We start from the raw sequence: 128,268 nt of genomic DNA, 5'->3' as shown, positions 1-128,268 counted from the left end.
GTGTTTTGTCAAACTTAAAAAATTTTTTTTCCAAACAAATGCATGCAAATTATATGCCATAGTTTTTATAATTTTGTGACTGTTTTACAATTTCCTTTTAGATGTCTGAGGCTGAACATCTTTGCATTAGGTTATTTATAGATCTTGCCTAATTTGCTGCTGGACTATGGTCCTTTTATTTTATACATTGAACTCTTTGTATATGGTTGAGACAGTAAGCCTTTGACTATAATGTAAATTAGAAACTTGAGCCTGGCAGCATGGCCTAGCAGTTCAAGTCCTGGCCTTAAACGCACCAGTTCTAATCCCAATTACTCTACTTCTCATCCAGCTCCCCGCTTGTGGCCTGGGAAAGCAGTCAAGAACAGTCCAGAACCTTGGGACCCTGCGTGCGAATGGGAGACCTAGAGGAGGTCCCTGGCTCCTGGCTTCAGATCGGTCCAGCTCCGGCCGTTGCGGTTACTTGGGGAGTGAATCATCAGACAGATGAACTTCTTCTCTGTCTCTCCTCCTCTCTGTATATCTGCCTTTCCAATTAAAAAAAAAAATCTCCCTAACAAAAAAACAAACAAAACAACAACAAAAATCAAAACAAAAAAGCTCCCTGACTGGTTCTAAAGATCAGCAAAGGCTGAGATGATCAGTATCACACAATCTAAGCTCCCCAGCAATACCTTTACCTCAAGCTCTACTCTTTGTTTGAGTGCTTAAAGATTTATTTACTTATTTCATTGGAAAGTCAGATTCACAGAAAGAAGGAGATACAGAGAGAAAGATCTTACAACTGCTGATTACCCCCTATGTGGCTGCAACAGCTGGAGCTGAGTCAACCTGAAGCCAGGAGCTAGGATCTTCCTCTGGGTCTCCCATGCAGGTGCAGGGTCCCAAGGCTCTGGACTGTTCTTGACTGCTTTCCCAGGCCACGAGCAGGGAGCTGGAAGAGAAGTGGAGCAGCCAGGATATGAACCGGTGTCCCTATGGCATCCTGGTACTTGTAAGGTGAAGTCTTTAGCCACTAGGCTACACTGTGTCCTCAAGCTCTACTCTCTCTCTCTCTTTTTTAATTTTTGATGATTTTTACGTAGTTGATTAGGGTGCAAAGGATTGAGGGCTACAGGAAAATGGGTGAGACTATCATTTTCACATTCTCTTTTTTTTCCTCCCTGCATCTGGGGGGAAGGGAGATACAAGGGGAGAAGCCACACCCAGCCGCCCTACTGTTTCCATATCCTGGGATGGAGGACAGCCACTGACGCCATCCCAGGGTCTGATGTGGGACTCTTTATCCAGGTGCTTTAGCAGCCAAGGCAAAGGCTTCTTCAGAAACATTAGGTTGTTTTGTTTTGTTTTGTTTTGTTTTTGCCCCAGTCACCATTGATTTAGCAATCTGATTCTTCCCTCTTTAGCAGTTTTCTCTTTTCTGCGCACACCCCATGTTATTCTACTCCCATGGGCCCTGTTCCCAGAGCACTCTGTTAGGGAAGCCCCCTTTGAAGAGTCCTAACTTTCCCACCTCATCCCTACCTGTCAGCTGACACACACATAAGATTTTAATTAAAAAAATAAATACAGCTTTTAACTGAAATATACAGTAACAAGAAGAGTTCCTTTCATTCTTAAATGAACTTAGGATGCAAAGAATTCCTCTCTAGTGGTGGATTTCAAGCAGTAGACAAAGAAAGGGAAAAGTTCATTTCCCAATGGAGTAATCTCTCTCTGTTACTGTCTATGAATGAGGCATGGTCCCAGACACCAGTTAGTTACCTCATCTCTTTGAGCCTGTATTTTCCTGTGAAATGATGAAACTGATAACAAAAGGTTTCCTTTGAACAAGCTGCAGCCAAGGAAAGCAATTCTGGTTGAATATGTGCATTAAAAGGATGCTGGATAACTCACAGAATTACAAGAAAGGCTGGAAAATCAGGGGTTAAACATGAATGAGAACAATGCTCCAATGTAAGCAGCAGAACTTACAAAACTGCCCTACTGTCACCAAGTACCAGCTGCTGTAACTTGTCTTCCGGCACCACTGGTGCTGGCAGGAAGTGTCATGTTTATTTTGTCACCCCATAAACTGCAAAGTATGTTCCTGCCATTTTTTAAAAAAGATTTATTTATTTTTATTACAAAGTCAGATATACATAGAGGAAGAGAGACAGAGAGGAAAACTTCCGTCCAATGATTCACTCCCCAAGTGACCGCAACGGTTGGAGCTGGACTGATCCAAAGCCAGGAGCAAGGAACTTCCTCCAGATCTCCCACATGGGAGCAGGGTCCCAAGGCTTTGGGCCATCCTCAACTGCTTTCCCAGGCCACAAGCAGGGAGCTGGATGGGAAGTGGAGCTGCTGGGATTAGAACCGGCACCCATATGAGATCCCGGCACCTTCAAGGTAAGGACTTTAGCCACTAGGCCACTGCACTGGACCTGTTCTTGCCATTTTAAGCTGACCCAAGGCAGAAAGTATTATCTAGAATCTCTGCCTCTTTGTGTCACTGTGTCTGACACAGTTTCATCTGGCTGGGAAACCTGGCCAGGAATCAGCACCATTGCACAGTAAGGATTTGCATTTTCATCCTAGGCCGTGGAAGAAGGCTCTTGCCTTCATGAAGACCTCAAGAGGTATTTAGTATCCAAATGAAGACAAGAGTTCTCAGAGAATGAATAACCAAAAATAAGGACTAATGTTCCTTTTTGGACTGGGCATTGAGACAAACTATGGAAAGGATATTGTAAACATTGATGTGCCAGGCAGCTGTTGGTTATTAGCACTTTGTTAATACTATCGCTTAGTTCACTGCATTGCAACACTTCTTCTACATACTGCCTGTCTTTTCTCCTCTGTCTGTGCACAGTAATGTGTCCTTCAGTCCAAGACAGAGTACATTGGATTCCCACGTAGTGATCCACATTATTCATGGGTATCAGACTCCATCCCCGGCCCTAGCAAAGCAGTGCCTATCTAAACTAAGCTACTCAACATATTCCACTTTCCCAGTGATTGTGACTGGTTCTGAGACAGACACATGGCTGCTCCAATCTGAATGAAACCTGCACTCTTATTGGGACAAGAGCCTCTTCTGTTTTCTTGCTGTACTGATGAGGAAGCACGTGGCTTTGGGAGCTCCTGGCAACCTGCTTAGGATCACAAGGGGAGTCAGAATAAAGTGAACATTGTGGGAAGCAGGGCCAAGAACAGAAAGAAATCAGGTGCTTGGTAGCCAGCCGCAGGACAAAGCTATGCCTGGATCCAGATTTCTCTTTTGGACTTCTCGGTTATATGAGCCAATAAATTCCATTTATTATTTAAGCTAGAATGAGTCAGGCTTTCTGAAGTGTACAATTAAAAGTATCTGTTACCTGCTTCCCTCCCTCCTTGCCTCATGAGAATAGAACCACTGTCCATTTGGTGCTGGCTGATGGTCTTTGGAAATACAGAGCAACATCACTGTCGTGACCTCACGCTTGGTAAGCAGCACATCTCAGGCCCTAACTGAAGCAGGCCTAAATAAAATTTAAAATAAAATATATCTACCCAATCAAGTGCAAGTTTTAAAACAAATTTCAATGAACATTGTTCATTTCTGTTTGGCTTAGAAAAATTAAGATTCCAAGGCCTAAAAAGGAAATTCTGGTTTCTTTTTAATATAGAAAACAAAAACCCCTTCAGATCCAAATAACAGCCAAACATAGAGCCAAGAGAGCAAAGCGCAGTCCAGCTCACCCACAGAGAGCAACAGCGCAGAGCCACATCCCAGCTGATGTCTTAAGGCAGGTTCCTTAGAAGCAGAGCCTGAACTGAGTTGTTTTCCTGCCTGACTTACCAAAGGACAAGTGCCTTGAAGGAAAATTTGCCAAGGGTTAAGGGAATCAAGAGAGGGGGAATCAAAAAAAAAAGGAGATGGGGAATCAACAAGCAAAGATGGAAGATGTTTAGCTTAGCCTCATCTCATCGAAAGCTTTGGAAAACAAATTCCTCCCAAGTTCATTTAATCTAAAGGCAAAGGGGACCTATTACACTTGCAGGTACCAGTCAATAGGATGATCCTGGTCATGGGTGGGGTATAGGCAAAATGTATAGTTACTCATGGATTTCTGAGCACAGCCAACTGCTGTAAGTCAAAGATGACCCTCCCAAGAAGGGTGCATATGTAGGCAGCATCAAGGCGATGGGTACACTGACCTGGCAGAGAAGATCGGGTTGCAAAACTCATAACCCTATAAAATTTGTGAAGTCTTTCCCAAAAATGTCCTCCATCTGTCCATTTTGAAGCTTCATGCCACTAAAAAGATTCCTCTTCAAATTGAAAATCATTCTTGTGCTTTGTTGCTTACAACACACCAACAAATTTATGAAAATAAAATTCATTCCTGCTTCAGACTAAGTCCTTATCTTCTATGGACATCTTATTTTCAGTTCCTCTAAGCATTCTCTAAGGTAAGTATCATACCACCTTCAGTTAATTCTTCAATTTTGTCCTCCACAGGTATTAACCGTGTGCCTTGTCATCTGTCTATTACATGTCAAGTCTTTATGTTAAAGATCAGCTCATCATGGACCCGGTGCGGTGGCCTAGTGGCTAGAGTCCTTGCCTTAAACATGCCAGGATCCCCTATGGTCACCAGTTCTAATCCCAGCAGCTCCACTTCCCATCCAGCTCCTTTCTTGTGACCTGGGAAAGCAGTCCAGGACGGCCCAGAGCATTCGGACCATGCACCTGTGGGGGAGGACCTGGAAGAAGTTCCTGGCTCCTGGCTTCAGATTGGCGCAGCACCGGCTGTTGCAGTCACTTGGGGAGTGAATCATCGGACAGAAGATCTTCCTCTCTGTATATCTGACTTTGAGACAAAAATTTAAAAATAAATCTTTTTTTTAAAAAAATCAGTTTATCTTTAAAATGTCTCATGTGTTCTTTCTACTGTTATCATCCACATGAGCATCTGTTTTAGGACTGATTGGTAGTTATTTTCCCTTACACATTCAAATAAATGAGATGTGCCTACAACACACATATGCAGCAGGTACATATGTTACAGGTTGAGTTAAATGTGATGGGCTTCAGGATTTGAGGGCAGGAACTCTGGAGAGATTTTGCAAACATGAGAGTACTTCATGGACAATAAAATTAAAAAATAAATTTATTTCATTGCAGAAAAATGGAAATCTATAAAATCTCATGGTTAAATGTATTCTGAAAAAACTATGAGAATTAAACATTTTTTCATGAAAGTATACTTTTAATTCCACTTTTTCATAAACTTTTTGAAGTACCTGGGTAGGGCTGAAGTTCCCACTTGTACTGTATATCTCGTCATGTGACTTTTTGAGTTGGTTAGTGGCAGCTCAAAAATCATAATCTTTCAGACTACCAGGGAAGCTCTCAGAGCTGTGAGTGTTGAATAAAACAACACACTCAAAAGCACATGTAAAAAGAAGGTGGCGTTGTAGAGATGGTAGTTGATGCATATTTCTCTTTCAAATACCAAATTTGCTTTCAGGCAGTTGCCTTTCATGCCTGAGACAGCTTCATCTCTTACCTGTGTTTCTTGGCCTGCAGGTTGCCAGGATCTGACACCCTCCTGCAGAGGTAGTCCTGCGTGAGTGGGCACCCATCAACATGAGTTGACACTAGGAAGACTCAGGCCTGGAGGATATTGAAATGAAGAATTTTATTGTGATCTAGTCTTTCCTCTGCCTTCTCTCTGTTTACTTTCTCAAGGTCCTCCCGTCCTTTCAGTTAGCTGCTGGATTTTCAAAATTCGATTCTTGAACTATGACCACATTTTTCATGTCTAGAACTGTGAAACAAACTAAACCAAACCCCAAACTTTCTGTTCCACACTCCATTAGCTTTCAGTTCTAGGTGACATTTAGACAACCGTTGGGCTCAATGGCTAGTGGCTGAAAAGTATCATCGCTCACCACTTTTCTCTCCCACCCCATGAGATGATAATTCCACGTCTCTCTTCTTCCACAAACTTGCCACACCTGCTGCTACAGTCTTACTCTCAGCTGATGGCATAACCTCCCGTTTCATTGAGCAAATAAAAGCAATCAGCAGAGAACATGCACCAGGTCACAACACCTCACCTATCCATTAATATCTGTATATTCTGCCTTTTCATTTGTGACTATGAATGAAGTGTTTTCACTTGAACCTAAGACTAATCCCTTCATAGGTAAATTAAATCTCATCCATTTTCAGTTTTTCATAGTCAAGGACATGGCTCAAACAATTTTCCCTTTTCTCCAATGTGTGATGAAATGTTCTCTTTTTACTAAATCATCCTCAGTAGTACACAAAAAAACTATAATTTCTTCCATCTTAAAAAAAAAAAAGAAAAACCTCTCTTGGCCTTGCTTAATCTTTGTCCCATTTTATAAACTCTCTGTTGGCCCCCTATTACTCTCACAGTTTTTCCATCTTTCAATTCCTTTTAAATTTTTCTCCCCCAACGAATTATTCTACGTCATCACATTCTGTTCTTTCTTGGGCATACTCCATTTGGGATTTCCCTGCCCATTTCCACCAAAACTAGTTGTATAAAAGTCATCAATAACCTTTGTATTGTTAAATCAAATGATGGATTTGTTTGTGTTCCTACCATAGTTGTCTTCCCAGGAGTGCTAACATAACGAATCATTCCTTTTTCCTTGAAACATGGTCTTCACATGGCTTCCAAATGCTCATTCTCTTGATTTTCCCCTCCTTGTTCACTGACCACTCAATCTCAGTCACTTTCGTTCATTCTTCCTCCTACTCCCCACCTTTCCAAGTTGAAGTGCATCAAAAATTCAGGATTCCGTTCTACAGATCTTGGTCTCTGCCCTTTTACTTTCTTACTACTTTGGTGATCTAGGCTCATGGCTTAAAGATTATAATATCTTGTATAATTCAGCTGTTACCTTCAGACTACCACTCCTACATCTACATATCTACACAGTATTTCTGTCTGCTATTCTACTTGGATGTCATCCCTGAAACTAAGCTAACAGTATTTCCCCCAAAATAAACTCATACTAACTTGCTATAACATGTCTAACAGGATCTAGATTGAGGTACTGAGCAAGATAAGACATCGGTTTGAATGCAGCCCTTAACACAGAAACATGATTTTGCTAAAACCAAAGCAAGAACAAACACCCAACATAAGATGAAGGTTGGATGGTGGATGGTGAAATCACTGATGCTTTTATACAAAGCTGATGGGACCATGCCCAAAAAGACAACAGTTTAAAAATGGATAATTCATTTTAAGAGGGAATGAGATGATATTGGAGATGAGATCTGCAGTAGCACACCAACTTGTGAGAAAAAAAAATCAGTCTATTCATACCCTAATTGCAGGGAACTGATGATTAACAGCAGAAACAGCGGCCAACACTAAGACACTTCAATTGGCTTAGTTTATGCAATTCGGATTAAAATAATTAAAGTGGAGCAAATTTCATGCTCAATAGATGCCAAAACTGTTGCACCCACCTCCGCTGTAGCCAAGAGCAGATTTCACTGGAAATGTTGAAGGAATGGGATCAGGTTTTATAGAAGGATTGTAACTGGCTTCTCCAGTGAGATCCTGAAGACAGGGCAGAGTCAAGCAGTGATAGTCAAGCGATGCAAATGGTCCAGTCAAAGGAAAAGCACAGAGGTCACGGCAGGAGTTCTCTGGGATGTTCAGAGCCTGTCGCTTGTTGAGTTTGTGGAGATCCAAAGAATGACACCTTCTGCTTAACAAGAGAGTGTTTTGAGAAAGTTAGCCGGAGTCTTAGCAGAAAAACACCCAGCAAAGCTTCACCAGAGTCGTCCAACCACCACAGCAGTGCTTTGCTCATGCTTCTCATCAAAAAAGGGTAATTTTGCAAGGCTCAAAAGGAAATTCTTAGGTATGCACTTTTCAATACTGGTTTGGCTTCATTTCATTTAATAACTTTAAAATGTTTTATATATATATATATATCATATGTATGTTACATATATATATATCACATTGGCATTGCGAAATTTCCAGAACTCTCAGTTTTTTAAGAGTGAACTAATATCATTGCTTGAACCTGAATAGGTTATGTTGAGAAATAAAGGTTTGTGTGTGTGGTTTTTTTTTTTTACTTTCAATTCATTTTTCTAGTGACTTTTTTTTTTACAGATTTATTTTATTTTTATTGGAAAGGCGGATATACAGAGAGGAGAGACAGAGAGGAAGATCTTCCATCTGATGATTCACTCCCCAAGTGAGCGCAACGGTCGATGCTATGCTGATCTGAAGCCAGGAGCCCCTTCTAGGTCTCCCATGAGGGTGCAGGGTCCCAAAGCTTTGGGCCATCCTCGACTGGATGGGAAGTGGGGCCGCCGGGATTAGAACCGGCGCCCATATGGGATCCCGGGCGTGCAAGGTGAGTACCCTAACTACTGTGCCACTGCGCCACCGCGCCAGGCCCCATAATTTGCTTTTTTTAAAAAAGATTTATTTTTATTATTTTTTTATTGGAAAGGCAGATATACAGAGAGGAGAGACAGAGAGGAAGATCTTCTGTCTGATGATTCACTCCCCAAGTGAGCGCAACGGTCGATGCTATGCTGATCTGAAGCCAGGAGCCCCTTCTAGGTCTCCCACACAGGTGCAGGGTCCTAACATTTTAGGCTGTCCTCCACTGCCTTCTCAGGCCACAAGAAAGGAGCTGGATAGAAAGTGGGGTGTCAGGATTAGAATCGGCACTCATATGAGATCCTGGCACATGCAAGGCAAGAACTTTAGCCACCAGGTTACCGTACCAGGCCCTCAAGTTTATTTTCTCTATCTTCACTAAATTCCTAAGAGTCAGATCTTCTCTGATTGATAGCAATTGCTCTGTAGCCTGCTCCATAGCTTTGAAATTCTGTAAGGAGAATTCCAAAGCAGAGTGGAGCCATACGCTTGCTCCTCATAAATTGCTCTGTAAATTTCCCATCATAGTAAAAATCCCTGGATCCTCTTAGATCTTCATCACCTGGCATCCACCTTACCTTTGTGATTTTGGTTCCTGAAGCTCCTCCAAGTGCACCTTCATTCCATGCACCATGCACCTCTTTCCATGCGGGTCTTCCTGGCTGCAGCACTCTTTTCTCCACTTTTTCCTGTTTCAGAACTATTATTATTAATTTTAATGATTATGTATGAATGCTTTTTAAGTGCTAAGTATTCCACGAATAATTATGCACATATGATTAACTTTCCATCACCTTATGAAGGAAAAGGGTCATTTCGGCTCACAGCTTGGGAGATTTACAGTCCAAGTCCAGGTGGGTCCCATTGGTTTGATTATCCAACCCTTGAAGACTAGTGAAGGAGGGTGCGTGCAGGGTAAGGGTCTGAGGGTGGGCCAGGAAGTAGAGTGACTGGGCGCAACTCAGGCTTCAGAGTCAACTGCACTGCTAGAATGACCTTCTGAGGGGCCTGCTCCCAATGACCTCATCAGAATAAGTTTCAAGTTATACTGACAACTTACAACTTTGGGGTTTCAACATCTGCATTGACCAGGGAGCCATATCTTATGCAAACTATAGTAATTATCATTTTTAATCCTCAGATATAATTTGTCCAAATTATTTCATTTTTCTGAGAATTAAGTAAGCTCAGTCCGCTCATGACATGAGCGTATTGGTGAAGTTTCCACTGACTCCCCATCACTATTGCTTTTTCTTTGTGTTCCAAAAGCAGGTTGCTGATCCTGTTTTTAAATGTACTATGTAGAAGCAGTTTAATTTTAACAGGTTAAACACACAGACTACAAAGCCAAACTCTCAGTTGGAGCCCAGAATCAGTAGCTTGTCAGCCATGTGACCTTGTGCTTCAATTTCTTCACTTCTTAAACAAATGATTGATTGATTGATTTACTTTTATTGGAAAGGCAGATATACAGAGAGAAGAAGATACAGAGAGAAAGGTCTTCCATCTGCTGGCTTACTTCCCAAGTGGCTACAACAATTGGAGCTGTGCCAATCTGAAATTAGGAGCCAGGAGCCTCCTCCAGGTCTCCCACATAGGTGTAGAGTTCCAAGGCTTTAGACCACCCTCTACTGCTTTCCCAGGCCACAAGCAGGGAGCTGGAAGGGAAGCAGAGTAACTGGGACACAAACCACAACCCATAAGGGATCACAGAGGATACAAGGCAAGAATCCAGCCAGCACTGGGCCCATCCTCACTTCTTAAGTGGGAATGGTAATAACAATTGTCAGAGGTTTCTTGTGAGAACTAAATGAGGCCACCAATATGAAAGTGTTCAGGACAGTGCGTATTCCACAGCTCTGGCCTCACAGACCCATCCTGTCCTTTACTCTCTGTGTGTCATGGACCCTCAGCCTCTGGGAGGGGAACCCTGTGCCCTTTTCATCATTCAATCCTCCTGTACCCAACGCAGCAGAGCTCCCAAGACAATTTACAGATCTGTAGGTGCTTGTGCCAGACAATGAGACATTTACAAGTTCATTAACAAGCTGCGCTTTAATTACCTATACAGTTTTAATTTATTTTAAAAATATTTATTTATTTGAAAGGAAAAATAGCAGAAAGGGAGAGGTCATCCAGGTCATGCATTAACTGGTAAATTCTCCCAAATGCTTATAACAGCCAGCTTTGGACTAGGCTAGGACCAGGAGCTAGGAACTCCATCTAGGTGTCCCATCCAAGTGAAAGGAAACTAAGTATGCAAGCCATCATCTGCTACCTCCCAGGAACATGGGCAGGCATCCAAATTAAAAGTGGAGTAAGTACCAGTTACCACAAAGCACTCTGAAATAAGATGTGGACATGCCAAGGGTATGGAAGGAGCTTAACCTGCAGCCTCAACATTCCCTAACCCCACAAAGAAGTCTTGGAAAGAAAATAGAGGGCCCAGCACAGGAGCCTAGTGGTTAAAGTCATCGCCTTGCATGCGCCAGGATCCCATATGGGTGCCAGTTCGTATCCCAGCTGTTCCACTTCCCATCCAGTTCCTTGCTTGTGGCCTGGGAAAGCAGTCGAGGACGGTGCAAAGCCTTGGGACCCTGCACCTGCATGGGAGACCTGGAAGAAGCTCCTGGCTCCCAGTTTTGGATTGGCTCTGCTCTTGCCATTGCAGCCACTCAGGGAGTGAACCAGGGGATCTTTCTCCTTCTTTCTGTAAATCTGCCTTTCCAAATAGAATAAACAAGTTTTAAAAATAAAATTTATTTAAAAAAAAAAGACGATGAAGAAGAAAGAAAGTAGATACTGAATCAGATTGACTGACAAATTTCTTCCTGTTTGAAAAATTAGGTCATTGCCACTCTGCTTCTGTAAACAGGAAGCGTTCCTTTGCATTTAAGGCTTCTCCAAGTTCCCTCACCGGGTAAGAGGTGGGGAAGAGACACTTGTCTCAAGGTTCAAGCCTTCCCAGACACGGAAGGATGTATTCAGGTAAGCAAACATGAAACCCGGATCTCCACCTCCCCTTTTCCCCTCCAGCGCGCACGGACCTGAGTTCAGAGCTTTGGGTTTCCTTGTGAATCACCCAGGGAACAATGCACCTGCTAAGAAGCGTCCAAACCTGGGAGGGGACTCCAATAGGCTGCACTGTGGGAGGTCTGGGGATTCCTGGGAGGGCTGGGGCTCAAGTTACTTCACACTTTTCCACCGCCTTCAGGCTTTGTTTATTTACACATCAGCGCCTCCCCAGCACGAGGAAAGGGGCAGGAAGAGGCTTCGGAGGAGAGTGAAAATGGTAGAAAAGGAAATATTTGATTAGTAGTTAACATGTCCCCTGGGGCTTCTTCAATTCCTACAGTTGTAGAAGTGCCTGATGCCATGATTAAACACTCCCAGAGGAAGAGTGGGCTATGCGCAGATGTGGGGCTTTGTTTCTGATGAGCTGCAGCTGCTTGTACATCATGGCCAGACCAAATGTGGCATGTGAGAGAAGCCACTGCCTGACGTGCTGATAGGAACAGTCTGACTATAAGTACTTTACATTTACATTGCTCCAGCAAAACATGACCATAAATAAAAATGGAGCTTTGGGAAATATGGGTTGGAGTATTATTAATAATCTTAATTGTATCCTCAATATTGTTATAGTTTTATCAGAAATTGATGATCCAGAAATAGCTGCAATAATAGATCTCCTTTGTAAGTTATGCTGTGACTTAATAATGGATATAGTGTGTATGTTAGAGTCTTTTAACAAAGGTGACTCCATCCTCCTAAACTACTGGTGAAATGGGGCCTCCTCTCTTATCGCTCCTGTCAAGAGACTCCTAGGCGCACAAGCCCTCCCCTTATCACCTTTGTCAAGAAGCCACAATGTACGTAAGCATGTCATGGTAGGAATGATAAAAGAAGAAATAATTGTATATTAATGAATAAGTATGTTTTGAGAATGAATATGCATGTTTTTTAGAATTAAGAAAAAGCAAGTGTTATTGATAGGTAATATGTAATAACCAATCAAAATATTGTAAACAACTGCCTGTTTTGCCCCTGAATTTGTATATAAACCCATGCATTTGTCCCAGTTACTGAAGCCAGCAGGCTCCCACTAGACCGGAGCCAAAAGCCCCTGGGCTTCCACTGGAACTTGCAGGCTCCCACAAGGATGGAGCCAGAGAAGCCAGTAGGCTCCCACGAGACCGGAGCCAAGGTTTTGGGCTTCCACTCGAAGTTGCAGGCTCCCACGAGGCCGGAGCCAAAGGCCCAGCAGACTTCCATGAGACTGAAGTCAAGAGGCACTCTCGGTGGCTTCCCCCATCCTGTTTGGTGTGTGCTTGCCTGAATAAATGCTTGAATGCTTGATTGCAAAGCACCCACTCTCGACTCTTGGCATTTGTTCTGGTGACCGGGCTCGGTGTTCGCGACACGTGCTTGCTCCCAGGGTGTAGCACACAACTCAACAACTTCACCTAAGGCTGTGGGAGCATACTCTCATCCTGTACTTCAACGAACAAGCACCTGCCAATCTGCTTAGCCTGTCACCAGCTTTTGTCTGCTTTCCGTATCTGCAGGTCTTTTCAGTATATTTCCTTCCCTCACCCATTACCGGTCCAAGCCCTCATCATGTCTATTGGTGTTTCATCTCTGCCTCAAGCGTTGGGCCTCTCAAGCTAAGCTCCATATTATTGTCAGTGGGAGTTTTCTAAGTGAGTTTTTGATTCCCCCTGGGGTCTCTGGGGTCTCCTGGATGAATGGGGGTGTGCTTCCCGAGCCCTGGTTTGCAAGGCTTTGTTTCTCTAGCTTCACTTCAATAGCAGGTGAGTTCGATCACTCCAGCCATCCTGACCTTTTGGTGATTCCCAGAGTAAACTGTATGTCCTTTTCTGCTGATCACAATCCCTCCTTCCCCCGCTGGCTTCTTTCTTCTTCCTCTCCCTGCCTCAGATTTACCTCCCCTGTGCCCCCTCACACCTCTATCCTCAACACTTATCATAAACCCTAACTCTCCCCAGCCAAAATGAAATTGCTTCCTGACGTCTAACTGTGGCATACAGGAACTGCCCCATAAATACTTGATCCATGCATGAATAAATTCTCCTAGTCCTATCTGGGTTCAGAGTTCAAGAAAGGGGGAGCCTTGAAATATCTGATTCTGAAAAAAGTAAGTTTACAACAGTTATTGCGGTAAGGTGGTTAGATGGGTAGAATTTCAAACTGAATAAAGAGATTGTCCAATTGTGTTTCTTCAAGTCACTAAAGCCCACTCCTGCCTTCAAGGCTGGTTCAAAAGACCCCTTTCTCTGGGCTGAATTAAACACTGTGTGTGCCAGCTTCGGCTGGACGCTGAGCGATTCCAGAAGTGTCAACCCTGAAACATTCAAAATAATAATAACGATAATGCCATTCCGGGGCTGTGGGGATATTTATAACGCGCCCGGAAGAGGTGCCAAGAGGTGAGCAAGGGCAAGATGAAATCTGCTGACGGAGAGCTAGGCGGCCCACGCAGGGAAGTGGGGAGACCGGGGACCTGCACCCCCCAAAGGTAAGTTTAGCCCACAGGAGACCTGAGGGGGGGGCGGATTTCCGTTCCTCCCAAGGCTGACACTTTCCTTCCTCAAGGAACTCAGGCGGACCTGGCCCTCCCTCAGGACGCGACCCCTCAGGCCACCGCGGGGCGAACCCCAAGGGGAATGCGCCCGGGTCCAAGCGTCCGTCCTTGGACTTGCCCACCGCAGATTCCTTCGAACCTACTGATCTTTTCGAGTCCTTTGATTCTTTTGAACCTTTTGATTCTTTTCCATTCTAAAGCGTGAGAGGCTCATCGGAGAGACGCTGCCACAAAGATGGGAAGGAGCCAGAAAAAGGACTCGGACGAAAAAAAAAGAGGGGGCGGGAGAGTGGTCCTATCAGGGGAGAAAGCATACAGAAGAGACTGAAAGAGCAGAAGGCGAGAAGAGCAAACGCAGACAAGGACGCGGGGGTGGAAGGGAAGCGGACAGCAGCGGGAGAAGAACGTTAGCTCAAGGAGGAGAAGCACCAAACCCGCCGGCGACCTGAGGCGGGAAGACACGCCCAGAGGGGGAAAAAAAAAAATCGGCCCCTTTAAGATCAGCCCCGCCCCCCTGGCGTGACACGAGCAGCAGAGCCGGCTGCGATTGGCTGTGGGCAGGAGGGCGGGATGGGGTTGCTAGGCGCGGAGGGGATCCGGCCGGCCCCGGCTGCCCGGAGCGCCGAGCTGCGGGAGTGGAGCCGGGCTGAGCGGCGCTTCTGGAAGATGGCGAGCGGCGGGGACGCGCGGCCGCCCTGGCGGCCACCGGGGCGCCTCCCGCGGCCGCGAAGCCTTGCGCTGCTGCCGGTGCTGCTGCTGCTGCTGCTGCGGAGCCCGGCGCGGGCGGCGCACATCAAGAAGGCGGAGGCCACCACGACCACAACGAGCGCTGGCGCCCCGGCGGTCGAGGGCCAGTTCGACCGCTACTATCACGAAGAGGAGCTGGGCAAGGCGCTGAAGGAGGCGGCGGCCGCCGCGGGGACCCCCGGCCTGGCCCGCCTCTTCAGCATCGGCCGCTCGGTGGAGGGCCGACCGCTCTGGGTGCTGCGTCTCACGGCCGGCCTGCCCGAAGGCGACGCGGCACCGGACGCCGAGGGGCCGGACGCGGGGGGACCCCTGATCCCAGGCCGGCCGCAGGTGAAGCTGGTGGGCAACATGCACGGCGACGAGACCGTGTCGCGCCAGGTGCTGGTGTACCTGGCCCGCGAGCTGGCGGCCGGTTACCGCCGCGGCGACCCGCGCCTCGTCCGCCTGCTCAACACCACCGACGTCTACGTGCTGCCCAGCCTCAACCCCGACGGCTTCGAGCGGGCACGCGAGGGCGACTGCGGCCTCGGCGACGGCGGCCCTCCGGGGGCCAGCGGCCGGGACAACAGCCACGGCCGGGACCTCAACCGCAGCTTCCCGGACCAGTTCAGCACCGGAGAGCCCCCGGCCCTGGACGAGGTGCCCGAGGTGCGCGCCCTCATCGACTGGATCCGCAAAAACAAGTGAGTGGACGTCCACCCCGCCTTCCGCCATCCGTGCACGCGAGCCTCGGGGGGTCGGTGGGGGAGTACGGAAGCTGGCTCAGTAAATGCCCAGTAGATGTTTGCTGGCCCCAGGGGCGGGGTCGCGCGGGAGGCGGTAACCGGGCCAGGATCCAGGGCGCAGGCCTCCGGTCCTGCCGATTGTCCTAGAGCCTCCGTGTCGAATGCTCTCGCAGGACCATAGCTTACGCGTGATAGAGGAGAACTTGAAGGTGAGCTAGGCCAGCACCCCCGGGCCTAGCCGTTAGCTGCATTAGTACTGTGGGCACTGGGGCACTTGGCTCACTTGCTGTCGTCCACAGGCTGATGGCACGGTCATGTACCATGGTTTGCGTTGAGGGACAGTTTGGTTAGCTGACAAAGTGAGGAGAGTGTGGCTTAGGGATTTAGGCCATCTGATTGGTGGCCAGTGCTGAGACTGCAGCTCGGAAATGGTACAGGTCACTCCTTCCCTGGTCTTTCTCTTGGTTCGCTGGACAGAGACCCTGGCTCCTACAGGCTACCTCTGAGGGGCCTCATGGATTTGGCTGGAGATCTCGCACAGCCCAGGACTGTTTCATTTTGCACTCTCAGGGTTTTCTCTTGCCAACTGTGCCCACCCTCCTCTTATTGCTAGGCCCGGACGTAACAGTGGAGTTGTCACTCACCCTGAGTGTTATTATGTATTGTGTGGGTCTTGGGAATCCAGAGGGCATGAAGACCTTGAGAAATTAGCATGTCTCACAAGAGAATTTTATGTGTGTGAAGCAAACGAGCACGAGAATATGGTAATACATAGGAGCACCTGTGAGGTGCTGATGTGCCCAAGTAAACTTCACACGAGTTGTTCCCACTGTCAGGTGAGTGGGTACTGCAGGAAATGGAACCACCTTGGCCAGAGTCTTGAGAGATGGGTCGGATTTACAGCAAAAAGGAGATGAGGGAAGATGGACCTTGCTTTAGATAGAAAAGCGAAGTGAGAAGTGCCTCATCACCCTTTCCTGGTGTCAGTTCTGCCGCTCCATCCCCGGTTTTGTGTGTCGTCACAGGCTTTAAGGATAGTTGTTCTTTCTGTCTCGATTTGAAGGTGATTTCTGAGTGGTAAGTAAGATAAAGGTCATGAACAAAGAAGTTTTTCAGTGAATTCATTTCTTCACTAAGGTTTCAGTTCTAAGATTGTAGAGCAGATCTCAAAAATCCAGAGGTGTTTTCTTTGTGAAAAACATTAGTGTTTGAGTATTTACAGATTGTTTTAGGGATATTTGTATCTATTTACAATTTTCTCAATCTTTGAAATTTGAATTTTCAAGCATCCACTCCTCTTAGTGTTTGAAATTTACCTGGAGAGCATTGTGGAGTTGGTGACTTTTTAGTATTTATAGGATTTTTTTAAAAAAGATTTATTTATTTTTATTGGAAAGTCAGATATACAACGAGGAGGAGAGACAGAGAAGATCATCTTCTGTCCATTGATTGACTTCCCAAGTGGCCACAGTGGCTGGAGCTATACTGATCCAAAGCCAGGATTCCCGAGCCTCTTCCGAATCTCCCACACGGGTGCAGAGTCCTAAGACTTTGGGCTGTCCTCCACTGCTTTCCCAGGCCACAAGCAGGGAGCTGGATGGGAAATGGGGACACCAGGATTAGAACCGGTGCCCATATGGGATCCTGGCACATGCAAAGCGAGCATGTTTAGCCACTACGCTACTGTGCTTGGTCCTAGACTTTTTGATCATATGTTTAGCAGCTACTTTAAATTGTCAGTGATACACGGAGGGTCAAGTGTGGGAAACACTTGTGGGAATGGATTTGACATGAAACTATAAACTACCTTTCAGATAAGATTGGAAATGTGATACAAAGTTGATTTGACAGAGAATCAAAGAGTAGCCTTAAAACTTCTATGATAGGTGTCACTTGCTATTGAACTCTTCATTATTAGAGTGGCATTGGAATACTTTAAAAATAATGTAAAGAAAATCTGAATTTGTCACCCTAGTGGAGTGCAAATATTTCATTTTTCTCAAAGTATTTAATTAGGCAATTTTAACCACATATTTGAGAAATACTGTAAGAAATGGCAAACAAAAAGAGACAGCCTTTAGCAGAGACTCCAGGACTTAGAAGTTTTATTTAGAAATGTGTGATTGAATAAGTAGGTTTGCTTCACTTATTTAGAATGTTTAGCATAAGGTTGACGTTTAAACTGTTGCTGAATGAATAGCCCGAGCTGTTTATAACTCCCACAGTCAGTGGGGTGGGGTGGGAGAGGGAACACTTTAACTGCTTTATAAATACACATCAGAAAATAGATTATTAATACCTTAGCTGTGGGGGAAGAGATGGGTAGGAGGAGTTAAGAGTATGTCTTAAGCTCTCAGTACTTTACTGAGATGCTACCTGGTCAGTCAGCTGTACACTTTGTATTATTTCACTTCATTAAACTTTGCTACTATGGTATCCATTTAACAAAATATGTGTATGTCCTGGAAGTAGGGACTGGAGTTTTGAGTCTATAAGGCAATGATTCTCCAAAGAAATGAATGCTTGTTGCACAGAAGTTACAGAGTAGTTTTGTTCTAAGAGATGTTTAATTTTCATAAGGACTCTGAGAATGAGGTGGCATCAATCTCCAGTTTACAGATGAGATGGAAACCAAGGTTCAGTGATTTAACATGATCATATTACCGGGGAGCAACAGATCTGAGAAGCCGAATGTTCTTAGTTGGCTGTGCCTGGCTCCAAAGCCGTGTTGTTGCCGCTACACCAAATGGCATTCTCCTCTGCTGTCTGGAAGGATGCTAATTATAATTACATTAGTTTTAAATTGGTCTCTTGTCATAATCTAGTCCAGCATTTAATCACCATTATAAATTCTATCTTCTGATGAACAGATTCTGTGTTAAAAGTGATTTTCATTGTTTGATCTCCTCTGGGATGGTACAGATTGTGCTGAAAATAATGTTTCATATTTGGCATATGACACGGTTTAATTCTATTTTAAGACAGTAGAACGAGATTACTACTGATTTCCTATGTGTTAATTACAATTACAAGTGGGGATAAGCGAGAAAATTCACAGGAGACCATAAAAAAAAGTATCTCATCTTTACTTATAAGCAGTACTTTGAACTGTTACATAAGGAAAAGATGTGTAAGTAGGTCTTAATGTGGTTTTTTTGTTTTTAGTTTTCACCACAAAAGGATTCTGCAGTATTTCTGTGCTTACATTTTTGATTAAATAGAAACATTTTGAAAACTCTTCCTTTTCTTTTTTTAGAGGAGGATTTATTAAAAGACAGAATAGTTCACATTCAGATGTATCCACAACCTCAGAAAATTACCAAACAATGTTTCTTTCATGGCAACAGCCTGATTCGTGTCACTTCATTAATGACCCAATCAGAAAGCATAGTGCAGCGGAGACCTAGGCTTTGCTCTGCTGTGGTTTTCTTTCTGAAATCAGCTTACTGTTTTAGATTTTTTTTTATTTGTTTTGTTTTATTTTTATGATTTACCCCTGAATCTTCTCTATTGTGGTTTCTCTTTTGAAAATGTGAATTTAGTATAGGTATAATGTGTAACTAAAGTGAGATAAAATACATCCTGTTTTATGTTAGATTCTGTGTTTTAAAAATTCTCTCCAAATATATAAAGCATAGAGGTTATTAAGCTAACCCATGTATTACAACAAATTCATATGTATTTGTTCCAGCCACATTTTCTATGAAACTGACATATTGGGAGATGAAGTGTTAGCTTGAGTTATATGAAGTTTCCATTTTTGTAGGGCAAAAAAAGTTAAATATAGGCAAGTTCCCTGGTTCAACTCAGTGCATAGACTTCGGGCTGATTAGGACATTTCCTGAATTTATTCTGCATTCTTCAGTTACTTTTTCAGTGATGGAAAATTCTAAAGCTACTTGAGCTTAACTTTATTATAAAAACTGTTTGAGTAAGGTTTTTAATTAATCATACTTTGTTTCCATTTGCTTTTCTGTTTCTGTTAGTGGTGGTCTACTTATAGAGTTAGCTGTTTTCTACATCTCCAAGGAATATGGGAGTTCATTTTTTTATAAAGATGCTGTGGAATTTTAAAATATATGTGCCTTTCTAAAGATGGATGATTTGGTTGTGTTTTCAAAGGTTTGTGCTTTCTGGAAACCTTCATGGTGGCTCGGTGGTAGCAAGCTATCCTTTTGATGATTCTCCAGAACATAAGGCCACTGGTATCTATAGCAAAACCTCAGATGATGAAGTCTTCAAGTACTTGGCAAAAGCTTACGCATCCAACCACCCCATAATGAAAACTGGAGAACCTCATTGCCCAGGAGATGAAGAGGAGACTTTCAAAGATGGAATCACCAACGGTGCACACTGGTATGATGTGGAAGGTATGCAAAACACTGAATTGGCTGTATATACCCATTATCTACTTAGCTTTCTTAAGAGTATATTTTGAACAGGAAAGAGGAAATTGCAGAATTTTAATTTTGAAAAAAAAAATCTTAAAAATTTTAAGCCTATAATGGAATTGAAAAAAGAGCCTTTCATTTCATTTTTCTTCTCAAATTAACTTAATTCTTAATTAGTTTGAGGAATGATCAAGAAAGCTCCCTTTGTGGGCTAACTCCCTAGACACATGGAAGACCTGAGATTGGGTCAGACTCAAGTTGGGAGCTAAGAAATCAGTCCAGCCCTCTCATGTTGGTGGCAGGAATCTAGTCATGGAACGCTCATCTCTGCCTTCCAGGGTCTACATTAGGCAGGAAACTAGAATCCAGGACTGGATAATGAACCCAGGAGACTGATGGGGAATGCTGGTGCTCTAGCTGGCAGTTTAACTGCTCAGCCACATGTCTGCCCCTTCATTCATCATTTAAATTCACCTACTATTATCTTCAAATGCTTTTATTCTTCCTCACTTCTTTCCCAACAATCTTTTGCCAAACCATTGAAAAGTAGATTTTAGATTTCATAATAGTCCAGCTCTAATTTATTCAACATATATTTTTCAGATATAAGGAAATTCTCTTGAATAACCTTATATCATTTTCATGAAATATTCAATGTTCTAGATTTATCATTTTTTTAAATAAGGGTCAGGTAAAATTTCTCACGATTATCATTGTTTAAACCACATCATGTCATATCAGGAGGTAATCAGCATCTTGTTTTCAAGATATATTTAACAGTTTAATTGGGGATCCTTCTTTTATTCGGGAGTAGAGATGCCTACTGCAGTTCTTTGTTTCCTAGTACTATAGTAGTCTCCATTACACTGTTTATCAGACTATAACTGTGTGCTTGCTTACCTGTATATCTTTGTGTGTGTGTGTGTATTTTGCATGAAGGTTGCAAATGTATACCACTGCGTATATCTACAGTGTCATGGCACATGTAAATAACAGAATGTTAGAATCGTGACACAGCTGAAGAACTGTATTATTGTAAAATACAGGGGAAAAAGGAGAAGAGGAGAAGAGGAGGAAGGAAAAGGGGGAACCAGGGGAAACTAAATACCTAACAAAACTGTATAATGAAAACTAAAAACAAACGGAAAAGAACGTTGGTACGCTGATGGGAGACAAGGTTTTCACCACTGGATGAAATGCCTGTTCTGCCACTGGAGATGTGAGTTAGGAATCAACTTAGAAGGAACAGACATTTCAAATTTACATTACTGGTTTCTATGGTTCATAAACTAGCACTCTACCAAACTTTAGAAAATGTAAGACAGGGACTGACATTGTGGTATAGTAGGTGAAGCTTCTGCCTGTGACAGATACATGCTGGCTACTCCGTTTGCTATCCATATCTTTTGCTTATGGCTAGAGAGAAGCAGCCAAAGATGACCCAAGTGTTTGGGCCCCTGACACCCACAGGGGAGACCCAGATTCAGTTCTAGGCTCCTAGACTTGGCCCAGCCCCACAATGGCTATTGGGAAGTGATCTAGTGGATGAAAAATAGCCCTGTATTTTCCTATCTTACTGTAACTTTGCCTTTATAAACAAATAAATATTTTTTAAAATGATAAAAAAAATCAGGAGGTATATAATGTCGTGATGCAAGTGGCCAAGTTTAATAGCTTGATGAATATGCTCACTGCTAACTGGATCTTTCCACTTTTTATACAGCCACATTTTCCTGTTGTGTTTCAATCTGTGAAGTAATCACAGAATGCTATTTTTAAAATTAGGGATATATATATATATATGTATATTTTAGGGATATATATAAAGTTTCTTATTTTAACCATTCTTTTTTAAATTCACCACTGAAAAAAGATTTTACTTATTTGGAAGATAGAGCGAAAGAGTCAGAGGGAGACACATTATCTTGCATTCTCTGGGTCTCTCCCCAAATGGCCAAGGCAACTGAGTAGCCAGGTTGAAGCCAATAATCAGAAACTCCATCTGAGTTGGCCCCGTGGATGGCAGACTCATTAGCAGGGAGTTGGGTTGGAAGCCAAAAACACAGCAGCTGAGACTGGAAGGGTTGCTTCGATAAGCATGTGGGTGTCATAATTTGCTTCTTAACCCACTGAACCACAGTGCCTGCCTCCTCGTAACCACTCTGAAGTGTAGCATTCTGTGGTATTTATATTTCAGTGTTGTGCAGTCATCACCACCATCTGTTTCTAGAATTTTTTCATAACCCTAAACAGAAACTCCGTAACCCTTGAAAGTCATAGTTTTCACTTCATTTTCTCACTCTCCGCTCCCCCCTTCCCAAGCCACAGATAACTTCTACTTTCTATTTCTGTGAATTTACCTGTTACTATTTCTTATAAATAGAATCATACAATATTTGCCTATTTATGTCTAGTACATTTCACTTAGCCTATCGTGTTCTACAAGTTCATCATTATAATGGTTGAAAAATAGCCTTTGGGAAAAAACAACACTGAGAGGCAGGGTGGTAGAAAGGGAGAAACAGAGAACGGGAGATCTTTCATCTACTGGTTCAGTCCCCACATGCCATAATGGTTGGGGTTGGGCAGGCTCCCACGTGAGTAGCAGGCTCCCAAGCATTTGGGCTGCCTTCTGCTGCCTTCCCAGGTACATTAGCAGAGAGCTGGCAGGTTTCAAACCAGGTCCAAGATACGGGATACTAGCATTTCTGGCAGAAGCTTAACCCACTGCACACTAATACCAGCTCCTGAAACATATGCTCTGTATATGTAATATTTCCCATTTATATGTTAATGAGCACTAGATTATTTCCACTTTGATATTGTGAATAATGGTGTAAAGAATATTGGCACACACATATCTGAGTTCTTATTTGTACTTCTTCTGTATATATACCCAGAAATGGAAATGTTGGGTTGTATACTAATTCTCTATTTAGCTTTCAAACAGCTATCAAATTCTTTTCCTTAGTGACCATACCATTCACATTTCCCTCAGCAATATGCAAGAGTTTCAGCTTTTCATTGTATACTATTCTTTTTTTCTTAAAATATTAATTTTATTTGAAAGGTGTATTTACCCACAGAAGGAAAGTCAGAAAGAGAAGGTCTTCCATCTGTTGGTTTACTCCCCAAATGACTGCAATGGCCAGAACTGAGCCAATCTGAAGCCAGGAGCCAGGAACTTCTTCTGCCGCTCCCACATGGGTGCATGGTCCCAAGGCGTGGTGCCATTTTCTCTGGCCAAAAGCAGGGAGCACTACATGGAAAGTGGAGCGGCCAGGGCACAAGTCAGCATCCATATATGTTGCTGGCATCACAAGGCAGTGGATTAGCCTGTTGGACCATTGCACCAACCCCTGCATACCATTTTTAAGAGAACCGATAAAGTAAACTTGAATTGTTTACTTTTTATTTTTAAATGTTCTTATTAAACTTTTGATTTGATATATTCTTGTTTTTATGCTATGGCTTAAACATTTTCATAAAGTGTAAGCATGTGGAAATGTCATTATCAACATAAACTTTCTCTCTTATTGAATCTGCCCAAAGTGAAATACCATTGGCCTTCCTTAACTTTTTATAATAGACACATTATTAAAGTGTTTTATATCCCTTAATTTGCCTGTATTTAAATCTTTGAATTTTCATGACTTTCAAAAAAAGATATTAGAGGGAGCAACAGAGAGATTTTCCAGTTGCTGGTTTACTCTGCAGAGGCCACAATGGCCAGAGCTGGGCCAACTGTGCCACGCCATTGCCAGAAACTAGGAACTAGGAGCTTCTTCTAGGTTGCCTCCTTGGGTTACAGGGGCCAAACACTTGGCCCATCTTCTGCTGCTTTGCATGGGATGCTGTCAGGGAGCTGGATCAGAAGTGAAGCAGCCAGGACTTGAACTGGCACCATTGTGGTTGTGTTATAAGCAGTGGCTTTCACCTATTGTGCCATAGCACCTATCCCATGTTCCTTTTAAAGCCATGTATACCCAAATTAGATCCTAAGTTGGAGAATATAATGTTTCCTTGAGGTTTCCTACTTCCCTGTGGTATCTGCCATGGTTTTTGTATATGATAAGCATTCATAAGGAAATTTGAAATATATTGAAGCCAGAGTTTCCTCATAATAAGTGGGGATAATCTGAAAACCATTAAGATGTTTTTGTAGATAAGGAACATACTTTGAAATGCAAATCTTACATTTTAATCTTCAGTAAATATATTTAATAAAACCTAAATTTGTAAGGTAATAGTTTTATGATTTAGTTGTTGCTTTGTTGAAATGGTATTACTTAAAGCTTTAAAAAATAATGTGTTTTCATTTTTCAGTAAAAATTATGAAAGATTAGAAAGTGATTTCTAATTAACAATTGAGGAATGTAACTGTGATATATACTTCCTGAAAAAATAAATATCCTATCTTAAGTAAGTGCACCTTCAACCAATTAAGATTTTTTTTTGACTCTTCAAGCATTTGAAGAAGCTAAAATTTGAAGCTGCCTTTGAAGCTGTTGTTATGACCATCAACTTTTCTGTTTTAGCTCAATGGTCAGACATACTTTAAGCTACTCTTACAATAGCTACTTTGATTTCTCTTCCTGCCTTAACATATGATTGAGAAGGAGGCTGTGATAGTGCCAACAGTTTTGACAGGGTAAATTCATTTTGTTTAACTTAGGCAGGACTGCAGTGAGTAAGGTGTTGTGAAACTTGTGACTGGGCATAAGTTCAAACCCGGATATCCTGGAATGATTTTACTGATGCTCTATATGATGACGTGTTGCACTAAAAAAAGTGCAGGTTTTTAGAGCTGGAAGTGAATATGTTGATCTACTGCAGCCTTTTTGTCATGTAGAAAATCAAGGTGTGAAGGAGGAAGTAACTTGTGAAATGTAATTAATCAAAGATTTGCTGAGCACCTGTCAGGTCCCACATCCTATAATTGGTAATGGGAATACAGTGGGAGAAAAATAGAAGTAAGTCTTGATGTTAAGAATCAGTCAGTGCATTCCTGTTATGAAATATGGGACGATGCTGTTTTTAAAACCTTTACCTTCATTGCCAGGGCTGACTAGCCACTCAAGAGGGTGGGCCTTGCTTCCCTCAACATGCCTGTGGAGTCTGCAGGATCCACTCAGGGAATGACTGTCCTAACGAGGCCTATGAACTGGCATGCTCACCTGCTAAAGCCTTGTTGTAATGAGAGTCAAACCTAAACTTGTTCACGCAGCAGGGTAGCATACCTCACTTCCCCTTTTTGAAACCACAAATTGCTTATTTGTGTTTTTTTGGGCACCATTGTTTCTCTACAGCTTTGAAGACATTCTAAAAAATCAACTGATAAAAAAAAATGGTTTAGTATGTTTATTCAAAACAAAATTTAATGAAATGGAACTGTAGTTTTAGATCAACTTTAAGACTTGCCCTCTTTGAGGAACATTTAATTTAGTGGTTAGAGACATGTGCATCCTATATCAGAGTACCTGGGTTTGATCTCTGGATCCTGCTTCTGACTTCAGTTTCTTGCTGATGCAAACCTTGGAAGGTATCAGTGATGCTCAAGTAATTCATTGGGTTCTTGTCATCTGCACTGGGAACCTGGATTGAGATCCCAGCTCTCAACTTTGGTTTTGCCTAGCCCTAGTCATTGCAAGCACCTGAGGTATGAACCAGTGGAACAAAGAATTTTGCTCTCTCTTTTTACTTAGAAAATTTAAGAGCAGGTAACCCCAGACTATAAAACATTGCAGTTATTTGATCAAAATTCAGTTTTGTGTAAGAAAATTACAATTTTCTTAGGTTGAACATTGGCTTTGATTTTTTATTTTAAAGTTATATTTTCTTTTCCTGCAGTTCCAAGAATAATAATAGAGCTTTGGAATGCCACCATCTTGAGTTTGAGTCTCAGTTCTGTTTCGACTAGCTCTGTCAGTATATGTGTCTGTGTGTGCATGTATGTATGTGTGTGAGTCAGGTTGGGTAAATTAATGAATTTCTCAAAGCTGCAATTCTTACATGTGTGAAATATAGAGAAATATGCACTGTCTACCTCGGATTGTGAGGCTCAAATAAAAATGTATATAATGCATTTATAAAGATTTATTTTTACTATTTTTGTATTGGAAAGACAGATATACAAAGAGGAGAGACAGAGAGGAAGATCTTCTGTCCGATGATTCACTTCCCAAGTGAGCACAACGGCTGATGCTATGCCGATCCGAAGCCAGGAGCCTCTTCCGGGTCTCCCACGCGGGTGCAGGGTCCCAAAGCTTTGGGCCGTCCTCGACTGCTTTCCCAGGCCACAGGCAGGGAGCTGGAAAGGAAGCGGGGCTGCTGGGATTAGAACCGGCGCTCATATGGGATCCCGGGCGTGCAAGGCGAGGACCTTTAACCACTTGCGCCACCGCGCCGGGCCCTATATAATGCATTTATCCTGGCATCTAGCACTATGGCTATTTATTTCCATTAGAATTTACACTTCATGAAGATAAGTTCTCTTGGATCTGGCATGGTAGCCTAGTGACTAAAGTTCTTGCCTCACATGTGCCAGGATCCGTAACAGTGCTGGTTCTAATCCTAGCTGCTCCACTTCCCATCCAGCTCCCTGCTTGTCCTGGGAAAGCAATTGAGAATAGCCCAAAGGCTTGAAATCCTGTACCCACATGGAGGACCTGGGGGAAGCTCCTGGCTACTCACTTTGGATCGGCTCAGCTCTAGCTGTTGTGGTCACTTGGGGAGTGAACCAGTGGATGGAGGATCTTTCTCTGTCTCTCCTCTTCTTGAGTCTGACTTGCAATTAGAAATAAATAAATCTTAAAAAAAATGATAAGTACTCTCACTCCATTTTCTGTTTCTGGCACATAGAAGCATGAATGGTCTATAAACAGGTTATTTATTTATTAAGATCATTTTTTTATTTGAAAAACAAGGTTACACACACAGAGAGAGAAACACATATCTTCTAGCCACTGGCTCTTTCCCCAAATGGCTGTCACAGCTGAAACTGGGTCAGTCTGAAGCCAGGAGCCAAGAGCTGCTGCTTATTCTCCCACATAGGTACAGAAACCCAAATTCTTAGGCCATCTTCTGCTGCTTTCCCAGGCACATTAGCAGGGAGCTAGATAGGAATTGAAGCAACAGGATACAAATTGGTGCCCATATTGGATACAACCTCCTCTTAAGACTTTTTAAATAAATTCTTACCATCTGAAAATTAGTGTGTGGTTACTTGATTTTTAATTAATATGTTTTACAAATTATGAGAGTGAGAGCATAGCATGCAAGCTGCTGTCCACTGGCTAATAACCCCAAAATCTTTAACACCAGTGCTGGACCAGGCCAAAACTGATGGCTGCTACTTCAATTCAGGTCTCCCATGTGGTTTATGGGGATGCCAGCTACTTGAGCCATTACCTACTGCACCCTAGGGTGAACATTATTGGGAAGCTGGAATCTGGAGCAGAGCTGGAACTCAAACTGAGACACTTTGATATGGGGTGCTGGTATCCCAAGTGGCATCCTAACTGCTACGCCAAGTGCCTACTTGAAATGCACAGCTATTTAAAATCTTGAATAAATCATCTTTAAAGAATCTTAGAAAAATTTATAAAGATGTTCTTCCTAGCTTGCTCCTACTCTAAGAAAATAAGCCTGCCTACTGGTAGGTTTTTTTTTTTTAAATAATATTTATTTTTATTGGAAAGGTAAATTTACAAAGAGAGAAGGAGATACAGAGAGAAAAGTCTTGCATCTGCTCTTTCACTCCCCAAGTGGCCACAAGGGCCAGAGCTGAGCCAGTTCTAAGCCAGGAGCCAGGAGCTTCTCCTGGGTTTCCCATATAGGTATAGGTTGCCAAGACTTTGGGCCATCCTCCACTGCTTTCCCAGGCCACTGGCAGGGAGTTGAATGGGAAGTGGAGCAGCTGGGACATGAACCCCATATGGGATCCCAGGATGTGCAAGGTGAGGATTTCTACTGGTAGATCTTTAAGCAATAGTTTTCTAACTTTTATTTACAGTTGTGACGTATATGAAACACCTTTTAGCTGTTTATTTGCATTCATATCTGTGTGTGTAAATAAAACAGTTTCATGAAACAGTGTTTGTAATATAGACTTGTAATATTGTAATATAGTCTGTTCTCTCATAAAAAAGTGTGTCATTCTGTTAATGTAGTTTACAATCCATTGTTGGGTTATGAAAATCTGTTTGAAAAAAACATTGTCCTTGATCATCCTGTGGTAGAGCTTAATTATTTTCCAATTTTAAATAGGAACAAAATGCTTTGTACGTTGTGTGCATTTTTTCTTTTGCCCTGCCTTGTTTATGACTCCATTGTTTCAGTAAGGACTGTACCACAAATGTTTATCCTAGATAATTCATTTTAGATTGCCTTCCCTATAACATAAATGAGTATTGAGATCAGTAATTGGTCGGAAGTTTTCGTGTCAGCATGTTCATTCTGTGATTAATTAGGAACACTGCCACATGCTTTATAGTTGGGTCTTCTGCAGCCATTAGTAACTTAGGGCTGAGCCTGCCTTTTCTTTTCTTTCTTTCTTCCTTTTGTTTGTTTGTTTGTTTGTTCCTGAGATGTAGATACATCTGGTTCATTCACTTATATGTAATGGCCTGGTCTCGGGCAGTGTCAAAGCCAGGAGCTTGGTGCTCAATTCGGGTCCTCCCATGTGAGTGAAAGGAGCCTAGCCACTTGACTCATCACTGTTGCTAAAGTCAGAAGTTGAATGCAGGTATTCCCATGTGTGACATAATTGCCCCAACTGTTGTATCAATCACTTGGCAATACATTTACCAATTAAACAGATAATTATGGTTTTTATCCCCTCCTTTAGAAGAAGAAAGTGTTCTGTGATTTTGTTAAGCTTTTGTTCCCTCTCATTTAATACTGTGGACAGTGTTATGAAATCTGACTAGATAACAAGTAATATAACCAGTTCCACCTTTTTGTTGTTGTTGTTTGGTATGAGCTCCTTAGATCATGTGGGCAGTCATCTTGTCCTAAAGAGGTGAGATTGAGCAGCACTGGTGTGCTCTAAGGAGTACACTGTATGTGCTGATGGAAGGGAAAGAACATGGGAAGAACGATGACCAAACTGCTCTCAACAACATAAAGGGTAGGTTTGGTGCAAAGATTGTCCAGAAAGCTTACTGTTAGTTTTCTGTGTCATTAAAAGGGCATTATGAATTAAATGATATAATACCAGAAAACTAGAATCCAAGAAACACTAAACAGTGTGTTAATGAAAAAGGTGTAATACCCGATGCTAAGAAATAAACTCACAAATATAGTTGGAAATTTAAAACATTTCTCTTAGTAACTGTTACATCATGAAGACAAACATGAATAAGGATTCATAGGACTTGAGTAACGTAAATAGGCAGGTGTACTCTAAGGAGTATGTGCAGCGAGGTGCAGAATGCTGTCATTATGTCTGATTTTCCTGCTGTTTATTTATCTAAGGTGTTGATGACTAAGTAGTTTACCAGTTGTCACACTTACAGAAAATGTGTCTGTATTTATTACTGCCTGTGTTACTTCATAAAATTATGTATTTAAAAACAAAGCAACAAACAGAGAGAAACCAAAAAGGTTCTTGGGTCTTTGCCAGTTTTACATTTTCATAGGATCAAGTCTAGACTTAGTGTGACATAGAAGGTACCACAGACTCAATCCTGTATTTCTAGCTTCATCTCCTACTTTTTTCCCTGCCACTGAACTACTCCTGTTCCTTCCCCTCCCCGAAATGAGCATCTTCACACAATAGTAACCTGCTGTGCATCTTGAATGCTTTTCCTCAGTCTAACTGTAACCTGTTCTGTAGTGAGTCTCCTGTCTGCCTTTCTGGAGCTTCATGTCTATGCCATCAGGATAGTACTTGTCTTTGAGGTTTGCTGATAGTTTTTTTTTTTTTTTAAGATTACATTTTTTTTAAGGATTTATTTATTTTTATTGGAAAGGCAGATATACAGAGAGGTGGAGAGACAGAGAGGAAGCTTTTCCGTCCAATGATTCACTTCCCAAGTGAGCGCAACGGCCGATGCATAGCATAGTATCCCACACAGGTGCAGGGTCCCAAAGCTTTGGGCTGTCCTCAACTGCTTTCCCAGGCCACAAGCAGTGGAGCTGCCGGGATTAGAACTGGCGTCCATATGGGATCCCGGCACATTCAAGGCAAGGACTTTAGCCGCTAGGCCGGGCCCTGCTGATAGTTTTTTGTGCCTCCTGTTCAAGTGTGAATTCTTTGGTAGTAAGGACAGTGTGGTGCTCTTCAGTCTGGAGTTGTCTTTGTGAAAATCATGTTGGCAGGGACAGTTTTCTGGAAGAGCGGAAATGGAAAATGGTTTTTTCTATGGAATACGGTGTACCTTTATTAGTGGGATGCATGGGAGAGCCTGGACACAAGAATGAGAAAAATAATTGAGAGAAATATGCGTTCTGTGTGTGTGTGCGTTTGATGGGAAAGGAGTTACAGTTGGAGGTAAATACTTGATTTACTCATCTTAATTAAGCACTCAATATGTACTTGGGAAATGGGTTATGGAGTTTGGAAGAAAAATAGATGTGAGAAAGATTTAAGAGTTATAAGACATTTGGAGAGCATATGGCAATATCTATGATTTTGAAACTTGAATTGATATTGTTTTCTGGCATAATTTAATTGCTTACAGCCAGAAATTAAACTAGAACCTATATATACATGAGCAGATGGATGCCATTTCACCTGCGAAGTGAGTGCACCTCAAGGAATGCTGACAGATCAGATATTAATTCTCAGTCCATTCATCTGTAAAGAGCACAGTTGGTAATCGGCTTCATTAGTAAAGTGCTTTGGGTCATAATGGAGCTAGTAGACTCTTTTCTATCTTTCGCTCTCTGTCTCTCTCTCTCTTTAAATTGAGTGCTAATTTGAAAAGAAGAGAGTTGGGACCACCTTGATGACTCAACTAACTAATCCTTGGCCTGCAAGCATTGGTATCCCATGTAGGTGTTCCACTTTTCATCCAGCTCCCTGCTGACAGCTTGGGAAAGTAGTGGAGGATGGCCCAAAGCCTTGGGACCCAGCAACTGCATGGGAGATCCAGAAAAAGCTCCTTGCTCCTGGCTTCAGATCAGCTCAGCTCTGTCTGTTGTGGACATTTAAGGAGCTAACCACTGGATAGGTCTTTCTCTGTCTCTTCTTTCTTCAAAACTGTCTTTCCAATGGAAATAAGTAGATCTTAAAAAAGAGAGAGAGAGAAACAGGTAAAACAATATCTAAACAGAATATTTGCTTCTACTTGAGTCATATATTTGCTTTAGTAAACAGAAATAAAATTGATACAGAATATGACCTTTATCAGTAGTACAGTAGTACACTTGCTCATGTGGTAATGGGTCTACACAAAGGCTGAGAACCAAAACCTTGCTTTAGGCTTTGGTTTCCATATCTTGAGATTCAGATTATATGAGCTCCATCCATTTCTGTTTAACTCAGGTGGTAGAAATGCAAGACTGCTTTAAAAACAGGATAAAAAATGAAGTTCAAAGAGCTGTGTAAGGCAGGGTTGAGTAAGAACTAGAAACAGATGCAGCACTATATAATTTAGTTTTACTTTGTAGAATCATATCATTGGCAAATATATATTCAGTGGGAGTGGTGAAGGAAATAGATTTTTACATGATAAGTTGTTCAGAATACAAAGACTGACTTCAGTTAAGTTTCAGTCAATTTGAACCCCAATTTAAAGATTAACTATTTTTGGCTACTTTTAAGGTCAGTCTGTTTTATTCATTCAGTTGGCTCACTTTCCACTTAAAAACTTTTCATGAATATCATGCTCATTAACTTTTTTAAAACATTGATTTTATTTGAAAGGCAGAGAGACTGACAGACACAGAGATCTTCATCTTCTATTTACTCCCCAAGTGCCCACCATATCCAGGGCTGGGCCAGGCAAAAGCTGGGAACTGGGAACTCAATCTAGGTCTCCCAGGTGAAGGGCAGGTACCCAGTTGTTTAAACTGTCACCTACTACCTCCCAGCACGCAGATTAATAGAAAGCTGAATCCGAAGTATTAGCCAGGACTTGAACCACTCCAGTGTGGAATACAGGTATCTCAAGCAGTGTCTTCACTACAGTGCTAATCACTTGCTTCTTATTAGCTCTTAAAACCAAGAGGGTGGGCCTGGTGCGGTGGCCAAGGGCTAAAGTCCTCACCTTGAACACGCCGGGATCCCATATGGGTGCCGGTTCTAATTCCCGGCAGCGCCACTTCCCATCCAGCTCCCTGCTTGTGGCCCGGGAAAGCAGTTGAGGACGGCCCAAAGCTTTGGGACCCTGCACCCGCGTGGGAGACCTGGAAGAGGCTCCTGGCTTTGGATTGGCATAGCATGGGCCGTTGCGCTCACTTGGGAAGTGAATCATTGGACGGAAGATCTTCCTCTCTGTCTCTCCTTCTCTCTGTGTATCTGATTTTCTAATAAAAATAAATAAAATTCTTAAAAAAAGAAACAAACAAAATTACCACTTAATACATGGTCTCCAAAGAACTTATTAACAGGAGTCATATTGTGGAATAGTGGGTTTAGCCAATGCTTGTGACACTGGCATCCCATGAGTATGCCTGTTATGTCCAGGCTGCTGCACCTCTGATCCAGCCCTCTGATAAAGGACTGGAAAAAGCAGTGGAAGATGGCTCAAGTGCAATGCTCTTACCGCCTACATGAGAGATCATGAGAGAATGGAAGAAGCTCCTGGCTTTGGCTTGGCTCCGGTTCTGGCTGTTGCAGCCATTTGGGGAGTGAATCAGTGGATGGATGAGCTCTCTCTCTAAATCTTTCAAAGAAAACAAAAATTTAAAGAAAGTGTTACCAAAATGCCAAGTTATGAGAATATTTTGCTATCCTTTGAAGCATAGTAGTCTCTCCTTAGCTGCATTTTGTTTTTAACCTTTTAATGACTCATGGTCAGCTATGACCTGAAAATATTAAGTGGAAAATTCCAGAAATGAAAATTCCTGAGTTTTAAACTATGCAATGGTCTGAGTAGTGTGGTGAAATCTCAAGCTATCATGCTTCAGCTCACCTGGGACATTAACCGTCCTTTTGTGCCTTGTATCTGTGCTGTGTATGCTATCCACTCATTAGTCACATAGTAGCATCTTGGTTGTTAGATTCACTGCTGTTAGTATTACAGTGTTTGTGTTCAAGTAACCCTTAAGAAGTGACCTAATCCTATTTAGGTCTACTTACAAATCACTGACTTTCCCTATTATGTTGACCCACCAGCTTTGTATAATTAAGTTTTGTGTTGAGGAAAACAAGACAGCAAGTCTGAATCTACTGCTTAGTTAAGATGTCATACTATCTCTGACATTTAATATTGGAGAAATAAATGTGAAGTTTAACACAGATGGCAAATAATGCCTATTTAGATCTTCTTAAGAAATTCCTAAGTTATTCATAACTCACAGTTTCCAAGTTTTTACATAATTTTTAAAAGGTAATTTTTTCAAAGATTTACTTATTTTTAGTGCAAAAGGCAGAGTTATAGAGAGGAAAGAAATATTTTCCATCTGCTGGTTTGCTCTGCAGGTGGCCACAACAGCCACAACTGAGCCAATCCGATGCCAGGAGCCAGAAGCTTTCTCTGGGTCTCCCATATGGGTGCAGGGTCCCAAGACTTTGGGCCAATCTCTGCTGCTTTCCCAGGCCACTGGCAGAGCGCTGGATGGGAAGTGGAGCAGCTGGGACAGGAAGTTGCACCCATATGGTATCCTAGAGTCCTCAAGCTCTAGTGGAAGAATTAGCTAGTTGAGCCATTGACACCTGAAGTTGATAAATAGACTTTTTAATATTCAACCCTAGGATTAGTTTTTCCTTCTCTTTCTCTTTTCTCTCTCTCTCTCTCTCTTTTTTTTTTTTTGTAAGTCTTGTGAAATAAAAGTTAACTTGCTATTTGGCTAGAAAAAGTCTAGATAGCTATCACAATTTACTATTTGTTTTTGAGTGTAGTTTATTATTATAGACTTATGAGAAATGTGCATTAAGAGCATACTTTGTAGAAAGCTTTCTGTTTGATTCCATCATTGTCAATATATACTTTACGTGATTTCAGTTCTTTTAAATGTGCTGTGTATTTTGTGACCCAAAATAAGGTCTGTCTTAGTGAGTGTTCCATGTGTGCTTGAAAAGCATGTGTATTCAGTTGTTGGGTAAGATGTAGTGAAAATGTTTAGCTCTAGTTAATTGATACTGTTACTGAATTCTTCTTCATACTCTGCTGATTTTCTATTCTGTTGATTATTGAGAGAAGACTTGAATTTTGCAACTATAATTCTAAACTTATTCCTCATTTCCTTTTTTAAAGTTTTTTAAGATTTATTTTATTTTTATTAGAAAATCAGATATACAGAGAGAAGGAGAGACAGAGAAGAAGGTCTTCTGTCCAACGGTTCACTCCCCAAGTGGCTGCAATGGCTGGAGCTGCGCCGATCCGAAGTCAGGAGTTTCTTCCAGGTCTCCCACGCTGATGCAGGGTCCCAAGGTTTTGGGCCGTCCTGGACTGCTTTCCCGGGCCACAGCAGGGAGCTGGATGAGAAGCAAGGCCACTGGGTACCCATATGGGATCCTAGTGTGTGTGAGTCAGGACTTTAGCTGCTAGGTTTCCATGCTGGGCCTGATCATTTCCTTTTCTATCAGTTTTTGTTTCTTCTGTTTTTAAATTAGGTGCATATGTGTTTGGAGTTTTGTCATTTGATGGGTTTCCTTTTGTCTCTCTGGCCTTTTTCCTTTATAATACTATATCCATTCCTTCTTTGCTTTGACTATGTTGGCACAATGTATTTTTCCATTTTTTTCAACTCCCCTGTTATGTTTAAAGTGAATGTCTTGTACATTGCTCAGAGTTTTGTCTTACTTCAGTTTGACAGTATCCAGCTTTTATTTGTTGTGATTGCACTATTTACACTTAGTAATTTTATTTTGGATCTGGAGTTAGACTCATTTCAAGATTTATTTTCTGTTTGCTGTTTTGTTTTTTGTTCCTGTACTTTCCCTTTCCTGACCTCCGTTCCACTGTTTGAATATTGTGTAGTAGTTCATTTAAATTTATCTGTTGCATTTTTACCTTAACTCTCTGTTTAGTTAGTTTTGGTAGTTGTTCCAGCCGTTACATACTTAACTTTCACAAGTTTATCTGAAAGTAATGTTTTATTGAATCAAGAATATGCTTTGACACCCCCAAACTTTTTTGTATCATACTTTCCCTGTGTGTTATGGAAAACTCTGTAAGACAATGTTAATTATTTTTGCTCTTAACTGTCATGAGAAGAGAGATAATATGTTGTACTTACCTAGATGCTTAAGCATTTGTACTGCTTTTCTTTCTCAAGCTTACATGCTTCTGATTTTTTTTCTCTGCCTTCAGGATTTTCTTTAACATTTTGAAAGATTTATTTTTATTTGAAAGGTAGATTTTTTACAGAAAGAGAAGGAGAGAGATCTTATATCAGCCGATTCACTCTGCCGATGAATACAGTGGCCAGAGCTGAGCTGATCTGAAGCTGGCAGCCAAGAACTTCTTCCTGGCTTCCTATGTGTGCAGAGACCCAAGGTCTTGGGCTATCTTTCTCTGCCTTCCCAGGCCATAAGCAGAGAGCTGGACCAGAAGTGGAGCAGCTGGGGCCCCCGGGCCTCCCTAAGAGATGCTGGTTTGCAGGTGGAGGATTAACTGGCTCTGCCACTTTGTCAGCTCCTAGCATTTTTAAAAATAAATTTGTTTTATTTTTGATGATGTTTACATAGTTAAGGAGGATGCATGCCTGAGTGGTCCACTGATTAGGATAGGGAGAGTTGGAGAATGGGGGAGGGTGAGAGAGACAACTGTCTCCAATTTTCTTTTTTTTTTCTTGTACCTGGGGAAAGTGGGGAGAGAAAGGAGAAGGCTGCTCCCAGGAGCCTAACCCCATCAGTACCTGAGAATGGGGGATAGCCACCTGATGTCATCCCAGGGTCCCTGATGTGGAGCATGTTCCAAGGGTACTGCTTAAGTGGTTTTGATATTCTAAGATGCTGTTGATTTTGTTGCTCTAAGGTTGAAGAAATCCTTCCAAGGTCCATTGCCTGACATAGGCCACCTAGAGTGTCCACTTGCCCAGGTACTCACTGTTAGAGGTCAGCCAGAAGAGCTGTGCAATTTGTTCTATACTCCATGGTATTAAATGCCCTGTACAGGCCACAATGAACTGGTTGTCATGTCCCCTCTGTGTATCTGGGCCTGCCATCTGCTGCTCAAGCCTCGACAACCCAGGGGACCCAGTTCTGACACATGTACTCAAAAGTCAGACCACAGATCCTGTGATCTTCCCTGTGGTTAGAATTCTGAGTCCAGCGACCCAGTTGGAGGACCCCCAAAGAAACTTCACTAGAGGTAACCCCAGACCTGACTCCTGTGTCTGCCAGCCAGTGTGGGATCTGGCTCAGTTCATCACCCACCTTAGCCTGCACACACATCAGTGGCTGCAGTTTCCCAGTCAGTTCTGTCCTAGCCCCATCAAATACACAAACCATGGATGCTGCGGCCTAGCTTAACCATGCCCACTGCACACCTACCCAGCCTTCATACCCACCAGTGGGAACTGCAGCCTAGTTGGGGTGGCCCCCAAACCTTCACCAGGCCTGCCCCCAGGCCTGACTCCTGCACATGCTGTCTGTGCAGCATACTGGTCCAGTCTGTCCCACATCCCATTCAGCTCTCATATACATCAATGGGTTTTGGAGCCCAGCTCAGCCTGACCAACTCCTCTATCCAGTCCACACTCAGGCTGGTGGGTGCCACTGCCTGTCCAGCTAGACTTGCGGTCGTGCTAGTGCGAGCTGCAGCCCATCAGAGGTGTGCCCACCACTTTCTACTGGCCCACTCCCAGCCCCAGTTCTTGCTCCTTCCAGGTGGTACTGCAGTCTAATCTGACAGGACTTCCCCACTATCCTGACACTTGCCAGCTAATGATGCTTCAAGGCCTCACCAGCCTGCACTTACTATGGCTCATGCATACACCAGAGGATACAGTCACTTAGCCCAGCCTGGATCTTCCTAACCCAGCTCACATGTAGGCCAACAGGTATTGTATCCCTATGTAGCCTGCTCTTCCCCCAGTCGCAGCTCTCATACTCGCCAGCAGGAACAGTGGCCCAGCAGAGGAGTCCTCACAGCCCCCATACCAGGTTCACCCCCTTGCCAGGTCTTGCTTGTGCTAGTGGATGCTGTGGCCCAGTCTGCAATGTCTCACCTCACTTTGGCATTCACTGATGGGTGCTATAACCTGGCCCTGTTCAGTCTCCTGCCAGTCCCAGCTCATGCTGCTTGGTGTTGCAGCCTAGGTCATCCTGGATGGTGGCCAGTCCCAGCCCTAATGTGAACTGGATGGTGTTGCACCCCAGCCTGGCCTGTCCTGCACCCCATCCTGATTCTCACATTTGCCAGTGGGTGCTGTGAACTTGCTCAGCCTGACTCGCCCCCAGACCTGACCTGCACATATGCTGGTGGGTACTGTAATCTGGCCTGATCTGGGCTGCTCCCAGCCTCAGTTCTTGTGCTCACCTGTAGGGACTGCATCCTGACATAGGAGTTCCCTAAGCTCCTCTGTCAGATTACCTCTCAGTGGAGATCTCACGCACATCGCTTGGTTCTTGGCCCAGCCTGACTTGGCCTACCTCCTGTCCTAGCATGTACAATGGCCTTACCCAGCCAGCCCACACCCATTTCTGCTTACCTTTGGGTGCTATAGCCACACCTGGCTCACTCCCAGACACAGCTCTCACGTGGTTTAGCGGGTACAAGATTCAGCCCAGCCCATCCTACACCCACCCTTGTTCCTGCAAGCACCAGCAGGTGCTACAACCTAGCCCAGTCTGGCACACCTCAGACCCAGTGCTTACCCATGCCAGTGGACCTAGTATTTCTTCTAAAGCAAGGCTGCCTGTACTAGATTCTTTTCATTTCCTCTAAGAACATCTATTTTATTTTCATTCTTTTTTTTATTTCATTTCATTTTATGACACAATTTCATAGTCTCTGGGATTTCCCCAGCCCCTCCCCATGCTCTTCCCCCATATTGAATTCCCTCACCTTGTTGTAGTAGTACAGTTCAAATCCAGTCATGATTCCTTCATTGCAAGCATGTACCATGCATAGAATCCAGCATCTTATTGTCCAGATAAATTCAGTAGTTTCTTGGGGAGACCATCTCTGGTCTGAAAGCAGAGCTGGCAGAATATCATCCCGTCCAGTGAAAAGCCACAACAAAACGTCCACAACAATTTACAACACTACGGAGTTAATTCTCATGGTATTGAGTGACCAAATATGTTAGAAAATGCATTTACTTTCATTCTTAAAAGAAATTTTCACTGTATATAAAACTCAGGGTTTAAGACGGACGGTTTTGTTATTTATTGAAGCACTTGAAAATTTTCATTTCATTGCCTCTGCTTTGAAATCTCTGTGTGTGTGTGTGTGTGTGTGTTTCTGTATAAATGCATCATTTTTCCTCTGGCTGGCTCTCAAAATTTTGTTTTATGGCTTGTGTCAGTTTGGTATGCAGAACTAATCTGTGAAGTTTTCAGCCATTAATTCATCAACTTTTTTGTTTTTTAAGCCTGGCACTCTTTCCTCTCTGATATTCCAGTGACGTTATTATTAGGCCTTTTAGAATTGTCCTTAAAACCGTGTTTTTCTTTTCTTTTAATCTTTTCCCCCGCTTTGTTGTTCTTCAGATGAGGTCATTTCTGCTTATCTATCCTCAGGGTAACTCTTTTTCCTTGTCATTTCTGTTCCTTTGGTTATTGTATTTTTCCGATCTGAATTTTCCATTAGCTCTTTTTTTATGTGTTCTGTTTCCTTTTGCTTTTTAAGATTTATTTTTCATTTATTTGCAAGGCAAAGTGATGGAGAGAAAGATGGAGGTCTTCATCTACTGGTTCATTTCATTTCCCAGATGGCTGTTAACAGTCAGATTTGGGCCAGGTTGAAGCCAGGAACTGCACGGCTGTCAGGAGCCCAAGAACTTGGGTCATTCGCTGCTGCTTTTCTGGGCACATAAGCAGAGAGCTGTGTCAGAAGCAGAGTAGCTGAGACTCCAGCTGGTACTCCTATGGGGGGTGCTGGCTTCATAGATGGCAGTTTGGCCTACTGTGCCACAACACTAGCTCCTGTTCCCTTTTTTATTTTAATAATGTTTAATCTTACTTGTTTGGACCATGGCTATAAAAAATTTTTTTTATCCCTATCACTGATTTGTTCAATTCTATATTTGCTTAATAATTTTTATGGTAGTTTTTTAGACAACATACTTAAAAACTTTAGGTAGTTTAAAGTCGGGTCTCAGACTACTTTGATATCATATTTATATATTTTTTAAGTTTTATGTGTTTGGAAGTCAGAGTGACAGAGAAAAACAGACAGAGAGATGGACTGTCCTGGTTCACTCCTCAGTGATCTCAGTGGCCTGTGCAAGGTGAGAACTTCATCAGACCTTCCACAAGGGCGGCAGGGGCCCAAGCATTTGGGCCATCTTCTGCTTCTTTTCTCGAGTTGTTAGGAGGGAGCTGGATCTTGAGCAGCTGTGACACAGGCAAGCACCCATATGGGATGCATAAGCAACGGCTTTATCTGCTACAACACAGCATCAGCACCATGATGGCACATTTGGAAAAGATATATTTTTCCCCCCAAGAGTACAAAAATACATACGTTGATCTCTAGCTCTGTTTGTGGTTTTATTTTTTACATTAAATTTCATATACATTAAAGAGTGTATTTGATCTGATTTGAATTAAAGTCTCACTTGTATTTTTTTAACTGTTTGGTTAGCCAGTTTTTTTTTTTAAGATTTATTTTTATTATTTTTTATTGGAAAGGTAGATATACAGAGAGGAGAGACAGAGAGGAATATCTTCCGTCCGATGATTCACTCCCCAAGTGAGCACAACGGGCCGATGCTATGCCGATCCGAAGCCAGGAGACTCTTCCAGGTCTCCCATGAGGGTGCAGGGTCCCAAAGCTTTGGGCCATCCTCGACTGCTTTCCCGGGCCACAGGCAGGGAGCTGGAAGGGAAGCAGGGCTGCCCGGGCGTGCAAGGCGAGGACCTTAACCACTTGCGCCACCGCGCCGGGCCCTGGTTAGCCAGTTTTAGGTATGTTAAGAGTTAGTGATTTTTTCCTCTATTGGTTTTAATGGGTCAGTGGTTAGGTCTGATGCATGTAGATGAAGGAAACGCTGAGCTAGAGCCAGCCCCTCTATTATTGGTTTTAAATGTCTCATATTCCAAGTACTTTTTTCTGTTACTATGATTTCTGGTTTATTTAGTTCATCTGTTTGTGTTGACATCTAAAATGAAATGCTTTAGTTAAGTATAACTTTATAATGTACAATTTGGTCTCTTGGCAATGCAATTCTCTTATCTAACATTCTTAGTTTTTCATGTTTTCTTGACTATTGTCACCCATTTTATAAGTAGTACATATATTTCACTGCCTTCTTTTTTAATTAGAGTGTGAGATGGCCATGTTTACAATTTAATGTAGGTATTAAATTTTATATGTGCAAAAAAGTGCTCATTTATGTTGCTCTGAAATATGTGTTTTATGTGTCCTGCTTTGTTTCTGGATGGCAGTATGTCCTTCATAAAGCTCAATAATCTTAGTATAATATCTTTTATACAAAGACTGTTATATTATGACAAATACAGTAATAAAAATCGGAAAAGCTTTTAAATATTATGTACAATGAACAGCATGTGTGTTCACATGTATATGTTCAAGTGAAAGTTACCAAATTAGTCATAGAATCACATATCAGCAGTGGCTAAAGGTGACTAATGTCACCAAATAACTAAGTGTAACTGAGTAGGGATATGAAGATCAGTGTTCTGCTGGTTTTCTGTCGTACCCAAAGTGAATAGCAAAATAAGATTAGTCAGACAAATTACAACTAATCCTGTGTTGGTTATAAATCTCTAGGCATTTCTGGAAGGTTAAATGTCTGACAACTCCATGTGAATGTTCAGTGGGCTTCTTCATGTATTTAAATGGAATCTTAACTCCCTCCCCCCAGCCCCAAACATCTTCTATTGATTCAACAAATATTTATTGAAGGTTTACTGTATGCCAGGTCCTGTCCTAGTGCTTGGAATATTCATCAGTGAGCAATAACAGAGACCTCGTATTGCTTATAATCTATCAGGGTGAAACGGGTAGTAAAAAAGAAAATAATAATTCAATTGTTAAGTGTTATAGGGGGATACAGGTAAGAGGAATTAGAAGTTGTAGTAAGATGGACTTGGACTGTAAGAAACTGATTGGGGAGGTCAGAATGACCTGACTTCCTTGTCAAGTTCAAAGCAGAACAAAGAGTTAAGGACTGGTAGTGAACTAGGGATATCTAGAAAAAGAACACTGTAAGTATAGGACAAAATCCCAAGGTCAGGAAACGCCTAGTACATCCATCTATTGAACAGCAAAGAAGCCAGTGGTAGGGAAGTTTTAAAAGGAGATTAACCAGGAAAGGGAGGGTGCTGAGAAGGACTAAAGCAAATCATTTAAAAACCACACTATAAAGACCTTAGTTTTTTGTTGAGGGAAATACACAAGGTCATTTTTTTGACAAGCAGAACAATATCAGAGTTATATTTTAACAGAACTGCTGCAGCATCTGTGTTGAGAAAATAATATAGATGGGGAAGGGCTGAAACCAGGAAATATATCAGCAGTGAGTGCAGCAGTCTATGCAGGGTTGGTGCTGGCTAGTCACCATGAAGGTAAGGAGAAATGTATGGATTCGGTTGTATTTTCATATTGGAGAGCATGATTTTTTTGACACTTTGGAAATGGAATGTGACTCCAAAACTTTTTGTGCTGAGCTGTTAGAAGGTTGGAAGTGACACTAACTGCAATGGGAAATACTGAGCAAGTCTGAGGAAGAGAAGTTCAGTTTGGGATATGTTAGATTTGTGATATCCACACATAGAGCTATTGAATAGGCAATCAGATATGTAAATCTGGAGTCAGGCAAACAAAACAAAACAAAAAAAAACCTGGATGGAGATAGGAATTTGAAAGTTACCAGCCTGATGATAATACTTAAAACTACGGGGCTGAGGCCGGCACAGTGGCAAGGCAGCGTAATCCTCCACCCACTGACACTGGTTTGTGTCCTGGTTGCTCCACTTCCAATCCAGCTTTCTGCTTGTGGCCTGGGAAAGCACTCCAGGATGGCCCAAAGCCTTGGGCCCCTGCACCCACATGGGAGACCCAGAAGAAGCTCCTGTAGCCAGATTTGGATCAGCTCACTTCTGGATGTTGCATCCCTTTGGGGAGTGAACCATGTCTCCTCTCTGTAAAATCTGCCTTTCGGGCCCGGCGCGGTGGCGCAAGTGGTTAAAGGTCCTCGCCTTGCACGCCCGGGATCCCATATGGGCGCCGGTTCTAATCCCGGCAGCCCCGCTTCCCTTCCAGCTCCCTGCCTGTGGCCTGGGAAAGCAGTCGAGGACAGCCCAAAGCTTTGGGACCCTGCACCCGCGTGGGAGACCCAGAAGAGGCTCCTGGCTTCGGATCGGCATAGTATCGGCCGTTGTGCTCACTTGGGGAGTGAATCATCGGATGGAAGATCTTCCTCTCTGTCTCTCCTCTCTGTATATCCGCCTTTCCAATGAAAAAATAATAAAAATAAATCTTTAAAAAAAAATCTGCCTTTCAGATTAAAAAAATTTTAAATAAAGCCATATGGCTGAATGAGACACCAAAGCAAGAGGGTCAGAGACGGAGCTTTAGGTTAGCCACATGTGATTGCTTAGTTCTTCAACTTTACAATGAATTTCCCTGTTTTCTCAATCCAAAAGTCTAGAAGTCATCCTTGATTCCATACAAAGAAGTAATTTCTGTGTCCAAATCTGCCTGCCCTCTTGATCTCCATCACCACTAACCTAATCCAAGCCAGCATTATCTAATTCATCTCCCCACCTCCCTTTTTGCCAGCCCCCCCTACAATTGTTTGTATACTCAGTAGTCAGAATGATGCTCATTAGTCTGATTGCATCAAAAGAAAGTTCAGATCATTTCAAAAACTTCCATTGTTTTGCCCAGCAATATTGTGAATCGGTGGTTTACATCGAAAACATTGTGAGTCAACGGGCAACTTGTCAAAAGTGAAATATTGTGTAAAGGGCAACCATCCCATAGAATGGTGGAAAGACTACAAATCGTTTCTGTTAAGGGGTTAATACACTGGTATTTATATGTCAAAAATAAGAATTATCCAATTAAAAATGGGCAGAGGGCACAAAAAGACATAGATAGTGTAAATAGATAAAAATGAAATATTATTTAGCTCTGAACAAAATGAAAATTTTCCCCCTTAAACAGGTAGACCTTGAAGACATTCTTATGCTAAGTGTAATAAATCAATCATAAAATGACAAAATACCTTATGGTTGTACTTAAGTAATATACCTAAATAGTCAAAACCTAAGAAAGTAAAATGTTGTTAGCTGGGGCCTGGAGAAAGGGAAAATCCAGTTGTTCGTTAAGAATAGAGTTTCAGTTTTGCAAGGTTAAAATTATCTAGAAATCTTTTGTACAATAATAGTGTAAATGTAGTTAACACTGTTGTACACTAGAAATGATTAAGATAGTTTTTTTTTTTTTTTAAGTCGGAGAAAGGGAGGGATGGAGAAAAAGAAAGATCTTTCATCCCTCGGTTCACTCCCCGAATGGCTGCAGTGGCCAGGGCTGGGCCAGATTGAAGCCAAGAATCATGTTTACCACAAGGGTACTGGGGCTCAAGTACCTGGGCAGCCTTCATCTGTTTTGCTAGGTACATTAACAGGAAACTAGATTAAATGTAAAGTAGCCAGGATATGAACAGGTTGGATGCCAGCATATAGAATATAGAATAACCCACGATTCTACAACACTGGCTCCAAAATGATAAATTCTGTGTGTTCTTAAATATATTAAAGCAGAAAAACTTTCTTGGGGCCAACATTGTGGTCAGGCAAGTTGCGCTGCCACCTGCAGAGATAGCATCATTTGAGTGCCCATTCAAATCCTAGCCTCCCCACTCTCTGTCCAGCTCCCTGCTAGTGTGCTTGGAAAAACAGCACAAGATGGCCAAAGTGCATGTACATGTAAGGCCTGAAGCCCCTGCCTCCTAACTTCAGGCTGAATCAGCTGGCTGTTGTGGCCATTTGAAGAATGAACTAGAGGATAGAAACCTTTTTCTCTGTGTCTCCTTCCTCTATAACTCTGCCTTTCAAAAAAAAAAAAAACATCTTTTAAATAGAAGTTCTACCTGCTAAAGCCCTATGTAATCTTGTTTTGCTTATATTCTTTCGACTTCATCATGCAATACTTTTTTCTTGTCTATTACTGTCCACATAGCCTCCTTTCTGTTCCTCAAATTCACTAAGGCTTTCCACCTCATCTTGGAATGCTTTTCTCTTTGACTTTTACCAGGTTGGCTCCATCTTGTTTTCAGATCTTCGCTGAATATTAACTTCTTACACCCTGGGTAGCAAGGGAGGGCTGGTGTTTTGTTCAGCATTTAAGGCACCCTTTGGACACCCACATTCCGTAATGGAGTGCCTGAGTTCAAGTCCCAGCACCTTTTCCAGCCTAGGCTTCCCGCTGTGCACATGCTAATAGGCTTTAGCTGACAGACTGAGTAGTCAACCCCTTGCCCTCATGGTGAGAGATCAAGACTGGTGGTCAGGCTCTTGGCTTCAGCCTGTCCCAGGTCAAGCTGTTGTAGGCATTTAGGGAATAAACCAGTAGATGGAAGATTTCTCTCCATCTGTTTGCCTCCCTGTCTTTGGAATAAAATGAAAAGAAATAAAGAATTTTAAAAATTGATAAGCTGTCTAAAAACAAATTTTTTCCTAACTAATCTCTACGTGCCACCAGTGATCATGTTACTGTATTAAAATTTTCCATGTAGCACTTTTCACTTTTTTTTTTCTTTCCCCTCTTCATTTATGGCTTGCCTCTTCATGTAAGAATTTAAGTTATGAAATATCGGGTACCTTGTCTATTTTGTCAGCCACCACTGACTTTCTAACAAAAATAAAGTCAATCTTTAAAAAAAAAAAAGACAGCAGCTAGATTTTGAATTGGAGCCTAATGGGATGCTGGCACTGCAGGTGGCGGCTTACCTCACTGTGCCACACGGCCAGCCCTGTCCCCAGCCTAATAAATCCTGGTTAGATTTCCAGCCTAACCCTTCACTAGCTCTCAGCAGCACTGCACTCTGACACCCTGGCCTTGTCTATCTCATAGTCCTCTCCCTGTGCACCTTTATAAAGCATTTCCTCTGACTAGAGCGCATATCTGCTCACTCTCTCTCTGCCTTTTATATAAATATCTTTAAAATTAAAACTTGTACCATTGACTCATTGTATCACTATTAACTGTTCTTTATTATGGTGAAATGTGTATATATAGAATATGAACTTTATCATTTTAACCATTTTTAAGTGGCACTAATTAGGTTCATATTGTACATCTATCACTATCTTCTCTTACTGTGTTACATTTTTAAAATTTTTTATTTTTGATGATGTTTATATAGCATTAGTTTTTTAAAAAGATTTATTTGTTTTTGTTTGAAAGGCAGATTTACAGAGAGGAGGGGCAACAGAGAAAGTCTTCCATCCACTGGCTCACTCCCCAAATGACTGTAACTGCTAGAACTGAGTTGCTCTGAAGCCAAAAGAGTCTGTGTCTCCCATGGGGGTGCAGGGTCCCAAGGCTTTGGGCCATCTTTTACTGCTTTCCAGGCCACAAACAGGGAGCTGGATGGGAAGTAGAGAGGTAGGACATGAATTCGTGCCCATATGGGATGCTGGCACTGCAAGCTGGAGGATTAACCTGTTAAGCCAGCCTCTTCAGTAATTATTTATTGATCTGGAAATCTCTAGATTGTAAACAAAATCTTGTCTTCATTTGTAAGTGCTTGAACTCACATGAGTGAACTTGCACAAAGTCTGATGATCTCCTTTACATGTGCTGGATAACATGCCATGTCACCAGCATTTGTATGTTCCTGCTCAGGTAACTTTGGGAATAGCTTTAGTTGCCTTCTTTGTAGTTTTTTTTTTTCAAAATAACAATCCAAAGTCCTTTTTTCTGAAGACTGTTTTTTAATGTCTTAGCAATATTTACACAGTGAATATGCCAATGAAGTAAAAGCATATTGTGTTATATGATTTAGGCACATTTCAGGATTTCAGGACCTGGATAACCTCAAAGCACAGGATGAAACCTCAACAGAATAACATTGCTTTTTCTTCCTGTTACAGTTTGGATAATTTTGCTGTATTTTATACTTCTTTTTGCACTATTTTCTATGATTGTGATGTCTGATAAACCCTCAACAAACTATGCTTTAATTGCTGTTCACTTTTCTCCAGATATCAGTTTAGAACTGTCTTTTTCCAACATGCTCTTTTCCTTCCTTTTAAAATCAAATTTGCATATATATTTTAAAAATTTATTCATTTTTATTAGAAAGGCAGATGTACAGAGAGAGGGAGATACAGAGAGAAAGATATTCCATCCACTGGTTCACTCCCCCAGTGGCCACAACAGGCAGAACTGAACCGATTTTAAGCCAGGAGCCAGGAGCTTCTTCCAGGTCTTCCATGCAGGTGCAGGGTCCCAAGGCTTTGGGCCATCCTCGACTGCTTTCCCAGGCCACAAGCAGGGAGCTGGATGGGAAGTGGAGCAGCCAGGATTAGAACTGGAACCCATAGAGGAGCCTGGCACCTGCAAGGGGAGGGCTTTAGCCTAGTGGCTACTGCTGCAGGCCCATCTGCATACATTTTAAAACATGATGGAATTTGAGAGTTGGGACCCTTTTCTCATCTAATACTCACTTTGCAGATAAATAAAGACCAGTTAATGCCAGAGAGCTTTCAGTTAGCAAATGACAGAAGAGTCTGTGACTCAAGGAAGCATGGTGTGCCTGTTGGTGCTGTCAGTGAAAGGGAAACGCTTCTCCTCCTCTCTGATCAGAAGGATCTTGTGTTATCACCGGGGGTGCACTGGGAGCTAGAGATTGACGACCCTAAAAATCCACATTTGTTTTTTGCCCCGTCAGAGAGTGGAAGAAACTGTTTTGGACTAACAAACATGCTGGACTAGCAATATACAAGCATTTTGATCAACAGTGGGCAAGGACTAAGCTGAATCTTGTCTAGTGAGTGTTTGGGGGAATAATGGAAGGAAGTGACTAACTTTAGAGCTAATTTCACATGCAAAAGGATGGGCTTTGGTCCCCATCCAACATTATAAATATTTGCCTACTCAGATGTCAGAAGCAAGATGACATCATGGAGAAGTTATGTTCCCTCCCTGTTCCTTGCTAGTCTTTATCCACTGTAAACAGGATCTGAGAAATCAAGTTACAGGAATGAGCACATAATAGGTTTTCTACAGAATATGTGTGTTGTCTTATATAGGTATAAAAATGATGAAGGCAATTGACTATGAATGTTTATTAGTTCTGCATTGCATTAAACACATTTGGAAAGAGTTTGTTTTTTCTCCCTGATTTGTATAACTTGGTCCCTTTCTTTGCCACTTTATAAGGTGCCCTAGCTTTGTAGGTTAAGTCTCCACCTGCAGTGCTAGCATCCCATGTGGCTACTGGCTCAGGTTCCAGCTGCTGCATTTCTGATTCAGCTCTCTGCCAGTGTGCCTGGAAAGGCAGCTAATGATGGCCCAGATCCTTGAGCTCCTGCACCCACTTGAGAGACCCAGAAGATGCTTCAGGCTCCTGGCTTCAGATTGGCCCAGTTCTAGTTGTTGTGGACATTAACCAGCAGATGAAAAAACATTCAATGTCCTTGTCTCTCTGTACATCTGCCTTTCAAATAAAAATATATCAGCCTTTACAAAAGAGAGAAAGTAATAGGTCCTTAATAATGATCAGAATGAATGTATTTCACAACTTGATAAAATGCTGTATACCCTTAATTTTCATTGTTACAAATTTAGCTGCTTTGTGGCTCACTTCTCACATAACCAAAATAGGCACAGTAATAATACACACATTATATTTGTTGTAACAATTAAATGTTATTGCACAGAAACTATTAGAACACTCTGGCATGTAGAAAATATTCAAATATACAGCTGTTATTATTAACCAATCTATGTAGATCATCTTACTAAGTATATTTATATATATATTTCTTTTTAATTTATAATCTTTCCAAATTTCCTCTATAAGTCAAGGGACCTCTACAACTTCAAACAACTTAAAGAAGAAAATTTACACTTGCAAGGATGGCTGATGTCGTTTCTCCAGTCTTTCTGAGGGTAGAATTATTTCCCTTCTTCAAGTAGACTCATTTTTCCATTCATTTTGTAGGTGGCATGCAAGATTACAATTATGTCTGGGCCAACTGTTTTGAGATCACATTAGAGCTATCTTGTTGCAAGTACCCACCAGCTTCACAACTTCGACAAGAATGGGAAAATAATCGGGAATCTTTGATCACCTTGATCGAAAAGGTAAAGTCACTAGCTGGAATAATGGATTAAGCAAGGGGGATATTATATTCGTTTTTTTTTTTTTTAAATGAAGATGTTAACGTCATCTATTAGAACATTTAGCTTTACTCTGCACATGGGCTTTTCTCCATTGGGCTCCCTTTGCCAGCCCTGGAACACTTTCAAACTGAAGTGAGTAGCCAAATTTGTACTACCAGATGGCTACAATGTCATGTGGTTGTAGTTGGTACAGAGCCTTTTATGTAGACAGTGGACACAGCATCAGACAGACTGGTCCAACAATTTGAGTATCCTAGAAATTATACTTTGTTGAAAAAATCAGAAGTCTGGCTTTGAGGTCACAAAGTTAACAGAGAAAGAGAGAGAGTAAAAAAAAGTAGTCTTCAATTGATTTTCCATCCACTGTTTCACCCCCCAAATGGCCACAACAACCAGGGCCAAGCAGGCCAAAGCCAAGAGCTGTTTTTAAATCTCCCATGTGGGTGCAGGGACCCAAAGCAATCTTTCATTGCTTTTGCAAAAGCATTAGCCTAGAACTGGAACACAAGTAAATCAACAGAGACTTGAATTGTCATTCTTGTGAGATATAAACATCACAAGTGGTAGTTTAACTCACTGCACCATAATATGTTAAGGATAGGGAATCTTTTTTTTCTAGATTTATTTATTTTCACTGGAAAAGCAGATCCACAGAAATTGAAGGAGAGACAGAGAAAAAGATCTCCCATATGCTGGTTCACTCTCCAAAGGACTTCAACAGTTGAATCTGAGTCAATCCAAAACCAGGTGTCTCCCTAGGGGTTCCCATATGGGTACAGGGTCCCGAGGACTTGGGCCATCTTCCGCTGTTTTCTTCGAGCATGGGCAGGGAGCTGGATGGGGGAAGTAGAGCAGCCAGGACATGAACCAATGCCCAAATGGGATACCAACTCTTGAAGGTGGAGAATTAGCTTGTTGAACTATTATGTCAGCCCCCAAAACAGGGAGTTTCAGAAGCACCTTGCTAGTGTAGAATTCAGACAGAGAGGACTTAAGTTTAAGAATTTAATATTCTCACACAAGAATCTGGTCTGGGATCACTTCAGACGAGGTTTCTTTGGGGATCCCCCAAACGAACTGTGGATCTCAGAACCCCAACCATGAAGAGAATTGCAGGTCACATGGTCTGACCATGGAGTGCATGTGTCAAAGCTGAGTCTCCTCAGTGGCTCAGATGGAGAAGTGGACAGCATATCCAGGTGCACATGGAGGATATGGTAGTACATTGGAGCCTGCATAGGACACCTGGTACTACAACAGAGGACAGAACAAATCAATCAATTACCCCAGCAAAGACTTGGCAGTGAAAATCTGGGCAAGTGGAGACTCTAAGGTGGACTATGTCAGCCAATGGATTCTGGAGAGATTTCATTGTGCTTGGAATGACAAGATTGGCAGCAATTCAGAACAGTTGAACTATCAAAACCACTTGAGCAGTGCCCTAGGAACATGCCCTACATGGGGACCCTGGAATGGTGGGGAGGGTGGGTGTGGCTTTACCTTTGCCTCTCCCCTTCCCCCAGATACAGGAAGGAAAAAAGAGAATGTGGAAACAATGTTCTTACCCACTTTCCTATAGCCCTTGACCCTTTGAGCCCTAATCAACTATGTAAAGATCAGCAAAATTAAAAAAATAATAATAAAATAAAAAGTAACCAGAAAAATAATTTAATATTCTTATATATATTTCAATTCAACTTCATGAGATTGACAGATGATTTAGGAAGATGAGATGGAGGGGTAAGCTTATTCATAAAACTTCTAGCATCAGTGCCCAACAAAGTTACACTATTCTGCCTTCCAAGTGGGTGTTTTTTTGTCTCTCTGTTCATTTAGGTTCACATTGGAATTAAAGGATTTGTTAAAGATTCAGTAACAGGTTCTGGTTTGGAGAATGCAACCATCTCAGTAGCTGGTATTAATCATAATATCACAACAGGCAGATTTGGTGATTTCCACAGATTACTTGTTCCTGGAACTTACAACCTCACAGCAGTTTTAACTGGGTAAGAATTGAAACTTTTAATTAAATTGTCAAGCCTCTGTAGTATATCTAAGAAATGTAGTCCAGTAAATGTTACTCACTCCCTTTAACTTTTATTTTTCTCCTTTGAATCCTGAGAATATTATTGTGTAGTTTGTCACATGATCCAATAGTACAATGTATGCAAAGCTTGAAAAGATGTCAAGCTGTAAAATGTTTTCTGATGGTTCATTGAATATCAGAGTGTAAGAAACCCAGGACTATGTAAACGACATTTTGAAGTATTATCTTGTCATCAGGTTTCTGATATATTAAATCACTGACTTCCCACCTCCCCTGGAAGCCCTTTGATAGGGATTCATTGGTAAATTTCCATGTAATTTTGAATATTCCTGAAAGAAGTAGGAATGTTAATTTGATAAGACTGCAAAAAGTTTAATGGAATAACAACCTAAATCTTTTAGTGTATTCTTAATTTATAAAAGCATTATAAAGTGTGGCACAAGTAGAGAATTCTTTAGATTTAATTTGTAAATCTCTGTGATGTATCATCCTAAAATTTTTAAATCTGCATTTCTGTGTTTAGTTTGCCTATTGGTAAATCACTATGATAAACAATATGAAAGAGAAAAAGAGGCTACTTTTATGGTATTAAAAGCAATGTGTTTCTTAACATCAAGCCATCTGCCTTGTCAAATATTTTTCTCAGATATATGCCGCTGACTATTAATAACATAGTGGTGAGAGAAGGACCAGCCACAGAAGTGGATTTTTCCCTTCGGCCTACTGTGGCTTCAGGAAACCTTGACACAGCCGAGGCTGTAGCAACTGTTAGTACAGTTGCTGCACCTAATATTCCTCCTGGAACATCACCTTCCCACCAGCCAATTCAGCCAAAGGACTTCCGCCATCACCATTTTCCCGATATGGAAATCTTTTTGAGAAGATTTGCCAATGAGTATCCTAATATCACTCGACTTTATTCGTTGGGAAAATCAGTAGAATCAAGAGAACTTTATGTGATGGAGATATCAGACAATCCAGGTGTACATGAACCAGGTAATTGGTACAGTTTCACATATAATATCAGTAGCACCTTTCAGAATTGTATCTTTTTTGCCATGTTACCATCTTGAAAGGTTACCTGTATGTATTTTTTTTTTTTTTTTTTTTTTAAAGATTTATTTTTATTATTTTTTCATTGGAAAGGCGGATATACAGAGAGGAGAGACAGAGAGGAAGATCTTCCATCCGATGATTCACTCCCCAAGTGAGCCGCAACGGGTCGATACTATGCCGATCCGAAGCCAGGAGCCTCTTCCGGGTCTCCCACGCGGGTGCAGGGTCCCAAAGCTTTGGGCCGTCCTCAACTGCCTTCCCAGGCCACAGGCAGGGAGCTGGAAGGGAAGCGGGGCTGCCGGGACTAGAACCGGCGCCCATATGGGATCCCGGGCGTGCAAGGCGAGGACTTAACCACTTGCGCCACCGCGCCGGGCCCTACCTGTATGTATTTTAAAAAAGAAATTAAACTGTAAATGTAACCAGCCTTTTCAAAAGAAAAAAATTACTTAGCAGTCTATATTATGCATGGTCTTTATATTTATAAATGCCTTCTACTCATAGTATTTTTATTTTCATATTATATAACAAAAATGTTGAGGGCTTCACAAAGTTCATGGAAAAGTGGAATTGAGAGACAATGTACATTTTCTGTGAACTTTTAAAACTATGCTCATGTGAGTAGATGATATGCCTTGAACATACAGATGAGTATTAGAAAGGAAATTGTGTTACGTTCGTGAAGGCTTTTCTTTGTTTCTTTTGCCAAATGTAAATGTTTTCTCAAACATTCACATCAGAGATTTTCTATATTTTTCAAGCAAAAAAAAAAAAAAAAAAAGTCCATGGTGACAAAAAAAGGGGTGGAAATCTCTTCTGTATATTTTGTTTCCAGGTGAACCAGAATTTAAGTATATTGGAAATATGCATGGAAATGAAGTGGTCGGACGAGAACTGCTATTGAACCTCATTGAATACCTTTGTAAGAACTTTGGAGTGGATTCTGAAGTAACAGATCTGGTCCGCAGTACTAGAATTCACATTATGCCATCCATGAATCCTGATGGCTATGAAAAGTCCCAGGAAGGTAATGAACAGGCTGTTTTCCATGTTTAAATCTTTTATGACATAATTGGCGATTGGAGAAAATGTGAACAGGTTGTTTTTCTGGAATCTCTTTGTATTTTATTCTAATCATTTATAATTGCTTTTAGCTCGTGTATTTTTGTAAAGTAGGCCAGTTGATTCAATAATTGTACGATTAAATTTATATTTAATAGCTTTTTCTACTTTGGTTATGGCTCTTATATAGTAAAAGAAGTATTTTACACATGAGGATACATTTTTAAAATGTTTGTTTATTTTCATGTACTTCAAAGAAAAGCAAGAGCCAGAAAGAAAGAGAGAGAGAGATTCTACTAGTAGTTCACTCCCTGAATATCCACAATAACCAGGCCTGGGCCAGGTCAAAGCCCAGAGCTCCATTTGGGTTTCCCACATTAGTGGCAAGGACTCAAGGACTTAGGCTGTCATCTGCTGCCTCCTGGAATGCATTATCAGGAAATTGGATTGGAAATGAAAGAGCTGGAACTCAAAACCAGCTCCCCAATGTGGGATGCAGATGTCTTAAGCGGCAGCTTCACATGTTCTCCTTTAACTCCCAACTCCTTAGCAATGTCTAATCTTTTATTTTAGAAAAAAAAAAAGGCTTACTTAGATATTTCAAAATGAAAAAGAGAAACAGAGAGACTCTTCCATCCACTGGTTCATTCTTCAAGTGGCCACAGGAATTCCATCCTGGACTTGGCCCAGGAATTCCATTCTGGTCTCCCATGCATGTAGTAGGGTCTTATCTTTTCCTACCTTTTCAGACACATGAGTAAGAAGATGGGTGAGAAGTTAAGCAGCTTGATAGAAAATGCTGGCATCAAGAACTGTGGCTTAACTCATATATTTGTATAATAACTGAGTGCTCTTTTCAAAGTGTGACCAAAGGGCAAAAATGAAAAGATAATAGCGTTGCCTCTTTGTTTAAAAAATCTAAAAGAGATTTTTAATGGCCATTGTAAAAAAACAAATTTAAAATCCCTCAGTGTTATATGAAAATTAAAGTGCTCATATGCTATATGAAAGTTGGAGTTCAGATAGCCAAAGTGGTATGGTAGGTTAAAATATAAGTGAAACATGCCTTTAATTTGAACCTTCTTCTTATAGGAGATTCAGTAAGTGTGATTGGCAGAAATAACAGCAACAACTTTGATCTGAACCGGAATTTCCCAGACCAGTTTGTTCAGATTACAGATCCTACCCAACCAGAAACGATTGCGGTAATGAGCTGGATGAAGTCCTATCCATTTGTTCTATCAGCAAACCTGCATGGAGGTATGGTCACTTTATATTCCACTTACTAGTTCTCACTGAAGGCATCTGAAAATTCTGTTGCAATCTCATTTTTCTTGTAGTCTTTCTAAAAATATTTCATCATTCACTCATTTGAGAGACAGAGGGGAAAAAAGAGCTTCAAATACTGGCTCATTTTCCAAATGACTGCGATGGCAGCAGCAACAAGGCCTGGGCTGAAGCCAGAAGCCAGGAACTCAGTCTGGGTCTCCCACATGGTGGCAGGAGCCCAGTTACTGGAGCCATACTTCTGCCCCCTCCAACACCTACAGTGGCAGAAGCTGGAAGACCTGGGACTCAAAACTAGAAACTGCCTTGTGGGGCACAAATATCTTAAATTCCAAGTGCCTGCCTCTCATCTGAGGCTTTCTTTAAATAGCCTGTTATTGCTTTTATAGCAGACGACAACAAGCATCTTTTCTTGTTGCTTTTAGGACAGTTTTCTGAATGTTTTCCCAGTCTTTCTCAATTTTTCTCCCCATACTTCCTTCTCTTATCCTTCTCTCTACTCCTCTCTCCACCCCTTTTTCTTCTGTCTTTCCTTTTTGTCTCCTTTTCCACTAATAGTTCGTCAAATGGCTTATGTTTATTTTATTTTAGGGTCTATTTTTTGTTTATTAGGAAAGCAAAATTACAGAAAGAGGAGAAGAGACAGAATCTTCCATCTGCTGACTCACTCCCCAGATGGCTGCAACAGCCAGGCATGGGCCGGCCAAAGCCAGAAACCTGGAGCTTCTTCCGGGTCTCATGCGGGTGCAGGGGCCCAAGGAGTTGGGCCATCTTCCACTTTGAGAGCTTAAAAAAAGATGTATTATTATTATTTTTTTAAGAGTTACATTGAAAAGGGAAGAGACCAAGAAATCTCCCATTTGCTGCTTCAATCCATAAACAGCCGCAACGGGTAGTGCTTGGCCAATTTGAAGCCAGGAGCCAAAAACTTGTTCAGCTCTTCCATGTCACTGCAGGGGCCAAATCACCTGGTCCTTTCTCTCCTGCTTTCCTAGGACCACTGTCTGGGAACTAGATGAGAAGTTGAGCAGCCAGTACTCGAACCAACACCTAAAACCCTAACCTTTCATCTCTTATGTAATGATGCTGGCCCGTAGAAAAATATTTTTGTACTTGATAATCATGGGCTGTTCTCAAAGAGCCATGTAATAATTTAAGCCGCTATACACTGGTTGCAAAATGATTTTTTGTTTCCTTCTTAAAAATATTTTATGTTTGATAAAAAAATTTTTTCATTTTGGAGCTGTTAAAAACATTCCCAGAATAAGTCAAATGTCATGTTGGCTGCATCTGAAAACTTAATAATAGCTACATTCCAGTGAAAATAAGTCACTGATTTGCAGATGTCATGTCAATACGTGGCATGGTGGGAGGCAGGCAGCGTCAGTTATGTTGATGTGCTTTTCTCCATGTTTTTGTTTTCTCAAAATCTTTTAATGGGTTCTAAAATCTTGGCAGAGAAGATTAAAACATTTCTTTGCACTGTAAGAGACAAAAAATCTTTGCATGCTCTTAAGTTCTGAAGCTGGAACTTAAGAATTAAGCTGACAAAAGATTAAGAAGAGGTAGGCATATAGATTTTAAGGTTTGTAGTTTTTTGTATCACAGGAGATTCAAAAGAAAAGAAGTGAAAATCCCAAAGAAACTTAAGAGTTAAGGACTTATGTACTCTTTAAAATAAAGATTTGGGCACTGCACGGGTACCCTAAGCAACTTAACTGTTTCACCAAACATCTATCCCTATATTTAGGTTCTTGAGGATCTGGTAAACTGTTTTTCTGCCAGGGCTGAATGTTTTTTTATTGTCATTGTCAGTGTATGAGAGTTCCAAGTTCTCATCTTTGTCAGTATTTTTCTCCTTTTTTAAAAAAAATGACATGTGTATCCTAGAGGGAAAGAAATATTACTAATTTGCAGTTTGATTTGCATTTATTCAATGACTAATCATGTTGATCATCATTTCGTGTGCCACTTGGCCATTTGTATGTCTTTGGAGAATATTCAGGTCTTTTGCCTAATTCTAATGGCCATTTTTGTTCAGTTTTATATATATAAAGGATTCTTTATATATATAATATATTCTTCACAAATATTGCCTTCCATGCTATAGTTTGTTTTCTCACTTTCTTAATATTTGATGCACAAAAGTTTCTGATTTTGATGAAGTCCATTTATCTTTATTGCTTGTTCTTTTGGTATTGATATTATTTATTTGAAGAGAGACTCTTTAGGAAAAGTACTAATAAGTAATTCTTTATGGCTTCTTTTTTGGTCTTAAAAAAATTGACCATTTAGGGGTTGAAAGGTAGTTCAAGTGGCTAGTTGGCTGCCTTGCTGGCACCAGCGTCTCATATGAGTACTCAATCATTTCCTGGCTGCTCCACTTATGATCCAGCTTCCTGCTTGTTTAATTCCTCTGTTTTGGATTATGTATCCAAAATGAACAGCGTGGATTACTTGAACCTCAAGGGTCTCGTTTTAAAATTACATGACCTTACAAATATCAAGTTTACTGAAAAAATCACATTGAACTTGATTTTTCTGATCCTAAATTTTTCATAAAATTGTTTATATTATACATATATGCTTCTATTTCCAGTTCTAGCATGTATGTTACACCTATGCATTCACAAGAGCTTGTTAAGGCAACCTTTAGGTTTCATGGATAGCTAGTCTTTCACTTACCTATTTTGATCTTCCATTGAAGAAATAAGTCCTTTTTTCATTTCTGTTATAGAAATGAGCTTTGGCAAATTGTATTGATTTCTCTGGCAGAATTGTGCAAAGTTTACTTTATGTTAAGAATCCATTTTGAAATAGATACCATGATGTTTTCCTTTTTCCCCTTGTAGGTTCTTTGGTAGTTAACTATCCTTTTGATGACGATGAGCAGGGACTTGCCACATACAGCAAATCACCAGATGATGCTGTGTTTCAACAAATAGCACTTTCTTATTCCAAGGTAAGCTTAATAAAAGAGGCTATCGAGTGATTTCTTGCAGTAAAAAAAAAAGGCCTTGAAATGAAGTCGCACAGTGCTCAGGTTACCTGCTTTCTTGGATAGGCCTTCCATGGTCCCTTTCAGACAGCCGTGGGGCCTCTTTGTGGCACATCCAACCTCTGAACAGAGTGCGAGAGGACCCAAGTCTTTCTAAACTTTCACTCCCCAAGCAGCTGCTACAGCTGGAGCTGAGCCAATCCGAAGCCAAGAGTCCAGACCCTCTTCTGGGTCTCCCATGTGAGTCCAGGATCCTAAGGCCCTGCACTGTCCTCGAGTGCTTTCCCAGGCCACAAACAGGGAGATGGATGGGAAATGGATGGCCAGGACTAGAACCGGCGCCCATATGGGATCCCAGCGCATGCAAGGACTTCAGTTGCTAGGCCACATGTCAGGGCCCTAAATAAACAAACCTTAAAAAAAGAAAACTACAAGAAATATTGTAATCAATTCTGAAAATATTTGAAACATAACAAAGGGGTAATAGAGATGAAGACTGTAGAAAGATGAGACATGATACAAATCCCTGAACTCACCTTTGATCCATTTTCTCTCATGCACTAATACAAGAACAAAAGTAGACAAACTGGGGAGGGTCTACCTGCAGTATAAAGTTTCTTTGAGAACTCTGAGAGAGCCAGGTAGGTAGAGGGGCTGCACTTCTCAAATGAGAAGAGAACTGTGAATTGATGCCAGGGAAATCTAGATTTTCCTTGAACTCTGGGATAAAAGACCCAGGCTTCATTGTTTCTTCTGGAATACAGACAGCGGGAGACTATAGGCCTGAACGCACCTGGACTCGCAGTGACAGACAGACCCAACTGTTACCAGTTCCTGCAGCTGGAAAAGGACTACTGTGCAGAGAGAGTGACGAGCAGCGAGCTCACAGCCCAGCAGCATACAGTGTGATGCTCTGCTCTTATGGGGAAAAGGGCTGGGGCTGCAAGCAGGGAGATGGATGGAAAGTGGGGCCGCTGGGATTAGAACCAGCAGCTATATGTGATCCCGGCACATGAGGATCCTGTAAGAATCTGGAAGAGGTACCTGGCTCCTGGGTTCGGATCAGGCACAGCTCTGGCAGCTCTGGCTGTTGTGCCCGCTTGGGGAGTGAATCAGCTGATGGAAGATCTTCCTCTCTGCCATTCCTCCTCTCTGTATATCTGACTTTCCTATAAAAAATAAAATAATTTTAAAAAAGAACATTGGGGTCCTGCCTGATAGGCTAGAGGCTAAAGTCCTGCCTTGAACACACCAGGATCCCATATGAGAGTCAGTTCGAATTCCAGCAGCCCAGCTTCCCATCCAGCTCCCTGCCAATGCACCTGGAAGGGCAGTGGAGGACAGCCCAAAGCCTTGGGACCCTGCACCCACATGGGAACCCGGAAGAGGCTCTTGGCTCCTGGCTTCAGATCAACTCAGCTACAGCCATTGTGGCCATTTGTGAATAATCGGACGGAAGATCTTCCTCTCTGTCTCTCCTCTCTGTATATCTGACTTTCCAATAAAAATAAATAAATCTTGAGGCTTAAAAAAAAAGTCAGCCATCCAGATGAATATTAAGTGATGAGCTTTTTCACATATTCCCATGATACATACCTGACTCTTTAATGTAGTTCTACTTTTCACCTTCATTGTGGCTTCTAGTTCCTTAGTTTTATTTTCTTAGGCCATAATCATCTTGATTGAACTTTCTACTCACCCTGGATCCATAACTTTTCAGTGATGCTGCTAAGGATCTTGTGCATTCTCTTGACATAACGTATCTTGTCAGTCAGTATCCAGACCTCAGTAATTACTCCTGTGTCGCTTGTCCATCCTTCTACTACACAAGGAGCCCAGAATATTCACACAGTAGTGGCCTTTTGTTGTACTTTCCGCATTTGCCCTCCTGCCTCAGTGAGCCCTGAGTCCTGATTGGCAGTATTTCATGTTCTTTTACTTTACTCCTTACTCATTTCCAGGCATGGGGATCTTAGGACATTATCCTCTACCTGAGACCCTGATCTCTTATTTTCATTGGATCACTTTGCATCGACCTAAACTAGAACTTTGAGTAATCTGATGTAATCTCATTCAGATTCTGTCTTCTCAATTACTTACTATTTGTGTCTTATGCATATTCTCCTCAGTTTGTTTTTCTCACTACATTCTGCCTCTGGAATCTATGTATCTTTTATTGTAAGTAGGAAAGGTGATCATTAGCAGCTTCATTCTTCTTTTCTTTTTTTAAAGATTTTGTTTATTTTTATTGGAAAGGTAGATTTACAGAGAGAAGGAAAAACAGAGAGAAGCATCTTCTGTCCACTGGTTCACTGCTCAAGTAGCAGCAATGGATAAAGCTGAGCCAATCCAAAGCCAGGAGCCAGGAACTTCCTCCAGGTTTCCCACACGGGGGCAGGGTCCCAAGGCTTTATGCCATCCTCATCTGCTTTCCCAAGCTATAAACAGGCGCTGTATCAGAAATAGAACAGACAGGACTTGAACTAATACCCATATGGGATAGTTAGGTTGGCTTTACCCATTATGTCAACAGAATTAGCCCCATAAAGCTTTTTTGTTTCCTCGATTTTTATGCTTCCAAATTTCTCAACAATAAATAGTTGTGAGAGACTTCAGAGTAGCCAAAGATAGTGATAGTTACAAGGCAATCAACCTTCCAAACATTTTCTCCGAATGACACAAAGCGATTTTACAACATCCAAAATTGCAAACAAAACATATCTTTGACAATGCAGAAAACCTTGAAACTACAAAATAAGTGCAAGTAAAAAGAAAAAGAAACCCTGGCATTATCTGTAATGCTGCCAGCCCCTTTGGCTCACAACAAGGCCATGGAATGAAGAAAGGCTAGAATGCTGATTAACAAGACCCACAGAGAAGCCTGCAGAGGGGGCCAATGAAGGCTGGGCCTCAAGATGTTTTGGAAGGTCCAGACATTCTACACACCCCAAGTCCAAAAATACTACAAAGATCACTGCATGTAAAGCTCTGCAGAATTGAGGTTTCAAACTGCCCAAAGCTTAAAGGATCTGGCATGATTTAAGGAGATAAATACAGATTTAAAGGACAGAAGGGTTTAAAAGGAAATCTTCCTAACTCGTAGCATCTAGCAAAGGGAAAAACAAGATAAAAGGAGATGAAAGGATGAAGGGGGAAGGTAAAGCATGCTTGCAAGAGCCAGAAAAGAACTGTAAAAATAAAAAAACACTCCACCCAACTGCTAAGACTAACCAACAAAACAACACTATGCAGCCCCTACATCTCTGCCTTTCAAATAAATAGAATCTTTAACAAAAGCAATTAAAAAAATATTACATGTAAGTCTTTAATGGAAAACCATCAAACAAAAAAGCCTGCATGTAGTTGTTACCATGATTTAGAATTATGATTTTCATTTGATCGTAGAATGATGGAATCATGAAACTTTAATTGAGCTTAAGTTTCTGAGAGGATTGCTTGTACATTGTGTTTTAAATTTGTTTATTTTCAGTTTTATTTGAAACACAGAGAAACAGAGAGGCTCCCATCTACTGATTCATTCCTTAAATGCCTAAAACAGCCAGGGATCGGCCAGGCTGAAGCCAGGAACCTAAAATTCAGTGTAGCTGGCAAGAACCCAAGTACTTGAGCCATCATCTGCTGCACTCCTGGTCTGCATGGCTTGGAAATGTAGGATCCATGGTACAAAGCAGGCACTGCAAGGGAAGGTAGTCATCCCAACTGGTATACTAACTGCTGTGACAAAAACACCTGCTCAAGTTTATACATTTTAAAGTGAAGTGGTTAATTCTGAGGGATAGGGAAACTATTATTTTTGTCTTCAGTACTTTTCTAGACTTCCCTTTTCACTTCCTGAAGAGAAAAGTGAAGTTTTGGTTATCTCTCAAAGTGTAATTCCTCCCGGAAATTTCTCCTGCCATGTTAATCAGAAATAATCTTTCTTACCTCTGGATTCCAGTTAACATTTGTTTATGCCTCCATGGTAGTGTTTCTTAACCTTCCTTGAGTAAGCAGTTCCCCTTGTGCTGAGTAATGGACACTGGGCTGGATGCTGTGGACAAACTATTTCAAAGAAATATCATGTTAAAGGGAGAGAAAGGATGGCGCCAGTTGGCATAGGATAAGTTCATTGTTGTAGATGTTGGAAAGCACAGAGGGCCTGGAGAAGACAGGGAAAGCTGCTTAGGCTTCCTGGCACATCGTGTGCCATCTTTTCTGAACTTCAAGCTCCTTGAAAGCATACCATAAAAGTGTGAATACGATCAGAATTTTCTATTTCTAGGGAAGTTTTGGGCCAGATTTTGAGTCCTTTAATCACTTTTTAAATTTTTCTTTATCTTTGCAGTGTTTTTGATGCAGATACTTTGTTTTTTCAGGAAAATTACCAGATGTTTCAAGGCAGACCATGCAAAAATATGTACCCTAATGAATATTTTCCTCATGGAATAACAAATGGTGCTAATTGGTATAATGTCCCAGGTAAGGTTATTTTATATCTAGGCCTTATACCTTTGTGGATTTTCCTCTCTCCTAAATAGTGCTGCTTATTACTGTTCTTTTGATTTGGGGAAGAGTCCTTGTTTTAAAAATATTGTTTACATAGTTTAAAGCATTCACAGATTGTCAACTGCTTTTACATCAGGTGAAGGTTGAGTTTTAGGATGTGTCTATTTTATTTGAAAGTCAGAGTTACAGAGAGAGGGAGAGTTAGATCTTCCATCTGCTGATTTACTCTACAGACAGCCTCAATGTCCAGAGCAGGGCCAGGCCAATGCTAGGATCCAGAAGCTTTATCCATGTCTGCCATGTGGATGGCAAGGGCCCAAGCACTTAGGCCATCTTCTGCTGCTTTTCCCAGACCTTAGAAGGAAGCTGAATCAGAACTGGAACAGCCAGGACGCAACACAGCACCCGTATGGGATACCAGCATCACAAGCAATGCTGGATCAGTTCTGTGTGATCAGCCAGAAATGAGCCCCCTCTCGGCTCATTTTGAATTTTGCATGAAAGTATTATAATAAAACTTGATACAAGTGTTCAATTTTGTTTCTTGCTATTAGAAAGAACTTTCTATGTGCCAGTAGGAAGAATGCAAACTGCACTTGAACTCACCTTTTTGAGCTTGAAAGTGTTCATAGGTGCTTTGCCAATACTGTAAACATCAAAGATCTCCCAAGTCAAAATATTGTTTTTTGACCAATGATAATGCAAGATCAGTTTGGCTTTTTCTTTTGGGGTCTGAACTATTTGGAGCTTCTTCAGAGTGACATATTTTAAGTTTTTATCCTTTAGGTGGAATGCAGGACTGGAACTACTTACAAACAAATTGCTTTGAAGTGACTATTGAGCTGGGTTGTGTCAAATACCCATTTGAGAAAGATTTGCCAAAGTTTTGGGAGCAGAATCGAAGATCTCTAATCCAGTTTATGAAACAGGTGACTATTCAGCAGTGAAGTATGAGGTTTCTCCTAAGAACAAGATATTTGCGTGAACATGTGGTTTTCATATAGTGACAAGAATATACTCAAGTTCCAGTTTAATTTTATTTGTGTATTCCAGTTTGTTGAGGATATTTAACTAGAAGGTTCTTGCATACAAATCAATTTATTTCTATTTGTAAAAAGGAATTAAAGAAAATGAAAAAGCAGTTTAGTGATGTTTTGCTATTAATGGTTAGTAGCCACATTTTGCCCTGTCTTTACAAAAAGCTAACATTAATTGTATATACACCTAAGCATTTGTCAAGTGATACAAAGATGGACTGTGGAGTAAGTGCTTTTAATTCTTCTTAATGTTAGTGACTTCTGGGAAACAGTAATTTTCTTTGTTTGGATATGCATGGTGGCCAGTGGTAAAGAGCCTGTGAAATGTGCCAGCAGGTAGTTAGCATAATCTAATATTTTGTACCAATACTTTTGACTTTGTTTTCTTTTCTGAGTGATGCAACATAAAGGCCATGGGTTTAATAACATTTAAAAATATTTTCTTCTGAAAAGTGTTAAACATATAGAAAAAAAAATTATAAGGGCCAGAGCAGTGCACAGTGAGCTAAGCTGCTATCTGCAGTGCTGACATGCTATATGGGCACCAATCTGTGTCACATCTGCTCCACTGCAATCCAGCTCCCTGCCAAATTGCCTGGAAAAGCAGTAGAGGATGGCTTAAGTACTTGGGCTCCTTCACCCACATGGGAGACCCCAATGAAGCTCTCAGCTCCTGGCTTTGACCTAAACCAGTCTTGCCCATTACAGCAATTTGTAGAGTCAGCCAGCAGATAAAAACTCTTTTCTCTTTTTGCCTCTCCCTCTATCTAACTGTGCCTTTGAAATAAACAAACAAATATATTTTGAAAAGACCAACAAACATTCATATGCCTAGATTTAACAGGTTTTGATATTTGTTCTGTATTTGCTATATTTATTTCTGATGTGCAAATTTTTGCTGAACATTTCAATATAAATATAGGTTTTGCGCTATTATTTTATACATATTTCTGTATCACTTAAAAACAAGAATATTCTCCTACATGTTATCTGTAAATATCACTAGCTCATCTTAGAAAATTAATTCTCTGAAATTATCTAACAACTGGTCTATATTCAAATTTCCAAAATTGTCCTCAAAATGTAAATTTATAGCTGTATTTTGGAACCAGGAACTGGTTAACAAGTACATACTAAATTTTTGTTAGAGTTTTTCTTTTCTCTTCCTGCTTCTTTTTAAAATTTTTTATTTGAAAGGCATAGTTTTCATAGTATTTGAAAAAGACGATTGAGAATGAAACAGGCAGAGAGAGATCCATCTACTGGTACTTTCCCTAAGTACCTTCAACAGCCAGGGCTGGGCAAGGCTGAAGCTAGGAGCTGGGAGCCTAGAACTCAATGTTTCCCATTTGCGTGGAACATGGCACAGATCCATCACCTGTTGACTCCCAGGATAAACTGTAGCAGGAAGCTGGATCTGAAACAGAGGGACTTGAACCAGGCACAACCAGCAGTGGTTTAATCATTGTGTAATGTGTTTCATTATCATATCTCTTTATTCTTTAATCGAAAACCATCCTTGTATTGTTTAGAAAATATCATTTTTGTTTTTGAAGAGACCAGGCCTCTTTTCTTGCAGAATGCCTTACATTCTGAAATAGACATACTGGGCTAAAGTTTACATTTTATAAAAGGTTTTCACAGTGATAAAGACAGCTTAGCCTATGAAAAATTAGTTTTTAGAAAGTAAAATATTTTGTTTCGTGAGCATTTCTATTTTGTTTTGCTATGAGCTATTGGATTTCTACTTATGTTTGTTTACATTGTTCACAATCTGTTACTTTGAATATGATGATCTAATGGAAATCTGGTGTCCTTGTACTTTATTCAGGTTCATCAGGGTGTCAAAGGATTTGTACTAGATGCCACAGATGGCAGGGGTATTTTAAACGCCACTATCAGTGTTGCTGAAATTAATCACCCAGTGACTACTTACAAAACTGGAGACTATTGGCGTCTCTTGGTTCCAGGAACTTATAAAATCACAGCATCTGCTCGAGGGTGAGTGATACCAAGGGCTTGGGGATAAGTCAGATAAAATGCCATTCTGGAAGGTTACCACCAGAAAATCCTAGAGGCTGCCACACAACGTGGAGTCCTGACTCTCCTCCAGCAGCAGAGTATGAGAATTGCCAGATACCAGACATCTGTGAACAGTGGCTTCTTATACCTTCTTTCTCGCTGATCAGCTGTCTGCTATGCAGATAAAAGAGCTTTCCCGAGTGATTTCTGTCAGTGTTGTTAGCAGTTTCTGGAAGCACCCGTTGTTTGGGGCGACCGGGGGAAGGTTCTGTTTCACTATGTACTTCTGGTCCTGTTATTCCAGTAATTGCTGCTTAGTTACTCTTGTAAAGCTCTTTCAGATACTCATTTAAAAAAAAGTATTCTACATGTGCCTTAGGGCTTCTGTGAAGTTATCTTATTAACAATTCTTTTAGTAAGGCCATTTTCATCTCTTGCAGGTTTTATTTCTACAAAGTTTTATTTAGACAGAAAATAAGTTTGTGACCTGCTTTTAAAAAAAATTCATTTCTTTATTTTTTTCTTTTACAAATAACTTGGAATTGTACTATTTAATCTGGATTATCATTATACTCTTTGGGTTTTTTTCTTATGTTTTGATAAGTAGAGGTATTATAACAAAATATTTACTCCTTCCCCAACAAGCTTAATCCTGAAGAATTAGTGAAAGAATAAGTCAGTGAAAAACTCTATACTTTTATCTTTAAATTTTTTTTTCAAATATCTCATGGTCCATAAGTGAAAGAATCACAGTAATAATGAGCAATTCTCTATTTTTCTCCCATTTTAGCAGAGTAGTAGATAAACTAGAGCACACTTTATGTGAGAAACAGGGTCTTGCAATAGTATGTTTGCCAGAAAATGTCCTGTTAATGTGTTTCTGACTTTTCTCCCCACATAGCCTGATGAAAGACAAATAAACTCAGATTCCAGGATATGTGGAAGTATCCACTGCCAGCAGAAACTTTCTTTTTAAATCATTAATTTATGTAATTTTAAAATTCACTCATAACTCACAGAATACATATGTCTAGCTTTTGTTAATTAATGTTTTTAAAAATTATAAATTGCCTGGAAGTTAGAAACTTCACTCTTTAGGGAAGGGGCACCACATTCATCCCGGGGACTGACTCGCCTCCTGCACAACTCCTCTCTCCCCGGGTTTGGTCCTCCAGCTGCACGAGTGTGGCTCTGATCTGTCCCTTTGTTGCAGGTACAATCCCGTTACCAAGAATGTGACAGTCAAGAGTGATGGTGCGATTCAGGTCAACTTCACACTTGTTCGATCTTCAATAGATTCAAACAATGAGTCAAAGAAAGGAAAGGGTGATAGCACAAACACTGATTACACTACTGATCCAACTACTAAAGAATTTGAGGCTTTAATTAAAGACCTTTCAGCTGAGAATGGTTTGGAAAACCTCATGTTAAGCTCTTCCTCAAATCTGGCTCTTTATCGTTATCATTCGTACAAAGACCTATCAGAGTTTTTGAGAGGACTTGTAATGAACTATCCACATATTACAAATCTTACCAAGTAAGTGTCGCCTTCTTATTGACTTTGTTTTTCTGTTCTTTTCTTTAAAGAAGGTTCATTCAACATTAGGCATATTAAATGAGCCTTGTGATTTATCTAGAAATATTTGGGATGTGAATGCATGGATTGCAGTTTTGCCACAGATATTCTCATAGAGATCTTTAAAATAAATCTTGGGGCTGGCATCTGAGCACAGTGGATTAAGCTGCTGCCTGCCATAGTAACATCCCACATGAACACTGGTTTAAGTGTCCTGGCAGTTCCACTTCTGATCCAGCTACCTGTTAATGTGCCTAGGAAAGTAGCCAATGATGGCCTGTGTACCTGAGCCTCTTCCACCCATCTGGGAAACCTGGATGGAATTGGCCTGGCCCAATTCTAGCTGTTTTGGCCACTTGAAGAGTTAATCAGTAGGTAGAAGCTCTCTGTCTTTTGCTCTTTGTAACTTTACCTCTCAAAAAGTTTGAGTAAGTATTTTTTTAAAGGTTTATTTACTTTTATTGCAAAGTCAGGTATATATATAGAGGAGGAGAGACAGAGAGAAATATCTTTTGTCCAATGATTCAGTCCCCAAATGACTGCAATGGCCGGTCACACTGATCCAAAGCCAGGAGCCAGGAGCTCCTCCCGGTCTCCCATGCGGGTGCAGGGTTCTAAGGCTTTGGGCTGTCCTCAACTGCTTTTATTGTCATAGTTAGTGATTTCTGTGTTTTGCATATTTGCAGATAGGTTTCTGCTTTGTATTTCTTTGACTTCTTGGTTCTTTGCTGTATACCCTATGAGCATTACCTAGCCTGTTTCAATTTTTTCCAATTTTTTTAGATTTGAAAGGTTCAGAGACAGAAACAGATCTTCCATTCACTGGTTCACTCCCCAGATTCCCACATCAGCAGTCACTGGGTCTTGCCGAAGCCAGGAGCTCAGGACTCAGCTTGGTTCTCTGACTCAGCTTGACAGGAACCTAAGTGCCCAAGCCATCATCTGTTGCTTTCAAGGTGTGTAATAGTAGGAAGCTGGAAATAGAAGCAGAGCAAGGACCTGAATCAAAGTACTCCTGTCTGGGCCCAGCGTGATAGCGTGGTGGTTAAGGTCCTTGCCTTGCACACACCAGGATCCCCTATGGGCGCCAGTTCTAACCTGCCAGCCCTACTTCCCACTTAGCTCCCTGCTTGTGGCCTGGGAAAGCAATCAAGGACGGCCCAAAGCCTTAGGATCCTGCACCCATGTGGGAGACCCAGAAGAGCTTCTGGCTCCTGGCTCCTGGCTCCTGGCTTCGGATTGGCTCAGCTCCAGCCGTTGCGGCCACTTGGAGAGTGAATCATCAGATGGAAGATCTTCCTCTCTGTATATCTGACTTTGTAATAAAAATAAATAAATCTTAAAAAAAAAAAAAAGAAGTACTCCTGTCTGTCCTAACTAGCATTTAACTGTTGCACCAAAGAGCCTACCCTGCTTGCTTTTGTTTTTAATGACTTATTGATTTATTTATTTAGAAAAATTTAGAATAAGAAGGACAGAGTTCACAGCTTTTTGCATGTGTTCTACGTGTGTGTATGTGTGTGTGTGTTTCAAGTTTGTAAATCACCATTAAAATAAAGCTGAATTCCTTGGTAACTTTCTGTTTGTGGCTTTTGAAAGTTTGGGACAGAGTGCTGAATATCGACACATTTGGTCCCTTGAAATCTCCAACAAGCCCAACATGTCGGAGCCTGAAGAGCCCAAGATTCGCTTTGTTGCTGGTATCCACGGAAACGCTCCTGTTGGAACTGAACTGCTTTTGGCTCTAGCGGAATTTCTCTGCCTGCACTACAAAAAGAACACAGCTGTTACCCAAGTAAGAGAATGGCTGTTGTGACCTGCTTGTAAGAAGGAGCAGTGATGCCTTAGAATCAAGGCACCATTTAAAAAATCTGTGCTTTTATGTTAGGTTTGACATTTTCAGTACGTTATGAACAAATTTTTTGTGTATGCTCATTGCTAATATTATCTTTCTTTTGTTTCATTGTATTTGTTTAAAGTCCATACAGGAAAATATACTGAAGACTTGCTTCAGTTTATTTATTTAATACCCAGACTCCCCTTCCATTGTTAGATTTCTACATTCTAACTTAAAGGATTTCCATTTTCTATTTATTGGGTCACTATATTTTAAAAATGTAGTGAAAGCTATATAGTTTTTCTTTATATGATAAAATATCAGTTAGCTTGGGTGCTAAGAAATTTTATTGTTTTTGAAGTGTGTGTGTGGTTTTTTAAGGAGTTAGATCCAGAAAGACAGATACCCTCTGGGTCACTCCTCAGATAACCTCAAGGAGTCAGGATGTTCTTTCAGGTCTCCCATGCAGGTGCTGTGCCCCAAGTCCTCAAGCCATTTCCCAGTCACATTAGCAGGGGAGTGCATCAGAACTGGAGCAGCCAGGACATGACCTGGCATCCATATGGGATGATGGCAGCTTTACCTATTATGCCACAATGCTGTCTGCAGTGCTAAGAGGTTTCAGAAAGCAATGGAACGTTGTCTATTTCCATGACTACAAAAGAGAAACTAAATCTGGAGGCTTGATCTTGCATGTTGAAGCAACTGGTTCAATATTATCTCAAATTAAAGGAGAGAGTGCTTCTTTTTCCAGCACTCACAAATTGGCAGTGTTGATGTCAAACTTAAGAAAGGAGGAAAACAACTCCTATTTGTTGAGTACCTACAGTGTACCAGGTATTATGCCAGGTGATGTATTTCCATCATTAGCAATCATCAAACGATATCTGAAGCTGTGGCAATGAATCTGAGACAGAAGGCCTACTTAATCCTTAACCATGTAGTAATAATTATGTCTATCTTATAGATGTAAAAATTGAAACAAAGAGATATTTGTTAACTTACAGGAAATCCCATAGCTAATAACTCATGAAGTTAGAATTTAAACCCAGGGCCTGGCACAATAGTGTAGTGGTTTCAACACGCCAGGATCTCATATAGGCACGGTTCTAATCCTGCCAGCTCTACTTCCCATCCAGCACCCTACTTGTGGCCTGGGAAAGCAGTCGAGGATGGCCCAAAGCCTTGGGACCCTGCACCCATGTGGGAGACCCGGAAGAACTCTGGGCTCCTGGCTTCGGATTGGCTCAGCTCCAGCCATTGCAGTCACTTGGGGAGTGAATCATCAGATGGAAGATCTTCCTCTCTGTCTCTCCTCTCTGTATGTCTTGCTTTCCAATAAAAATAAATAAATAAATAAATCTCTCCTTTTTTTAAGAGTTAATAGAGAAAAGTGGGGCAAGACAGAAAAAGGTCTTCTATCTATTGGTTCACTTCCCAAATGGCTGCCACGACCAGGTTTGGGGCAGTCTAAAGCCAAAATCCAGGAGCTTTCTGGGCCTTGCACATAGGTTCAAGATCCCAAGGACTTGGCCCTCTTCCACTGCTTTCCCAGGTACATTAGCAGGGAGCTACATGGGAAGTGAGGCACTAATGTCAGGACTGATGTCAGCATTCATGTAGGATACCAACACTCTAGTTGGCACCTTAACGTTACACCTCAGATCTAGCCCCACAGTTTAATTTTGTGAAGATTTATTTGTTCTGACTGGAAAGGCAGATCATATTTATGGAGAGATGGAGAGACAGAAATATCTTCCATCTGCTGGTTCACTCCCTAAATAGCCACAACAGCTGGAGCTGAGCTGATCTAAAACCAGGAGCATCTTCTAGATCTCCTATGCAGGTGCAGGGTCCCAAGGCTTTGGGCCATACTCCACTGCTTTCCCAAACCACAAGCAGGGAGCAGGAAGGGAAGTGGAGCATCCAGGACATGAACTGGGGCTCAAATGGGATCCTGACACTTGCAAAGTGAGGATTTAGCCATTGTACCAGGCCCCCACATTGTATTTGTAATCCAAAAAATAGTCTCCCTATGATTATTGATATAAGTCAATAGTCAGCAGATTTTTTCTATTAAAGGCTACATTTTAGGCCTTGTTGGAGCAGATGTAACTGCTCAGCTCTGCCAGTAAATCACAAGACCAGTCATATGTGAGCAAATAAATATGGCTGAGTTCCAATAAAACTTAATATGTGGTAGCAGGCAACAGGCTGTGTTTTTTCCTACTAGTTTCTTACCCTTAAGTCACCAAGAAATGTACAGTAGGGTTTTTTTGTCGTTGTCCTTGTTTATTAAATTTACATGGGGCAAGAGAAAATTTTATTTTGTTGTTAATTTTTTTCTACCTTTTAAGTTAACTGTGTTAGAAATGAAACGTAAAGTCTTTGAGATGTGGGAGTATGTGTTGATTCCACTTGGAACTGATAAACACATGGATGTCTGTTTCTGTTTTAGTTGGTTGACAGGACTAGGATTGTGATTGTCCCTTCTCTGAATCCAGATGGACGAGAAAGAGCACAAGAGAAAGACTGTACTTCAAAGGCAGGACAAACAAATGCTCGTGGCAAAGACCTGGATACAGACTTCACCAGTAAGACTAAACCATATCCTCTTTTGTGTGTGTATATGTAAGATTTATTTGAAAGGAAGAAGTATAAGCAAGAGATAGACAGATCTTCTGTCTGCTGGGTTTACTCCCCAAATGGCCGCAATGGCTAGGGCTGGGCCAGGCTGACACCAGGGGACAGGAGCTTCATTCACCTCCCATCTGATTGGCAGGGGCCTGAGCACTTAGATCATACGTTGAGCTGCTCTCTTATGTGCATTAGCAGGCATCTAGATCAGGAATGGAGCAGTTTAGGACTTGAACCAGCACCCATATGGGATGGCAGAGTTACAGGTGGTGCCTTAACCCATTACTCCACAAAACCAGACCAGCGAGACTAATTTTTAAGTCACTAAAGTACTTTAGAGGTAATTTTCTCTTTGCTAGAGGATCAGTTGATTCTGTTTTAGAAATGGAAATGAGTTAGGGCCCAGCGGCGTGGCCTAGTGGCTAAAGTCCTTGCCTTGAACGCGCAGGGATCTCATATGGGTGCCGGTTCTAATCCCGGCAGCTCCACTTCCCATCCAGCTCCCTGCTTGTGGCCTGGGAAATGGGGCCCTGCACCTGTGTGGGAGACCCGGAAGAAGTTCCTGGATCCTGGCTTCGGATTGGCATAGCATCGGCCGTTGCGCTCACTTGGGGAGTGAATCATCGGACAGAAGATCTTCCTCTCTGTCTCTCCTCCTCTCTGTATATCTGACTTTGCAATAAAAATAAATAAATCTTTAAAAAAAAGGATTATTGGAAATGGAGATGAGTTTATTATAAATGAGGGATAAATAAATGCAGACATCCAGAAAACTTTTGAATTTTTTTCTTTTTCATTTACAAAAACAGTTCAAGGTTTTCTTACAGAAATTCATTCAATAGTATGGATATGTTTAACACTAGCTGTATAGATCTATGTATTCCTTTGTCTAAGTGAACTCACACATATGATGTCTATGTGTGTTGCTTTGGAAAGGTTTGTTTCTTACTTATTTGAATGAGATAATAAACTATACATATTGTTTTGCAACTTTTTCATTGAATATATCATTTTGGCTTTATTTCTAGATCTAAGGACATCTGAATATATACTCCAGTTTATTCAACCCTTTACTGATGGACATGTAGTTTCTGGTTTTTTCTCTTTTTTTTTAATTTAGTTATTTTTATTGGAAAGTCAGATTTACAGAGAAAAGGAGAGACAAAGAGCTTTTGTCTGCTGATTTGCTCCCCAAGTGGCCACAAGGGCCAGAGCTGAGCCAATCTAAAGCCAGGATCCAGAAACTTCTTCTCGTCTTCCTACACAGATACAGGGTCCCAAGGCTTTGGGCCATCCTCAGCTACCTTCCCAGGCCACAAGCAGGGAGCTGGATGGGAGGTGGAACATCCCAGCACAAACCACTGTTCATATGAGATCCTGGCAGATGCACGTCAAGGATTTAGCCCGTGAGCTATTGTGCTGTGCTCAGGGTTTTTCATTCTTTGAAAACATTGCTGTAGAAAATACCCTGCTTTCTGGAAATCTTATTTCTTTCAAAGATAGGCTGTACCATGAAATTGAGGCACCTATTTGACACCTGGGCTTGTAGCGCTAGTTATAGACCAAATCCACATGCCTGGGTTTGAATCCTTGCTATTATTCTGATGCTAGCTTCCTGCGTTTGAGCCTTGGGGAGTCAGCAGATGGTGGCTCAAGCACTTGGATCCTTGCCTCCCATGTGGAGACTTGGATTGATTGAGTTCCTGACTCCTGGCTTTGGCCTAGCCCAAACCCAGCTGCTGCAAACATTCAGGGAATTGGAATATATGTTCCTTTTCTTCTCCCTCACCCATCTCACTTTTAAAACAGGTAAAAACATTTTTAAAATGTATTAAGATAATTATATATTCCATTAGATGATTTTTAAAGTAGGGTATGCCCATCCTTATGATTTCCTTTAAGAATTTAGTGCCATAATGTATGCACATTATCCTGTAGTATATAAAATTCAGTATAATATACTTTCTAGAAGATATCTTTGTTGTTCAAGCTAGTGGCTTATGGAGAAATAAAATGGTTATGAATTTTGTAAGGTAATATTTTGGTGAGGTTTAAGTAAGGAATGTTTTTTATTTTCACAATAATTGAATATTTTAATTGAATATTTTCTTTTGTTTAGATAATGCCTCCCAGCCTGAGACTAAAGCCATCATTGAAAATTTGATTCAAAAGCAGGACTTCAGTCTTTCTGTTGCTTTGGATGGTGGTTCTGTGCTGGTCACATACCCGTATGACAAGCCAGTACAGACAGGTGGGTAAATGCATTATGAAAACACAGACACATGCACAATTCAAAACTAGATAAGAAATTCCAATTTAGTAATGTCTCCTTTAAATTTTTTTAAAATGTTGAGCATTTAAACATACTGTATAAGCAAATAACAACCTGAAAAGATTATACACACAACAACAGTCTAAACAATTGCTTGTGTAAGAGTTGTCAAATCTGATGAAGTCTTAGCTCCAATGAGGCTAGTCACGTTGGCACATCTGTTCAGTTTAGTCTACAAGCCTTCTGAGCAATCATTATGTTTGTACAGACTGGGAATACAAAAGTAAGTGTGACACACCCAGTTATAAGTGGCCAGATATTAACAGTGCAGAGTTACCCTCTCCTGCTTGAATCCTTGACTGACTGGTTATGCCTTGTAGTGAGTTAAACAGTTGGCTTGTTAAATCTTTATAGGGTTATAGTATGGGGAGATAGTTTGTGTTGTGTTCAGTTCAGCCTGTAAGGACTTCTGTAAGGCCAGCATTGCCCCCAAATATAGTAAGACATACCGAAACAAGTTTCTATTTCGTATGGTATCCTCCTATACTATGATAACACCATTGGTGTCTACGTGATTGTCTTAATGTGATGATTTGTGGTGAACTCAGGTATACAGTTAATATATAGTAATTGCTCAGTAAATTTTAATTGGTTGTAAGATGTACTAGAGAGGCAGAAGTACTGCATCCATGATGTTGAACTTATAGAAAAAATGCTTTGCATTTCTTCACTAACTCTGAATCTTTCTTTTTGTAGTGGAAAACAAAGAAACTTTAAAGCATTTGGCATCTCTCTATGCAAATAATCATCCATCAATGCACATGGGTCAGCCCAGCTGCCCAAATAAATCAGGCAAGTGTTTTCCATACTCTGTCATTGCTTTTGCAGAGGAGGGATTTCCACCTGTTGATCTCACTGATTCTATCTCTCTCTCACTGCTTTTGTAGATGAGAATATTCCAGGAGGAGTAATGCGTGGAGCAGAATGGCACAGTCACTTGGGCAGCATGAAGGTATGCCTCAGAACACAACTACAGTTCAGTCATAGTATCAGTCATTGAGCAAAAGATCGGTGACTTTCCTGTTATAAGAGGTGAAAGCACCTGCTTCATGCCCCTCTGATCATGAGTGGCTCCTAAGTTAACCTGACAATTATTTTATTTTCTGCTTTAGCTAATTTTAGTTGTACAATTCACTGACACTGGTTGCATTTGTAGTGTCGTATAACTTTCACCATCTCTATTTTGAAAGCTTTTTTTCTCAAGCATTTCATTGCTCCAAACAGGAACTCTATACTCAGTGAGCACAAACTCCCTGTGCCCCTCTTCCCACAGCCTCTAGGAATGTCTATCTTATTTTTGGCCTCTGTAAATTAGCCTATTCTACTTTTTGAAAGTGAACTTGGGGATGCAGAGAGAATGCTTTATGGACAGAAATCTGTCAACAAGCAGTCTAGTTTAGTTAGAATACGAATATAGGGGCCAGCTAAGCCTCAGCATGCAACCAGCATGTATCCAGTAAGAATGCCAGTCCACGTCCCACTGCACCATTTATGATCCATTTCCATGCTTACTGCCTGGGAAAACAGCTGAGGATAGGTGAATCCTTATGCCCCAGAACCCACATGGAAGACCCAGAAGAAGCTTCTGGCTTTGGATCAGTTCAGCTCAAGCTGTTGCAGCTATTTAGAGGGTGAAGCAGCAAGTGGAAAATCTCTCTTCTGTCTCTTTCTCTCAGTAACTCTGCCTTTCAAACAACTTTTTAAAATCTTAAAGAGAGAGAGAGGGCCCGGCGGCGTGGCCTTGAATGCGCCAGGATACCATGTGGCCACCAGTTTGAATCCTGGAGGCTCCACTTCTCATCCAGCTCCCTGCTTGTGGCCTGGGAAAGAAGTCGAGGATGGCCCAAGGCTTTGGGACCCTGCACCTGTGTGGGATACGCGGAAGAGGTTCCTGGATCCTGGCTTCGGATCGGCATAGCATTGGCCATTGCACTCACTTGGGGAGTGAATCATTGGACGGAAGATCTTCCTCTCTGTCTCTCCTCCTCTCTGTATATCTGACTTTCCAATAAATAAATAAATCTTTAAAAAAAATAGAGAGAGAGAGAAAGGGGGCCCAGCGTGGTGGCCTAGTGGCTAAACATCCTCGCTTTGAGTGTGCCAGGATCCTGTATGGGTTCTAATTCTCGCTTTGAGTGTGCCAGGATCCTGTATGGGTTCTAATCCCAGCAGCCTCCACTTTCCTCTGCTTGTGGCCTGGGAGAGCAGTCAAGGACAGCCCAAAACCTTGGGACCCTGCACCCGAGTGGGATACCTGGAGGAAGTTCCTGGCTACCAGCTTTGAATTGATGCAGCACCATCTGTTGCAGTCACTTGGGGAGTGAATCATCGGACTGAGGATCTTCCTCTCTCTCTCCTCCTCTCTGTATATGTGACTATGCCACAAGAAAGAGAGTGAGAGAGAAGGAAGGAAGGAAGGAAGGAAAAAGCAAAACGCAAAACCTTACATTGGGTCAGCTCTATGACACTTCCTATCCCATATGGCACCAGACTAGCTGCTCTACTCAGTGGTTTCCTGCTAATGGCCTGAGCAGAATGGGTGGATGGATAGGTAGGTAGGTAGGTAGGTAGATAGATTGATTGATTGATTGATTGATTTAATGGTGAACAGCAGAAGACACAAATGAGAAGAACATTTCAGGAAATCCTCGCCTTTGCATATGTGGGCTGGTACTAATCCCAGCTGCTCCATTTCATCCAGCTTCCTGTTTGTGGCCTAGGAAAGCACATGACAAGTACAGCCCAAGGCCTTAGGATCCTGCACCAACCTGGGAGACACAGAAGGAGTTCCTGGCTTTAGATCAGCCCAGCTCTGGCCTTTGCAGCCCCTTGGGGAGTGAACCCTTGAACAGAAGATCTTTCTGTCTCTGGTTCTCTCTGTAAACCTTTCAATAAATAAATCATCATCTTTTTTGGAAAGAAAAAAAGAGTTTGGCCATATGATGCTTTGTTTAATGAAGAAAAGAAACCCACTGAAGGTTTTGAGCAAAGGTATAGTGAGTGACATGGTTCTGGCTGTGTTACTAAATAATAAAACCTGGGGCCAGTGTTGTCTGCATCTGGCCTAGCCACTACTTGACACATTAACATCCCATATTTGAGTTCCAGTTTGAGGCCCAGCTGTACAACTTCTGACCCAGCTTTCTAATACTATGCCTGAGAAATCAACAGAAAGTGACCCAAGTACCTGGTTCTTAATACAGGTGTGGGAGGCCAAGATAGAGATCCAGGCTCCTGGCTTCAGCCTGGCTCAGCTCCGCATTTCAAATAAATAAAATATTTGAAAAAATGCATAAAACTAATGTCTTAATGATGCATTAAGATAGTTTTCAGGTAGGAGACTGATTTAGAATGGTCTGATTGTGGCATTGACAATGGGATGAGAGGCAAGGGACCAAGTTTCAGGGATGTTGAGTTGGGATTAGCAGGATTTTTTAAATTATAGAGGTTAGTAAATTAAAGATATAAAGGGTGAAAGAGATTTTATGGAAAAATGGAATATCAATTGAATTGGGAAAACAACAGGTTTGGGGTGGCAGAATGTGTTAAAATTTTGAGCCTATATACAGGCAGTTTTTGTGTCTGGATAAGTGCTCTTACAGGCGGTAGTTTATTGTCACCTTTAGGTTCCAGGTTGAGGGCATCAAAAGGCAAATTCTTGTTATTCTACCTCTAAGGCTCAATGGAATTCCAGGTTTTAAAGGAAATGGACCCTCTGCAAACACTCACTTATTTAATAAACCCCTCCACCTCCCAAGCACAGTGGGGTGCTCAGAGACATAAAGGTAAATCAGACTTAACTGCTGTCCTCAGAGGCTCTTTTAGGAACTATGATGTTTTGTGACTGATTACAGAGGGATTTATTTATATTTACTGTAAAGTGTTTACAGAGTCTTTGGTTATGCCACCTTACTTATATTACCTCATTTTCTTTTTATTCTGTTTATTCCATGTGTTGTATTGCAAGTTGTCAGTCTTATGTTCCTTATATGTTTTATTATATTTGAGTTTTAATTTTATGTTTCAGGATTATAGCGTCACCTATGGCCATTGTCCAGAAATCACAGTGTACACAAGCTGCTGCTACTTTCCCAGTGCAGCACAGCTTCCTTCCTTGTGGGCAGAAAATAAAAGATCTCTTCTTAGCATGTTGGTGGAGGTAAGTCCTTCTCTTTTGACTGGAATTGAACTCCTAGGACTACCTTTAGTGCAAACCTTTATTGTAGCATTGTCTTAATCTTTCATCAAAAATATATATTGAAAGGAAAGCTTTCTTCATTTTATGTTCCCTAAATAGAAGCCATGCATCCATATATGTGGAATCTACTGTAATTTTATTTGACTTTTTGAGATACTGTATGTTCTTTCTATGATATTCCCAGTTACTCGAGTCAGTGTGTTGGGGTGGCAAGGGAGATTGCATTCTGATGCTTTCAGCTTTGACATATCAGAGTCCTGCTTCTCTTATCTTCATCTGTGTGACTCTGAAGGATTGACTGAGAAGCAAAGTAGATGAGAGTCAATGGGGAGGGGGAGTAGGTCAGGCTTGCATAGTGTGTGTGAGAGAGAGAAAAAATGCTTTTTTGGTTTTGGTCATATCTCAAGTTGTTGCCTCTAGAATAACTGACATTATGAAAAATTTATGTCTCCACCATGTTTCAGGTTCACAAGGGAGTACATGGATTTGTTAAAGACAAGACTGGAAAACCAATCTCCAAAGCAGTCATTGTACTCAATGAAGGAGTAAAAGTACACACAAAAGAGGGAGGGTATTTCCATGTACTGTTAGCTCCAGGTGTCCATAACATCAATGCCATCGCGGATGGCTACCAGCAGCAACATTCCCAGGTGAGAAACACAGACTGAACAGTGTTATATAAATTCTTAACTCTTCATTAGACTTCACTACTTTGAAACTACTGTTAGAATTTTTTTTTAAGATTTATTTATCTCTGGGCCCAGCACGGTGATCTAGCTGCTGGGGTTCTTGCCTTGAACGCACCAGGATCCCATGGGCACCAGTTCTAATTCTGGCAGCTCCGCTTCCCATCTACCTCCCTGCCTGTGGCCTGGAAAAGCAGTTGAGGATGGCCCAGGGCTTTGTGACCCTGCACCTGTGCCGGAGACCCAGAAGAGCTCCTGGCTCTTGGCTCTAGATTGGCTCAGCTTCGGCCGTTGCGGCCGCTTGGGGAGTGAATCATCAGACAGAAGAACTTCCTCTCTGTCTGTCCTCCTCTCTCTGTATATCTGACTTTGCAATAAAAATAAATAAATCTTTAAAAAAAAAGATTATTGGAAAAACAAATTTACAGAGATGAGAGAGAAAAAGAGAAAGAATTTGCATCTGTTGGTTTATTCCACAAATGGCTGCAATACCAGAGCTCATCCAATCCAACCCAGGAACTTCTGGGTCTCCCACCTGGGTGCAGGGTCCCGGGGACTTGGGCCACCCTTAACTGCCTTTTGAGGCCATCTGCAGGGAGCCATCTGCAGCTGGGACACAAACTGGTACCCAACCAACACTTACAGGAGAGGATTAGCCAGTTAAATGATCCCACCAGCCCCTGCTGTTAGGAATTCTTGTAGTACGTTGTATATGGTCGATACTCATGAGTCATCTCCCTGGTTTGTATAAAGTCTCTGAGAATTTCATAGGAATGTTATACACCTTGAGGAAACCTTTTCGTTATTCATGTATCTTCTCCTTCTAGGTCTTTGTGCATCATGATGCAGCTAGCTCTGTGGTGATTGTCTTTGACGCAGATAACCGGATATTTGGCTTGCCAAGAGAGCTTGTGGTAACTGTATTAGGTAAAGAACTTTCAGCTTTTAATAGTTTAAAGTTAAAATCAATCCTGATGTTTCAATTTAATATGGGTAATCTCCACCAGCTCTTGACACCAATCTCTTTGCTTTTGAGGTCTCCTTTCTTCAGTGTCACTTTCCTGAATCTCCTCTCCCCTGGGAGGGCTTGTCGCTTCACTTTTTCAGTTCTGTGCTCCACAGTCACCTCCATGGAGAGGCCTTCCCTGATCATCCTAGTCTCCCATCACTGACTCTACCTGCTTTGCCCATGATTTATCTGGATTCAGTCTCTCTTAGGGACCCCTAATCTCTGAGACAGTGGGCAGCTTATCTGCATTCCCAGAACCCAGGACCCTGTTTATGTGGCAGATCTGAGAGAATGCTGAATGAATGAATGATTTACTTTAAATGTTGATGAGGTCCTAGTGCCTTGACTTACCTTAGTTCTGATTTTCAAGATCCAGGAAAGAGTAAATTTTTTTCTCCAGGATTAATTTGTATCATTTCTTGAATTAATGAAATTCTAAGAAGAAAAGAGCCTTGGTTCATTTCTCAGGGCAGTTTGGACTTGAGGCAAAATAACCAAGTCTTATTATAGGGTTGTATGAAGGGGAGATCCTTAGTTGAGAAAATTAGCATATTAGAAACATGATCCAACCAAGTTTTAGCAGATAAAGCCCAAATAACCTAGTGATTAAAAATGCAGGAGATAGGATTCAGACATGGTTTAATTCTAACTCTGCAGCCCATTAGTTCTGAATATTATTAATTTTTTGCCAAGATTGTTATTTTAATACTATATATTCAAAATTAGGAATTTAGGATGAATGAAAATTTACACGGAGGAAAAATAGAAGTTGTGGATTAATAAAAAGCAGGTTACAGGACAATAACCATTGCTGTTTTACTGTGGTAAAAGAAAATAGCACATGTGCATACACATGTATAAAAAGGATCTGGAAGAACAGGCACTAAGATAATTTAAAAATTATCTCAAGGTAGTAGAAACATAAGTGTGTGGGAGAGTGTATCTGCACTGTTTCTATAATAATACAAGGATGTCCCTCATGGTATAAAATAAGAAGAAAAAAGGCATGATATATTACTAGAAGTGCCCTTGTAAGTAGCTGCTCTGAGTATAATACTCCAACGTGATGGTTTTGTTTGGCAGGAGCCACCATGACAGCCCTGATCCTGACAGGTTGCATGATTTGGTGTATCTGCTCAATCAAGTCTAACAGACACAAGGACGGCTTCCACCGACTCCGGCAGCACCATGATGAATATGAGGATGAAATTCGCATGATGTCAACAGGCTCCAAGAAGTCTCTTCTAAGCCATGAGTTCCAAGACGAGACTGACACGGAAGAGGAAACATTATATTCTAGCAAACATTGAAAAACACAGTTTGCATTTCTCCCAGCATAAGTACCAAGCAACATTAGTTCCTCTTGGGAGACTCTGCATTAAGAAGAGACTGTCCTGCTTCTTCAAAGAGCTTTGGGAAGTTAACTTGCTAACTTTATATTCTCTGTGAATTTCAAAGGAAATTTTGAACTTCCCTTCCTTAAAGTACTCTTAGCCTTCAAAAAAAGAAATCTGACTTCTATTTATGCAGCAGAGATGGGACAGCCACTTTGTTTATCTTTTTAATTTAAAATGAGCTATTTGGAGTTTTATGTAATAACAATATAAAGCCAACTAGTAGATGTTGTATTTTGCACATGAGGAGTTTACTAGTGGCATTAGCCTTTTTTTTCCCCTTTATTTTTAAATGGCCAAAAGAATCCAGAAACATTAAGGCAGGGACAGCAGTCAGATTCTGACATAAAGCTTTAAAAACTCAGTGTTTTCTCAACCTACTGAGGAGTACTTCTCTCTAGTTATTAAATAGCTGGAGCTTCTCTTATTCAGGTTTAAAGGAGGTTGAACTGATTTTTAAGCATATATAATGTTAAGAAGTGAATAAATGGGCTTCCGCATTTGTCCTTCTACCTGTTTCTAGGCTAGATCAGAACTGGTGGGCTGTGCTGGATTTCACTACCTCTCTTGTAAGGTTTAGCAGATTTCTAAATAATCCCCCATTTTATGGGAGAACATACTGACTTGTGAAAGACTGAAGTGTCCACTTGAATGGAGCTGAGAGGATGATCTAGCAGAAGCTGAAACTCATGTTGCCTATCTTTTAACTTGGTAAAAACCCACAGGTGCTGCTGCTTTTATCTGTGAAGAACTAGTTTATTCTAGGAATGCCTGATTCTGTAACATTGCCTAAATTTGAACTTTTTTCTATGTTGTACACTTATGGTTTTCAGATAATGCACCCATCTACAAGATCGGAATTCTACTAAAGATATCTGGAAGTGTGGAAGAGACCTACCTGCACATTCTTAACCTATATTTGAACACAGAGTATCTGCACTTGTTACTCCAGCCTGAGCCTGCGCCATGAAATAGAGGACTGTGATTGAAATAACTTGGCCAGTCTTAGTCACATAGGCTTCTGCAAGGGATTGGATTCTTTGTCCTAATGTTTCATTTGACACATTTTTTTTATTTGTTTGTTTATTATTACTTTCTTTATCAACCAATTCTGTTAAAATTTTAATGGAAAGCTTTTACATATGGGTCCCTCCATTAAAAAAAAAAAAGAGGAAGAAATGAAAACTGTGGCTGCTGTGTGATATAACACTGTAGTGTGACGCTGTCATCCACTGCCGGGCAAAGACAAAATTGCTTTGCATTTTATTTTCTGTCTGATGCTATTTAGTGGAAGTGATGCTTTTTGTAAGTGTGTGTCTTACCAATGATCTGATGGCTTATTACCTTTGAATGTTTTAATGGCCAAGTTGCTGCTGAACTTGTACTAAATCAGGGGATCAAAAGCTTACTATCCTCTTTTGGATCATGTTCTATATTCATAAATGCATCCATCATCCCAGAGCCTTCCTGTGACGTGGCTTACCACCCTCTTGGGTTGTTCAACCAGGTTTTTAAAGGTATGCATCCAAAATAGTTTTACAAAATCATATTTTGTTTATTATGAGTGATGAGCTCCTAACATTTGTTAGTACCTGTGATCAGCTTGGGTGGTTGAAGGTTAAGCCCTTCTGCTATTGACCCTGGTGTTAGCCACTCTAAATTTTACCACATCCCTCTCATCCCACCACATACACAGATCAGAGCTTGTGGGATGCTAGTAATTAATGAGTTATCTTTTGCGTAATCATTTATGCTTTCTTTGTGAATATAGCATATTGCTCTTTTTCAGCTTTATTGTTTTAGAGTGAAAAGTCAGAAAACCAACGAAGAGCCCATGGTGTCTGGGCTTGCTTGTGCCATTGCAACTAGAAATGGAGGTTGGTGTGACAGCCTTCACTTTAACAGCATTGATCTCTAGAGGAGACTTTTTTATATCTTCTTCTCTCTTGAATTAAACATGCCTTTCTAACTGTACACCTTCATGGCTGGAGGTCATGCCTTTTAAGCACATATAAAATAAGTTAAGACATGAACATGCAAATAGTTCTTATAGTTATTTCTCCCAAAAGGAAAGTTAAATTCTGCTATCAACCTTGAGTCTTTAATGACTTTTTAAATAATGCATTTAGCTGGGAGACAAGGCCGTCTCTGCCTGTTACCTGTGAATCCAAATGTACCAAGATCTGACTACTCAGAATGTGTTCTCAGCCTTGTTCCATTTTTTTCATATGTGGCTCTCATCCCACGTAGCCCACATAAATCAATTAAGGCATTGAAGCCAGCTGGGATGGGGACTGCATTTCTGCAGTGTTCTAGAAACTTTCCATTTCCTTGGAGACATGAAGGCAAGTATCACAGCATTAAGAAATTTGCCCACGTCTGAGTTGTGCCTTTCTTCACTCACAAGGCATTGTTTTTGTCTTAGTGATCAGTTTGTAAAACCCTCTTTCTTCCTTCCCAACTCCTTAATAAAAGCAAAGTGACTGAGTAGGTACCGTTTAAAGTGTCTGCCTATGTAAGTGTCTTTGTACCGATTGTGTAGTCCAGGGAGCTGAGCCCTCATAGTTTCACAAGAAAGCCCCCATTGATTTTAGTGTGGGATTTGTAACGCCTGGGGAGTGAGTAGGATCCCACCCAGTTAAGGAATGCTTGCCATTCTCACAAAAGAGAATTTGGGGACTCTGTCATCTTCCAGAAAAAACAAAACACGTGATATTTTTGACTCAGATTGATTAATCTTCATTACTTTTCATCTGAATGGGATTTGCTGAATTAATGAATATTGAACTTAAAACTAACGATCAGTTTGTTTAAATAAAGGGTAGTATTTATGTGTGAACTTACTGTTTCTGAGCTAACACAAAGTTACTCAGTGACCATAAGCTGCTCCTCTATTTCCATTTATTCTCAGCATTAAAGTTTTATCTTCCTGTTGCCAGAAATGCATTTGTGCCAGGTTTCATCCCCTGCTGTATTAAAAAGCTTGCTTACAAGTGCTGTAAATGTGCCCTGTGTTCATGGTTCTCTGCTGGAATTGTTTAAATAGCAGCAATGCAACATCTCCCCTATGTTTTTGCTTTATTGTTATTACTAAAAATTCCATGGTGGTTGATGTTCCATAACTTTCTATCTGGCAACTTTTTGATAACTCCTTGGGTTTCTAATTTGTTTTAATTAAAGCACATTTGAGCGGGAATGATTAGTGTCCATGTGAATGTCCGCTGAACTTAAGAGTTCTAGTTCATGAAGAAATATCTCCAACACCCCCAATTTCTCTTATTTTTAGCAATAACTCATTAATGATTCCACTTGACGTTCAGAATATTGTCCTGACAAAACATTATCAAATTTGCAGGTTACCATTTTGAGGCAATTTGATATAAATTATGTAAATATGTACGATTATGACTTTTATACATGGCATTACATGAGTGTAGTAACTACATTCTATGCTAGCCATGCAGCAGATTTCCTGGAGGTTTGACATTGTGGTATTTTTTTTATGCTGAGATTCAAAATCACCTTTCCATGATTCCATTTTTTCAGAATGATACTCCCCAGGTTCAGAACAACCTATAATGATATGACGTGCCCAATACCCATTCATCTCAAGTGCTTCAGTCTTTGGTTTATTTCATGCACTGTGCCTTCAAAATTAAATTTTTAAAAGGGACTTTAAATAAAGTTGAATAGTAGACTTAAAGTCAATCTGTGTAATTTATGTGAAATCTAACTGTATTGAGGTCCTTTCTGTTTTTTATATGTAAACAGATCTAACCCTGTATAAAAGTTATTTTATGATGTTTGTCTTTGTGTTTTGTCTCAAAATCTTCTTTCAAAAGCAATAGGCCAGAAGTTATACTTCCAATTCACAAGTTACATAGGCTTTCTATCTATACTGGGGAAGCATAGGACTGGGTCGAAATGCAGGGTGTTTCATAAGAAATGTTTGTCTTTATGATTAAACTAAAAAAAATTAATTTCCAAAATAATCACATCATATCGTGGTCACAGTCTGCTCTTTGCTGTTTGACTCAGCTAGGTTGGTGTATCTTTCATCATTCCACCATGACCATCTCAATACTGAAAGGCTTATATCCCCATTTTGAATAGTTAAAATTGTGCCTTTTCCAGATGAGGCCTTGTTGGAATAATAAGCCTGTTACTTTTAGGTAAGGTGGTGATAAATTCTATATCCTCATTTCATTACAAACAGCTTATTGACACGGCTGCTGTAATAGGATCTGGCAAAGTAAAGTTATATATGGAACATGGTCACTGCTGAAAAGGAGACCAGACCAGGGAACTAATGCAATCATGACTTGTTCCTGTGAGGAAATGAAGCGGAGAGGTTATCATGTGAACTTTGGGGATGGGTGTTTACAACTGAGTCTGGATGGGGCCACTTGTTTCCTGGGTGAACTTGTCTTGCCCAAGTTGAGAGAGTCTGGGTCTCAATTTCTCTGCTGGCTAGGGGATAATCCTTTTTAGGATTTTAGTGAGAGATTATGTTCATGATGGGCCCAACCTCACATTAAACTCAACTGAATTACCATAATAATCAGCATGATGCTCCTTCCTTTGCTGTTTTCTGATCCCTTTGGGGGAGGGAAGTTATTTCATAAGATGTATGAACAGAGATCCGTGTACCGGTAAGCTTTTTTAATTGAGAAGAAATTCCTGAATTTTAGTATCCACAAATGCTCAAAGAAAAAGAGAAAATTGTAAAAATTGTCCCTGTTCCCTTTCCATAAGTTGTCAGAAGTATCGCAGTGAAGTTTTAATACTGCCACATGTTTTATATTTGTTTTTAAATAAAATGAGATTATGCTTCTTCAGTGAAGATAGCCTTAACTGCTTCAGAAAGTCTGAGCAAAGATAATAGTGATTTTTAATGAATTTGTTTAAAATTTTCTCAGGATTTCTCTGATACCTGCATCAAGATCCCATGTGGGGGTCTTGAAACGATCTGCCAGTTGAGTCCTTCAGGTTTGTTCTCAGGGTAGAACAAACTGTTTTGTGTGATAGGGTAGTCACACTAATACACTACTGAGGTGTGAACAGGTGTCATACTCTCACAGGCACATAGAATGCCAACTGATTCTATTTATTGCAAATCTCATACCATTGAATATTACCATTTTTAAACAGATGAATCCACATTTTAACCTTTTAAATGTGCATTTCTTTTGATTTATTTGAAAGAGTGTCTGAGATCGATTTTACATCCATTGGTTTACTCTTCAAAAGTCTGCAAGAGCCAGGGCTGTGCCGGGCTGAAGATGAAGCAAGGACCTCCAACCAGGTCTCCCACTGAAGTGCTCTTGGCATGAACCGCTGCCTCCCAGCATGCGGATTAGCAACAAGCCCAAAAGTGACTCAATCCCAGATTCTCCGATAAAGGATTCCATGCGTTCTAAGAGGTAAACCACCATACCACAATACCTGCCAGTAAACGTTAACCTTAGGATTACAGTTTCTACCTACCTACTTTAGCCAATGAAATGTTAAAAACAAACATGCCAGACCTGGTGCAAGGGCTCAATTGGCTAATCCTCTGCTTTGCAAGTGCCAGGATCGCATTTAGGCACTGGTTTTTTTTTTTTTTTAAGATTTATTTATTTATTGGAAAGTCGGATATACAGAGAGGAGGAGAGACAGAGAGAAAGATCTTCCGTCCAATGATTCAATCCCCAAGTGAGTGCAACGGTCGATGCTATGCTGATCCGAAGCCAGGATCCAGGAACTTCTTCCAGGTCTCCCACACGGGTGCCGGGTCCCAAGGCTTTGGGCTGTCCTCGACTGCTTTCCCAGGCCACAGGCAGGGAGCTGGATGGGAAGCAGAGCTGCCGGGATTAGAACCGGCGCCCATATGGGATCCCAGAGCATTCAAGGTGAGGACTTTTAGCCAGTAGGCCACGGCGCTGGGCCCGGCACTGGTTCTTATCCCAGCTGTTTTCACTTTCCATCCAGCTTCCTGCCTGTGGCTTGGGTGAGCAGCAGAGGATGCCCCAAAGCCTTAGGACCCTGCACCCTCGTGGGAGCCCCAGAAGAGGCCACAGGCTCCTGCTGTCCAGCTGTTGCTGTCATTTGGCGAGTGAACCAGCAGATGGAAGATCTTTGTCTCTCCTCTCTGTAAATTTGATCTGCCTTTCCGATAAAAACAAATATTTTTTTAAATGCCATTTCTTTAGCAATTTTGGGTGTGGGCAAATAAAATTCTATTCCTTGTTACTGTGTAAACTAATGTTGACAGGTGAGCAAGAATGAAATAGGTTGGTCTATCTCATAGGTCAAGTAAAAGTGTTCAAGTTGAAAGGCCAGCTGGGAAAAAATGAAAACAAAAGCATGAAAAGCTTTACTTTGGTTAGATCGCAGTGTCGATGATTTACTCAGCAATTGATTGGGTTGGGGCAATATAGAGGTGGTGAGAAAGCTGTAGGGAGGACTAAAAGGAATAGGAGACATCGGAGATGGAATATGTAGAAAATAAAATGTGGTTTATGCAGAAATAGGAAAATGTGAGTTATATTCTGGATCACTGAACTCATTTCTAATAGTTGACCTTATTCCAATATTTACAATGATTGTTTCTTATGTATCATGTAATTCTTAGGAGAGCTTTTAGGACCAAAAAGGTTTGGAATTTAGTGTCTGAGAACATGAAGTACCTAGAGGAACTGATCCTGAAGATTGAAAATAGAATAGAGAGGAAGTGGGCAGGTTATGGCATTGACTGCAATGGAGGACTACTGGACTTTTTAGAAATAATTTAAGGACAGACTTATTAAAAAAAACTACAAAGTTGTGGGGTTCATGTTTGGAGGATGTGAGCACTAGAAAAGTCAAAAGGGAGGGATTGTATGAACAGGTTTCTACTTAGTGGAACTTAAGTGAGGACCATTTGAAAGTGAGATTGGGCATAGAACCTAGCCTGCTATGCTAAGCTCGGATATTCCAGATATTAAGCCATGTGATACAGCTTCCAAGTGACTGGGTTGGATCTTTCCAGAACTCCATACTAGAGCTGAAGGAGAGCACCATTTTTGAACACCAATATAAAATAAAAAGTTTAAATATGTTTCATAAAACATTGTAACAAATATACTTGCTTCTTTCAAAGAAATAAAAGATAACCCTGAGACTATCACAGGGAATGATAAAACCATATCAATACTTCCAAAAATGAAAATGCAGAAACTAAAATTATATAGATAGTTACAGTGGTGGGTAGGCACAGAGAAATAATGAACCAGAAGGTCTGTGAAATACAAATAGCAAAGGAAAAATATAAATGAAGGAGAGGGTTAAAAAATGTGGATTTAGCATGAGGATCAGGGAGATTTGGGGCTCTAGAACAAAGAATGGAGAATAGAAAACCTTAAGAGACAACAACTGGGAATTTTCCTGTATCGATAAGTTATCAATTCACAAAGAAACTTAACCTGAACATGGAAAAGTAAATATCCACACTTAAACATATCAATGAAACAAAGATAAAGGGGAAAAATGGAAAGCAGAAAAGAAATTCAGAGAAAGCAGACTGATATTAGACTCGCTCCCTCCAGTGGAAAGCAAAGGGCACTGAGAATGGAAATTGCTGGATTAAATGTGAAGTAACTTCAGGAAAGAAGGTGAGCTTCAGGTGACAAGCCAGGTGTCTCCAGTGCTTCAGTCAGGAATGAGTTCTCAGGGGACAAAAGGAAAAAGCAGGAGTTGCAGGTGCTGCTTCTGCTTGTGGTATCTCAGATTTATTTTTTTTCAGATAATATTTATTTTTATTGGCAAGGCAGATTTTCAGAGAGAACGAGAAACAGAGATAAAAATCTTCCATCTGCTGGTTCATTCCCCAAGTGGCTCCAACAGCCATTTGAAGCCAGAAGCCAGGAGTGTCTTCTAAATCTCCCATGCAGGTACAGGGTCCTAGGGCCTTGGGCCTTATCCTTTGCTGCTTTCCCAGGCCACATGCAGTGAGCTGAATCAGAAATAGGGTAGTATGGACTCCAACTGGCATATATATGTCATCATGAAATGTTTGGCAAGCATATGGTGCCACATGTCCAGCCAGCTGTCACAATAGCAAGAATGCAGGTCATGACAGGACATGGCTGGTCCTTCAGGGCTCCTCGGTCAAACCTAGAGGCTCCACTTCTTCAAAGAGAGGAGTGAGCGGCACAGGCAAACAGGAGTATGGTCCTGGAAGGTACTTCAAAGATTGTGCAGTTGTATGGTGGACGTGGATACAGAGAAAACTGGAGCTGAAACTGAGCTGGTTCAGGAACAGTCCCAGGAAAGGCGGAAGGGCAGGGAGGAGGCAGTGGCAGGGCAAGCTGAGCACACTCAGAACAGGGTCATGACTGGGAAAGAACAGGTGGCAAATGAAGTGGAGGAAGAGGAAGGCACCCAAAGCACTTTCAGGGAGACACACCTGCAAGAAACTGGGAGCCACCAGGGCAGTGAAGAAGGCACAGCTGAGGGGAGGAGAGTGAGTTGAGGGGTCAACCCTGAGCTGTGGACAGCAATCTGGCCCAGAAAATGACAGTGCAGCAAGCACAGGGGTCACTCGTGGATCCCGTGCACCAAGATGAGAACAAAGAATGCAGGTGACAGCATGTTTCCAAGGGCTGTGGCTAGCTGTAGCCATGGGATCTCCAACTGCATGCGAGAGCAACCTGGAGGGCCTTTGACAGCGCAGGCCAGCCCGTGCCTGCAGCTGCCACTCAGCTTTCCGATAGTGCCCGTCCTGGCCTGGCAGCCCTGACCTGGGGGGGTGGCTTGGTCAGCTCAAAGTCCTCACACACACCTGTTCTGCAGCGCCCCTCGTGGCACGAGGGTCCAGTGCTGCGGTGTGCTGCCATCTGGAGCTGTGCTTGAGACCACGTTACCAGTAACCCTGCCATGGCAGTGGATCTGCAGGGCGAAAACCTCCAACAGAAGAAGTGAAATGATAAAACAGTGAGCAGAGGTGGGGCTTTGGGGGGATATGCCCTGTGTGATGCAATAAAAGCTTTAGAAATGTGAAAAAAAAAAAAAGAATGCAGGTGGCTCTGTCTTAGGTATTCCATCTACTTTTTTTTTTTTAACTGAAAAATACTTTTGTTCTTATACAAATAAGACTTGAAGTACAAAATGAAAGAAAGGGGAAATATATTCAGAAATCACACTTAGGGGATGCTGAAGTCAGAGAAGTCTGAAACTTCAAGCTGGATAAAGTGAAAGAAATGGCCAAACCTCAACACCTTGGCACTACCCAACCGCTCCTCAGGGCAGGGGAGGGTTTTTTTGTTTTGGTTTGTTTTTTCAGAATTGAATGTGTTTACTTCTACAGTTTCATTCTGTTAAAAGTTTTGTGGCAAAAAATAGGAGGGGGAGAGGAAAGCGGATCCTATAAATAGTAAAGAGGGAAGCAGTGCTCCAGGGCCTGAAATAAGTGGCAAGACCCAAAAGGGGTCTCAGGAAAAGGTGAACCATCATAATATTTGTCTAATGCTAGTGCCAGCCAGACCCAGCCCACCTGCATACAAGCACATCAGAACAAGTGAGCCTGATATAAAGGGGGCAGCTGTGCTGAAAGGGGCAATCTTGGAAACTCATCTGCTAGCGAAGAAATAAAACAGGAGCAGATGTCATGGCCCAGCACGTTAAGACTCTACCTGCTGAGCCAGCATCCCACATTTCCACCAGTTCCCTCCTTGGAGTAGGAAAGCAGAGGGAGATACCCCTTTTCCCAACCCTCCCACCCTGCCAGTCCCCCACTCACCTGGGAGACCTGCTTCAGTCCTGGATGTTGGTAGGCATTTGGAGAGTGAACCAGCACATGGAAGACCTTTCTCTCTCTCTAATAAATGCAACTATTTTTTATGGTTACGAATAAATTAAAGTAAGATATGATGAAGAAAATACCTAATAATTAAAACCAATTTTTAAAAATGTAAATGGAAAATTTTCAGTTTTGAACTGCTCTGGCCAGCAGAGCCAATGACGTGGACAGGGGCTGGGGATGAAGCACCAACGGGAGACCAGTGATGGTAGAAGTCTCTGCTAAGTCTCGCTTTATTGCTCCTTCACCTCTCCTTATATACTCTTCCCCCCACATCCTCACTTAGCAGGATATTGGACACAGATACGTCCAACTAGTCTAGGTATTTTCAGCCACAAGCCAGTTCCTGTTCCTGCTCAGCCTAAGGAGCACTAATCACCTCCTCAGCCCACAACACTGAACAGGATGGAGGGTATGTGTATTTTTCCAAAACCATCACACACTGTAAGTTAAACACTGGATAAGAAGACGTTGAAAGGTGGAAGGAACACAGACTGGCTAGGACCCTCAGGATGAACCGAATAACACTGGAATGGTTTTCCTGGACCTTCTCTTCACTTCCTACCACCCATGACAGGTGCTGCAGAGGCTGGAAAGCCAGCAGCGCCAAAGGATACAGGTAAGAAGAACCCGAAGAAAGCTCTCCAGTTCCCAAAGGACCAGCAAGATGGAATCGTTTTAGACAACAACTGCATTACTCCAGGAGGAGTTGCTGCCAGCAGTGTGAGAAGGGGGTCCAGACTAGCCTGCATGGTGGCAAAGCCAACCAACGGCAGGGGACCAGGGCGTCACTGCTGCCCAGCAGCCACAAAGCCTCAGCTTTTCGAGACCAAATCATTGAAACAAAATGACTGAAGAAAATTCTCGAAGCAGCAAGGAAATGAAAGAAGAGGAATCTTGGCCCATCGGGAAGGAAGATGCAATAGTGAAAAGCACGACCTATGGGTAAACGGAGTGGGCTTTCCTCTCCTCTTGAATTCTGTAAACTGCGTCTGGCAGTTTGAAGTGGGAACATTTGTCTGAGGTGATTCTTGGTGGCTGATGAGGAAATATTACAGGAAAGATAAAGGCGGGGGGGAGGGGGACTACAGAGGCAGTTTCCACACTTGACTGGTCAGTGTGGGTACACTCTAGTACCAGTGTGGGTCTAGACGAGTTTTTTGTTTTGTTTTGTGTTTTAAACAGATCGCCGGGACGAGAGCCCGTGTGAGCAGTCAGCACACACTTCGTAAACCTGGTAGCCGCCAAGACAAGAGTCTTTAACTAAGGTAGAATCGGCGGAGCCGCCAGAAGAGAGATGTGCACCTGCCAGAGAAACTGGATGGTGGGGCCCACGCAGAAGGAAGGCAAGGGCGCTGGGAACAGAAGCGTCTCCAGCCCTGAGAAAGGGAGGTGACCGCCTCAAAATGATAGGGAAACTGAGGGAGTCGTGTTTGAGAGAAACCTGCTGAAGGAAGGGAGAAGTCCAGCAGAGGGAGATGAGGAGGGCTTGAGGCGCGAAAAGCAGGTCCGAGCACCCAAAGAATGACCTGAGACTATCAAGAGCTGACGACTCAAAACCTGTAAACTCACGAGCAGACCACCAGGTGGCGGGCTCTGAAGGAGGCCCTTGTATCCCATCGGCCCCGGCGTCCAGGGCGGAAGAAGGCGTGGAGGGGACCCTCTGGTTCGCGTCATTTTTTACTTTCCTATCCGGACTGACGTTGGACAACAAAGATGGCGGCAGGAACCAGCAACTACTGGGAAGGTGAGGGCGAGGCCTCCGGGTGGGTCCTCCGAGGAGCAGGGGACTCAGTGAGGACGCGGCTAGGAGGAGGTAGCGGAGGAAAGAGCGAAGGCTGCCGGGCGGCCGAGCTGGGGCGGGGCGTGTCTGGCGGGAGCCCTGAGGCCTGTGGACTGAGGAGACCGGTCAGGGCTGACTGTGCGGGGCGAGGGGGATCCGGGAGGGCTAGGAGAGAGGGACGGAGGAGACCGAGCAGGAGCCAGGCTGGATCCCGGCCGCGGGGTGGTGCGAAGCGCTGAGTGAGGAAACTCGGAGCCCGGGAGCCTGGAGGAGGCGACGGCCCGGAGCGGGGGTCCCTGGGGGGCACAGAGTGGGAAGCGAGGAAGGAGGCGCGTGTCAGTCCACGGAGGCAGGAGTGGCTCCTGCAACGGTGGGTTCCCACGTGGGTCCTCACGGCAACGTCAGGCTGGGGACTGGGAGAACCAGCCGGGTGTTGTGGGAAGGCGGAGAGCATAACTTTGCCTTCTGTTTTCCTAGAAAAGTTGAGAGAACGTTTGTGATTTGTAATGAAAACATTAGCCGTACCTCTTTCACACACACACACACACACACACACACACACACACAAACCTTGTTTTGACAGGTGCATCTATTGAATTCCTGAAAATACTGTCCGACAAAGCCTTTCTAAATTCACTCCTGAGCCCCGATGGTCCAGAAAGAGCAGAGAGCACTCACTTTTTCTCTCACCTGTCTTTATACAAATATAGGAACTGCTTTCTGAGTTCCAGTCCCATTTTGAGCTGTTGCTAACCACTGACACCTCTAGAAATTTGAGTTATTGCCCTTGTCAGCCATTTGGGCTAAACTCAGTTATAAGTTGTTCATTCATTTGTTCTCTCTCTCTTTTTTTAGGGTTTTATTTATTTGTATAAGGAAGGCAAATTTATAGAGAGAATAAGAGACAGAAAGATCTGTCTGCTGATTCACTCCGCAAATGGCAGCAATGGCTATTGCTGAGCCAGTCAGAAGCCAGGAGCCAGGGGCATCTTCCGGGTCTCCCAAATGGGTGCAGGGTTCCAAGGACTTGAGCCATCTTCCACTGCTTTCCCTGGCCATAAGCAGGGAGTTGAATCAGAAGTGAAGCAGCCTGGACACAACCCAGCACCCGTTTGGGATGCCAGCACTAGGTGGAGGATTGGCTTGCTACACCACAGCACCGGCACCTTTTCCTTATGTCAGCCCTTTTAACTTCCACTTTACTAGAAATACAAGTACTCATCTCCGTGTGTGTCTAGAATATGGTTTCTTTCATTCAGCTGCTAGGATGCCAAGTTCCCTGCCAGTTTATCTGATTACAATTACTTTAAAAAAAGAAAGTGTGTTCCTTCTCATCTGTGTGGAAGGCAGAGCAACTGGCAGGCGAGATCTTCCATCCTCTCTTTGTTCAGTCCCCAAGGCCTGCCGCAGTCAGAGCTGGGACAGGCTGAAACCTGGAGACCAAACTCCATCTGGACTCACCCCGGGGGTGGCAGGGGCCCCAGCACTTGAGCCATCATTAATCGCTACCTCCCAGGATGCATTAGCAGGAAGCTGGATCAGAAGTGTAGCACCTGGCACTCCAACCCATTTTTCCAGTGTTAAATACAGGTTTAACCTGTGCCACATTACCAACCCTGTTTGCATCCACTGTCAAAACTTAGTGCTTTCATTTCTGCTTTTCTTGCATGTAATCTTGTTGGTAGCATTTTATGATTAGCTTGAGCCTCTCACATTCTTTCAGTAAGTTTATTAAAATGCAAATTAAATGTTTTATAATGCTGGTTTATTTTTGTCATCCTCTTACTATTATTAAAAAACTTCAGAAGCCTAATCTTTCAAACATAAAAAGACAATGATAATCCTTGTCAGATAGTGAAGACTTCATAAAAAAATTATCTGTAAATTGCTATGATGCTAATGGTAAGCCACATTCAGTCTGTAATTGAATTATCATTTTCTTCTGAGTCACCAAGATTTAATTACTAGTATAGAAGATTTCAAGGATGTCAGAACATTTGTTATCCAGCTATCTTTGTATTAAATTTGCATGACTTATTGCTACATCTTTATTTATTTGCTTATTTAATTTTATTGGAAAGTCAGATTTACAGAGAGAAGGAAGAACAGAGAAAAATCTTTTATCCACTGGTTCATTCCCCAAAATGTCCACAAAGCCCAAAGCAGAGCCAAGCTGAACCCAGGAGCCAGGAGCTTCTCTTGGGTCTCCCAAGTGGGTGCAGAGTCCCAAGGCTTTGGGCTGTCCTCTACTGCTTTCCCAGACCATAAGCAGGAAGCTGGATGGGAGTGGCGCAGCTGGGACACAAACTGGCACCTCTGGTATCCCAGCACTTAGGGGTGGAGGATTAGCCATTTAAGCTATCAGGCTGATCCTGCTATTTTCGTGTTTTTTTTTTTTTTTTTGCTCCCTCTGAAGTTTAAATAAATATGTGACTGTTTCGCTTTGCTGAGTAAGTCTTTAGGTTCCTCTTTTAAGGAGGAGCTAGATTCGTATCTGCTCATTTTCGTAGTATGCTTTATTTTAAAATAATGATTATGGTTGATCAGGGTGGGAAGGATCAAGGTTTAGGGAAAATTGGGTGAACTCATTCCTTCCAGATTTGCTGTTTTTTCTTGTTGTTGCTAGGGGAAGGAGAGAAACAAAGGGGGAAACCACTCCTAAGTCTCCACACGTCCCAGTATCCAGGGGTGAGGACCCGTGACCTCATATCAACCCAGAGTCGTAATGTGTACACGTTCCAAGGGTTACGTGCAAGTGGCTTGGATAGTTCTGAAACACTGGCATTTTCACCGATCCGAGGATGATGTCTTGACAAGTTACACAGGGGCTAGCATTTGTTTCAGGAGTTAAGATATTACTTGGGAAGCCCATATTTTGTGTGAAAGTGCAGGTTCCTCACTGCATTTCACTTTGAGTTCAGCTTCTTGCTGGTGACTGTCCTGGGCAGCAGCTCGTGATGGTTCAAGTGATTAGGTCTCTGTCACTCACACAGATGGGCAACTGGCTTCCATCTAGCCCAGCCTCAGTTGCTGTGGACCTCTGGGCTGGAAGCGCCGTCTTTGTATCTACCTTTAAAAAAAAAGGTAGTATTGAATTTTGTCTGTTGATGGTTTTGGGGATGGATCTGATTATTTACTTTGATAATTTTGTTTAAGATCTCAGGAAACAAGCCAGACAGCTGGAAAATGAACTTGACCTGAAGCTAGTTTCCTTCAGTAAACTGTGTACGAGTTACAGCCACAGCAGTGCCCGAGATGGAAGACGCGACAGGTATAGGTACTACCAGATTCTCTTACACTTTAAACTTTATAATGTTTTTAAGCATTAAATGTTAAACTAAAATACATAATCTCTGTAACTTGATCTATTGGTGAATTTTTGGTGTTTAATTTTCCTTGTCATTGCTTGCTTTATCTTTATGGCTTACTAAAATCCTTTCTAATTCTTGAGACCACATTTATTTGGCATCCTTATGCAAAGATTGTGACAGAGTCAGAAGCAAACTGCTAAGACTTCAGAATGAATTCGTATCAAAAACAAGAGTTTCTAGCCTAGCTTTAGATTAAGAAAGTTTGGCTCATTTGGCCCCCTTATATTTCTTGTTTTCTAATTATTAAATAAATCTCAGGAAATGCTCCAATGTAAATTATTCCTACCATTCTTCTAGTATTTATTCTGTTAGAGTGAGTCTAATTCAGTCGGCAGCCCCACAAGTCATTATTGAAGATATTTTTAATTTTGACACTTTGTGGAGAAATCAGCTAAGTGATTTCCATATGTTCCATATGCTCACTATTAATCATACACCATTTTTTTTTTCTTTAGGGAAGACAGTTTGAAAATTAAAAAGATTAATGCACCCAGGTGCTTATCTTCTGTTTTAAGATGTGATCATTGTCGGTTCATCTGGAACCCCCTGGTGTAATCCCACATTCTTTCTCCTTAAAAACATAGACTTTTTACTACACATGTTTCTGTTCCTGAGAAATTTGTGCTATGCTGTTATAAAATTTACAATTTGCATTCTATCATTTGTTTCATGTATAATGCTTTTTTTTTTTTTAATTTTGACAATCTTTACATAGTTAATTGGAGTAAAAAGGTTCAAGGGCTACAGGAAAGTGGATAAGACTAGTATTTTTTCCATATTGTTTCCTTCATGTTTAAAGGGGGTATTAAGGGAGAAGGCGCACCCAATTTCCCATCCTCCCCAGGTCCCGGATGTAGGGCATGCTCTGAGGATCTTGCTCAAGTGGTTTTGATATTTCAACAGTTATGAATCGCTGCCAATCTTGCCACTCCAAGCACTATGAGGTCTTCGAAAAATCCATTGATTGACATAGTCTATCATAGCTGAGATGATTGGTTGACCTGTTCTATGTATAATGCTTTTATAACTCCTTAAAAGGAAAAATTATCTTAACAAACATTGTTGAAGGGGTCTGGCTCCCTGGTATAGAAGCTAAGCTTTCTCCTGCAGCACTGGCATCCCATATGTATGCCAGTTGGAGTCTGGAGTACCCTACTTCTAATCCAGCTTCCTGCCTGTGGCCTGGGAAGGCAGTAGAAGACGACCCAAAGCTTTGGACCTTGCACCCATGTGGGAGACCTGGAAGAAGCTCCTGGCTCCTGGCTGCAGATCGGCTCAGCTCTGGCCACTGTGGCCATTTAGAGAATGAACTAGTGGATTGAAAATCTGTCTTTCTCACTCCTTTGTGTAACTGTGCCTTTTAAATAAAAATAAGCCTTTAAAAAAATTTCCAAAGAAATTCTACCACAAATTAAAACCAACTTTGTAGAATTACTTCAGTACAACTATCCCTTGAAATAAAAAAAAAAAAACAAAAAACTAGGGGTTGGCACTGTGGCCTGATAGCCTCAGCAGCCACTTGGGGAGACCAGAGGATCAATTATATCTCTCCGTCCCCTGTAATTCTTCCTTTCAAGTAAATAAATAAACCTTTTAAAAATGGGGGTAGATTTGTTAAGCTTTGCTTCTAAGATTTTATCTTTAAAAAAGTTAAATGTCTATACAGATTTAAAAAGTGTAGCAGTGTTGTAAAACAAAATGAGATAACTGCATAGTACAAGCATAAGTTCAGGTGATTGCTGCTAAGACATGCATGGCTGTCTGCATGATAGCCAACTCGTGTTATTGAATAACCGGTTGTGTAATCTGATTCTTTAAATTAAGATCTAATGAGCCATAATGTCTTTGTAGTAGGATTTTTCAGATTATTTCTCATAGACCCCATAACATAATCCATAACACATTGTGTAACTCCTGTTACATGTTATATTTCTTAGTTTTGCAGTTTTATTTCACTTAGCTTAATTTATTTTTCAACTCTTTGGAAAATAATAAATAAGTATTTGGAATTTCTTTGCATTGGAAGGGATTGGAGTTATTAAGGTTTGGAAAGAGGTTATATCACTGAAAAAATACTCAATGATTATTATAGGAAAAATCCTATATAAATTATTTCTTGGGCCCGGCATGGTAGCCTAGTGGCTAAAGTCCTTGCCTTGCATGCACCAGGATCTCATATGGGCATCGGTTCGTGTCCCAGCAGCCCCACTTCCCATCCAGCTCCCTGCTTGTGGCCTGGGAAAGCAGTCGAGGATGGCCCAAAGCTTTGGGACCCTGCACCCACGTGGGAGACCTGGAAGAAGCTCCTGGCTTCAGATTGGCTTGGCTTTGGCTATCAAAGCCACTTGGGGGAGTAAATCATTGGATGAAAGATCTTCCTCTTTATATATTTTACTTTCCAATAAAAATAAATAAATCTTTAATGTATATATATATATATATATATTTAATTTTTTAAAAAATAAATTTGTTGGAAAGACAGATTTACTGAGAAAGGCAGAGAGAAAGGATCTTCCATCCCCTGGTTCACTCCCCTAATGTTCACAATAGGTAGAGCTGGAGTGATCCAAAGCTGGGAGCCAGGAACTTCTTCCAGATCTCCCTCGTGGATGCTGAGACCCAAGGCGTTGAGCTGTGCTCTGCTATTTTCCCAGGCCATAATCAGACAGCTGGGTTGGAAGTGGAGCAGCCAGGACACCAACTGGTGCCTTTATGGACTGCCTGCACTGCATGCTATGCTGCTGCACTGACCCCTAAAAATAATTTCTTAAGAACAGAAATGTCTGAGGTATTGTAAATGAGCTCTTTAAGTATACCTTATTGTTTTAAGCATGTTTTAAAGGACTGTGTTGGAGTAATGAATTCTGTTTCATTAAACTTCTCTAGCTCTGACACGACACCCCTTTTAAATGGATCAAGTCAAGACAGAATGTTTGAGACAATGGCAATTGAGATTGAACAGCTTCTAGCAAGGGTAGGTGCTTTCAGTTATTATTTTGCTAATAACTGTATTCTTGTTAGGATCCTGACTTACATTAATATAGCATGTTTATTGAAAGCATAGATTCATTCAAGACATGTGGCTCATGAGGCCACTCCAAATTTTGAAAAAATGTACTTTTTTTATGATATTTACATATTTGAGAAGAATGTATACCCATATGAATCACTGGTTAGGGTGGGAAGGGTCAAGAAATGGAGGAAAGTGGATAAGACAATTGCTTCCAATTCTTTTTCTTTCTGTGTCTGGGAAGAGAAGGGAGGAGGGAAGAGGGCTGCTCCCACAGCCTAGCAGCATCAGTACTTGGGCATGTATGATGGCCGCTTGATGTCAGCCTGGGATCCCTAATGTGGAGCACGTTGCAAGGGCACTGCTTAAGTGGTTTTGATAATTCTGAGATGCCGTTGATCTAGTTGCTCCAAGGTTATGGAAATCTTTCCAAGGTCCGTTGGTTTACATAGTGCACCCTAGATCTCCACTGGCCCAGATGCTTGCTATCCAAGCTTGGCTGGGAAGGTTGTTCAGTTTATTCTGCTATCTATGATACTAGATGTCTTCTGCAGGCCTCGATGAGCTGTCGTGTCCCCCATGTGCATCTGGGAAAGCTGTCCACTGTACAGGCTTCAGTAACTGAGGGGGTCCAGTTCTGGCAGACCACAGGTCCTATGATTTTCCTTGTGGTTGAAGTCCTGAGTCTAGTGGTCTAGTTGGGGGGAAGTCCCCAGAGAAGCCTCACCAGAGGTAAACCCAGACCTAACTCCTATGTGTGCCAGCTCGTGCAGGGTCCAGCTTAGTCCATCACCCACATCAGCCTACACGCACACTGGTGGTTGCTGTTGCCCTGTTACTTCTGCCCCTTACCCCATCAAATACGCAAACCAACAGATGCTGCAGCCCAGCCTAACCCTGCCCATCACACACCCAGCCCTCATACACTCTAGCGGGAACTGCAGCGCAGCGGGAGTGACCCCTAACAACCTGCACCGGGCCTGCCCCCAGAACCAGTTTGTACATGTGCCAGTCTGTCCCACATCCCATTCAGCTCTCATGTACACATCAGTGGGTTTTGGAGCCCAACTCAGCCTGACCAGTCCCACTATCCAGCCCATGCTCAAGCCAGTGGATACTAACACTTTTCTAGCTAGCCTGCCCCAAGCCCTGGTTCTCATGCTTACCAGTGGGAGCTACAACCTCTCAGGTGCCCACAGTTTCCCTACCAGACCCACCCCTTCCAAGTGGTACTACAGTCTAGCCTGATAGGACTTGTGCTCCCCACCCCGTGCCAGCCCTTGCCAGCTGATGCTTTAGCAAAGCCTGACCAACCTGCACTTTCTGATTTATGCATGCACTAGTGAATACAGTTGCTTAACCCAGCTTGGCTCTACCCCTAACCCAGCTCACATGTAGGCTAGTGGATTTTGTAGCCATGCCCAGCCTGTTCTGCCCCACAAGCCACTCAAATTTTAATGAGAATGGTTCCCATGTTGTATGGGTGTTAGGTTAGCTGTCTGGGGTTATGTGGAAGAAATGCTGAATCCTTACATATTACTCTATCTGTATTTTTTTTCTGTCAACTAAAACAGCATATAGACGTTTTTCTTTTTGTCATTATTAGTGCTTTCTAAAAGTATTTTTATTTTCATTCTCTCTAGCTTACAGGAATAAATGATAAAATGGCAGAATATACCAATAGCGCAGGCGTCCCCTCCTTGAATGCAGCCCTGATGCACACCTTACAGCGACACAGAGACATTTTGCAGGTAATACTTCGGGATTGAGGTTTTCGTTATCATAGGATGGTCTTTTTTTTTTTAATCCCTGCATAGGATGTATGCTAATGTATTTAAAAGAATGAAAAGGGGAAAATCTCCTGAGAAGATAAATGCCCTGCTACAGTAATGTGTTATTTTACTCTTTCTTTTGTCAGTATTATAAAATTCTAAAAATGTCTACTAAGTCTTGCATTTTCCTGGTGAGTTGAAGGTCTCAATCCATCACTACTTTAAGCACAGTGCTCTGAAAATCCTCATTAATTGACAGTGAGGTAGCCAGTGGTCATGTAGAGGCAGTAGCTACTGGTTTGGAGTATAATTTCCTCAAGCTCCAATGATAGTAATTTATTGTATTTTGTATCCTGCTTGAAGAAATATTACAAGTATAGCAATAGAGCTAAGCTTAAAAAAAAAGATTTATATATATATATATATATATATATTTGAAAGTCAGAGTTACAGTGAGAGAAGAGGAAAGAGAAAGAGAGATTTTATATGCACTGGTTTGATGCTCACATGGCTGCAGTGGCCAGAGTTGAGCTAGGGACTTCATCCAGGACTCCCACATGGGTGTCAGGTGCCCAAGCACTTGGGTCAAATTCCACTTCTCTCCCAGGAAATTAGCATAAGACTGAGTCAGAAGTGGAGCAGTGAGAACACAAAGCAACGCCCGGATGGGATGCTAGTGTCATGGGAAGCAGCTTTACCCATTGTACCAGTCCCAAATCTTAAATAGTTATGTGAAAAATATTAAAAGTACTGTAGTACAATGGTCAGAGTTGAGGCATAACAGATAAAAGCCACCACTTGGAACACTGGCAAACCATCTGGGTGCCAATTTGTGTCCGTGATGCTCCAATTCTTATCCAGCACCCTACTCATTGTCTGGGAAAGGCAGCAGAAGATGGCCCAAGTGATTGGGCCTCTGCCACCCATGGAGACCTATAGGGTTCCTAACTCAGCCCTGGGCATTGCAGCCATTTGAGGAGTGAACAATTAAATAGAAAAGTATTTTTCTCTCTCTTTTTCATACGAATTGGAAGGCAAATTCTTAAAAAAGATTTATTTTTAATGGGAAGGCAGATCAGATTCACAGAGACAAGGAGAGACAGACAGAGACAGATCTTCCATCCGCTGGGTTACTCCCCAAGTGGCCAGAGCCAATCCGAAGCCAGGAGCTAGGAGCTTTTCTCAGGTCTCATGTGGGCGCAGGGTCCCAAGGCTACTTTCCCAGGCCACAAGCAGGGAGCTGGAGAAAAATGGAGAGCTGGGACATGAACCAGCACTCTTATGGGATCTCAGCACATGTAAGGCAAGGATTTTAGCTGCTAGGCTAACACACTGCGTCCTCCTTTCAAATTTTAAAGTGAGTTTGAAAAATTAGAAATGGCCAGTGGATTTTCTTAATATTAAAAATATTTGCAGGCTTGATGCAGTAGCCTTGTGGCTAAAGTCCTTGCCTTGCATGCATCAGGATCCCATATAGATGCCAGCTTGTATCCCAGCTGCTCCATTTCCCATCCAGCTTCCTGCTTGTGGCCTGGGAAAGCAGTTGAGAATTGCCCAAAGCCTTGGGACCTGCACCCGTGTGGGAGACTCAGAAGAAGCTCCTGACTCCTGGCTGCGGATTGGCTGAGCTCCAGCCGTTGTAGCCACTTTAGGAGTGAGTCAGCAGAGGAAGATCTTTCTCTCTGTCTGTCCTCTCTGTAAATCTGACTTTCCATTAAGAATAAATATATCTTTTAAAAGTCTGAATGGAAAGATACGTTGTTTATCTAATACATAGATGTGTTACGTTGGAATAAAAGTTAACATCAAGTGTAGTAGTTAAGCCCTGAAGAATTACCATTGAAGAAAAAAGGCAAGGAGCCTTAGAATCGCCGGAAATTGTAAATTTGGGGTGTTAAAATTAGACAAGTAGTAATAAAAAATGGAACATAAATATTGGAATGAGTGAGGTAAAATTTCTGTTTCAATATAAGATTATAGTTCTAATACAGTCAAAAAAATTAGCAGAAAAGATGGGAGCAGGCATTTCAACTAGTGGTGAAAAGGTGTGCTTTACTATTACAGATTTATTTATAGAGAGAAGAAGAAACAGGGAAAAATCTTACATCTACTGAGGATTAGTCTGTTAGACATTGCTCTAGCCTCCCAGTTTGTGTTTTTTTTTTTTTTATGTTTATTTGAGAGGCAAATGTCTGCCACCATCAGGACAGAGCTGAGCTTGGCCCAAGCTAAGAACTGGAAACTTAATCCAAGTCAGTCTCATTAGTGGCAGGAACCCAATTAGCTGAGCCATCACTGTTACTTCCAGGGTCAGCGTTAGTGGAGATGAGCCAGGAGCCCGAGTAGAGCCCAGATGTGAAAGCTTGCCCTCTACTTTGTTACTGTTCTTGCTCACATTCATTTATTTGAAAGGCAGGGCCAGCATTGTGGTGTTGCACATAAGGCCACCACTTGCAATGCTGGCATCCCATATGGGTGCACGTTTGTGTCCAGGCTGCTCTGCTTCCCATCTAACTCTTTGCCAATGGCCTGGAAGAACAAGAGGAGATGGTCCTGGTACCTAGGCCCCTGCCACCCACATGGGAGACTTGGATGAAGCTCTTGACTCTTGGTTTCTGCCTGGCCCAGCGCTGGCTCTTGTGGTCATCTGGGGGTAAACCAATTGATAGAGAATCTGTCTCTCTCTCTCTTTCTCGCTCTCTCTGCAACTCTGACTTTCAAATAAATAAATAAATACTTAAAAAAAAAAAGATGGATGTAGCAATACAAAATCAGCTTATGCTGAGTCTGGATGTGGGTTTCTTGCAGGATTATACACATGAATTCCATAAAACCAAAGCAAGCTTTGTGGCAATACGGGAAAGGGAGAATCTGATGGGATCAGTGCGAAAGGACATTGAGTAAGTTATCTTTTATATTATTTTGTAGAATTTCCAGATTTAGCTTTACAAGATGTCTATGATTAGTTTGAAATGAGTAGGAAATCTCCATTTTATTGTTCTTTGAACATTGCAGCAGCAGCGTGGTCCTAATCTGCATTGTCAGTCTTCTGTTGGCCCTGATTTTACTGTTAGTTCAAAGTTCAGCTTAGATGCTCTCTCTCTTCCTGAATTCTCCTCTGGTCTCTACCCACCTGCTCTAAGAATCACATTACCAAGAGCTGAAGCTTTCCATGTTTCTCTTCCTGATTATTATCCATGTCCTGCACAGTAATTATATTTTCAGATAGGTAATTATCATAGTCTGACTTTGCCTTGAAGTCCTGAAATTTTCCCAGGTTTAATATGAACTCATAGACTCAGATGAAGTTATTTTAGGACTTTTAACATTTCATATTGATATCATTCCTGATGTGGTCATTTGCAGAGTTAAGTGAACCAGGAGATGGAGAATTTAAGATTTATTCTTTCCCTTTCCCTCTCCCTTGTACCATTTGTTCTTTCTGCTTTCAAATAAATCAATAAATCAGAAAAATAAGCATATTTATCTGTATCGTTTTTAGAGGGAAATGCAAAGGACTATGCATTTTAATTTTTCATTTGAACTGAAAAGGGGCCAGTGCCATAGCATATTAAGCTAGTAAGCCTCTACCCATGGTACTGGCATCCCATATGGATGCTGGTTCATGTGCCAGCTGCTCCAATTCTATTTAGTTCCCTGTTAATGTGCCTGGGAAAGAAATAAAATATGGCCCAAGTTGTTGGGCCCCTCTCATATGGGAGACCCGGAAGAGACTCCAGGCTCCTGGCTTCAGACTGGCCCACTTCCAGCTGTTGTAGCCATTTAGGAGTAAACCAGGATGTGAACCATATCTCTCTCTCTCCTCTCTGAATCTTAAAAAAGAAAAGAAGGGAGGGAGGGAGGAAGGAAAGGAAGTAAAAGAATGTAGGAAGAAAAGAAGGAGAAACTCAGTTAGTCACTCAGTCGGATTTAGAACATCTCTTCTCACCTTTTCTCTTCCCTGTGTTGTCCAGGTCATATAAAAGTGGGTCTGGGGTAAACAACAGAAGAACTGAATTATTTTTGAAAGAACATGACCACCTTCGAAAGTAAGTACTCAGTGTATAAGTGCTATTTATTCCCCATGTTTCCTAACTCATTTACTTATGTGACAAATGCCTTGTGATTTTATTAAGTGCGTTATTAGTTCTAGTTCATTTACTCTTCTAAACCCTGATTTGAAAGAAATAAAATTGCATCTGTTCAACTGGATTAGAAAAAAAAAGACTATGCTGTGAACACTTCACCTTTTAATTATTACCTAAAGTGTTTTTTATTGCCTTAATATGTTTTTCTTTTAGCAAGTCTATTGCAATATGCTTTTGTCCACTGCTACAGGTTGTTAGTGATAATAAAGATAATGGCTTCTTTTTAATGACCTGTCAACATTTACATGGGAAGAAGCTTTATAAAGGATACTTAGGCCATGCATCAGAATTTTTTTTTAAAGATTTATTTATTTTTATTACAAAGTCAGATATATTCAGAGAGGAGAGATAGAGAGGAAGATCTTCCATCTGATGATTAACTCCTTAAGTGACTGCAACGGCCGGTGCTGTGCTGATCCAAAGCTGGGAGCCAGGAACCTCCTCCAGGTCTCCCACTTGGGTGCAGGGTCCCAAGGCTTTGGGCCGTCCTCGACTGCTTTCCCAGGCCACAAGCAGGGAGCTGGATGGGAAGTGGAGCTGCCGGAACTAGAACCGGCGCTCATATGGGATCCTGGCATTCAAGGTGAGGACTTTAGCCACTAGGCCACGCTGCCAGGCCCCCATCAGAATTTTTTAGATGTTTTTCAGACATTTCAGAATAAAACACCTGAGAAATTGGATAAACTATTTCTTTTAAAATAAAATCATCATACTCTATTCCTTCTTCATCTGTTTTTCAGTTAAATGGATTCATTTCTTTGTTGTTTATTCTTTTTTTGTTGTAGAATGTAAGGACCAGAAAATTCTTTGAACTCCTAAAGCAGCTGAATAGCATTTGTATCCATGATTGTTAAATATTAGGGATTGCGTTGATAATTGCAACTGGTTGTTAGTCATGTCCTAAGAGCTTGATGCTCTGCTTGATTTCTCTTTCTTTAAAGATCAGAACTTGAAATGTAAGCTGTTGAAATGAAAACACTGAAACATCAAGGCCTTTTTAGAAGCCCCTGTGCTTTTCCTGTTGTAACAGCTGCTGTGTTCTTTCTTAATCTGTTACATGTGACAGAGCGGCACAAGGGGGCAGTCTCTCTTACTCTGTGTGTAAGAGGTAGTCAGTCCTGGCTTTGCTGGTGCTTTTTGTAGTTTGATCAAAACTATTCTAAAGAGAATTTTGCATATACCAAAAACTATCAATCTATGTTCTAGGGCTTCAGAGTAATTTCATGGATAATAGAAGATTGCATCAGATTGTTTCATGTTTATTGCCTCAGATTCAGCAGGCATATAGCAATTTGCGTTTTTTGTTTTGTTTTGGTTTTTGGTTTTTGTTTTTTTTTTGGTAAGATTTATTTATTTTTGTTGGAAAGGAGAGAAGGAGAGCCAGAGAGGAAGATCTTCCATCTGATGATTCACTCCCCAAGTGGCTGCAATGGCCAGAGCTGAGCCAAACCAAAGCCAGCAGTGTCCCAAGACTTTGGGCTGTCGACTGCTTTCCCACACCACAAGCAGAGAGCTGGATGGGAAGTAGGTAGGATAGCTGGGATGAATCAGCGCCCATATGGGATCCCAGCACCTGCAAGGTGAGGACTTTAGCCGCTAGGCTGCCGCCTCAGACCCCGCAATGTGCTTTTTTTTTTTTTAAAAGATTTATTTATTTTTGTTGCAAACTCAGGTATACAGAGAGGAGGAGAGACAGAAAGGAAGATCTTCGTCTGATAATTCATGCCCCAAGTGAGCGCAACGGTCGATGCTATGCTGATCCGAAGCCAGGAGCCTCTTCTAGGTCTCCCACGCGGGTACAGGGTCCTAAAGCTTTGGGCCATCCTCAACTGCTTTCCCAGACCACAAGCAGGGAGCTGGATGGGAAGTGGAGCTGCCGGGATTAGAACCGGCACCCATAATGGGATCCCGGGCGTGCAAGGCAAGGACCCTAACCACTGCGCCACCACGCCGGGCCCCATAATTTGCTTTTAAAGCAGCTCTTTGATGCTGAAAAAGTATACTGGAATTATTATATACATTATTCTTTATTTTATTACTTCACAACATATTGTGTGTTCTTTCATATATGAGTTTATCAAAATTTTGCATCTATTTTAATTAATGAAAATAAACTTGAGGAATTCATTATTTCACAGAAAAAAAATGAAACAATGCAAATGCATCTTAGATTTGTGTAGGGTTTAAAAATGAGTAAGATGGAAATCAAAGAATGTATTTTTTATTTTGTTTGATGTACAAGTTCTCAGACATTTTTATATAAACTTTGTTTTCTTTTCAACCTCCTAAATAATTTTACATGTTTATGTGTTCCTTTTTAAAATATAAGTGTATAAAGATTTATTTATTTTGGTTACCAAGTCAGATATACAAGAGAGGAGGAGAGACAGAGAGGAAGATCTTCCATCTGATGATTCACTCCCCAAGTAACTACAACGGCCAGAGTTGAGCCAATCCGAAGCCAGGAACTTCTTCCAGGTCTCCCACGCGGGTGCAGGATCCCAAAGCTTTAGGCCATCCTCGACTGCTTTCCCAGGCCACAAGCAGGGAGCTGGATGGGAAGCGGGGCTCCCAGGATTGGAACCGGCACCCATATGGGATCCCAGGCGTGCAAGGCAAGGACCTTAACCACTGTGCTATCGCACCTGGCCTGAAAATTTTTTATTTTTAATGCAAAGTTAGATTTACAGAGAGAAGGACAGAAACAAAGATATTCCATCCACTGGTTCACTCCCTCAAGTGGCCACAACAACCGGAGCCGAGCTGCTCCTTAGCCAGGAGCTTGCTCTGGATCCCCCCCCCTTGTGGATGCAGAATCCCAAGCCTTTTGGCCATCCTCTACTGACAACCCAGGCACATCAGAAGGGAGCTGAATGGAAAGTGGAGAAACCTAAACCAGCACCCATCAGGATCCCAGTGCATGCAAGGCGAGGATTTAGCCACTAGATTATTGTGCTGGGCTCTGTGTTCATTCTTTTTTAAAAGATGTTTATTTGAAAACTTGAGTTATATATATATGGGGGGGGGAGGGGAGAGGTCTGCCTTCCATTGGTCCACTCTCCAAGTGGCTGTAGCAGCTAAAGCTGGGTCAGGCTGAAGCTTGGAGCCTGTAGTTTCATTCAGGTATCTTATGTAGGTGGCAGGAACCCAAGCACTTGGGCCATCCATCTTCTGCGCCTTTCTCAGGCACATCAGAAGTAGAACAGCCGGGACTCTAACCAGTGCTCATTTGGGATGCCAGCGTTGCAAGTGGTAGCTCAGCCCACTGCTCCACAGAGCTGGCCCCATATGTTCATTTATACAGACAGAAACTGAAGAAGAATAAAGTTGAATGGAATGAGTTCTGATGAGTTCTAGGAATTGTGAGACTGAAAGCAAGACCTTAGCCATTGATCTCAATATTGGAACAGAGCCTTCAAATATCTTAACAAGCGATCAATCTTGGGGCAAGAAGACATTTAGCAAAGCTTGCAGATGGTTAAGCTGCTAGCACCTCACCTCAGGGTGCCTGGCTCTGGCTGCTGACTCCAGCTTCCTGCTAATGCCTGCCCAGCAGGTGGCCTCCGCGGCTAGAGGGATTGATTCTTGCAACTTTGGCCTTGGAAACCTGTGTTGAATTCCCCCAGCTGTTGTGGGCGTTTAGGGAGTGAAACAGCACGTGAAAGCTCTTCCTGCATCTGTCTCTGTCTCCTTTTTTTCTTCCCTCATTTTAAATAGTATTGTTCCCCAAATGACCACAAAACCAGGAGCTGAACTAATCTGAAGCAAGGAGCCAGGCACTTCCTCCATGTCCCCCATGCAGGTGTAGGGTCCCAAGGCATAGCGCTGTGCTGGACTGTTTCCCCAGACCACGTGCAGAGAGCTGGATGGGAAGTGGAGCACTCAGGACAGGAAGCAGTACCCATGTGAGATCCTGGTACTTTGTACTTGAAGGGGGAGGATTAGCCAATTGAGCCATCACATCATGCCCTGCCACTTAGATTAATTTCTCTTCCTCTGTATAAGTACTGTAATATTTTGCTTTTTGAAAGAGATATCTGAATTAATATTACAAAGTTCTTTTAACCCTCTAACTATAAGTTTTACATTTATTATCTTGAATCTTCATATTTATTTTGTCAAGAATACAAGTGACTATATTACTGACTTAGAGTTAGGAAGGTGAGAGATGGGTTGCCTCGACTCCTGAAGCATTGTGATTTGTCCAAAGTCTTGCTTTCAGTGCCTGAGCAGGCCTGAGTCCTCTTTCTCTAGAAGCATTCTGTCATTTTGAGTACAACATGTCTTCCACATAAACTATCACAAGTTGTCAGCTTCTGGAGCATTTCAGTGGTGATAAGAAGCTTGGATTACAAATTAAATGTACAGAAATAGGAGCAGGCTTCTTTAATGCCTGGCTGCAGGTCAGCACCCCATTCTTTAACTGCAGTCCCCATTGTCTCATCTATAAGATGAAATCTCCAACCCCAACATGTCGCTGTGACTAATACTGTTTATTTCTCTCTATAGTCACTAGCCTGTGTGTGATTTTTCTACTTGTAACCCGTCTTCCCACTCTTGCCAACCTGGATCTCATAGTGGATTGGTTAAAATAGTCCCAATAGTCAGGCTAGCTTATACCCTATCAAATGCCAACCTGATCATCAGTCTGCTCCTGTATTGGAGAGATAGAGGAAAAAATACCTGGTCTTACACATTGACCAGGTTTAAGTATTTCCAATCTTATCTGTTTAAGTCTCAAACCCATTCTCCTCAACAGCGTTGCCAAATCTCATTTCCACTTGTGACCTTCCTCTTTTTGCTTCAGATCAAAGGTACTTACCTCATCCTTCTTTCATTGAATATTTGTTTATAATTCTTTCTTTTTAAGATTTATTTATTTTTATTTAAAAATCAGATTTACAAAGAGAAAGAGATAGAAAGATCTTCCGTCTGCTGGTTTACTCCCCGAGTGGCTGCAGCAACCAGAGGTGAGCTGATCAAGCCAGAAGCCAGGAACCAGGAGCTTTCTCTGGGTCTCCCATGCAGTTTAAGGCTCCCAAGACTTTGGAGGATCCTCTGCTGCTTTCTCAGGCCTCAAAGCGGGGAACTGGATGGGAAGTGGAGCAGCTAGGAAACGAATCGGTGCCCTTGTGGGATGCTGGCACATGCAAGGTCAGCCATGAACCTATTTGCACTAGGCCTTCATTGAAATTTTTAACATTTTGGTCTTTACTAAAACTTTGCCTGTGGAGCTTCCCTCTCTGCTCTTTCCTGTACTCTTTAGAAAATGAGGTGCTCGGGGCCTGGCAGCGTGGCCTAGTGGCTAAAGTCCTCACCTTGAACACGCCAGGATCCCATATGGGCACCGGTTCTAATCCCGGATGCTCCACTTCCCATCCAGCTCCCTGCTTGTGGCCTGGGAAAGCAGTCGAGGACGGCCCAAAGCCTTGGGACCCTGCACCCTCGTGGGAGACCTGGAAGAAGTTCCTGGATCCTGGCTTCAGATAGGCATAGCATCGGCCGTTGCGCTTACTTGGGGAGTGAATCATCGGATGGAATATCTTCCTCTCTGTCTCTTTCTTCTCTGTATATCTGACTTTCCAATAAATAAATCTTTAAAAAAAAAAATTGAGGTGCTCTCCCGGGAAGACCGGTGTAAGCCTCTGGTGCTTTGCTCTGTTCTAATATGGCTGTAAGTATGGTGCTCTTCAGGCTTCCTGTGTACTGTGTCTGTAGTAGTCATTTCCTCCTTAGGACTCCATAGTACATAGGCACGTCGGCATCTCTGGAATGCCAAATCGCATCCACATCTTCCTCCTGTTGTGCTGTATTTTGTTTGTACTGTTGTCACCCCTCCTTGGGGCCCCTGGCTGCAGTGACAGTGAAGTTTACTGGTGCGTCACTTCCCTTTGTTTCTTTCCTGAGTTTCTCCAGGTGCGGTGTAGATGGAGTTAGATGGAGTTAGTCCGCAGTGCTTTAAAATAGTCAAGAGATTACCATAATTTGTTCCCTAAAGTACAGTTTTATTTAATCGTATGTGATCATAGAAACAAAAGGGTTTTTTTTCAAGATTTATTCATTTTTATTGCAAAGTTAGTTATATATAGAGAATAGGAGAGACAGAGAGGGAGATCTTCCCTCTGGTGATTTACTGTCCATGTGACCGCAACAGCCGTTGCTGTGCTGATCTGAAGCCAGGAGTCTCCTCCAGGTCTCCCACACGGGTGCAGGGTCCCAAGGCTTTGGGCTGTCCTTGACTGCTTTCCCAGGCCACAAGCAGGAAGCTGGATGGGAAATGGAGCCGCATGGATTAGAACCAGCGCCCATATGGGATCCCGGCGTGTTCATGGTGAGGACTTCAGCTGCTACGCTATGGTGCCAGGATCAAAAGATTTTTTGACACATAGTTTTTAACTATTTTTCATATTTTCTTATTGATTTACCATTTTTAACTTAACTGTCTTAAGTGACTTCAGTCTTTGAATTGGTAGAACATTGAATAGGATATGGGTTTTGAAACCAGATGGACCAGACTGAAATCCTAGCGTACACTGTATATTTTTGGCAAGGACTGTAGTGTCTTTTAGATGGGAAAAAAATAGCGCTTTGTAGTGTGTTACAGTATTGGAAATTACATAGGACAGTGTCTGCCGTGTCATAGACCAGGTTACATCGAGCCATTCTCGTCCATGGTGGCTTTAGAATAGAGAAAAAACCAGTGTGTTTCTGTGTACAGTGATCTTCCGTTATGCATGGTTTTGTTTTCTGAAGTTTCAGCTAACTACCAAGGGATAAAACCATTCAATGGAAAGTTTTGTAAAGGAATAAAAAATTCATCAGTTTTAAATTGCATTCTGAGAAGCATGATGAAATCTGCTGTCCTGCTCGTCCCGCCCAGGACAGGGCTCATTCCGCTGTCTGGTGTATCTACTCTGTGTATGCCACTGCCCCACTGGGCATTTAGTAGCCTGCTCAGCTGACTTGATACCACAGTGCTCAAGTATTTTGCTTACTAATAGCCCCAACACAAAGAATAATAATGCTGGCAATAGAGATAGGCCCAAGAGAAGCCATAAAGAACTTCTTATAAGTGAAAAGATTAAAGTACAGAAAGATATTTTGAGAGAGAAAAGCTGTATTCATATAACTTTTATTGTAGCATATTGTTAATAATTGCTCTGCTTTATAACTGGTTATGCTGTTCATCTCTCACTGTGCCCAATTTATAAATTAAAGTTTATTATTGGTGTGTATATATGGGAATAAACATAAAGTATGTAAGGTTTGGTAATCTGTGTGGTTTGAGGTATCCGCTAGTTGCCTGGAACATATCCAGGCAACTAGCGGATGTGAGGGACTGTGAGGGACTGTGCTATCAAGAACCAAGTGACAGATGCCTAAGTGGCTTGCAGAAATGGCTAAACGTCACCTGACTGATTATCTGTTAAAACTGAGTGCTTTTTAAAAATCACCTTCTTGATATTCATTAAGTTTACTATATACCAGTATAATTCATAATCCTCACTTTTTTTTTTAAAAAAAGGGATTCTTAAATTTCAATTGTAATTTCTTTCCATACCTAAATGTATGTCTGATTTTTAAAAATCAATTTTTATTGTCTTAGGAGTTTGTTGAACATCTGTGAAAGCAACTTAGTGTGTTGAAGGTAGAGGAGGTGAAGCCTCTCCTGGTTGTGTGAGCTCAGCTGGGTGAGAGTGAGCAGCAAAAGGAAATGTCACCATGCAGAGTAAACACACGCTTCACGACGGGGTGGGTCCTGCATACCACAAAGGGTGCACATAAAAGGGACGGATTAGCTCTGCCTGAGTGGGCTTTAGAGAAGGATGTTCATCAATAAATAGGAAAAGGCTTACCGGTGAATGTAACTTGGACTTTATAACCTTGGCTTTCTTTCCTTTCTTCTTTTTTTAAAAAAATCTGTGTCATCCCTGATAATCTGTCAGCATGGGTAAACTCTCACTGCTGTTCATTTAATGCATACCTGCAGACCTTCTCCCAAACTGTGGACCCCTCAGTCATGCTCCTGAAAAGGGCAGTCCCATAATGAACACTAGAAACCAAGGTAGCAGCAAAGGATGAACTGAGGCCTTGGGGACTGTGGCTGCCATAACCCCCGACCCCAAAGTCAGATACACGGAGATTGTAATTTTAATTAAAAGGTGCCCATTTGAATTTATCAATTAATGAGTTTTAATAAATGTATATATTCTTTTAACTGCTGACAAAATCAGGGCACAAGACATCCTGTCCCCCCAAAATTTCTTTGCTCGTTTTGTGATCAAGTCCTCTGCTATAATACCAGGAGGCTGCTTCCTGCTTTCTACCATTATAATTAGTTTTACCTTTTCAGAATTTCATGTATTCAGATCCAGACAGCATGATTCATTTATTTTTGACCTTTGTTAAGAAACCCTGGTCTGTCTTACAGTGGCAAACATTTTGTGCCTTCTTTCAGGTGATTTGTAGTTTGTATAGACCAAGTTGGTCTGGTTTCGGTGGTGTTGGATCTCCAGTTCTTGTTACACCATACATGGCATTCATGATCTTTATTGTGTGAATAAGTAGATTAGGTGGACAGCATTAATTTTTATTTTATACACAGAAATGCAGATGTATCCTGATTTTGAAATCTGTGTGTAGTTTTTCCCATAGAAAGCATTCCCTTTCAGTTCTTTGAAAATCCTTTGTATGCATGGATTTCAAATGTTTTCCACCAAAATAAATTTCTGTTGATTCCATGAGGCATAAATCTTTGATGTACCTTCATATTACATGTAAAAATCTTCAGCAAGCATCTTTTGTATGTAACAAATTAAGAAGTAAGATTCAAAGATAATATAGGTCAAGATCTCATAACTATTTAATAGTACAACTCTTACCAAATGCACATTTCCTAACCTCTTTCCATTTTTGATTTTTGTTCCACATCGCCCTGTCTTCCCTGTGGTTTGCTTCTTTAAAAATTCATTTTCATTGTATTTAGGGATCAACATAGCATAATGTTATTGAGACTTGAGAAACCAGTTACTTTTTAACCTCTCAGAAAGCAAATGACTTGATCCCCTTTTTTGTTTTTAAAGGAGAATTAATAGCTGTCACCCATTTTATTATTTTAAGGGTAAATAATTGTAGAATTTTATAAAATTAAAGCTCTGTAAAAAATAAACTTGTTTCAAATAACTTCAAATATAGAACTGTTAGATAAAGTAAGTTATAATTAAGCAAGATTTGTTTTTAAGAGTTTATTTATTTTTTATTGGAAAGGCAAGTATACTGAGAGAAGGAAAGACAGAGAGATCTTCCCTCCTCTGATTCACTCCGCAAGTGGCCACAGTGCCTCAAGCTGAACTGATCCAAAGCCAGGAGCTTCCTCCAGGTCTCCCACACAGGTGCAGGATCCCAAGGCTTTGGGCCGTCCTCAACTGCTTTTCCAGGATACAAGCAGGAAGCTGATGGGAAGTGGGTCTGCCAAGATCAGAACTGGCACCTATATGGGATCCTGGCGCGTACAAGGCAAGGATTTTAGTCACCAGGCCATCTCACCCAGCCCATGTGGCTTTGTTAACTTGAGCTAGAGGTACTCTGTGGTAGAGGTACTCTGCTTATATAATACTTGCGTATAATAATATGTATTGTTCTGTATATTAATATATAAATCCCTTTGTCCTATGGAAGCTTACAGGAATATTTCAGTGTCAGCCGAGTGTCTGTTCCTCATTTGTTCAGTCATTCATCAAGCATTTATCGAGTATCTTCCATGTGCTAGACTTCAGGGAATCAAGATGGATCAGACTCATTCTCTTGTTTCTCTCCAGGGAACTCATTCCAGTCAGAGAAACTGTAAACAAAAAATTCTGTGAGATAAATTTTTAAAATATTACATGAGGTACCATATGGGGTGGGGGAAACCTCTATAAATTTAGTTTTCTTCCAGTGCATAGCCTGGTGCCTGACATCTTAAATTCGGAATGACTTGACAAAGTACAAAGAACTATGAGAGCATATTATTAAAAGGGGAGTTAGGTTTGCTTCCATTGTACTAGAGGGTTGTTGGAGTCTTCTCAAGGATGTGACTTTTCTAAGATTTATTTATTTTCATTACAAAGTCATATACTGAGAGGAGGAGAGACAGAGAGGAAGATCTTCCATCTGATGATTCACTCCCCAAGTGAGTGCAACAGCTGGTGCTGCCCTGATCCGAAGCTGGGAACCAGGAACTTCCTCCAGGTCTCCCATGTGGGTGCAGGATCCCAAGGCTTTGGGCCATCCTCGACTGCGTTCCCAGGCCACAAGCAGGGAGCTGGATGGGAAGTAGAACCACAGGGATTAGAACTGGTGCCCATATGATCCCAGCGCGTGCAAGGCAAGGACTTTAACCACTATACTATCGCCCCAGGCCCAAAAAATAATCTTTTTTTTTTTTTTTTAAGATTTATTTATTTATTTGAAAGGCAAAGTTAGAGTGAAAGACCTACTCAAAAAAAAAAAAAAAAAAAAAACAAAAAAAAAATGCACAAGCAGGAAAGGTACTTTCCACGATCTCCGGGTAGTAGTGGTTCAAGTTTACTTTTCCTCCTTCCTCTCCTTGAGATAGGTAGAATTCTGGTTTTTCAAGTGCTTGATTTTTCTTTTCTGGCTAGCTTGTGAATAATTTTTTTGTGTGTGTGCTGAATGAAATCACCAGCAAAGGTGTACCTTCATTCATCCTGTCAGGACATACACCACAATATTAACGTTACAGATAGGTTCCTATTTTGTGTTTGTTTTCCTGTATTTTGCAAATGTTATCTCTAAAGTAAAAATCTCTTAACCTGAAAACACTATATATCAGTAAGTCTTCCACTGCAGCTTAATTCTTTCAAGATATTTTAAGAGATAATTATACAGATATAAATAAGACATAAACCTTCAGGGTCTTTGTGGTGAATTGAATGAAAGATTACATTACCACATTGCTTAAGGTGAACTGTCTCCTAGGTTGATGACAGCTTGTGAATTATTGCAGCTTCCCAGAGGATTGCTTTTTAAATTTATGTTCTTGTTTTCTTACATACTTGCTTGGTTTTATTCATTTATTCACCTGTGCTCATAAGGAGGAGTCTAGTTAGATATTAGCTTGGTGATTTTTCCCAAGTTTTTGTATTTTATTAGTTATAATTGTTTTAAAATATATACATGAAATTGAACTTTTTTCCTTGAGACTTGTGCCACTTGCAGCATGTATGTGTTAGCAGAAATGAATTATCCTTTTAAAAGAGTTATTCTAGTGTATCGTTCATAATTTCTTGTTGATAACATTAATTGGGGGTAAAACTCAGTTCATTGTTTTCTGCTGGCTTAAATAGATCTTGAGAGAAACAGAAATGCATTGCTTAATTACATCCTCTAGATGACTGTGGAACGTCCCTGGCTGTTAGGGAGCACGTGTTTAGGAAGGATAATTTCCCTTCATATAGTTTATGCCCCCAAGGAAAGCAGTTTTGAATTCGTTTTTAGTAGATTATGCCATTTTTGTGGAGCCACTCTGTTGTTCAGTCGTATCCACTATGTCTAGGCTCCTGCTAATGAGTGGTGTTTATGTGGTCTGGGCCCAGTGAGCAGGGCCTGGGAGACCTCAAATGACTGGCCCTCCTCTGTTTGTGTCACCACATAAACTAAGGATGCTGGGGCTGGAAAAGAGCTTTCTACAGTGCCAGTGTGTGACTTACTCTCACTCTCTAATGTGCCACTTACACAGTGAAGCCGGTTCCCATCAACTTTCTGCTTAGATTTAGAATGAGTTTGTAATTATTGGTCAATGTTATAATAACAGCAAAAAGGAGTGCTCAGTGTATGCTGGGCACTGATCTAATCATTCCAGATGTAAAGCTCTTTTGTGTGTGGAACTAAGAAAATACGTTCAGACACTTCCTTGACATCAAATAACTAGTGAATGGTAGAGCCAGCATTTAAGCATGGCATGTCAGCATCCCATATTGGAATGCATTTTTGAGAACCAACTGTTCGCTTCCAGTCCAGCTCCCTGCTGTTGTACCTGGGAAGAGAGTGGATGTTGGTCCTAGAGCTTGGGCCCTGCCCCTCTGTGGCAGACCTGGTGTAGTTCCTGGCTCATCCTCTGCCTAGCCCAGCCTGACTGTTGTAGGCCATTGGGAGGTGAACCAGAGGATGGAAGATCTCAGCCCTGATACTTTGCTTTTCAAATAAATAAATCTTAAACGGGCATATGATTTCACTTTTACCCACCATCTATGTAATTTTTGAAATTCCTATAAAGATTTATATAAGATATTCACAGTGAATCTTTATTCCTTAATTGATGCAGTAACTTAGATTTCCTAGTCTACTACTTTAATAAGAAGCTTGGGGCCGAGCATGATAGCCTAGTGGCTAAATCCTCGCCTTGCAACCACCGTGATCCCATATGGGCACTGGTTCATGTCCTGGATGCTCCACTTCCCTACTTGTGACCTGGGAAAGCAGTAGAGGACAGTCCTAAGCCTTAGGACCCTGCACTCACGTGGGAGACTCGGAGGAAGCTCCTGGCTCCTGGCTTTGAATTGGCTCAGCACTGTGGCCTTTGCAGCCACTTGGAGAGTGAATCAACACACAGAAGATCTTTCTCTGTCTCCCTCTCTCTGTACTTCTGCCTTTCCAAGAAAAATAAATGAACATATCTTTTTTATTTTTTAATTTAAATGAAGCCTGGTCTTACTATTTTATAGAAGGAACTTAGAAATTCTTTTGGGAAGTAATTGGGAAAATGCAAGTATTTGCCTGCTGTGTATCTTACATGTACCAAATGGGTATAGATGTGTTGAATTTATTTTCCTTATTTCTGCTGTAAACTTGCTCTTCTACCAAAATTAGCTACCAAACTTTGCCCTCAAGTAGCTGGCTGTTTCTTTCTCTTTCCTTACTTTCTCTCTTTCTTTCACATGTAATACATAAAAACAGATATTTACAGATCAGTGGTACATATTTGGTGTCTTTATTCAAATTATGGAATTCTAAAGTAATTCTAATAAGTTGGGACTAGATCTAGCTAAAAAACGGACCTTCAAGGTATGTGTAATTACTACTTATAAACATCAAAACTGTATTTGCCTATCCTGTCTCAACAAGTTGGTTGTAATTCTTAAGTTTTGAACAGATGGTGGGAGCATTATCTAGATTAAAGAAGTTTTTTATTTCCTTACAGTGTAATTAAAGGGCTTTGACTTAAGTATTGGGTATCTCTGGAAAAAATAAATTTAAGATAATAAAAGATAAAATTTGTATTAATGAATTAACTAGGATTCCAAAATCTTTTTGCATATGCTTTCGGAAATCTGCATTCTGTATTCATGTCTAATTTTTAAATAAAAATGAAAAATGATTTATTCATAAATGTAAAACATATAAGTGTAATTTAAATGTATAGTAATTCCTTATTTTGAAATTTTTGCAGCTCAGATCGTCTTATAGAAGAAACAATAAGGTAAAAATAATTTTTGTTTTATAGAGTTAAAGTCAATTCATCCTGCAGTTAAAAATGTATTTAGTAGGTCTGTTTGCATGCTTTGTTTCTAAGAGACATTTAAAGCCCAAACATTCATTTCTGAAGTTGTTGGTGTTAGTCTTTTATTTGCATGAACTTTCTAATTCATCTTTGAAAGTTCAGCTTCAGTCCTTTAATTTTTTATTTTTAATGGAAAACAGTTGAAATGAGATTTGATAAAGGTCTTACTCATATCGTGTTTGTCAGCTTGGTTTATGCTACAGTAGCTATAGAATATGTACTACAGGAATATTAGATATCTATATTATTGCAACAAAAAAGTATCCTACCTAAGTAAGGTCTCTGTATTTCAGAATTCAGCAATGTGTCCAACATTTCTTTCCAGGAAGGTATAGTGAAATCTGTGGAAACAAGAAACGCTTGTGTACTTACCCTGGGTCTTGGTTCTGTTCCGAAGTGCTTACCCTAAATTATTTTCTCTCACCTCACTAGCCTATGATAGACACCAACCATTAGGTGCTGTCTCCAGAACAAAACAGAAACTAAGGTAGCTAAGTTGCCAGTGATTGTGACTAACACAGTATTCAGGCTTCAGCTCTGGATAGGGCAACCTGTCCTGACTCAAGAATCAGAGCTCTGTCTAAACCATTGCTGAAGTTACCACTTTGTTTAAGAGTATAAGCTGCGAAGAAAGAATTTAGCTTGAAACCTGGTTTTGACTAGGTCTCCATCATATTATATTCTTCAACTTCTGGAAGCTTTTGTTTTCTTCAAACTGATGCCAGTACTGACCCTGGAAAAATTGCTGTGAAGATTAGATTTCAGAAAAGTTTCAGTAATATGAAGAAGTCATATATGCCTTCTAACTAAATTATGTTAATATTTTGCCACATATGCCTTTCAGTAGGTCATTTTTTAACTGCTTGAAAATAAGTGATATACCTTCACTCCTAAATATTTCACTGTTCTTTTGCTAAATATGTGTATTGATATAGAATCATGTATTCCTGTCTTATTCAATAGATTATAATATGTTCCCTTCATTAGTTAATCCTAATGTGCATTATAACCTTTCATAATATAATTCGTCCATTGTTGAATTTTTTCTTTGCATGTACCACATCTTTTATGTGAACAAAGTTTTCGCACAATTGCCAGATTTTCAGCTGCAGCTATAACTCTTTGCTTTTCATCTGCGCATGAGAATGATCGTATTTTGCAGAGATTCTCTTATGTGAAGTTTCCCAGTAGTCCTTTTCCTTTATTCTTTTATTTATTTTTCTTTTCTCCCCGGTCTTCTAAGTTAGACTGCCTTTATTGAGCTTTTCATTTCAGCACTGGCGTACCTCAGGGGTAGTAATCAGGGTAACTTTTTTTTTTTTTAAGATTTTTTTATTATTGGAAAGTCAGATATACAGAGAGGAGAGACAGAGAGGAAGATCTTCCGTCCGATGATTCACTCCCCAAGTGAGCTCAACGGCCGGTGCTATGCCGATCCGAAGCCAGGAGCCTCTTCCGGGTCTCCCACGCAGGTGCAGGGTCCCAAAGCCTTGGGCCGTCCTCGACTGCTTTCCCGGGCCACAGGCAGGGAGCTGGATGGGAAGCGGGGCTGCCGGGATTAGAACCGGCGCCCATACGGGATCCCGGGCGTGCAAGGCGAGGACCCTAACCACTTGCGCCACCACGCCGAGCCCGTGGGTAACTCTTACATTACCAACATTTGATAATCATTTAATAGCTGCCACTATTATATTGCCTTAAAAAGCATGTTATTTGAAAATCTTTTATTTCTACATTCCTTTTATAAAATATGATAGACTATTACTGGTGAAATTTCACTGAATACAAAGCTGATTATGTTTGCTTATAGATAACAAATTGTTTCAAATACATATGAAATATATAAAAATTTACCTTTTCCTTTTGAAGACTTTTTTTTTTAAGATTTACTTATCTATTTTTTTCTTTTTTTTTTAGATTTATTTTTTTTTATTACAAAAGTCAGATATACAGAGGAGGAGAGGCAGATCTTCTGTCCGATGATTCACTCCCCAAGTGACCACAATGGCCTGTGCTGTGCCGATCCAAAACCAGGAGCCAGGAACCTCCTCCAGGTCTCCCAGACAGGAGCAGGGTCCCAAAGCCCTGGGCCGTCCTCAACTGCTTTCCCAGGCCACAAGCAGGGAGCTGGATGGGAAGTGGAGCTGCCGGGATTAGAACTGGTGCCCATATGGGATCCCAGCATGTTCAAGGCAAGGACTTTAGCCACTAGGCCACGCTGCCGGGCCGTACTTATCTATTTGAAAAGCATAGTTACAGTGAGAGAGAGAGATCTTCCAGCCATTGATTCATTTCCCACATGGCTGCAACATCCAGAGTTAGGCTGGTACAAAGCTTGGAGATGCAGGAGTTTCTTCCAGGACTCCCACATGTGTGCAGGGGCCCAAGCACTTGGGCTGTCTTCTGCTGTTTTCCCAGGCACATCAGAAGGGAGCTGGATTAGAAGTGGAAGAGCCAGGACTCTATGGGATGCTAGCATCAGAAGCAGAGACCTTACCTGTTATGCCACAGCACCATATTTTAAAAATATATGCACAACTGATTAGACACTTGGAGATTAAAAAATGCTCTCAAAAAGAAAAAAAAATTTTGAAAAGGACTAATACTTTTACTTTTTATAAACCTAGCATTTTTGGTTGTTAAAAGAATAAGCCAGTTTAATTCACAGAACAGATAAGATAGTTTAAGTTTCAGTAAGCCTGTCAATGATTTATCATTTTAAAAGCCTTATGTATTATTTGAAGTTAGTATTTTACCTCTGAGTGTTTGGCATGTGAAATAACAGCAGCCTCAATTTCTCTCCGCCTGACTCCAGACGACGGAATGAGATGGGGAAGTGTGTCTAAATCTACTTTATGTGATGCTGGAAATCATGCATATTCAACAAGATGATAACATAGTGTATGGTGATAATATTGATTCTCCAAGGAATGCAAAATGCTTTGCAGAAATTATTTTTTATTCTCTATCTACTTGTGAGTCAGAGTTTACAAGAGGAAGTGATAGTCATACATGACCCAAAGATGCACTTCAGATTGCCCAGCCTAGGTTTAAATTCTGTTATATTATGTGAGGCCGCAATATGTGTGTTTTTATTTTTACTTTTAAAAGATCTACTTACTTTTTTTAAAAAAAGATTTTATTTTTATTGGAAAGTCAGATATACAGAGAGGAGGAGAGACAGAGAAAGATCTTCTGATTTACTCCCCAGGTGGCCACAACAGCTGGAGTTTAACCAATTCAGAGCCCGGAGCCAGGAGCTTCTTCTGGATCTCCCACACCCAGGTGCAGGATCCCAAGGCTTTGGACCATCCTCAGCTGCTTTCCCAGACCACAAACAGGGAGCTTGATGGGAAGTGGGGCTGCTGACACATGCAAGGCAAGGACTTTAGCCACTAGGCTACTGCACCGGGCCCAAGATCTACTTACTTTACAGAATTAGAAAAAGAAAGAGAGAGATCAATCCACTGGCTCACTTACCAGATAGCCTTAATGGTCAGGGTGGAGTCAAGAGCCAGGAACTCCCTTCAGGTCTTTCACATGATAGCAGGAGCCCTGGCCACTTGGGCCATCTTACTGCTTTCCTAAGCCATTAGCAAGGAGCTGGACTAGAAACAGTGTGTTTAGGGGATGCTGGCACAATACCCACTACACCACCATGCCAGCCTCCAACATTATGTGTTTTTAAATGCTTTCTAAAGTAAATCTATTTTAAAACAACCACATTTAAAATGTGTCATATGTTGCTATAGACACTTAAACCAAAAAAATTAAAAAGAAGTAAATTCCAAGTTGTTAGTTTAATTCACTTCTGTATTCTTCCTATTTTTTGCATCTATAATTGAAAGTACTAATCCACACTGATTTTTTTGTTCTGGCCCCAGAATGTCCATCCTCAGTTACCCTAAAATAATCCAGTTTTTATTGGATCACCTATTTCTCGGATTTAAGTCTTCCCTTTCCTAGTTTATTCCCTCATTCGACTGCCCTATGTCCTGTAGTTGCTTCCTGGGAATCAGCAGGAGGTAAATTTTGGAGACTGTCCTCATCTAAAAAGGCTTTATCTGCCCTGTCTTGATTGAGTGTTTAACACAAAAATTCTTTGCTTAGAAACAATTTGGAAATTTTTGTGTACTTGTTTTGTTTTTTTGATTTTTATTGGAAAGCCCGATATACAGAGAGAAGGAGAGACAGAGAAAGATCTTCCCTCCTCTGGTTCATTCCCCAAATGACCACAATGATCAGAGCTGAAGCAGTCCAAAGCCAGAAGCAAACATCCTCCTCTTGGTCTCCCATGCTGGTGCAGGGACCCAAGCACTTGGACCTTCCTGATTGATATATTCAACCTGGGCCAGCCCTAACTGTTACAAGCCCTGGGGAATAAACCAACAGAGGATTAGTGTCCGACTCTCCTGGGTCAGCCTGGCTATGGAGACTCATAAGCTCTGGCATATTCTTTGGTGTTGAATGCCCCAGCACTTTTCCCCATAAGAGCAGAGCATCACACTGTATGCTGCTGGGCTGTGAGCTCGCTGCTCGTCACTCTCTCTGCACAGTAGTCCTTTTCCAGCTGCAGGAACTGGTAACAGTTGGGTCTGTCTGTCACTGCGAGTCCAGGTGCGTTCAGGCCTATAGTCTCCCGCTGTCTGGATTCCAGAAGAAACAATGAAGCCTGGGTCTTTTATCCCAGAGTTCAAGGAAAATCTAGATTTCCCTGGCATCAATTCACAGTTCTCTTCTCATTTGAGAAGTGCAGCCCCTCTACCTACCTGGCTCTCTCAGAGTTCTCAAAGAAACTTTATACTGCAGGTAGACCCTCCCCAGTTTGTCTACTTTTTTTCTTGTATTAGTGCATGAGGGAAAATGGGTCAAAGGTGAGTTCAGGGATTTGTATCATGTCTCATCTTTCTACAGTCTTCATCTCTGTTACCCTTTTGTTATGTTTCAAATATTTTCAGAATTGATTACAATATTTCTTATAGTTTTTATTTATTTATTTATTTATTTATTTATTTATTTAGGGCCCAAGTTGGCCTATCGGCCTTGCATGCGCTGGGATCCCATATGGGCGCCGGTTCTAGTCCTGGCCATCCATTTCCCATCTATCTCCCTGTTTGTGGCCTGGGAAAGCACCCAAGGACAGTGCAGGGCCTTGGGACCCTGCACCTGCATGAGAGACCCAGAAGAGGCTCCTGGCTCCAGGCTCCAGGCTCCAGATTGGCTCAGCTCCAGCTGTAGCAGCCGCTTGGGGAGTGAATCAATGGATGGAAGCTCTTCCTCTCTGTCTCTCTTTTCTCTATATATCTGATTTTCCAATGAAATTCAAATAAATCTTAAAAAAAAAAAAGAGGGGGTTATTTATATTGGAAAGAGGTTTACTTCCCAAATGGCTAGAACAGCTGGAGTTGAGCTGTTCCAAAAGCAGGAGCCAGGAGACTCCTCCAGATCTCCCATGAGGGTGCAGGGTTCCAAGGCTTTGGGCTATCCTTGACTGCTTTCCCAGGCCACAAACAGGGAGTTGAAGAAGTGGAGCAGCTAAGACAGAGAGGCTCCCATATGGGATCCTGGTGCTTGAAGGGGCAGATTTAGCCCCTTGAGCCACTGTGCTGAGTCCTCTTTTATCTTTTTTAGTGTCAGTATCTGAGGCACTCCTTAGTATGTGGATATCAGAATGGGCACTGACCTTGCCCTCTATAATTCTAATATTCAAGGATATAGGACTGTGGACTTATATTCTGGAAGTAAATAAAGACATGTTAACTTATATTCTTGCTGAAGGAGACAGACATCATAGTAGTCACATGGAACAGAATATATTCTACAAATAGTGAGATTGTCTGCTTTCTTGGTTATGTTCAGTAAATTTCATTTGTTTACTGGCTTGCACACTCAGCCCTATGCTACATGGGTCAGAGATTGCCTGGTAGAAATTCATAGCATAATCTCTTCATAAATTCCAAATTGTTTGCATTTGAATAGATACTTTAGGTTCTATTTTTATAGCTATAATTATCTACTTCCTTCTCTACATTTTTTCCTAATGAAGAATATTTTGTAGTTGGCCTCATCTAAAATCATCTTAAGAAGCATTTTAATGTCATTTGTCTGTTAATGTCTTATTTGTTATTTTGAAGAAAACAGGAAATGGTTCACTGCCTTGAATTAAAAAAAAAAAATTTCCTTGGATGGCGGTGGAGTTGTTCAAGAAAAGGACAGTGGGAAATGATCCTAACCACACTGCTAGCCCCCAGTTTTCTGCTCAAGATGCTAATGCTCACTGTAATTTTATTTTCATTTTGAAGGTGTGCTGGATCTATACAGGATGATCTTAAATGCCCATTTAATTGTTATCTGCTTTTCCCCCCTCAAAGCATTGCTATGGCAACAAAAGAAAATATGACTTCACAGAGAGGAATGTTGAAATCAATTCACAGCAGAATGAACACTTTGGCCAGTATCCTTCCTAAAAAGTCTTAAAATCTGGGTTTGGTTGGGGAGGGCAGGGGTGGAGGGAAACAAGGACATGTACATGTGTTTGTTGGCATCATCAGTTTCAGGAGTGCCCATCAGTTAACTGCACACTATGAATATACCATGCATTCCTACTTTCTAAAAGTTGGTGGTGTTTGGTGCAGTTTCCAAAAGAATACACACAAGAATGAACATTGTGGACCAATCGGTTAAGCTCTGGCTTGGGGTGCTGACTTACGGAAGTGGTCTCCTGCTACCCACACGGAAAGAAAGCTTGGAAGGAGTGGAATTCTAAGCTGGTAATTTGAGCCTGAACCAGCCGCAACTGTTGTGGGCTTCTGGGGAGTAAGCCAGTGCTTGGGGGATCTCTGTGTCTCTCCATCCTTCTCTGCTGCTCTTTCAAATGGATGAAAGCAAATAAAGATTGCACACCAGAAACTTACTACTACATTTTTTTAAAAGGTGAACTTACAAAATTATTTTACATTGTATTTTTTTATTATTATTTCTCAATTGATTTGAGAGGCAAAGCTCCCATCCACTGATTTCACTACCTAAATGTCTTCAGTGACTAGGACCAGGCATGGTCAAACCCAAGAGCCACAAACTCAGTTCAAGTCGCGCATGAGGGTCTGACAGGGACCCTGCTGGGTCATCACCACTTTCTCACAGAAACTGCTTTTAGTCAGGAAATATGCTAAATGCCCTCCTTGTTTTACATTTGAAAAGCTCTTTTGATTAGTTCTATGGCATACATAGTGTACATGGATCTTACTTGAACATCATATATCATGCTTTTTCTGGTTTGAAGAATAGGTCAGTGGTAGATACTTAGAAGGGGGAAGAAGGGAGACAGCCTTCTATATGCCTAAATAAGATAGCACTGCTAGGTACAGCTTGAATGCTGTGACTATGTAAGCATATTTTCATTTTTCCAAGGTCACTTAAGTGTGACTTCTGCTTGCCTAAGGAAGCGATTTATCTAGAAGTTTATTGGTATTTTGCAGGCTTTTATGAATTTTGGTTTAAGCTTATCAATCTGAGCAACCACAGATCCAGACCAGAATCACTTCTGTGCTAAACAGTTTACAGAGTTGTCTTATATATAGGATCTACAAAAGTAGATTGTAAAATTTGTTTTTTGTAGATGAAGAATTAGATTTAGAGAAATAGCTTTGCCCAGGTTCATAGTCAGAAAATAGCAGATTAAAAGGTTCAGATTTCAAGTTTCATTGCATTTCCATGAAATCATGCTTTCTTCAGCTGTGAACTTGGTTACCAATAAGAGCAGAATCTGCTTAGTGAACATAAAAATGTTTTTTGTCTAGTGAAACCCTTGAGACTTTGACATAGAAGTAGGAATCAGATGGCAGGGCTAAGATTGAATCCTTTCCATGTTATGTTAGAATTTAAAACTTTCCCTATTGTTAGAATTTCTTGTCACTTCTACATGTCCTCTTCTTTAGTGTGGATGTATTTCCCCCCGTAAAGTTCTCTTAAAATAAAGCAGTATTCCAGAACCGAATATAAGATTAGCTACTTGGTAATTTTACAATTCCAAAAGATTGTGAGATGGATGGATGGATAGAGAGAGAGAGAGAGAGAGAGAGAGAGTAGTAGCAGAAAGCTACCTCAGATAGATTAAAGGTGGGAAGAAGGAATTAATTTGTATCCTTAACTAAAGTCTGGGATATTTGGTATTAAAGCAGGGCTAGATTCAGGGACTTGGAGTTTGCCATTCAGGAACTGTTTGATATCTCCTCTTTCCTGCTCTCTTCCCCATCTTAGTCCTCCTTGTTGTTAGCTGAGGCTCAGGCAGCCTTTCTCCTCTTCAAAGAGATAGCTTTAATACCAGTTCAAAGTTCCCCATGGAGTCCTTTTTAACAGCTGTTGCTGTTAGAATTCCCAAGAGAACCAGAATTGTTCCAGCTTGAGTTACCGCCCATTTCTAGCCCAGGGGAAAGGACTGTTCTCATTGGCCTGTCCTGAGTCGGTGTGTAGATTTGATGGCAGAGGGCAGGGTGATCCCCACCCCGTGACATAGGCTGAGCTAGATTACTGTAGGAGGCCCAAAGGGAGAGCCATGGTTTCTCAAAGATAAGCTGGACAAAACTATCCATTGTAGACAGAGTTTCCTGATGCAAAAAACACATACGCTCTGTGTCAGTCCTAACATGTTTTTAGTGCGCTTATCCTTTTACTAAGCAAGAAAACATCAAGCATTTTCTCTATATGAGATTTTTTTACCTTGTAAAAATTTTTGTCCATTAATTCAATACATGCTGTTTCTGCAAATTACTTTTCTTTTTTCTTTCAGTGGTTCAAAAACACATTAATACCTCTAGCATGTAAAGCTCTGTTCCACACATCAAAGGAATTCATGATTACAAGAAGGCATGGTTTTAATCATAGAAAGTTCAGGATACGTAAGCACACAGATAAATGTAGTCCCAGGTGAGAGTTTCCTTGTTCTAAGAAAATGCAATGAGGATTCATAGTGTGTGGGGTTATTCCAATTGTGTAGCATGCTAGGTGGTTTTTGTCATAGATTTTCCTGGTCTTGATAACATCTCTGTTAATAAAAAATGGTGCACCTGCAGGTGCATTGTCAGAAACCCTAACCAGAAATACACAGCAGTATAGGTGTTTGGGTCTACAACCTATAAATAAATAAGAGTGTAAAAATATTTTTAAGTACTAAGTAAGATAGAGCTTTTTTATATTCCCCAAATAAAACAGCTAGAACAATTTAACCTACTTTCCTAACTATATCCTGCCCATGGCTGTAAAGTGAATTTTAAAATTTAAATAATTCAGCCATGTCTGATTGTGTGCATCCTAGAGTTGGTTCTTGCCAATTGCCTGATTCCATGGGAGATGATTATCCCATGAGGAGAGGATTAGGGATTTCTCCAAAACTTTTAGGGTTCTCCAGAACCCTTCAAGTCTCCTGAGAGAAGAGGACTGGGGAAAAGCTGAGAGGAGGAAGAAAGCGAAAAGGAGGGAGAGAATGGAAGAGGATGAAGGTGACAGTGGCCAGTGATGCCTCCTTGTCCTTGCACTGGCTCCCGCCCTCACCTGAGGGTTGGCAGTAACCTCAGTAAATAGGAATTGTCAGTATTTTCTTCCCCCTCGCTCCCTTTGAGGGTTCTTTTTTTCCTTCTTCCTGTATTCTCTGTTCACTACATATAGGACTAGAAGACTAGAATTTGTTCGGGATATAGCACAGTAGCATGGAAATGTGTTTGCCCGACTCCCTGGCTATGGTTTGCTTCTCCTTTGTTTCTTCTCATCACTTAACAGTTTTTGAACTCTACTGAGCTCTGTCCTGTGAGTCCTGTGACTTTTCACTATCAAGACATCTTGCAAATGTGACCTTAATAAAGATTTCCCAAAGATCGATTTCCTGCTGTGAACAGTCTGATCCAGCGGATCAACCTTAGGAAGCGACGAGACTCCCTCATCCTGGGGGCCGTGATTGGCATCTGCACCATCCTCCTGCTGCTGTATGCCTTCCACTGATGGCACATCCCCAAGGACGTGACGGCCACCATTTTACTCCCTAATCTGGAATAAGGAAAAGTAGGAAGTTGACTGTTCTGGTGATGAACCTGACCAGCAGAATGACTTCAAGACTGACCACGCTGGACTCTGTAATATGCTCAGGATGAGCCGAAGCCACAGGCGTTCTGTGCTATCCTTTCCAATACACATTTCCCTGCTTTTAGTTTAAACAAAGAGGGAAGGGGTTTTCAGTTGCTTTTGTCTCCTTAGGAGGTAAGTAAACTGATGAAAACCAGAATAGTCTGTACTTCCAAGTGATGAAGCCTGATGCCAAGCCAGGCCAGATTCCTCAGAAAAACAAGTGTCTCTAACCCAAAGACTGCTTTTCTTCCAGCCATTAGATTGGGTTGCATATAAAAGTAACTTTGGTCCTTTGATTTTACACTAATGATGAAAAATCACAAGTCCTTTCTCAATCATCTGTGCTGTAGATTTCTACTCTGAGTAACCCAACTCTTGGTATTCAAGGATAATTCATGTTTTCACAGATACTTTGAGAAGCAGTTAGGCCAACTTCATAGGTGTTTGAGGTTATCTGAAATGAACACTGCACAAAAAACTTTTTGTCTTCTTTCCTTTCTTAAAA

At 41.4% G+C, this 128,268-nt stretch overlaps 2 protein-coding genes and 1 non-coding gene across 5 annotated transcripts; all 3 read left to right on the top strand.

The window, feature by feature from the left end:
- The first annotated feature begins 14,659 nt into the window (after positions 1-14,659).
- On the top strand, positions 14,660-83,983 carry CPD (carboxypeptidase D). Of its 2 annotated transcripts, XM_041000536.1 has the most exons (23): positions 16,202-16,234; positions 17,540-17,546; positions 18,090-18,095; positions 19,623-19,870; positions 48,317-48,459; positions 50,335-50,504; positions 51,192-51,541; positions 52,437-52,628; positions 53,756-53,923; positions 56,803-56,912; positions 61,325-61,427; positions 62,241-62,383; positions 64,323-64,492; positions 65,727-66,050; positions 67,689-67,884; positions 70,385-70,520; positions 72,683-72,814; positions 73,592-73,687; positions 73,783-73,847; positions 76,923-77,054; positions 77,558-77,743; positions 78,607-78,706; positions 79,872-83,983. In XM_041000536.1, exons 3-23 carry the CDS (start codon positions 18,091-18,093, stop codon positions 80,096-80,098), a joined length of 3,396 nt encoding a protein of 1,131 aa, XP_040856470.1. In that variant the 5' UTR covers positions 16,202-16,234; positions 17,540-17,546; position 18,090; the 3' UTR covers positions 80,099-83,983. The 2 variants fall into 2 exon arrangements, with proteins under 2 accessions (XP_040856469.1, XP_040856470.1); XM_041000535.1 differs by lacking the exons at positions 16,202-16,234; positions 17,540-17,546; positions 18,090-18,095 and adding an exon at positions 14,660-15,458.
- A 4,806-nt stretch (positions 83,984-88,789) lies between these two features.
- On the top strand, positions 88,790-88,919 carry LOC121170571. The gene has a single exon (XR_005885997.1). It is a non-coding gene; the product is annotated as a small nucleolar RNA SNORA44 (small nucleolar RNA).
- Positions 88,920-91,659: 2,740 nt separating this feature from the next.
- Positions 91,660-127,848, top strand: GOSR1 (golgi SNAP receptor complex member 1). Of its 2 annotated transcripts, none has more exons than XM_041000288.1 (9): positions 91,660-91,749; positions 94,942-95,056; positions 98,043-98,130; positions 99,810-99,917; positions 102,747-102,838; positions 103,913-103,987; positions 117,537-117,566; positions 124,019-124,101; positions 127,516-127,848. In XM_041000288.1, exons 1-9 carry the CDS (start codon positions 91,719-91,721, stop codon positions 127,638-127,640), a joined length of 747 nt encoding a protein of 248 aa, XP_040856222.1. In that variant the 5' UTR covers positions 91,660-91,718; the 3' UTR covers positions 127,641-127,848. The 2 variants fall into 2 exon arrangements, with proteins under 2 accessions (XP_040856222.1, XP_040856221.1); XM_041000287.1 differs by having other exon boundaries at positions 94,942-95,062.
- The last annotated feature ends 420 nt before the right edge of the window (positions 127,849-128,268 follow it).

Source organism: Ochotona curzoniae, unplaced genomic scaffold (assembly GCF_017591425.1).
Source record: "Ochotona curzoniae isolate NIBS_2020 unplaced genomic scaffold, NIBS_Ocur_1.0 scaffold_2453, whole genome shotgun sequence".
Lineage (NCBI taxonomy): Eukaryota > Metazoa > Chordata > Mammalia > Lagomorpha > Ochotonidae > Ochotona > Ochotona curzoniae.
Note: the sequence above shows the minus strand (reverse complement) of the source record. Positions and strands in the feature narration are given on the sequence as shown.

Excerpts from the sequence above, each read along its gene's own strand:
- GOSR1 (XM_041000287.1), top strand. The coding sequence starts at position 91,719 with ATGGCGGCAGGAACCAGCAACTACTGGGAAG. Across the intron at positions 91,750-94,941 it reads AACCAGCAACTACTGGGAAG|ATCTCAGGAAACAAGCCAGA; the intron begins GTGAGGGCGAGG and ends ATTTTGTTTAAG. Across the intron at positions 117,567-124,018 it reads CTTATAGAAGAAACAATAAG|CATTGCTATGGCAACAAAAG; the intron begins GTAAAAATAATT and ends CCCCCCTCAAAG.
- CPD (XM_041000535.1), top strand. The coding sequence starts at position 14,695 with ATGGCGAGCGGCGGGGACGCGCGGCCGCCCTGGCGGCCACCGGGGCGC. Across the intron at positions 48,460-50,334 it reads TGATCACCTTGATCGAAAAG|GTTCACATTGGAATTAAAGG; the intron begins GTAAAGTCACTA and ends CTGTTCATTTAG. Across the intron at positions 67,885-70,384 it reads AGAACACAGCTGTTACCCAA|TTGGTTGACAGGACTAGGAT; the intron begins GTAAGAGAATGG and ends TTTCTGTTTTAG.